We start from the raw sequence: 144,179 nt of genomic DNA on the forward strand, positions 1-144,179 counted from the left end.
CGAAAAGCTGGCAAACTTTGCATCGAGCAGATCTAGGCAGGCTCTGTCAAATGGAAAGTTTGTTAGAGTGGTAGAAAGGTTTATGAGCTCATTAGCTCTCAGCAAGGAGGGGTGAGGAAGTGATATGTTTATGACAGGCTCGGCTTGGAGTCCCAGTGCACTGCCTCTCTAACTTGCTTTAGCTTTTTCAGCATTAGCAGTTGTCAGTTTTCACACAACTTTGCAAAGTAGATGACTTCTGACTGAAGGGTTTTCAAAAGGAAAAGAGCTGGAAGAAATATTAGCTTCTTGCCCTCCCCCCTTTTGTGTGTGATGTTCTTGCATCCCCCCCATTGAATAGCTGATCTTCATTTCAGTGGCACCAGGCCTGGTGCTAAGATGGGGCAGGGACCAAGGGACCACTGGTTGCCCCCCACCCAGGACCACAGCAGGATGTACCGGTATTGGGCAGGTAGGCACTCCTGCCATGCCAGCACCTTCCCACTCAGGTTGGATAGCTCAGTCAGTAGAATATAAGGCTCTTAATCTAAGGGTTGTGGGTTTGAGCCACACATTGAGCAAAAGATTCCTGTATTTCAGGGGGCTGGACTAAATGGCTCTCATGGGCCTTTCCAACACTACAATCCTATGATTCCATGCATAGCTGCCAAGTCTCCCGTATTCCCCGGGAAACCCCCGTTTTACCAGCTGTTCCCAGCCGAAAAAAACGGATTTTTTTTGTTTCCCCCCGGTTATTCTGGTGTGACGGCCATTTTGGAACTGGGCGGAGCATGCTCAGAAGCGACTTTTGATGCTGCTTTGCCCAGTTCCAAAATGGCTGCAGTGCGACTTCTGGTGCGACGGCCATTTTGGAAGAGGGCAGAGCAGCATCAAAAGTCACTCCTGAGCATGCTCCGCCCAGTTCCAAAATGGCGGCAGCGCTACTTCCGATCTGCTACTTCCGGCCCAGTCCCTTATTTCTCAGGCCGGAACTTGGCAGCTATGATTCCATGGGGTGAATGCATCCATCCAGGCAGGTCCTAGGAGCCCAGTGATTCAAAGGCAGTGTAAAAATGAAAGCCATGACTGACTCTAATCCCCCCCATTCACTCACCCAGCTGCAGTCTTCAGTGCTAGGCACCTAGAGTAGTAACTGCACTTTCCGACGGGAGCTTTGCTGCTCCCATGCGAGGGGTTGGCCACCATCAAATTACCCAACATGCAATGCCAGGTTGGGGTTTTGCATGCTGGGTCATTTGATGGCCAAAACACGCATTTCAAAAACACCAACTTGCTCACCTGTGAATTGTCCTTGCTGTTGTTGTTGTAGGCCCACTGAATTTTGGACCGGGACCGTGTCTGAGCTGAGGTACCTCTGAGTACTGTGAGAACAGATGGGTAGAACTGCGATGAATTTTCAAAGGTGAAAACCTCCCTCTGTGAAAAGGGGCTTGGCGGGGTGAGATATTTCCTAGAGCAGTGTTTCCCAACCTCGGATCTTCAGCTATTTTTCGACTACAACTCCCATCATCTCTAGCTAGCAAGACCAGGGGCCAGGGATGATGGGAATTGTAGTCTGAAAACAGCTGGAGACCAAAGGTTGGGAAACCCTGTCCTAGAGCCCCCCCCCAGCATCTGACAGCGGCCGTCATTTCCTGAATCATCTCCTGCTTCAGCAACCTTTAAAACAGAAAAACGCAAAAAGGGTCTTCTTCACACAATGATATTATTACATTGTGTATCCACTTGGATTTGACTATACAATATCATTTACACGAGGAAGAAGAAGAATCCATTTGAGAAATGGCTCCAAAATAGATGCTGGCGGGATTTGCAAAGGGGCTCATTCTGCAGCAGTTCCTCCTCAATATGAGGTAAAGAGGAGCATCTCCACAGGTCTTGCACGACAATTAGACAACTTTTGGTGCTCCTGGATGTCACAAAAGGGCAGCAAGTGGTTTGTTATTTTTTGTTACTCAATTTTTACTGATGGGAAATGGGATTTTCTGTCTCCAGTGCCAGAATAACTTTAGGGGCGTTGGGTATTAGGCACCTGGTGGGGGTGGGATGGCATTTGTTCCTCTGCCTCAGGAAGCAAAATAGTCTTGGGCCATGCTTCATGTGAATACCTTTCTTCTTTTTCATTACTTTCCCTCTCCTTTAATGCCTCTCTGTTTGTTATGAGATATATATGTATGTAACTTCCCACCAGGCTCAGTGCTAATTTTGTTAAGTGTTTATTCAGGGCCATTTACAAAATTTGTGGGTGTTGAAACAGCTAACGGGTGAGGTGGAGGAGGGAAAGAAGCAACTGTTTGAAACAAAAGGGCTTTTGAAATGTGTGAATGTAGTGTTGAAAATAAGTAGTGATATAGTGGCGGATGGCCATGCCTAAAAATATAGGGGGGGATCTATATTCAGACATGTTATGAGCTCAAGCTGTCATATTAGACAGTGCTATAGTGTTTTATATTTAGTCCTTGTTCTGCTATATATTTTGGGGAACATTGAATCCCTTGTGGAAAATTCTAAAAGCAGTACATTTGCCATCACTATTTCCAGTAGTGCAACCCTCCATTATGTATCACACTCTGAACAACAACAACAACTAATTAATTGCTGAATACTTAAATCTGGCAAAGGCAGATTTCAGACATGAGGAGGTGCAAAAAAAGGGAAAAATATATATAGATATCTTATTTGCACCTCAAATGTTGCATTTCATTTACATGATGTCATGGACAGTACTTGGAATGAACTAGTTAATTTGAACCAAGCTCTCTGAAGGAGTTCAAAAAATTCTGAATTACATCTGAAAGTGGTTACTGCAATTGCTGGATGAATTAAATTTATTTTGGGGTAGATCTTTTGATTTCTAGTTCATCTTAATGTTCTCCCTCCTCTCCACCAGCAGGAGGCCCAGACTCTTAAGTTTATTATTAAAAAGTAAGTTAGAAAGCAAAATGTGGAGGCAATGTTCTGAAGCTTTTTATGCAAATAAAGAGGCGCTGCTATTGCTAAGGTTGCTTATCACCTAATTACAGTTGCTTAGCAATTGGAAGCAAGGAATGTGACACATTTCACTGGCCTAGAGTGTGACCTATGCAGCACCTTGTGCCTTGGAGTGACTTTGTCTTGATACCCTTGGGCCTAGGGAACAGATGTGGCTCATTGGTTGATAGGGATGGGCTAATATCCATCAATTTTTCCAGTCTTAAATCCAGTTTTTCACATTGACACATCAGTGCGATTAAAAAAATAAAAATAAAAAAGTCTCATGAAAATTCACGAGCCTTTTAGTGTGAATTTCTCCCAATATATGCATGTTTGTATGAAAATCTGCCAAACTGCTTACACTTGACCTCAGTGTTTGCATTTTTGTACATTTTACTTGCTGGAGAACTACACTGCAAATTCCTGAAATGTGCAAATTAGGAAGGATAGTTATGCTTCAGTTCTTGTATTGTTTCAGAAAATGCAAATTAGGTAGGTGCGAACTCTAGGAAAGGGTATAGAACATTGCTCTGCATACATGACATCTCTTTTGACCAGCAGCTCTGGTGATGGAGGTAGTCAGAACTAAGCTACTTGCTTCCATGTTTGAGTTCAGTGGCCTCTGTCTGTGTGCTGCAATACCTGTTGTCCCCGTGCTACAAGCTGGCTATGTACTCTGCATGTACTATTTTATTAAAACTTTTTTAAATGCCACAGCCTCCTTTACTGAGCAGACTCTCCCTGTGAAGGGTAATTTATGTCCTAAAGGGAGAGGATAGTCCTTGTTGACAGCGGTGATTTGCGAATATCACCTGCTAATGCATGGTACGTGTGGATATTATGGTTACTGCACCAATTTCTGTTTGGGGGTAAAGAGCTTACAAGGCCCTAGACAAGGGACAACAGTATTGCTCTTTTGGAGAAATCCGAGCACATGAACTCCATCGCCAACTTTTGCAGATGAAACAGAATGTATAAAGACTGGCTATGAACGTCAGCAAAAGTTCAATGTTTGTTTATTACCCTTTGGGAAATTGCTTCGGCAAATTTATGCAGGTAGCTTTTCTGGCTGGATAAACATAGCAATACCACTTGGAGAAGCCCATCACATTTCTCACATCAATGGACAGCTTTCATCAGCTTTGCCCGAAACAGCCTCTAAAATGTCTGGGCAGTTAAAGTGAGCGACAGCTTTTACGGCGATGTCCATCTCCTCAGCGCATGCTGCCCGTTCCTTGCTTAAAGCCTCTGTTGCCGAAGAGCACTTAGCCAACAATGGCAATCCAGACATTATCAGGAAATAGCAATGATTCATGACAGATATGATGTATTATGGGCAGAGAAGCATTACTTAGCTACTGACTGAAAATGAAGGAGTAATGGCAAACGGTCTCTTCCTCGGATACGCAGGTAAAGGGCCAAAACCTTGCCTAGAGAGACCAACGGCTCAAAGTTTGATTCTCTTTCTCCCTTGATTTATAAATGAGAACACTTGTTTCATTATAGAAAGAAATCTATCTGCTCCGTGCCCCCGACAAAATGATTTGCTTCTAAGCTGTTCTGCCTGCTGATATGCATTTCCCAGCCACATTTGTACACCAGCTTGTCAGTTCCATAAATCATTACAGATAAGTAAATCCTTCTCTTAACCTTTTGGAGTGATAGCGTGACTAATGTTTTCTGAAAAGTATTACTCCCAGTCTTGCTTGAAGGGACGGATGTGGATGACTCCGGACTCTGCATGACAGAACCAACTCTAAGAAATGGGCCTCGCTCATTTCACAGGTCTTGCAAACCCCATTCCTTGAATACTGTGTTATGCCAATATGGTTAGTGTTCATTGTATGATGCTCCAGCAAATATTTAGAACAGGCATCCCCAAACTGCGGCCCTCCAGATGTTTTGGCCTACAACTCCCATGATCCCTAGCTAACAGGACCAGTGGTCAGGGATGATGGGAATTGTAGTCCAAAACATCTGGAGGGCTGAAGTTTGGGGATACCTGATTTAGATTATGAACTGATCTTACTTAGGTCACCAGTTACTAGGATTTTTCTGAAGTGATTTATTTCATGATGCATCACAACCCCCAAATGTAGGTACTCACCTGTTTGCTTCTCAAGCAATTTATCAGACTAGAACACAATCAATTCATTTGTTTGCAACAATATTTTATTTATTTAACATGATTTATATATACCACTTAATAATCAAAAAGCAGTTTAAGCAGTTCAAACTTCCTACCTTGAGATATTAGAAATCCTTTTCTCATTTATGTAGGTTATATAGTTGCATAGATGAGTTCCAAAATGGCAGTGGGCTTGGTTGTAGCTGGGTGGAGTCAATAGTTTTTTGTTTGCTCTGTTCTTGTTTGAGAAAGACAATAAAGTTCTTGTCTAGCTTTCCAACTTGTGTGCCTTCTGAGCTTTCCATGACATCTACTAAAAAAAACCCCTGCTTGTTGGCCACAGAACCCCCTTTATTGCACAGAGGTCTGGGGTCCTAACCTAGTGTGTAGAGCTAGTGTTGGATGCAGGACTTTGGGGGCACCCCCACCCCCATAACTGCCTGGCTCTAGCCGGGCTTTTACAGAACGTTGTTTTTACTCTGAAATGTAAATCTTGCTGCTTTTTTAAAAGAAGCAGTGGGCTTTTTTAAAAAAAGACATAGTTACCATTTTATATATTTAGTTTTGAATTAAATTGTGAGCTTCCTTATGTGATGGGAAATAAATAAATAGCTAATTGCAGAAAGACACTATTGTGCTGAAAGAGGAATAATAATAATAATAATAATAATAATAATAATAATAATAATAATTTTATTACTTATACCCCGCCCATCTGGCCGGGTTCGGGTTCCCCCAGCCACTCTGGGCGGGGTATAAATTCATCAAACATTAAAAGCTTCCCTAAACAGGGCTACCTTGAGATGCCTTCTAAAGGTCTGGTAATTGTTGTTCTCTTTGACCTCTGGTGGGAGGGCATTTCACAGGGTGGGTGCCACTACCAAGAAGGCCCTCTGCCTGGTTCCCTGTAGCTTGGCTTCTCGTAGCGAGGGAACTACCAGAAGGCCCTCGGTGCTGGACCTCAGTGTCCAGGCAGAACGATGGGGTTGGAGACGCTCCTTCAGGTATACTGGACCGAGGCCGTTTAGGGCTTTAAAGGTCAACACCAACACTTTGAATTGTGCTCGGAAACGTACTGGGAGCCAATGTAGGTCTTTCAGGACCGGTGTTATATGGTCTCGGCGGCCACTCCCAGTCACCAGTCTAGCTGCCACATTCTGGGTTAGTTGTAGTTTCCGGGTCACCTTCAAAGGTAGCCCCACATAGAGCGCATTGCAGTAGTCCAAGCGAGAGATAACTAGAGCATGCACCACTCTGGCGAGACAGTCCGCGGGCAGGTAGGGACTCAGCCTGCGTACCAGATGGAGCTGATAAACAGCTGCCCTGGACACAGAATTGACCTGTGCATCCATGGACAGCTGTGAGTCCAAAATGACTCCCAGGCTGCGCACCTGGTCCTTCAGGGGCACAGTTATCCCATTCAGAACCAGGGAGTCCTCCACACCTGCCCGCCTCCTGTCCCCCACAAACAGTACTTCTGTCTTGTCAGGATTCAAGCTCAATCTGTTAGCCGCCATCCATCAGGAAGGTGCTAACTAGATGATGGTATTTGTTGAACAAAACAAAGTTCATGCTTGAAGCAGCTAACAACGAAATCAGATGTAAAGTTTTAAGTGTGGCAGATGTGGGTTGAATGTGCACTTGCTGTCCTGAAAACAAGTAGGTGAATGTGTATTAAAACCACTTCCACTGTACTCAAAATGTTACGACTGACTTTGCCCTAATGGTGCCTGAGCAACTTACTCAGGAGTAACAGTTTAGGGTAGGTCTGTTGTGCAAAATAATAATATGGTTAAGGAGGCTGACATGTACGGCTTTTCCCATGCGTAGCCAGACGGGAAGCGTGGTAAGTATGTGATGTGATACCAGGAAAGTCCTTCTGCACAAGACCAATAATTCATCTAGTCCATCATCTACTTTCTCACATTGACCAATAATATACCATTATTATTATTATTATTATTATTATTATTATTATTATTATTATTAAGAATATAATTCATTAATGCAACATTAAAAATAACTTACAATCACAAAAATCCAAGCAAAAAGCACTGGGGAGGAGCAAAATGGCATGAGCTGCTCTCTGGGGGTCTACATATTTGTGTGGTCCCAGTGAGTCACAATTTGGCTTATTGTATTATGTGAACCAGGCTACTAAAGCTATTAGCAGGCCTCGGTTAAGAGTTCTCATGTCAGAATGTGAGAATTGCAGGAATACTAAGACAGGACAGCTCTCCTTAGGTAGAGTTGAAAAAAATTCCCCTCTGTGGAAGCCCCACATTGGCACTGTTGTTGAAACCTGCCAGAGACTTGGCCCTGTCACATGGAAAGCAGAGTCTCATTCTTGCATAGCATCTGCCACAGAAGGCAAAGGCAGCATTGATGTGGAAGGCATTTGCTGGTTTACAAAGAAGACAAGCGACAAAGTTTGTTCAGTCATGAGCATATAATCCATCACCACAATGTTGCTTCAGACAATGGACTGACAGTTACTAAATTTAGAAGCTGCAGTGTTCTTTGGACGTGTGTGTGTGTGTGTGTGTGTGTGTGTGTGTGTGTGTGTGTGTGTGTGTTAGCACTCAATTTAATTTGTCTCACAGAAAACATTTTCTTTTTCTGTCTCTTAGGACTTCTCTAAAATTAATGTCATGTGCACTAATTTTCTGTTCCTTAAACTGGGCACAAAACTAATATAACGGGGTGCGGTTTGGTCAAAGAGTACCAGTGTTGAAATAACTCTAATTTCTTGAGTGTCCCCTTTATTTGTGTCCTGCTATTATCAATGGATTTTTTTTGCTTTGATTGAAGAGATAATATTTTTTATTAGTGAACAAGAAATGTGGAATTAAGATTAAGGGAGTACCAATCTTTGTTTATAAAGACTGTTGGGATTTTAAAAGTTAATTATGGCAAGGATAGATGGTGTTTTTATTTTCAGATGCAACTGCTCCCCAGATGCTAATTTGGAAGCCAGTAAAATATGTCCTTGCACAGTGGATGCTCAGGTTGTAAAATAAGGCCACCATATGAATAGAGAAAAAGAGAAAAAGTTGTTGAAGGTCTGGTTTTTTTTTGGGGGGGGACACACAGGAAGCTGAGAAATGAATGTATTTCTATTATTAATTGCCTAATATGTATTAATCATTAATTACTCAATTGCCAACATTTTTCCATATCACAGTATGGGTCTCTTCTCCATGTTGACCTTGGCAATAATCCTGGGATATTATTGAATATGATGGAAATTGCGGGTATGTGAGGGGTAAACTAGCATTTCCGGGATTCTTTATGGGAAGATATGATTTAAATGTCTGGCATGTACACAGCCTGCCTGTGACAGAAGTATCCCCTCAGGAGTCAGGTGGGTTAAGGGATGTTGTCTTTCCAGAATGCACATGAAACAGTAAAGTGAAAACATGCACATGCTATGCATACGGTACAAAGCAGATGATAAGTTAAAACCAGGGGCAGGGTACACATGAAAGCTTTAATACCCCCAAATTCTCATATTCCTCTTTGCATAGTTAAATATGAAAGTCTGAAGAAGTCGTCTTCAGACCTTCACAGCTATCACACAGACAGTGTGCTCAGGCAAATAGCTGAATGCACCTATAGTGATTCATTTCTTCTTTCTTTAACCTGAGAGAGAACATAGGAAGCTGACTTTCACCGAATCAAACCAATGATCCATATACTGAACTATGATCCCTCCTTTAAGTCAGGGGTCAGCAAACTTTTTCAGCAGGGGCCGGTCCACTGTCCCTCAGACCTTGTGGGGGTCTAGACCAGGCACCCCCAAACTTCGGCCCTCCAGATGTTTTGGACTACAATTCCCATCTTCCCCGACCACTGGTCCTGTTAGCTAGGGATCATGGGAGTTGTAGGCCAAAACATCTGGAGGACCGCAGTTTGGGGATGCCTGGTCTAGACTATATATATATTTATTTTTAAAATGAACGAATTCCTATGCCCCACAAATAACTCAGAGATGCATTTTAAATAAAAAGACACATTCTACTCATGTAAAAACACACTGATTCCTGGACCGTCCGCAGACCAGCTTTAGAACACACTTGGGCCAGATCCGGCCCCCGGGCCTTAGTTTGCCTACCCATGCTTTAAGTGGAAATGAGTGGGCTTTCCCCCTGCTCCTATACATTGATTAAAATTGGGTGAGTGCCAGATAAAGTTGCTTTGGTGGCCATAGTTGCAGGGAACTAGGCAGAGGGCCTTTTCGGTAGTGGCGCCTGCCCTGTGGAACGCCCTCCCAACAGATGTCAAAGAGGAAAACAACTACCAGACTTTTAGAAGACATCTGAAGGCAGCCCTGTTCAAGGAGGCTTTTAATGTTTAATAGATTCTTGTGTTTTATTTTTCTGTTGGAAGCCGCCCAGATGGGCGGGGTATAAATAATAAATTATTATTATTATAGTTGGCCATCTCTGTTTTACGCCCATTTTAATGGAGGCTGATGTCCCTAGGGCTACGTACGTCAATAAGGGGTGGTTTGATTTACAAAGAAACTGGGAGAGTACAGCTCTCGGTGGCTTCGGGGGACTTTGCTAGCATTCCTGGAAAAGTTTTAAAAAACTGCTGACACCCCTATGGTGTGTGTGTGTGTCTCTCTCTCTCTGTGTTGTTTCTTAATGGAAAATACATAACAAAAACATGCATTTTCTTTCACTCGCCTTTCCAAGGAAGCCACCTGTTGAGCTGTCCTGTTGTCCCCCTGTCTCATTCATCATTTTGGTTCCCTTTCCCTGCTGCGGAGGCTCACAGCTGTGCAGTGCAGCTGATGAAATTGCCACCGGGTCATGCGCCTGGCAGATATGGGGCCTTCCAGGTTGTGAGCTGTGGCTCCCAGGGAGAGAGAGGGGCTGGTTCTGTCAGTGGCTCCTCCCGCAGATCACTCGAGGCTTGTGTACAGATGGGTTTACCCCTTTGGTTGCTTGCTGTGTCAAGAAATATGTTCTGTGTTTACCCCTTGAAGCAGCTGCAGATCTTCTAAGCAGTGACTAGAAGGAAGACTCTGTCAAAGGGTTTTTTTTATTATGTACTTTTAGGAAAACATAAGCTAACAGGAAAAGCTACCCCAGTTTAAAAAAACCTAATTTATTCTTCCAAAAACGCACTGTGTGCAAATGCACACCTTTCTAGAAATGACTGGTTTTTCCTATGTGTTTTTTTTAAAATAAGCCTTAAATGTTTTTAAGAAGCTAGATTCTCTTAGTATGCTGGATCTTACGTTGAGGGGGGTGGGGCAGTGGGTGCCAAGCCATTTCCCTGCATGCAATATATTTTCCAATCTCACATTATTTGCCTAAAATTTCCATACCTCTTATGATTTCATTTCTCACCAGGGAAAGGAGATAATCTTAACTCAATTATAATAAGTATTGCATTTCTTTTACCCCCCTCTGTAATTGGAAAACGGATCTGTAAAATAAGGAGATGTGAGTTGAAACGCATTTGCATTCCAGAAAAAAACGAGGCGCTTGTGTGATCAGGGTCTGCTTCTGTTAAATAAATTGGTTCAGGATTCATCAGGGGAAATTATAAAGGTTTTCACCTGGGTTACAGGTAGCATCTTTGAACAGGCTGTCTTGAAATTGCTTCCCATCAGAATCTGCTCTCTGGGTCACTATTTTCTTGTTTTCTTTGGTTAATTGAGCAAAGCAAGATATCAAAAGAAAGGAGTGAGGTTCTGGGGTGGCTTTTACCAGCCCACCTGCAGTGGCATGGATGAGCTTCTGACTTTGGCTTGCTTTCTGATGAGCAGAAGAGTTTCCCTTAAAATGTGTTTTCATTAATCTTGCCTGCATTATGGAATTCCAACCAGGGCCAGCCCAGTATGTTTTAGTGCTGAGGCGAAATGGAAAGTGCCACCTCTGATGATGATGTTGGCATGTTGTGGGTTAACGCTCTGTGTTAAGTGGAAATGCTGACTCATTAGGTATGAGTCCCCACAGAGGCACATTATAATAATCCAATCTGAAAGTTAGTCATACCCATAAATTTAAATGGGTCTGCTCTGAGGATGACTAACATTGGATAAAAGGTCTAATACTTATAATGAAGTTTTAGTGACATCTTTAGTTTTCTAAATGAATGCACAAGCTCTTTGAGTTCTGCTCAGTCCACCTCCACTCGCACTACAGAGTTTAAGTGTTTTTGAGAAGTTTAAAGATATTTGTTGGAGCACCATCACATGGCTGTAATAACTCTGCTGAACCCTAAAGATGGCTTTTCTTGTTCTCGTGACAATTACTTTTCCCTTATTGCCTGCATGAGGATTTCTCATTGCGGGGTTGCTTGGGTGGCCCTGAGTTGTAATCAGATATTGTTCTTTGAGAGAAAAATCACTGAAGCATTTGATGAGGAAACTAAAACCTAGTATGTTTTACCTTGGATTTGCATACTGATGAGAAAGGGAGGGGGGAAAGGGATGTCATTAAACTGGTCCTACTTGTTTTGTCAGCATTATTTTAAGATTAGCAGAAATCACTCTGTGTGGAGGGGCTCAAGATAGAAAGGATTTAGATAGCAAAAAGTTAGATTTAGATTAAATGTTGGGGAAATCCTTTGAGCTGAACAAAAAAAAATGATGCTGGAAGCATGAAGTACTAAAGAGATTACAGAGTTACTAACACTTGATTGTTTCAAAGGTTATGAGAAGAAATATATGTCAAGAATAGTAGGCTATGCATGAAGTAGAGAGGGGAATGGAAGAGGAGGCCTAAGCCTCCCTCCCTTGCCTTTCCAGTGTTTTGGAAATCTATGGGGCCCACAATTTTGTGGAGTTCAGGGAACTGAATCACATCTTCTGAAATATTTTATAAAAATGTGGCACCAGAGGGCGCTGTAGAGCAGCATGCCTTTGACAATGGAAAACTGCTTTGAGAGTTATATAATGTTATACTGCATAAAGTTTTTACAGATCAATGTAGATCCATTTTGTGTTGGCTTCTGGTCATGTGTCTACTATTTATCTCAATCTCTCTATATGTAAAATCCATATAGCATGCGAGATTTTGGGTAGGAGGGATCTAATCTAGATCCACTGTCCTAGCTCTCAGTGGGTAAAGAACTCTGAATATAGTTTCTGCCAAAATCTTTCAATGCTCTGATCAGTATGATACATAGGGAAACTAAGGTTCAAAGGTGGAGCAGGTGCTACACATGCTAAGCAAGCCAAGATGTTGATCCAATAAGCAACATGCCCCCTTGGGTGCCATTATATGGGAATAGGGTGGGCAAAAGTTTCCCGCACCAAATGGGCAAGCATTTCAGAACTCCTTCCGGGTATCTGACTTCTCTGAAGATGATGTGGTTAGGGACAATCTAGAAAGTGCCATACAAGATAGGTATGCCCACATAGCTCATTGAAATTTAAGGAGCTTTGCATGGATTTCTATTTGAACAGTTATTCTGTGAATTAACATTGTGCTGGCATTGTGACAGAACTATTTATAATGCCACTTTGTGTGTGTTGTTTCTGTTGTTGGCCTCCACCTCTCTGGAGAAGCAATGAAGTGCGCCTCCAGGGTGATGTTGAACTGCTGGAGAATCACAGCGTCTGCTGTGGCTACGGAGACTCGTAACTTGTAAGTGCTGCCGTTTTGCTGTGTTAGCAGCACCAAAGTGGCCTGTCTGGGGTGCAAGCCTAGGCGGTATGTATGGAGGTCCTAGGCTGCCCAGATGGAAATACACCCCCCCCCCCGGCCTCACTGATGTGGTCCAAAGGTACCCATTCAGTCATTGGCGGTTAGTTTTAATGTACAGTGGTACCTCGGGTTAAGAACTTAATTCATTCTGGAGGTCTGTTCTTAACCTGAAACTGTTCTTAACCTTAGGTACCACTTTAGCTAATGGGGGCTCCCGCTGCTGCTGCACGATTTCTGTTCTCATCCTGAAGCAAAGTTCTTAACCTGAGGTACTATTTCTGGGTTAGTGAAGTCTGTAACCTGAAGCGTCTGTAACCTGAAGCATCTGTAACCCGAACGACTCCGGGTTTGCAGCGCTCATCTCGCTTTAAAGGCCGAGGCAGCCAGCGTTTGTCCACTTCCAGAGACAGTTTTTCCGGGTCATGTGGCCAGCATGACTGAGCCGCTTCTGGCGAAACCAGAGAAGCACACGGAAACACCGTTTACCTTCCCGCTGGAGCGGTACCTATTTATCTACTTGCACTGGCGTGCTTTCGAACTGCTAGGTTGTCAGGAGCTGGGACCAAGTAATGGGAGCTCACCCCATTGCAGAGATTCGAACTGCCGACCTTTCAATCAGCAAGCCCAAGCGGCACAGTGGTTTAACTGGGCCCGGCTCTAGGGGTAGTATTGGTGGCGTGGGGTGGCAGGGCGTCGGGCCGGCAGGAGGGCGCTGCGCCCGCCCACCAGGGCGGGGGCGCTGGAGCGATCTCCGTGCCACGTCGCCAGGGCGCCCGACCGGCTTGAGACGGCCCTGGGTTTAACCCACAGCGCCACCCGCATCCCACATACTTTGTAAGTTTCCTTAAAGTGTTGGTTCGGGTGGCCAAACACAAAAGAGGATTGAGTTCCTGCACCTTTCTTAAATAAACTAAGACATTCCCTGTATTTTTAGAAAGCGATAAATTTGTCACGAGAAGAAATTTTGATGATAGATCTGATGGGGGGGGGGATGTCTCAAATATTCAAGAGTAAGCCATATGCTTGGATCTGAACTTTCCTTGCTGTGATCTACACATGCCCGTGCAGTTGCTTTGGGTCAAAGTTTTTTCAATCAAGTTGCGAGAGAGAGGTATTTTTTGAGACCTCTTGCTGCAGTCCTATTCATGTCCATTTAGAAATAAGACCCACTGAATCCAATGGTACTTGTTCCTGAGAGTAAGCCCAGTTGAGTCCAGTGGGACTTGCATTTCAGTAGACGTGTATAGTAGGGTTACGCTGAAAAGAAAGAGTTTATTAATATTTAAAGGTTTGCGAAATTGTGAAAGTTAAAAGGCACATAATTCCAGCTGCAAGTTTTCTGAAGAGCTAAAAACATTAATTAGAGGGCTGTATCGAGGTGAGTGCAGGTTAATGGAATTCATCAAATGCCAACTACTGGCCACAAAGCTATTCAAAAAGCTGCCCTCTTGTCCAGGAAGCTAGTTCAGAGATCTCATTGTGTATAATGAAACAACCCAACAAGGTTTTTTTTTTATGAATTTGCGAGCTGGTTTTTTTTTATTTTCCTTCATTTTCTAATGAATAGGGTGGAAATCAAGCCTTGGTTGTTGATTTTTTTCCTAAAGAAGCCTTTACTTCAGACCTTGAACTGAATCAAACAGCTGGATTCTGTGTTGAATTAGTGTGTGAACCAAATCTTGCAGTCAGTGCACATGCCCCCCCCCCCAGCTTGTACATTGAGGTAGCCAACATATGTTATGGGCTATATCTCCTCCTCATCCCTGATCATTGGGCATTCTGGCTAGGGCTGATGGGAGGTCACCACTTTGGCTACCACTGTCATACATAAAAATTTGGTCTAGGACTGGTATTTGTTAATCATGTATAATCTTGCACCCCAAATGCCATGCACACCTAGAAGTAAACTCAGCTGATTTTGATAAGAGTGGAATGGCAGGTTTGTGTATTTATTTCAGTGTTTATACCCCACCTTTCTAGGCCAAAGACATACTTAAAAGTATAAAATTACAACAGCAAGAAATCCATGACAGCAGTGAAACAGTGCAAGGATGCCAGATAAAACACCTGAACTAGGGTCTCAAATTGAAAAAATGCACACCAAAAGAGCAAAGAACAGCCAGATGAATCTCCCTTGCTGGAGGCTGTTTCATACTTGAGGTGCCACAGTCAGAAAATCATTTCCTTTTCTTCCCTCCAGCCTGGGCACCTTCGCTGGCAGGAGACCAATGGAAGGGGACTTGGGAGCAGAGTGAGCATCCAAACAATAATTGTCTGGCATTTTAAAGCAGTCCAGTGAACCAGACATGGCTTTCAGGGTGAGTGATTAGCTTTGAACCATGTGCATTGCCCGTCATACAGAACTCTTTTTGCGTTGCCCAATTTCATTTTCTCTCCAGCCTGCTTTTCTAGAGCCTGGAAATAAAACGTAATTGAGGAAGCCTGTCTCATATTTTTCCCTGAAGGACTAGAGTGCTAACAAAATAATAAAGGCATTTTTACTAATTGATGGTTTCTCTGGGGACACAGTGAAAATGAGAAAAGAGAACAAGAGGCCTCTTCCTTTGTAGCCTGACACACCTGAGTTGCCATGAGAGGCTCTTGTTCTACCTTTGTGGTTGTCATGTCTTGTGTGAACGGTAATATTGGAGGGTTTATGTTGCAAGCAAACTAATCCCTTATTGTAAATTGTGCACCGCTGACAGATGAAAACCCACTCTTTACATGGAGAAACAGCTTGCACTTTATGTGACCTTACCCATTTCCAGGGCAGGAAGACTTTGGAAAGCAAGTAGAGGCTGCCCTTTTTCTCTCGTGTTCGGTGGTGTGGTTGTTTGCTACTTCCAAATGACTATTCTATGCAGCTACTAATTGCTTTATTGACTTAAGCTGCAAACCATTGGCACCAACTGATACTTGAAATGTAGGGCACATTTGTTTGCTGAGCACTCTTAGGAGGGGAGAAAGTATCTAAGCTAAATGGCATTTCCCCCCATTAGGCGCACACCCAGAAACTGGAGGATTATAGTACATAGTTAGGATAGTCCATGTTGTGAGGTTGCCATCAGGTTGTGTGTGTGCACATGTGTGGTGTTGGGGTAGTATATCTGTTGCCTGAAATTTGAGCCATCTACATGTGCCATTAGTCAGACAATGGGAAGAGATCTTGTTCCAGGAGATAATTGCAAGTTTTATGTAGTGGACAGGATGACATGGGTTTCAAATTCAAGCATACAACACATTGGCTGGCCTTTGGTTGAACCTAACCTCCTTCTGAATGTTGTGATCTTCTTGTATCTCTGATCTCTTGCTGTGTATAGTAAATGTAATGATAATCTTGATAGCGGAATCTTTGAAAGGAGTAAGGCAGTTGCCTTATGGAGCCTAGAGAATTTAGACCCACTTTCGGACATTCCATGTAGCATATGTATGGCATTTGCAACAGGGAGAGCACATAATGAGCGACTTTATGCTGAGTTTGACCAGTTGTTCCTCCTCTATGCTAGGAGTTAGGACCCTCACAAATAGTTTAGATGTTGCTTCCAGCATTCCTGACTGCAGATTCCTCACCTCTGTTCTAGCCTAAAGGTGTTTACACTGCTCTCTTAGGTCATCTTCAGGCTTGCTGCATAGAATCATAGAATTGTAGAGTTGGGAGGGACCCTGAGGATCATCTAGTCCAACTTCCTGCAATGCAGGAATATGCCACTGTCCCATACGGGGATCAAATTTGCGACCTTGGTGTTATCAGCACTACGCTCTAACCAGCTGAGCTATTATGTAATCCTTTAATAAGTTACCAAGGATTTATGTACAAAACATATGACCTCTTCCATCATGAGCTGCTGAATCATCTAACTAACTACTTAATTAATTAACAAAACTAATTTTCTTTTGGAAGAGAATATTACCTAGAACATAGGTCTTCAACTGGTGGGTTCTCAAATGTTTGGGTTAAAAGTGGTTCTGTGTCAGAAAAGTTTGAAGGTATAGACATATACTATTGATTCAGTAATGTAATCCTTTATGTATCATGGGGTTTTAAAAACAAAAAACCCAGCCTAAATTTAAACTAATATATATGTATGTATATACACCTCTTCTCTTTTCCTGGATTTATTCTTCCAGGTGAACAATAGCTTTTGAGAATAAAATTGACTTTGTTTAGACAAGTGAAATATCTTGTGGTTCAAACCTTCTGCCAGCATTTGTCTTGTTAAAAGCATCAATAGAAAGCATTTCAATTTTTCATTCCCAGATAATAAAATGGCTTGTTCTTGGCTTTTCATTGAGATATATTGAGAAACTCAATAGAGGGGTACTTCTTTTAATGGGAGATTCCTTGAGAATCAGCAGCGCTCATTCATCCTTTTTCTTTTTTTAGAAATAATGTCTTTCAGGAGGGATGTGATGTTGCTATCTAGAGAGGGGGAGGGGAATCTCTGTTCTGGCTGTTCTTGAATCTTTTGAAGCGGGGACATGATATGAAAGATGTGAGTAATAGATGCTTGGAAAATATGTACCAGTTTGATGAATTGACTTTGCCTTGGACTTGAAAGTCTTCACATATTATTCATGTTTGGCTCAATAACTTCTTTTTTGACCTCATAAAGCTAAGCTTCATGGTTGATAACAACATGCAGTTGCTATTTTAAATCTATGTTACATCACAGTATATAGGTGGTTCGTTCATTCTCCAGTGATGTTTGGACAACAAATACTGCTAACTCCAGTAGTCCTGTGACATCTTAAAGGTTCTTGTATAAGCTTTCAGGTGGATCAGAATGCCCAGTTTGTTGCATGGCAGTCAAGGAAGTGGTTAAATATAGAATACAGAGATGAGTTTTTTTTTTTTAAAGAAAGTCAAATAATGCAAGAGGTGTCACAAGCTGCTTTATCAAAACACTCAGTTTTATCCACTGGAGTTTAAATAGAGACAATGGTTTCCTTTCCGACTGAAGGTGTTAAATTTACTCAGCAATGATAAGATGTTTGCATCATCACCAGTTACTGTGAAGGTCATTTTGCATATAGGTGAGCACTTACTCAATTGTCACAGACTGTACTTTCTGCATGCCATTGCCATTTAACCTCAACCTTTACACACATGCCTTTTTTGCACCCATTTGTGTATTTACATCTTTACCTTTACCTTTTACACTTAATGCATATGATAAGGTTTAGCCTTGATAAGTCTTTAAAACCCACAAGAAAGACTCACTGCTTCGAAACACTACTATGTGGTGCGTAAATGAATACAGATTTATTTTTTAAAAAATCCCAGTTACATTGGGTTCGAAAGAAATTTCAAAGGGTTACTTTTTAAATCTGTTGCAACAACAGGCTGTCTGCCTCAAACACTAACAGAACAATCAGGAGCTAGCAGGATTGTAATTAGCTTAATGTCCCTGGAATGACAATGTCTGATCCCTAATCACAGTAGCCCTGCTTGTTATTGGCCTTTCAGAGTCTGGACTAAGCCAAGTCATGCAGAAATGTCATTACTTAATTTCCTAGTGGAAATGTGACACAGTCCTTGCTTATAACTCTTCCAGTTCTTTAAGATTGATGCTATGCACAGCCTGGGTCTGTGTGCTCCAGATAACAGAAGCAGGATAATTTTGCACCAACTTCCTTGTGCCAAATATTGAACTTTGATTAGAGGATGAGATTTATTCCAAATGACCCTGTTATTTAACAGCCATCAGGTGGTAAGAAAAAGTGTAGCTGAATATTCCATGCTCATTGTCCAGAAGTTGGTTCTCGGGCTGCTCAATCATTTTCCACTCTATGATGCTGATATCGGCTGGATTTGAAGATGGAAGCCAGTTGCCTAAGACTTAACAATCTCAGCCAAATATGTACTAAAAGGCAGAACTTATCACTGAACAAAACTCACTTGAGTGGATGCTTTTTATGGTAATGAATGGGAATTAATGTGCCTGTTGTAGCTCTTGATGCATGCATCTCCTCTCCCCCCCCCACAAATAGTTACAAAATTGGTCTCATAAGTAGTTTAATTTGTGAATTTAATTTGTGCAATAAAGTGTTTCTGGCATTAGTTTGTGTGTGGGAAGAACTCCATTTGAATATCAAGGTTTAAATCAACACTTCTTGAATGGAACAATCTCACCTAAGGAACATGGATTATCTGGGTGGAATTGCTGAGTAACGGATTAAATCTTGCTGCTCTTGTGTGAGTGATGATGGTGATGGAGAAAGGGTTAAAGTCAGGCTACCGATAGTAGTGTTAGGCCTCTGTCCAGAGTACTGAAATGTCTTGAACTAGCCCTGGACAGAAAGTCCTATAAGCTTGATGCAGATGGGCAACAAATGGCTTCTGCATACAACTAAGATTTCAAGACTGGGAATCTGCATCCATCTACAGTGCATTTGTTTTTTTTTAAAATACATTTTATTCCAATTTTCCAAATTCAACAAATTAACAAAACCAATCTTTTATACAAAATCTTATATTCACATCTTTTACCTTGCTCCGCCGAGCTATGACTTCCCCCCCTCCCTTCATGCGGGTTTCTTGTTAATTCCTTTTTTTTGCAGTTCCTTTTTTAACATATTGGTCAATTCGTAAGGTTTATTTTAGTCCTGCGAGAGTTTTTAATGATCTACAGTTTTTCTCCATATAGTCCACATATTTACTCCAGTCCTTTTGAAACCTTGTCTCCCCCTGGTCACGAATCTTGCATGTCAATCTAGCATGTTCAGCATAGTCCATCATTTTTATCTGCCACTCCACAATTGTAGGTAATTCCTGTAATTTCCATTTTTGGGCTAACAAAGTCCTAGCCGCGGTTGTTGCCGCGGTCTACAGTGCATTTGTATCCACCTTACAAGTCAGATGGGGTCCCACACATCGCCTCCATCTTTTCTTTCGCATTTGAATATGCATCATAATGTAAATGTGCCATCATATACAGATAGGGCAATTGATTTCTCAAATCAACAAGGGCATGTGAATTTCTGTCTTGCTTGTTCAGGAGCTGGTACAAATGCTGTACTTCCTGGTGATGGCTGATGTGGTTCCCTGTGGCTGCTCACAGATGGCCAGCATGGTATCATGTTTAGAGTGACAGTTTAAGGCTAGGAAGGTAAAGGTAAAGGGACCCCTGACCATTAGGTCCAGTCGTGACCAACTCTGGGGTTGCGACACTCATCTCGCGTTATTGGCCAAGGGAGCCGGCGTACAGCTTCCGGGTCATGTGGCCAGCATGACTAAGCCGCTTCTGGGGAACCAGAGCAGCACGCGGAAACACTGTTTACCTTCCCGCTGGAGTGGTACCTATTTATCTTCTTGCACTTTGACATGCTTTCGAACTGCTAGGTTGGCAGGAGCTGGGACCGAGCAAAGGGAGCTCACCCCGTTGCAGGGATTCGAACCGCCGACCCATGTTCAAATCCCTATTAAGCCATGAAGGGTGCTGGGGGAGCTTGGTCAGTCATGACCTCTCAGCCTAACCTACCTCACAAGATTGTTGTTGAGTAGAAACAAAGGGCAGAGTGTTTTGTTGCCTTCAGCTCTTTGGGGGAAGGGTGGATATACATTTAATAAATAGATAACATTCATGGGGTAACTTTAATAATTTAATAATAATATTTTATTATTTATACCTCGCCCATCTGGCTGGGTTTCCCCAGCCACTTTGGGGAACAAGCACTCCCTTGCTGATTGTTTTAAGACACCAAATAGGTTGACAAACAGAAGTACTATTCATTTTTCTTTCACCCCATCTTATTTCACCTTTCCTCATTTTATTCGGCAAGGAAATGTCTTGCATCAATTTTCTTCTTATCAGCCAAGATCTGTTACCTATCACTTGCTCTTTGGTTTTCAAAAAGCAGCCTGACGTTGTCCTATTCATTTTAGTTAATTGCCATGGTTTGATGATCCCTTTTAAAATTCTTGGCAACTCTAATCCACTGCCTTGATAGGTGATTAATGACTTTTCATTCCCTTGACCACTGTGACAGACAGGAAAGTAATAAGTTGCCCCAACAAAGATCTTTCATCTAGCCTTCCATATACCTCAATCATTCCAGGAAGAAAGGAAAGAGTAATGAATGTTTCTGAGTTCTTCAAGAAAACTCAGATGTGTTGGTAGCAAATGTTAATTAAATGGGTTGTTTCAAATTACATGAATAACTGAAAAGACTTTATTCTTCATTCTACAGGTCAAAACTAGATTTCATTAATGGCTGGTTAAAAATGAGGCTACTTTTCTTTGCTAGAAATTCCAGCATAGTTCAGGTTTACTGCTTCCCTACAAATATTACAACAGAATCCTTACCTATGTAGTACCTTTTCTCTGAAAAGATCAAGCTAGCATACGTGATTCTCCTCTGTTTAACTGCACAACAGCTCTGTGAGGTGGGTTGAACACAGTGACTGGCTCAAGGTCACCCAGGGAGCTTCCTGGCCAAGTGGGAATTCAAACCATGGTCTATTCCAACCACCAAGCCACATACCACATGCTTGCTCGAATCCTGAGAGGCTCGGCACCGGCTATGTTTCTAGTGTTGTGCTTGGCAGGATAAGTTTAAAGATGTGATGGCAAAAAACCATAGAACAGCAAAGAAGGAGCAGGGATCTTTGGAGAGAGCTTGTACCAGAGGTGGACAGGATTGTAGTGAGTTGGACTAGGACAGTGATGGGGAGCCATTTTGGCCTTGGGGGAAGATAATTTCTCCCACCCCATCCTGCAAGCTGTTGCGATGGCATGTGATTCACATGGGAAGTCCTTGTTGGTGACGTGAAAGTCAGTTGGTAGTTCACCACACCTCAAACAGGGTGAGTATGCAGAATATCAGAGGAGTAGGCAGAGCCCTAGCAGAGTCTTCAGTGATTTCCCGGTCCCAGCGGAATATCTTCTTCCAGAGTCCCCAGTTAAGGGAAAAACTTATCTCCCACATAGTTCAAAGTAACAAAGTGTTTCTTGTCTCCACACACAAGACAAAGCTAAACCCTACGATCTAGTGGATCTATGTACGGATCCACAAACACTATCACCATGCTAGCTGACGCTGCTGTGTAAAACTCACAGCCTCTTCCCCTGACTCCCACAGATTCAGAGTCAGACCCTGACAGTCATACAGGACAGCATCAGGATTTGCAACAGAACTTAATGAAAACAATACCCTAGAGGCTGCTATATCCGTCTCTACATTTCTGAACAATGGGAAGGTGAATGTCTCAGCAAACCATACACTCAACCTCACTGGTGTTGCTATGGTAACCCAGTGCACCTGGCATCCCAACGTGGGGGACATGCTACTCAAGACATGAGCCCAAGCTCTGTGTAATTTAACCCATCATTCACATGACACCAACAGTTGTGCCCACCAGTCAAAGTTGGCCTGCGGCAGGGGAGTGGGGAGAGATAGTTATGGGGCAGGATTTAACACACCCCATCAGCTGATGTGCTGGGGGTTGAATTCCTGCTTTCTGCAAGGATCGGCTGTGTATGCCAGTTCCCCACAGGGCATTGGTGTGGGCAGCTGGACCAAGGAGAATGGAACCCAGTCCCAACACACGTTATTCATCCAGTGGGATTATATCAGATGAATCACGTGCATGTGGGCTTCAAAAAATGGCTTTGCAGGCCCAATTGGAACACTGAGATTCCTCACCTCTGCACGAGGACCAGGGAGGCCTGAAGCGAATTGGGTGACCTTGGACCAGTTGCTCTTTCTCAGCCTTAGCCTACCTTCTAGGGTTGTTTTGAGGTAGTGAGAGAAGGGGAAGGAAGAAACCGGTGTACCATTCCTTCAGCTCCTTGCAGGCAAAGCTGGAGTGTAAATCTAATTCTAAAAATCTGCATATCTGTTCTCAAAGCCACCTTGCTCATGAAGTCCCGGTAGCCCTGAACAGAGTTACAGCATTCTCTGAGCATAGCCTGAGCCTTGTCGTATATTATTGGCTGCCTGTCATGGTGGTGCATGAGCGCTGATGCGGATGTTAAACCCTGTTTCACTGGTGCCTCATGCTCAATCTCAGTCCGCTGCATTAGTGGTTCTAATCGATTTAGTACTGATGAGTTTTATTGCCCCTGGCCGTTTGTCGGGAGCTCACTCTGCCAGCTGCAAAGAGCAGGCAAAAGGACCATAGTAATTATGATCTTCCTCTTTACAAATGGAATGTGACTGATTTACATGCTCTTTCTCTATCTCCTCTTCCCTGTCCCCCCCTTGAGGCAAAAATCAAGATTCTCCACTCTCCGGTACCATCTAAGCTGAGTAATGGTCTGTCAGACTTTATTGCTCACACTTGACTACAAATTGACACATCACTTTGCCTTTTATATGTCCCAGGTTGCCTTGTACATTTCCCACCACAATTGGAGCCCCAGCCATTCATCACAGATGCTCATATCTGTTTGATCAGGGAAATGCCAAGCTTCCTTCCTTGTAACACCCTCCAAGCTTAGAGGTCTATTAATTAAATTTGCACCCTGCCGATCCGTGCGGGAGGCAGCTGGCTCCACTGCTCTGTATGAAGTTCAAATATCCCCCGGGTAGTTGGAGAATAGATGCCAGCAGTTTACAGACTTTTAAATCCTGGAGATAAGTTCTTAAAGTTTATGTCAGTACATGAGCTCAGCTCTCTTCCCCCGCCCTCTTCCTGTCCACTATGCAACTCACACAACATAAAACAATGCTCTTATTGGTTTGCTTAAGGCCCATGGGTAGGCAAACTAAGGCCTGGGGGACGGATCCGGCCCAATTGCCTTCTAAATCCGGCCCACGGACGGTCCAGGAATCAGCATGTTTTTACATGAGTAGAATGTGTCCTTTTATTTAAAATGCATCTCTGGGTTATTTGTGGGGCATAGGAATTCATTCAACCCCCCCCCCCCCATACCCCCCATAAGGTCTGTGGGACAGTGGACCGGCCCCTTGCTGGAAAAGTTTGCTGACCCTTGGCTTAAGCCCTCCTAGGCATATAGAGCCATGAATTGCCCTTCTGCCTGCCAATCAATTTTGGATGTGTTGTTCTTCTGGAGAGCCCAGCATTTCTCTCAAGATGTCTAGGGACAGTCTCTGCTACCTTCAAGCCCTACGAGCGTTTCTCAGCCTTAATGCCTGCAGGGTTCTGAAGAGCTCAGCTTTTTTTTTTTTTTACATTAAAGCAGAACAATGTAGGATTGAAACAAACAAAACTTCAGTGAAGCTTTTAACTTATAGCACAGCAAAGGAGGGCTTTTCTAAAAAGAGAAAACAGCCCAGAGCTCTTTGCTGTCACATAATTAAAACTCTCTGCAAAGGCCATGGACCTATAGTAGCACACAGATATAGGAAAATATAGAGCCATAAGGTCAGTAGCAAAGGACAGGAGGGCACCCCCCCGTTCCAAATATAGAGCCATAGGAGCCATCTCCTAAGGCCTGTGGAGGCTTCACACCCCCAATAAAATATTTGAGGGGTGGGGCTCCTGCAACGATGATGGGCACTGTCATTCAAATGATGTGTGTGCACGGCATCATGTGATCGATTATGCAAGGTGGGGCTTACCTGCCCCCCCCACAATCTTTTATTCAAGTTGGCACCGCTGTATAGAGCTATACCCAATGCTGCTCATGCAACTGGGCCTCCCCCTCCTCTCCTTTCCCCATGTACCCTCAAAATCTGCTCCAGGGCTGTAGAGGCCGGGAGGGGAAAGTTCTATGTACAAATGGGAATCCGCTGCGTGAATGGAATGGCAGCCCTGGATGGAACCTGTTGACTTCACTGTTGACTTCATCTGTGAGATGCTGTTGGAGAGGAGGAGAAAATCTTGAAAGCCGGGGATGGGAAATGGACTGTCCTGAAAAAAGCAATGACTGGCTGACCAGAATCCTGAAGGGAAGCATCCCTAATGGATATACCCTGTTTCTCCGAAAATAAGACGTAGCCATAAAATAAGCCGTAGCAGGATTTTTAAGCAGTCAAGGAATATAAGCCATACCCCGAAAATAAGACATAGTGATAGGTGCAGCAGCAATGCCGGCCGCAGCAGCAGCAGGAGGAAAAAATAAGACATCCCCTGAAAATAAGCCATAGTGGTTTTTTTTGAGGAAAAATAAATATAAGACGGTGTCTTATTTTCGGAGAAACACAGTATTTAGTTGCAGGTCTCATTTTGTCCTTACTACAAGGTATCCAGGTTTTACTTTATACTGCAGGAAGCCCATTTTTGCCTGCCTTTTGCTTTTCCTACAGATGTTTTATGTCTACTCAAGCTGCTTTGAAAGAATACCTAAAATCAGAGAACTGTAAAGAGTTGGAAGGGACCACAAAGGTCATCTGGTCCAGCCCCTGCAATGCAGGAAACTTTTTGTCCAACGTGAGGCTCAAACCCACAACCCTGAGATTAAAAGTCTCATGCTCTACACCAGGCATCCCCAAACTGTGGCCCTCCAGATGTTTTGGCCAACAACTCCCATGATCCCTAGCTAAGAGGACCAGTGGTCAAGGAAGATGGGAATTGTAGTCCAAAACATCTGGAGGGCCGAAGTTTGGGGATGCCTGCTCTACACCAACTGAGCTATCAAGGCTGGTATCCGAAGGAACATTCTGGGGATTTCCCTGTTTAGCATGACCAGGCGGCGACAACCCCAGCCCCCAGGGATCATAAGGAAGGAATAAAGACCCTGACAATGTTATATGGCAGGGGTTCCCAACAAAATTTTCTCGAGGACCCCTCATCGAGCCGCTATTGTGACAAGGAACCCCATTAAAAAACCAATTTCCAAGTAATCAGAGTTATATTTTCTAATTTTTCCAGTAAGCTTAACACTGATCTTGGAAGGGTTAGGTTCAAGGGACGCCGACGATTTAGGTTCAATGGACACTGACAAGATCGGTTCGAGAGTCACTGACTTACTTGCTTGAACATCAAATGCATTATCTTCCTCTTCATCTGTAGGCCTTTGTCATTTTAACGAACCACTTTTTAACCAACGGTCCATTTTTAACTACGCGAACTGTAGTTTTCCGCGAAAAACAACGCTTTGTTTACAAACACTACTGTTTTGCAAAGAGGCAGCGCGCGCCAGGGAGGAGGGAGGGGAATGGAGAAGACAGGGTACCTGCGCAGTAGCGCACAAATGGAGCCGACGCGCGCAAAGCATCTTGGGGAGGTGAGCGTTAGTAGAATGCGCACACTGCCTCTTTGCAAAACAGTAGTGTTTGTAAAGCGTCACCTAACGGCATACAGCAGAACTACTGCCTTTATCTAATTCTAGTTTTGCGCTAGACTCTGCTCATGCAGGAATTGGCCAAAACAAAAAATCTGTTATCATACGAAATATATTTAATATATTTTTTATTCTAATAGCATCTTGCGGACCCCTCTGGCTTAGCTCGCGGACCCCTGGGGGTCCGCGGACCACCTGTTGGGAACCACTGTTATATGGAATTAAAATTAGGCCACAACTTTATTAAACTTCTGAATGTCGGAAGACCTTGGCTTAGGCCTTGGGTATGTACCCCTCCCAGCCCCCCAGCCGGGGGAACTGGGGAACATCAGGGTAAATGGGAAATGGGGGTTCTCTGCGAGACCTAAGTGTAGCAGGCAGCCAAACCCATATCCCTGCGCGTAGGGTAGTTCACTGATGACCTTTCGGTGTATGGCCAGTGACACCCATAAAACCCATTTAAGAGGGGTACTCTGGAATTGCCGCGCACCACTTCATGCCCCCCCCCCCATTACAGGGAAGAAAAGACTAAAGGATTCCACCCAAGGCCATAACCGTTGAAGTTTATAAATGGGGCTGGCCCCAACTCCCAGCAGGAAACTTGATTACTGAGGCTGGGCATGAACCTCCAAAAATGAACACTGAAAGGCAAGCCAGCCCATTTGCCAGTCAGCTCCCTGGGAACTGTAGCACCACGCGCGATCTCGCAAAGGGCACCCGGTATTCCTTGTATGGTGACCCAGATAGGCATTCACCAGAAGGATAGTCTTTTGCAGCTAGTAGGTGGGAAATGAGGATTCTTTGATTTGGGCATGCAATTGAAAACACAGAATCAGAAGTTTTTGTTTTTGTTTTGCTGTGTGCAGCCTTTTTACTTAAGTGTATCCTTTTCCATCTCTGCTCTCCAGGTTTTGATTCTGGCTTTTAGCCCTAATTGACCCAATCACATCTCACATTTAGAGGACTGTTGAACAACATTGGCTCAGCTGCAGACTTTAGGTGTTGCTTTTTAATCAGTGTTAAAAATGGATTTAAAATAACAATGGGCTGGTCTCTTGATGGATGATTTATTTTTGTAGTTAACCATGGAGGATTTGCTAACAGTACATTCCACTTAGGAAAATGGTCATTTGTCCAGCATTTTATACTTTGCTGAAATACGGCCATGCAGGATTGCAAATGGAGTAGGTGTTAAAATGTGCTAACTGGTTTGTGCCAACAACGCAACACCATGAAGATGTAAAGGGGATCTTCATTTAAATTAACATACCACGGTTGAAACGGAAATGTTTGGTTTTGGAAAGGTTCCGTAGTCTTTTTGTTAGATGTACAAAATATTTTAATTTAGCACATGAGATTTCTAAACATCAGTGGAGGCAGGTGGGGGGCGCCTTGGAAGAGCAGCCACATTTTCTGGAATCACAGTTAGAGCATTTGAAGAAAACTACCACCTCTCCTCTCACTGATTTCCCCCTTAAAAATCACTCCGTCTGTTCACAACTTTGCCGCTGTATGTGTCATGGACTGGCTGGATGCAGAAGAGTGGTGAGAGGGAGCTGCAGGGGAAGAAGGCTCAGAGCCAGGAGAGTGGTCAGAGGGAGAAGAGGAAGCAGACAAGGAGGAGGAAGGGTCAGAAGCTGAAGAGGTAACAGGGTTTAGTGTGCAGGAAGAGGCTGTGGCAGAGAGCAGACCAGAATCACAGGCAGAAGCGGAGGCTGGTGGCTCCAAAAAAGGGGGCCTTTGGGCCCTTCCTACAGTGAGAAGATGGAGGGCCTCACCACTGCTGCCATCGTATAACAGACCCTCCAAATGTTCCTGTTTTTCAGGGACAGTCCTGGATTTACAAAAGCCATTCCAGTTTCTGATTTGACCCCGGAATGTCCCTCTTTTCCTTAGAAATGTTGGAGGGTATAGAGTTTTTATATGTGTTGGAAGCTGGGGCAACCCAATCAGATGAGCAGGGTAATAATAATAATGATAATAAAAATAATAAGGAATAGGATGTCTCTATTTTCATTGGAGAAATGTTGGAGGGTATGATATAAGTGGGAAGAAAAGTCATGGAGTGGGTCTAGGGAAAGTAAGCTGGGAGGGGGAGACGGGGAGATCAGCCACTGTCACTACACATCATCATGAAGAGAAGACCGCAGTAATTCAGGTGACGCTGGCCCTGGTTAGATTGTAGAGATTATCAAGCGATAGGGTGTGCCAAACACTATGCCTAAGAAAAAGCTAATGTATTTTTTTTTATCATCGCACCCTGTAAATTGAAAACGAGCAGAACCTAAAAGAGAGATATATACATGTTTTATCACATGAGCATCCATTATCATTGCTATGCTAATTGATGATGTAGACAGTATGTTACAAAGTGGACCTTAGCTGATGTCACTAGAAAAGGACAAAGTATTTTGGCAGAGGAGCAGCCTTTTTTTGGGGGGGGGACATAGTGACAGCAGCAACACAGGTCCCCATCTTAATTGTGCATTGCAGAGTTCATTGTAAAAAGAGGTCCTTTGTGGCTGCTTAAGCAAAATGTGCTGATATAAATGGAGCAGCTCAGTCGAAACATGTTCGGTTGCATGTACCAAAGGCCCCCACTATGACAAAACCCAGTGAGAGAAAAAATGGGGTTCAGCAGCATTTAGAGGTGGAAGACGTATTCTGTGTTCTTCAGGGGATGAGGCTGCAGTGTGCACTGTAAGAGAACTCTCCTATCTAATGAAGAGGACAAAGTGCACGTTCTCTTTCCAGTGACTGTGGGGTCTTTATTAAACAGCATATTAAATCAGATGTGAACATCAAGCCTCTGAAATTAATTTTTCCTGTGATCCAGTGTCACACAAAAGCTCGTCTATCCAAAACGAATCAGTTTGTTAGTGCTATATCTGTTGTAACTGCACACATGCAGGGCAAAGGGAAGAAAATAAAACCCTCTGTGGGGCACTAATTTACAATGTTACCAAGGACCAATTTGTATATCCTGGCGATGCACGGGGGCTGGGCACACACCAGTGTGTGAATGTGCATGTGCGTCACACAGATCCATTTTTCCTGTGTACGTTTATGTGCACATTCATCCACACATGAGCATTCAGGTGTGTTTTTCTTTCACATCACTGGGTAGTGCTTGGCGGGATGTATTCGCACATAACATGCATGTTGGATTTTTTCTCCTTACTGCATTATCTGCAATTGTAGGCCCAGCCCACCCATGAGGCAAGGCGAGGTGACTGCCTCAGGCACCTGCTTAACATTAAATAGCTGAGCACTAATACAAGCCTCTTTGATGACCCAAAGGAACATGAGAACAGTGATATGCATCAGTTTATAACAGTATGGTTAATTCAGGCATTTTTTTTCTTTAAAAAAATCTTTATTTTATTGCTTAGTATCAAAAGAAATGAGACGTTGATTAAAGGCCATTGTGAATTGAAATTAATATTCATCTTTATCCTATGAAGCAGGATTGAAGGAGGGACTTGAAATTAACAGAAGCCACTGAAATAGGACAGAATCACAGTATGTTGCATTCAAGTAAACAGTAGCATGGATGGATGGATGTATAATTTGACCTAGTCTTTGCGGATCAGAAGACACTAACTATAGCACTGAGTTTGATTTTTCGGCAGGCATTTCAGGGCCCCACTTTGCTCAGATCAGTAAATGTCAAATAGAGCCACGACATAAAAGAGGCTGTGTCGATAATGCGCCTGCTGTTCTTCCCCTTTGTTATGAGGGACTTTTGTTTCCTAACACTAAGGCTGCAATCCCATAGTCATTTATCTGGGAATAAACCTCATTGAACTCAGTGAGACTTACCTTCTGAGCAGACATGCATAGGATTACATTTTAAGTTGCCTGGTTTTCTTATGCAAAAAAAAGGAATTGCAAATATATATATATTGTATATATATTAAAAGATATGAAGCCGAATCCCCCTTCTCTTTTGGGGGATAGCTTTACTATTTACATGTTCAAGAGATAGAAAATGGATGGAATGGTTGTCATCAGTGTCCAATTCTACTCCATACAGTAACAGGCAAACTCCTTCAAGCTACTCAGATATATACATGGACCTATAAGCCCACATATGGCTCCTGTTGTACAGATGAGCCATGCACACGTTCAGCACTTCCATGTCGGCAAATGTAACTGCAGAATCAGGATGCAGGTTCAAAATCCAAAGAGTTGAGTATATGCTAGACACAGGAGCCCTTTGCTAAGTACAAAAAAGTGGGCCTGAACGTCCCAGTTGCACCATCTCTGGTAGCAAATACACACTGGGATTCAGCCACAGATTGGCGTGCAAGGCAAGAGGTGAAGGTTGAACAGATGTACTCAGAGGTACTGGAATACAGCCACCTGCTTCTTGCTTAAGAGTCGCAAGCTAAGCAACTTTTCAGAAGTGTACAACTGTTGTTTTTCTTCAGCAGGGGTGGCTACCCTTTGGTTAACTGCCAGGTGTTCTTGGACTCCAACTCCCATCAGCCCCAGCCAGCAGAGTTCGTGGTCAGAGATCATGGGAGTTGCAGTCCAGCAATATCTCCTGGGCCTCAGGTTAGCCAACCCTGTTCTTCAGCTGAAGTGTTTTATGGGCGGCACATGATGTTCTGTGGAGTTGTCACACACAATAAAATGCTCAATTGGCTAAGGGGAAACGGTCATTGTCTGCAACCCTTTCATCCTGTACAAGTGTAACTCTCATGCCCTTCTTTTCCTTCCCTAATATTGCCTTTGAGATTATGTGCACGTTTTAAACATGCTGGTAAAACTTGTTCAAAGGGGAATTTCTACATCAGGCATCGGCAACCTCTGGCCCATGGAGGCCATTTATCCGGCCCACGGGCCGCCTGTGAACCGAGCTGCCTACTCGGCAAGTCCCCCGCGTGCTTCGGTAAACCGGTGCAGCACGGCGCAGGGACTCGCCGAGCGGCGCCAGAAATCGTGTCTACGCAGCCGCAGAAGCTATTTCTGGCGCTGCAGACATTTTAGAAATTGGCAGCCAGCACCGGAAATCGCTTCTGCTCAGCCGTGGACATGTGCAGAAGCCATTTCTGGTGCTGTGCTGCCCATTTCCAAAATGTCTGCAGTGCCGGAAATCGCTTCTGCGCAGCCGCGGGCATGCGCAGAAGCCATTTCCGGTGTTATTGGGACATGGGCAGCGCGGCACCGGAAATCGCTTCTGCGCCTGTGTGGCCTATGTCCAGTCCACGGACGATAGTCTGTGGGAATCCTCTGGCCCACGGGCAGAAAACATTGCCAAAGCCTGTTCTAGATACAGTAGTTGATTTATAAAAAGAAGAATGAGAGGGGCTTGGAATTCTTAAAACAGTAAACGTTGGGCAACGATAGATTGCTTGTTACTTAAGTATCTGAATTGTTGTGTACCTTGTAAATTCTGCACAGGCCCATAAATTCTGCACAGCCTCAAGGATGATTCCTTGATGTCTGACTAGATTGCTTGTTGAACCACAATTTGAAACAGTGGGTGAAATTCTGGTTTTATAGTTGCAGTTTCCATCTGTGGCCAGATTCCAAAACTAGGCGTGCTTAAGTCTTGTAAGTCAAGAAGCTGAAATGTGCCTAACTTTATGTTGGATTGTTTCTGACATGTACTTCAAGGTGAATTGCTAACACCTTTGGTCTTTTGAATTTGGTTGCATTTGTTCACAAATGTATTGGCTCAGTATGTTTTTATTCCACTCAGTGTTTTTTGTCAGCTAGAATCTATTCCCCCCTGTTGTGAAATGAAATTGGTTAACCATAAAAACAGGAACATGCTATATACACACATATATTAAAAATATGCTCAAACAATATCAGAAAAATAGAAAAATTCTGCAACCCAGTTTCTTGTTTCTGAGAGGTGCCTCTTTCCTAGAGAAGGAAAAGGAAAGACTATTTCGGACTAGGCCTGCTTTGGCGAAACAGTGCTTGTTCACCAGCTGTTTAAACATTTACATCCAACATGTGCTGAAATCTTTGCTTGTATACAAGAAACCCAAAGGACGTACAAGATCGCCACAGCAACATATATCAAAAATCACAGAGAAGTCCAGACCACAGACTGTTTCCTAAACCAACAGCTCCACAATTCATCCAAACTGCCTTGTTACTGAAACTGAAAAAAGTCAGAACCAAACATTATGTTGATTCGCTAAAATCATGGACAACATTTTAGGACTCACACTATATACTTCAAGCTGTAGTAATACAAGGGAAAGGTCTGAACCCTTACTCATTCAATCACACTTCAAATGAGAAAGAAGTCCCAAACAGTTTTCTTAAGACACGTGAACAGGGTGCAAATCTAAGTTTAGTTGTCTGTTCCCATCAGTAATAGTTAGCAGCCTTGCTCAAAAAAAATTATCCAGTTTAACTTTTCACTTATTTTAAAAAGTAAACAAGCTATTCCTTTCCTAAGCCTCAGACCACTCTTGTCTGGCTCCATTTCTGATTGTTGTTGACCAACCATCTCTTGTTGCTTAAATGTCTGATATCAACTGATCATTGTGGTTGTCATATGATTTCCTTGGTCATCTGCAAGACAGCTTCGTTGGGGGTTACACAGTGCAAGATGAGGCAGGCAGGTCTTGCCAGCAAAGCATCACAACTGCAGTGGTTGAACAGGGAAAACTCAGATGTTTTCTAGGGCATCTATGGGGACAAAGCCCTTTTTCTTTCCACTGCATACTTTGATAAAGCCGTCGTGTTCCTTTTCTGAAGTAATACAGATCTGTAGACAAAGAATGGAGAGAAAAGTTTAAACACCCCACACTCAATAACCACTTCTATTCAGGAACCCAAATAGGTATAGGTGATGCTTCGTGGCTGTAAGGTCTGAGCTGAAAAGACCACCAAATTTCAAAGCCCATGACAATGGGATGCACATCCACACAAGAAGTAATGGGGCCTGCATAATACCACTTTAGTAATCAGCTGTCAAGCAGGCGAAATTTGTAATGTGTGCTTTCCAATTCAGCCTCATGAACATAATGCAAGATTTTCTCCTCCCTCCCACCCATTCTAACAATGGTGTGTGCCTTAAGTAGAGATCAGACAAAAGCAAGTTTCATGAGGCTCCTTGCATTGTGTGTATGTGGGGGGGGGGCTGGGCACCTGATTCCAAAATAGGCCTAATGAGATGGCCTGAAATCTCTTGCAATCTTCAAAGCCCTCTTTGTCTAATTTCCTGGTTATGTTGAAACCTTTGGCTTTTGCTTAGGGTTGCCTGACTCAATAGAGGACAGGACTTCTGTGCCTTTAATTGCCCTGCTCTCTTTTGAGTCTGGAAACCTTAAAGAGAAACCAGCAGACCCTTTGTTTAATTTCTCTTTAAGGTTTCCAGACTCAAAAGAGAGCAGGGCAATTAAAGGCACAGAAGTTCTGTCCTCTATTGAGTCTGGCAACCCTACTTTTGCTTGACTGGAATGTTGCCTGCTATGCAGTGGTAAGCCACATCAGTTGCTCTGCTCAAGAAGAAGAGTTTGGATTTGATATCCCACTTTATCACTACCCGAAGGAGTCTCAAAGCAGCTAACATTCTCCTTTCCCTTCCTCCCCCACAACAAACACTCTGTGAGGTGAGTGGGGCTGAGAGACTTCAAAGAAGTGTGACTAGCCCAAGGTCACCCAGCAGCTGCATGTGGAGGAGCGGAGACGCGAACCCGGTTCCCCAGATTACGAGTTTACCGCTCTTAACCACTACACCACACTGGCTCAGTTTTGTTTCTGGCCTAATCTACTACTGGCCTGTGGCCCTTGGAAATGTGGGCCTCAGTCTAAAAGAGCCCCCCCCAATCTTCCCTAGCCAATCAAATTTTCTCTGCACCACCTCCCTGGATCTTCCTATTCTTTGGGCTCAGCGGTTCCTTTCTTCCCACATCTGTCATGCATTTAATTCCTAGCACAACATCAGGGGGATCTAGTGCAGAACTGGTCCCTATTTGTGGCTGCAGTCTTCTAGCAGCTTAGAGCAGTGTTCCACAACCTTTTTATCGCCGTGGACCAGTCAATGTTTGATAATTTTACTGCGGCCCACATTTTAATTTAATTGTATTTAATGTTCCTTGGGTGGCCTGGTACCAATTGATCCATGGACCAGTCCCGGTCCGTGGACCGGGGGTTGAGGACCACTGGCTTAGAGCATTGCTCACTTGTAACAACTTATTGAAAGAGTTCTTTGTGCAATTTCTCCCCTAGGCCCTCCTAAAGTCGACAAGCAAGCCATGCTCTTTTCCATCCCTTTCAGGCTCCAGCTTTGTTACAAGGGTTTATATTATCTACTTGAAAGCAGAAGGGTACAAAGCTATATAAACACAAAGTGCTTTGCTGTCTGGGCAAAGAGACCCAGCATGCATTAGGAGGGCACCAAAAATATCTCTGCCTGCCTGAATGATGTTTTGTATTGCTGCTGTTGATATAACATTGTGCATAAAAACTTCCTCATTTCCTGCAATGGGCATTTTATGGTTTGTATGCGCACGTCTTGCTATACATATATAACCCTCATTAATGTGCTGGCGAGTTTGTGTAAGAATTCCTGTTGTGACGTTCCTGTTTGTGACGTTCAGGACCCTTTTAAAATATCAAGGAACTCCACCTCAGGCTTAGCAAATGAAACTTTCAAATGAGTGTTCCTAACAGTCAGTTTGGTTCAGTGATTTTGTTGTCTAATATCTGTATCAAAGAAAGAGAATGCAGCTCCATACTGTAAATTCCTATGTGCGCAACGTGGTCAGATAGGTTTGTCACATAAATATGGGAGCCAGCTGAGATCCACCACGTGGAGGCTCCTTGAAACTGCAGCTGACACAGGCAATGATCCGCCCATGCACAGGGTCTTACCGTGCAAGCCGGTCAGCACTATGCAGTATGTTTTTGTTCTGCCATGAAATGAATGCGCCAAATTCTGATAGGGTTGCCATATGTCTGGAATTTCCCAGGCATAGCTGGGATTTGGCAGTTGGAAACAGTGCCTGGGAGGAAATCGCCAAAATGTCTAGGATAATCTGGACGTATGACAACCCATGCCGGAGGTGTAGATTTTGGTGAATTTCCTTTAAAACAGCTCAAAAACTTCATTTTATTCCCCCCCCCCCAAAAAAAGAGAAAAAAGAGAAAAACAACAACTTTGTTAAAAGAAGCTCAACCATTTTTGTGTCCGGATTTTCACTTTTTAAAACATGGCAACCCTAAATTCTGAGCACACCACACAAGTTCATCTTCAGGGGTAGAGTGCCTGCTTTGTACGCAGAACATCCCAGGTCCAGTTTTCAGTATCTCCAGGTGTGGCTGCAAAAGTCTTCTGTTTGAAAGCCTGGAGCCAGTCACTGTACCGTGTTTCTCTGAAAATAAGACACCGTCTTATATTTATTTCTCCTACCCCCCCCCACAGTGGCTTATTTTCAGGGGATGTCTTATTTTTTATTACGCGTCCAGCCTCGCCTCTTCCTTGAGGCCCTCCAGAACTGCGCCCATTTTCGGGGTATGGCTTATATTGTGCAAATGCTTAGAAATCCTGCTATGGCTTATTTTATGGGTATGTCTTATTTTAGGAGAAACAGGGTAGATGCTGAGCTAAATGGACCAAAGGCTTGATTTGGCGCACAACAGTATTCTGCCTTGTTTTTGTTCATCAGCAATCCCTGCACTTTGGTATCCTCCCAAAACTGATTGTGCAAAAGGGCTAGATTGACCAATGGTCTGATCTGATGCCCTGTGTGCTCCTTCTTTCCACGGTAGTGGCAGAGTACTTGTCATTTCACTCGGTTCCTCCCCAAAATCCATTAACAGCATCAACCAATAGCATTATTTTGACTTAACTGGCTTTTTTTGTATGAATATTAAAAAAGGAAGGAAAAATACTTTCACTTGCTGTGACTGAGAGGCAGTGGAGGTGCTAGCAAGATGGACTGGCTTTTTAATCATTGCTTTTAATTAACGGAGACTGTGAACGACTCTTGTCCTATTATAGACTAGTTTTCTATTAATTTACTTAACTGCCTGGCATAAGCTGGACTGCCATGGGCTACTAGGAAGCAACGGTAAAACGGTACTAGGAAGCAACGGTAAAACTCCAGGTCCATATAATTTGCCATGGTAGTCACTTCCAGTTCAATTATGACTCAATTCATATGTACTTGAAGGGATGTATGCTAGGCAGTCACAAAATTAAAAGACGCCTGCTTCTTGGGAGAAAAGCAATGACAAACCTAGACAGCATCTTAAAAAGCAGAGATATCACCTTGCCTACAAAGGTCCGTATAGTTAAAGCTATGGTTTTCCCAGTAGTGATGTATGGAAGTGAGAGCTGGACCATAAAGAAGGCTGATTGCCGAAGAATTGATGCTTTTGAATTATGGTGCTGGAGGAGACTCTTGAGAGTCCCATGGACTGCAAGAAGATCAAACCTATCCATTCTTAAGGAAATCAGCCCTGAGTGCTCACTGGAAGGACAGATCGTGAAGCTGAGGCTCCAATACTTTGGCCACCTCATGAGAAGAGAAGAATCCTTGGAAAAGACCCTGATGTTGGGAAAGATTGAGGGCACTAGGAGAAGGGGATGACAGGGGACGAGATGGTTGGACAGTGTTCTTGAAGCTACGAACATGAGTTTGACCAAACTGCGGGAGGCAGTGGAAGACAGGAGTGCCTGGCGTGCTATGGTCCATGGGGTCACGAAGAGTCGGACACGACTAAACGACTAAACAACAACAACATGCTAGGCATCACAATCTCAAATCTCCAATCATTATACATTCTCTTGGAAGTATGTACCATGGGATTTGATGGAGCTAACTGCATGAGAAAAGTAGAGGTGTGATCACAATGTTTCAATGCACAGGAAGGAATTCCAGGTTTACTCACTTGGTTCTCTTTCAGGGTTATCTGCCCCTGCTCCTTGCATCCAATAAACGTTCTGATACACCTGAAGACATGCTCATCTTGCTGTACTCTTTGAACGAAATTTGCTGGGAAAAAGCCAACTCGGTCTTCTATTTTCCCCTGTGAAGAAGGTGAAATGACAGAAGAAGAGTTATGGGCTGCTGTAATGCTCTTGAAGATGGTTTGGAAGCTGCTGGTGGTGGTGCAGAATGCAGTGGCCTGATCTTAAAGACTTACACGGGTTGCTGGTGGGCTTCTGAGTCAAATTCTAGTTATTTATGCTGTTGCAGAAAGCACTAAATGACATGCAGCCCAAATGTCTGAAGGAGTTAGTAAAGGTAAAGGGATCCCTGAACATTAGGTCCACAGACAGCTTCCAGGTCATGTGCCGGCATGACTAAGCCGCTTCTGGCGAAACAGAGCAGTGCACAGAAACACCGTTTACCTTCCTGCCAGAGCGGTACCTATTTGTCTACTTGCACTGCGTGCTTTCAAACTGCTAGGTTGGCAGGAGCAGGGACTGAGCAATGGGAGCTCACCCCATTGCGGGGATTTGAACTGCCGACCTTCTGATTGGCAAGCCCTAGGCTCAGTGGAAAGCATGCCAAAAAGTGCACGTAAATAAATAGGTACCGCTCTGCTGGGAAGATAAAACAGTGTTTCCCTGCACTGCACTGGTTTCGGTGTTCCGTTGTGCCAGAAGCGGCTTAGTCCTGCTGGCCACATGACCTGGAAAAAACTGTCTGGGAACAAATGCAACCCCAGAGTCGTCTGTGACTGCACTTAACTGTCAGGGGTCCTTTACCTTACCTTTTAAGGCGTTCAAAGCAGTGTACGTGGTTCTCCTTCCTCCCATTTTATCCTCAAAACCACCCTGTGAGGCAGCTACAGCCGAGAGACAGTGACCAGTCTAAGGCCACCCAAGTCAGCTATGTGGCTTAGTGGGGAGATGAACCTGAATTTCTCCAGAGACACTAACTGGTGCACCACACTGTCTCTCACGTTATGATAATGCTCCCACCAAATGGGCGGATGGGTTGATTGCATCCTTCTGTTTCAGCTACTGATCTGAATCAGCACCCCAGATTGAGAAAGAAGGGAAGAGCCCCTAAATTGTTGCAGTGATTTGCCAACAAGGCAGTGCAGATGCTTGGGAGGTGGGGGCGTGAGGTTGCAGTCCAAGGTGCTTCTGGGGTTACCGTTGGCAAGCTTGCTTTCCTTCCACCCTCCCATCAATCAATGCCCCTTCCTTGGTGCTGCTGTGCCTTGCAAGGGCTTCCTTACAATGCCAATAACAGGGGCAGATTTTGGTAATATGGCGCCCTGAGCAAGGACAAAATCCCCTCCCCCAAATATTTCTTATTTTCATGATAATTCCTTTGAGTACAGTTGCTTTTTGTGGATCTTCTCAGTAGATGCCCATATAAATATACTTGTACCGTAGGTATTATTATTATTTATTTATTATGTGCCCTCTCGACTCAGTGCTCTGTGTGGGGGAACTGTCCACACTGACAGTAAAGTACTAATTTATATCGGCTACTGAGAGGCTACCGAGGAACAAAAGTGTTCCCTTAGACCAGAGTGAAGCACACGCCTCTCAAGCCTACAAAATGCTGCTCCAACACACTGAAGCAAAGGAACGTGTGTCAACACTAATGACCAACACACACGTGCAATGTTCATTTTTCTTTCTTTCCACATTACTGTACTTGGGTAATTGCGATCCTACCTTCCACCAGTCCTCATTTGTGTCCTCCAGAAGTGTGATCCTATCTCCTGGCCTACAGTTAGAAGACAGAAACATTGGGAACACGTTGTTTAGATAAATGAATGTGTATTACGTTGGGCATTTTGTTTTGAGTTCAGTTCAGCAAAATTTTTATCCATTCATTTAATTTGTATACTGCTTCTCATCCAAACATCCCAGGGTGCTTCACAACAGGAAAAATACAAAATGAGAACATAAAATACATTTTTAAAAACAGAAAAAACACACCAATAACCCAAATGATAAACAACAACAACAAAATAAATTTCTTAATCCCTGCCCTTCTGACTGGGTTACTCCAGCCACTCTGGGCAGCTTCCAACAAAATACAAAGGGGAAAAAATCCTGCAGCAAACATTAAAATAACTTTCTTTTCAAAGGCACAGTATGTCAATATTTTCTGTGTTAATTTACATTACTATTAGCTGGCTTTAATGAGTTTTAAATGGTGATAAATTGTCAGCTGCTTTGTAAAGCTTACGCAAGCAGCCCAAAGATAATTTGAATAAAAACAGAAAGTTATGCTTGTTCATGTATAGCGTCACCCATGAATTCCACAATTTCTTTAGTCCCCCAAAGTGACTTTAATGATGATTTGTCCATTTTATCCACATTCTGGGATTCAAACCTACTGGTCTAAATGAACCAGCTGAAGTTCCCACTGTGAAGCCAATGAAATAAACTGGTTATGATTAACTCAGGCCCTTTAGTGACCCACCAGGTCTCTCTGTCTGGGGCTCAGAACTCTCCCCAGGCCGTACCTCCTCTTCCTACTTTTGCTTTTGGTCCTGCCCGCCACTGGCTTGTGGGAGGTTGCCCAGAACCCCTCAGGCTGAAAAAGGTCCCCCAGCCCTTGCCTACAGCTTTTGATGAGACTTAGTTAAGAAGATAAAGCTAACTCTAGCAGGACGGGAATCACTGAGTCCTTTGATGCCCTCTCTAGATCCAGTGAACAATTATCTCCATTTTCCCTGTCGTTTTCACATCTATGTGCATCCCTATTGCAAGGTTCCTAAGAACCTCATGAGGAACCTTTAGTAAAATCCAAGTCGTTCCAATATGCCTGTTGGTTTAGCCAAACTTAGAGCAGCAGTGACAAATAAAAGATGATCCTGTGTCAATTCCAAAACGCCATTCTCCATACATGCCTAGTTTTTGGGTTAGCACCTTGCTCTTGACATAAGGTCATCAGCATCACATGTCAGCTACAGAAATGTTGAGAAAACTCTTATCATGTATGCCCCATGTAATCTGTTTATAGTCAGGGAGGAGCACAGCTGGGAGGAGCATTTGGAAATTAAAAAAGATATATGTTGAAATGTGATGGTGGGGACTGTTCATGCTAGGATAACAACAGCAACAACTACAACTACTATCTGGGCCAGTGCACCTCACTGGAAAGAAAGGTAAATTCTTTCTCCTAAATGGTTGCCAAAATGGATACTACTGGTTGCTGGGGGGGGGGGAATCCTTCATCAATGGGAACTGCCTCTATATCAGAGGTCCCCAGACTACAGCCTGGGGGCTGGATACGGCTCAATGGACCGATTTATCCGGCCCCTGGTGACCCCTGCCGCCTGCTCTTAGTAGCGAGGCACGGTGGCCCACTTCTGGGTCGCTGGGGGACCAGAAATAGGTTGCACGCATGCACGTGCATCATTTCCGGCGCACTTCCGGGTTGGAGGAGGCCCATGTGCATCCGCACAAGCCATTTCTGGTTCTCTGGCGACCTGGAAGTGTGCCGGCAATAGCATGTGAACAGGTGCATTTGTGCGCACTCCCCCGCCCTCTGGCCCGCCACGGGATCAGCGCTTCAGGCACCGGCCCGAAGCAGGGTAAGTCTGGGGGACCCTGCTCTATATCAAGATTTATGAAATGCTAAACATCATCTGCTTCCCCTTCCTGATTCAGGAAAACACTCTGGCATATTTCCTGCTACCTGCCGCTCATATCTAGCTAAGAGTAAAAGTTTGAGGTCTGAGTTGGGGCCTGTTTGATGGGAGGGCACTTAAGAAGGGAGGTGGAAGCATGTAGGCAACCACAAGACTTGTTCTTCAGCCTCAATTTTCCTTCTCCAGCTGGTCAGGAGGTGGCAGCTGCAATGGTTGGGGTGATGAAGCGGCAGGACAAGGTGGGTGGTGGCAACGAACTGTGAATAGTTGCCAGAGTGATTCACCTGATGACTCTAGCTCTGAAGACAAAGATTTTATCTAACTTGGGACTGGGATTTACATTACATCCAAGCATCTGTGATGGCAGATAAAAGGCTCTTTGGGCACAGGAAACGGGGATTGTGAGAGTGGCAGGATATGTGAGCCAGAAAACCCCCAAAATGTGGCTCTCTTGGAATCATTTGTCTTGCCATTTTCTGTGAAGAAGGAGCAAGCCTGTCACTTCACAGAATAGACGTCTTCTTCTTTTCTTTTCTTTTTTTTAAAAAACTTTTATTTTTATCTAACCAATCCATTTTTGCCACACAGTCATGTATTGTCCTGCAGGTTCTATTTTTACATGCTGTGAAGAAATTGTCCGGGGATGTTGTGGTGGATGGAGCCTGAATAGCTGCAGAGGTAGACAGGGAGGCCACCTAACCTCTCAGTTCAGCCTTCACTAACCTCCTTGAAGGCCACAACTCACACCGGTGCTCCTTAAGTGCTTTTCTTGGCAGGAATGGGTCCTTGAACATTGATAATACATCTTGCTTTCCTTGTCTGGAAGATGGAGAGAGACGTGTCTGTAGGAAGCGTGGCTGGAATACAGCCTACTGCACGAATTTACTCTCGCTCTGTCCACTTTTGCTTCTGTCCCTACCTACTTTTCCCTTTGGCGTTCAGCTCATTCATTGGCGTGTATACCCTGGACAGTTCCCCTCGAGGAATTGTGGCCTTTGGGCTGGCTTGGCCCTGCTGTTACATAAACCCATCTACACAGCAGGTCAGATCTGCGTCCTTCCCAATTCCCCCATTAATAAAATACACAAGTCTACCATAACTTCACCTCATTTCCAAGTCTTCGTTCTCTTGTGGTACAAATTTGTACAAGGCAACATAGGCATTTGTCTGTACTGCATCTTTACTGAGAGATCCCTTCGGCGTGGGAAAAAAAGAAAGAAGAGGAGATATTGGAATCTGTTCTTTAACAGTAGCGCTATGTATAGAACAAAGCTGTAGACAAATTCAACCACATGCACTCTGAAAATGCCGTGTTTATCTTAACTCTACTCCCGGATGGAGAACCCAAATGGGGGAATCTATTATTGGGCGACCTCTAGACTAATTTTGAAACAGAATTAACGAGCTGCCAAATTTCTGGATTTTGGCAGTGGGCTCCCTGCTTTAGAATCTGTTGAATCACTTTGTCATGGGCCTCATTCATAGACGCTCATAGGAGTCACTTTGCTACTATGTGATCCCAAGCTGCCCTATCTGTAAAAACCACCTTCTTCATAGGAATGTGAAATTTAATTTTGGCTTTTTTTACAGCACAGTCCTATATACATGCCTACTTTTTTTTTTTAAAAAAATAATTTTACGAAAAATTAAATGCCAATTCAGATAAATACAAATTGATTATATAAAACATGTAAAAAAAATGAAAAAAATGATAATAACAACATAAACATAGAAAAAAAGAAAAAACTCTCCACCCCTTCCACCCTGTGATGACTTCCAGCCTTTTCTCTATTTCGGTTTTTGTATCCAAGTTTATCTGTATACCTTTTTACATGTTTTCTTCCATTTTTGTTTGGTTTACTTGGGCCCTTCACCTGTCTGCTAAGAGGTTAGCATTTTCCACAAATTCTGCCATGTAATCATTGAATTTTCTCCAATCTTTGTCAGTTTTCTGTTCTGATTTTCCCTTACTTTCTCCTGTTTTCCTCGCCACATTTTGATACCTTATCAATTTGATTTGCCAATTCTCTATTTTTGGAATTAATTCACTTTTCCAATTTTTAGCGATAAGGAGTCTGGCGGATGTGGTTGCATACATTATTAGACATCTGTCTTTTTCCTTGATATCTTCACTTAACATTCCTAATAAGAAAATTTCGGGGTTTTTCTTAAAATAGGATTTCAATATTTTCTTCATTTCTACATAAATCTTTCCCCCAAATTTCTTGATTATTTTGCAATGCCACCAAATATGTATGTACGAGCCCACCTCCTTGTGGCACCTCCAACAAGAATTATCATTCCCTTTGTATATTTTCGCCAATTTCGCCGGGGTCAGATGCCATCTGTATTGCATTTTTAGAATGTTTTTTCTTAAATCATAATTTGGTGTGAATTTGATATCCCTCATCCATAATTTTTCCCATTTCTCTACCATTATTGCTTTCCCCTACATGCCTACTTAAACGTAGGTCCCATTGAATCCCATGAGGCTTGCTCCCAGGAAAGTAGGTACAGAATTGCAGCTTTATTGTCATATTTAAAAAATCACCTGCAGCATGGAGTTTATTTTCTTCGGTTCATCTCCAAAGTCCATGGTACCATTTACTGAGTATGTGAACACTGTAATTAAGGGCACAACAAATATTAGGACCAAAATCCTGGCTGCCAAACAAGCCAGCCATTTGTTCCACATGTTTTATTCCAATGCTATTATCTTTCTGCTTTCATTTTGAAACTTCACTCATAATGCGTAGCACCTTCTGCAAATGAAATAGCAAAGCAGTTGACTTTGATGTGCTCCTATTGGCATTTCTGCAAGCCTTTAATGGGTATGTGGGATTGTCCACATCCACATGTGAACGCCAGTTGTCATCACTTTCCTCTTTAGCCATCTCTACTCTACATCTCCACCACTGGTGAATCCTCGGTAGTGCTAAACCCTGCTTGGGGTTTTATATGCAAAGCACTGGAGCAGCTATTAATAGCGTCTATGAATAGCACCCACACTATTAATAGCATCAACCTGTCATCTCAAAGAACAGTTCCATAATCAAAGGCAGTTGCATACTGTGTCTCTGGTGTGAAATGTTTCCATTAGCTCTTTGTAAGGCCAAATGACTTCTTGCCACCTGTGGCGGCAAATAACAGCTTTTCTGTGGCTATGGACACCTGCCTGACCAGCCTCATTATTGAATACCCCCCCCCAGTAGCTGGCTCATGTAACAACTCTTGCTGGGAGATTTTAAAAAACAAACAAAATGGAAATGATGCTCACGTGCAAGAGGATCTTGAAAATCACACAAACTAAATTTATTTTAGTATCTGATCCACTACAGTATTTCTTTAAGCTAAGGAAGATGGTATTTTCTCACGTAGCCCCAAAGACCAGAAATCAGCATTTGTAGGCTACCTTCCCCTGCACTGAATACTGAACTCCATCGGGCCACATGATGTGTCTTGCAAAAATGTTAGACATAAGAAACAAGAGGAGGACTGTGGCTCAGTGTTGGAGCATCCGCCTTGATGGTCCCTAGTTCCATTCCTGTTGTCTCCAGGAACGGTTGAGAGAATTCAGTGTAGAATACGCTCAACTAGATGGACCAATTTTCCCAAGAGACGTGCCATGGAATGCCCATTCTGTCCCTGGCCCTACTTGTCATTTGTGGACTGGATTTCATGTTTGCATAGGAGTCTACATCTGTCTACACTCATACACAAACTGTGCAGTCTATATACAGGTAGGTAGCCGTGTTGGTCTGAGTCGAAGCAAAATAAAAAAATTCCTTCAGTAGCACCTTAAAGACCAACTAAGTTTATATTTTGGTATGAGCTTTCATGTGCATGCACACTTCTTCAGATACCTGAAGAAGTGTGCATGCACACGAAAGCTCATACCAAAATATAAACTTAGTTGGTCTTTAAGGTGCTACTGAAGGAATTTTATTGTGCAGTCTATAGAAATATTAAATGCAGTGGGTGAAGACAGGGGTGCACCAGATAGCAGGGGTGACTGCTTGACCCAAACCAAATCCCCAAATCACCTAAGATATATGACATAGGATATGTCCTTGTACTGGGCTTACCTGTACTTACCTTTTGCCCTGCTCTTTCCAGCCACAGCTCTGCACTTTAAAGCTCCATGTCTGAGCACTTTTTTTTTCCTCCAGAGGTTTCCCTGCAAAGACCTGCTTTTTAAAGCTGAAGTGCAACGAACGGCAATTCGGGTTTTCCGCAGATTGTTGTTTGCTCCAATTCAACTTTAAAGAGCGGGTTTTCACAGGGAAAGCTGCACACAGAGAGAACACTTTGACACAGAGCTTTAAAAGTGCCTGGAAAGCGCAGAGGAAAAGTAAGTATGGTTAATAAGGCCTAAACATTAAATCAGAACATTGGCTTGAAAATAATAATAATAATAATAATAATAATAATAATAATAATAATAATAATAATAAATTATTTATACCCCGCCCATCTGGCCGGGCTTCCCCAGCCACTCTGGGTGGCTTCCAACAAAACACTAAAATAAAATAAACATTAAAATCTTCCCTAAACAGGGCTGCCTTCAGATGTCTCCTAAAAATCTGGTAGTAGTTTTTCCTCTTTGACATCTGGTGGGAGGGTGTTCCACAGGGCGGGCGCCACTACCGAGAAGGCCCTCTGTCTGGTTCCCTGTAACTTGGCTTCTCGCAATGAGGGAACCGCCAGAAGGCCCTCGGCACTGAACCTCAGTGTCCGGGCAGAACGATGGGGGTGGAGACGCTCCTTCAGGTATACTGGACTGAGGCCGTTTAGGGCTTTAAAGGTCAGCACCAACACTTTTCATAAACCTGCATGCCAGAAGCCTTGGGGACATGGGAACTTCAGGAACACGACAAAAGGTTTGTGCAGACAGCATGGGCAATATAGTAAATATTCCAAGAGGAACATTTTGGAGTACCTGGTGAAGGAATGACCTCCGGGTGTTAAGCCCACTTCCGCCCACAGACAAGCCACAGCTGTCTGAACACAATGTCCTCTATCTAAACTTTTGCTCTCTCAGAGGTCTGCCGTGCCCTGTCTGTGACCTTTGCCTCCTTAGCAGAGGCATGCCTCACTTTCCACTTGGTAGGAACATGACGTAGTGGAGCAGTTCTCGCAAATATCAGAGGAAACGTATGTGTCAGCTCTTGATGTAAAATGCTAAAGGTCAGACTGTTCCTAAACGTGTGCATATTTTTGCTAATAAAAAGAGCCTCTGCCGAGCTAGCAGTCAGCTTGCTTATGCAAAGCTCACCTGCATCAACAACTCCTGTCTCGTGTCTTTCACTTCAACCTGGTGTATAATTTATGAGCTGAGCTTCTGACTGTAAAGAAATCTAATGCCGTTCAAAGGAATGGTTAATGTCTCACTGATATTTGTTGGTGAGCACACAGTCAGATCTGTCAACAAGTTACCCGTACTTATACAAGGCCAAGTCAGGTAGATCCCACAGGCAACAGTTTCTTTTAAAGGTAGAACAGATGAATGATAAACAGGGATCTGAAAACATTTAATGGGGATTACAATTATTTTTCCTTGGTTTGAAGATTGTTTGGGGGCCACTGAACACCTGAGCTTTGCACGTACCACTATTGCTGCGTTTCCTGGTTATGTCCAATACGCTTCCAGGACTATCACCTTCCTCGGGAACTTCTGCCAAATCTGATGTCTGTAAGAAAGGAGGAGAAGGGGTTTGAAAGTGTGAAAATGAGCAAAAATGAGAAATAGACGCACAAGAGATTGAAGCACGTGGCAACAGCTTGGTGGTGGGTGTGGAAGGAATCGGGAAGTGTCAACACCGATGACAAAATGTTATTGAGAGGTGGAGTTCAAATATTTGATGGGAGAATAGCAGGACATTTGAGATGTGCTGTAGACCTAGATGCTGAATCTAATCCAAACAGGGCTCTTTATTTACACAGGAGAGGAAAACGGAGTTAAGGGAAAAGGACATGCAATTTTTGGAGTTTACATATGCAGTAGATTATAATTCCATCATCTCAGCAACAACTAGCAAGGAGCACAACATAAATTATTATGCAACAAAATGTATTTATGACAGGAAGCGCACATGAAGGGAGATTCTGCAAGACCTCTGGAGAGTATAGTGTCTCTGCACATTGCGGCCTGAGCCATCTGGTGTCTGGGGAAGAGGACAGGTTCTGTACTACTGCAGCCATGTCCCTTATTTTCATCCTTTCGCTAAAAGGGTATGCTCTGGGATCTAAAAGGTATTCTCTGGAGTCTAGATTGCACTGACTGCATCTGTTGAGAATCAAGTCCACCTGCTCATCTGCACATCACTCCACAGTGGTACCTCTGGTTAAGAACTTAATTTGTTCTGGAGGTCTGTTCTGAACCTGAAACTGTTCTGAACCTGAGGTACCACTTTAGCTAATGGGGCCTCCTGCCGCCGCCTTACGATTTCTGTTCTCATCCTGAAGCAAAGTTCTTAACCTGAGGCACTACTTCCAGGTTAGTGGAGTCTGTAACCTGAAGTGTCTGTAACCTGAGGTACCACATTTGCATAGCTCCACCCCCCTTGCCTGCACAGTCTCATTCTAGGCTCTTTTTTGTGGTCACATCAGAGCTTGACAGATTATTGGGAGCTGGCTTTTGGACAGAGGTAGAGAGGTTGATAGATGCATTCACGGTAGATGTTGAACAGTTCTAGCCCATGTCTGTTTACTTGTAAGCTACCTCTCCATTGTGACTGACTGAACTGACAGGTCTTAGGAACAGCCCCAGGGACCCAAAGGCTAGCTTTTAGGAAGGTGTTGGATATCACTGTTAATATTACTGAAATGAAATCATTGCTTGGATTGCTATATTGTGTTTTGAAATGGATTGGTGCCGGAACTGTTTATTGCAATGATCATATGTTGCTTGATCTTGCATCACTGTTGTGTTGTAGGCAGCTTTGGACACATCTAAGTGGAAAGGCAGCATAGAAATTAAAATCATCACCATCAATGTGTGTTTTATCACAGTGATTTAAAATAACAAGTGGTGGCTTAAAAGGTCCCTCTATACCAGGCATAGCCAAACTTGGGCCCCCCAGATGTTTTGGGACTACAATTCCCACCATCCCTGACCACTGTTCCTGTTAACTAGGGATGATGGGAGTTGTAGTCCCAAAACATCTGGAGGGCCAAGTTTGGCCATGCCTGCTCTATACCTTCATGGACCCCGAAATCCCACGCTCCAGTCATCTGACGTTCATGTGTTTTCTTCCAAATAAGACTGTGGTTTTAAGTACGGTACTACACACTTATGCGTAATCCACAACTTGACAGCCTGACTCGCCAAGGAGTAAATCCCACGACGTATTGCATTCTGTACTTACACCCACTCCCCATCTGATCAAAATTTCAAGGCAAGCTGGCAATATGTTCATGTTTTGCATGCTTGAGTAATCATTTATTACTTAACAGAAAGCTTTACTGATCTGACAAGAAACAATTACATTTGTTGAAATTCTGGTCTGTGGACGAGCTAAGGAAACAAAGAGGAAAGATCACAACATTTGAACAAAGCTTGCATTTGCTTTGGGGAAATACAACACTCATAAGTTGTGAGGGTTTATAATAGGGCCATTTCTCTAGGAATACACAAAGGTCTCCATGTAGATGAGTTTAGTGGAATAGCAGCAACATTATTAGCTATGGAATTCTTGCAGAACAGCAACTCTGCCCAATGGAAGACACAAATATATGCTTACTCCAGAGGAACTGTAAACTGTGTCGCTGGTGAGAATGGAGTCCGCCCAGAGACACCATATGGGCCTCTATTTCAGCATTCACTGGTCACTAGAGAGGTTCATTCTCAATGCCTTAACAGCAGTGAACGCCAGCAGAGGCCATGCCAAGGAATGAACCTAAGTGTACATTTGGTTTGCATTTGGAGGAACTTGAAAGTTAGGAATCCCCCATCTGTTTTCTACAGTTGTTTACGTGTTGTTCTTCTGCTTATCTCTCATATTTTGAAGTATTAAAGCTTGTGGTGAAAGTAGATAGAAACAGATCAGTTCTTTGGAATACAGAGTTAAAAATATTTGCCCTGAACCGCAAATACCGGTGTTTGAACTCTGCCCTTCTTAAGGAAAGCTGTAGAGAATTTCAAAGTAGCCAAGTTCATGGAGCACAACACACTTTTTTAAAAAAACAACAACATACAGGCAATTTCCAAGTATTTAGAGATTCCAATTTAACAAAGACCATATTATGCTAAAATTATGCTCTAGAGCAGGCACCCCAAAACTGCGGCCCTCCAGATGTTTTGGCCTACAACTCCCATGATCCCTAGCTAACAGGACCAGTGGTCGGGGAAGATGGGAATTGTTGAAATGGTAAAGAATGCACAAGCCAGCTAGTCACCCATCCAAACACTACTTTTTCACTGGAGAATAAGAAGTGTTTTTGTGTGTGAGGGGTGGTGGGTCCCATTTTGCCGCTTGAGACAGCATCGTGATCCTATAGTAGGTCCAGGCTTCTGTTTTTCGGTTTTTTAAAATAGAAATGCTGGTGATCATTCACAATTCTACCTGTGCAGTGCAGTGAATCCATTTTGCAGAAGTAAGCATTTCAAGTGTTTTGAAACTGTTGGCTTCCCCATAATTATCAAAAATAGTTCTGACCTTGTTTTTCTATCAGTGTTCTAAATCAAACCCATAAAATGGGATTTCCCATCTGTTCACTTTCTGTTTCTCTCTCTCTTACAGAGTCATTTAAAGACTGTCTTTTTGTTTTGTTCTGCTGGCTCTGCCGGTTCTGCCAGCCAGATTCTATTGAGGGTGGATTTTTATTCTATGGAATTTGCATCAAAGCCCTCTAGTGTGGGGTTTCTGATGGCAGTGCTGTTCCATCAACTCTACCATTCTCACCCACCTGAAGACCTCACATCTTAAATTATTCTGTCCAGTCTCAATTGCTGCCCCTTATGCATGGAATTCTCTCCCGGAGTAACTATATGGTGATGCCTCTCATTCTCTTTATCATATCCCTCCTCATTTCCACAGACCCTTTAGTCTAAAACCCTCAGTGCAAATAGCTGCATTTGGTCACATCAACGCCTCCTTGCCATTGCCTCTCCCATTCTTGCTGGCTTGCTGTTATTTACTATCATTGCCTGTACCTTTCTTCTGCTGTCCATCTTTTCAAGTATTTTAAAATTGGGGCAAGGGTTTGTCTTCTTTTTTGCCTACTATGAGCCCCTTATAAATTGGTGGTACTGTATGAAAAACCAGCAGCAGCACCATGTGAGGCAGGGTGATTATGAATGAGGATGCTCAGATCATATTATTATTATTATTGTTGTTGTTGTTGTTTAGTCATTTAGTCAATTCTGACTCTTTGTGACCCCATGGACCAGAGCACGCCAGGCACTCCTGTCTTTCACTGCCTCCCGCAGCTTAGTCAAACTCGTGTTCGTAGCTTCGAGAACACTGTCCAACCATCTCGTCCTCTGTCGTCCCCTTCTCCTTGTGCCCTCAATCTTTCCCAGCATCAGGGTCTTTTCCAGGGAGTCTTCTCTTCTCATGAGGTGGCCAAAGTATTGGAGCCTCAGCTTCACGATCTGTCCTTCCAGTGAGCACTCAGGGCTGATTTCCTTCAGAATGGATAGGTTTGATCTTCTTGCAGTCCATGGGACTCTCAAGAGTCTCCTCCAGCACCATAATTCAAAAGCATCAATTCTTTGGCAATCACCCTTCTTTATGATCCAGCTCCCACTTCCATACACCACTACTGGGAAAACCATAGCTTTAACTATACGGATCTTTGTAGGCAAGGTGATGTCTCTGCTTTTTAAGATGCTGTCTAGGTTTGTCATTGCTTTTCTCCCAAGATGCAGGCGTCTTTTAATTTCGTGACTGCTGTCACCATCTGCAGTGATCATGGAACCCAAGAAAGTAAAATCTCTCACTGCCTCCATTTCTTCCCCTTCTATTTGCCAGGAGGTGACGGGACCAGTGGCCATGAATTTGGTTTTTTTGATGTTGAGCTTCAGACCATATTTTGCGCTCTCCTCTTTCACCCTCATTAAAAGGTTCTTTAATTCCTCCTCACTTTCTGCCATCAAGGTTGTGTCATCTACATATCTGAGGTTGTTGATATTTCTTCTGGCAATCTTAATTCCGTTTTTGGGATTCATCCAGTCCAGCTTTTCGCATTATTAGAGAATGTTAAATTACCAACCAATTATTAAATTATTAGAGAACGATAAATTACCAACCAAGGTACAGGCAGTGAAGCAGTATATATCATTCCCAAGGAAATCATGTGCCTGCAGAAGAGGTTTAGTAACTAATAGTAAGAAGTGAAATGTAAGCAGGCACCCAAGTCCTTTCTGGGGAAAGTAGGTGGATCTAATGAGGCAAAAATTGACAACAGCCCTAAACAGCACACTTACAGAGTTCCTTTTTGGTGAATCTGAGCTGCTCCCAGAACTGCCTTTCTTCATTTTCTGGGCTAAGGAAGTTCCAAAGCGAAGTGTTTCATAGACAGGGTCAACCTTATTGCCACAAGCTGCAAAAGAATTGAAACACAGATAAGCAGGGAGAAAGGATAGGACGTTACAAGTGTTCTTCCTCCTCCTCGAAAAATATCGCTTATCCTTTCAAGATGGAAACTAACTTATCCACCTGGGCTGTGGACCAAAACAAATGTTCAGCGGAGAGTTCAGTCCGGGAACCAGGTCTCTGCCGAACATCTGGAAAGAGAGCCAATGTGATCATTATCAGCGCCACCTGTATGCCAGTTTTCTTCAAAACTGTGCTCAAAGTAGCTCACAATGAATCGAATAAACAATAAGAAACATAACAACAAACTCATAATGTGTTGTAAGGGTTCAGAATGTCAGTATAGGACCAGGGGTGTTAATGTCAAAATGGGCACTCATTGTATGACTTAAAGGGGGGGGGTCCCAGGCTTGTGCAGTGATTACTGTTACTTTTGCCAAGATGTGGGCAACCCATATCTTGCTACTCATCTTTGACTTTCAGTTCATTTAAGGATGGCACAAGACATTCTGGTGCCTGCAATGGAAAAATATAAATGCTAACTGCTCCCACTGATCAATAACGGCCCAAATCCGCTGGGAAGCTCACAGGGCAGTCTCGAGCAGGTCGGCCGCCCTGGCGCTGAGGGGCGGAGATCGCTCTGGCGCCCCTGCCCTCGCAGGGCGATGCATGGTTTACACGCGGCTTTGCCGCGCGGCGCCCTGCCTACCGGCCCGGCACCCTGGCACACCGCGCCACCAGTGGTCTACCTAGAGCCGGCCCTGGAAGCTCATAGTGCTCGTGCACTTGGTAAGCTCTTATTTGTTTTAATGTGACTTGCAGAAAACAGAAACACTACTAATTTTTTGTGCTACATGGGCCAGTTTTGTTTCTTACTCGGAATGGCACCCCAGATTTGTCAACTGAGACCTCACCTTGGTTTGTGACCTCTGCATTCATTTGAAATCCACGCCTTAGAGTTTCTTACCCAGTAATTTGATTAAGTTTATTTGTCAGTCACTTTCTTTATGGCATTCTGAACCTTGCAACCTCTGCATCAGGGATGGGGAAGGTCAGACCCTGGAGCCAAATACAACTCTCCAGGACTCTGTATCAGAACTCTCCCAGGCCATGCCTCCTCTCCCTACATGCCTCTCACTGGTTCTGCTTTGCACTCAGTATGTTTTTGCCTGGTTGGAATGTACCTGTGAACTCTGGTAATGCCTCTGGGTGGAGGTTAGAGAGGAGTGTCTGTAATAATAATAATAATAATAATAATAATAATAATAATATATTATTTATACCCACCCATCTGGCTGGGTTTCCCCAGCCACTCTGGGCGGCTTCCAACAGAAATATTAGAATACACTAATTTCTTAAAGATTAAAAGCTTCCCTAAACAGGACTGCCTTCAGATGTCTTCAGATGTAGAAACTAGCCTACTGCACAAAGGTGAAACTTACATTTGTTGCTCTGCCTACTTTGGCCCTTGGCCCCAGTCACCATTGGCAAGTGGCCTCCAATGAAGGTTGTCTTGAAGAGACTGAAAATGATTATTCCCCACTCTTGCTCTGTGGAATGAAATGATGTTTGCTAGTGCTGCCCTTGTGAAGTTTTTGTTTTCCAAGAGGGAATTACCCGGGCCCCTACGCAGGAACTGAGTCAAAGCCTTGCTGTGACTAAGCATCACTCGCAAAAGCCTTTGCGATATCAATGAACGCTACAACTTGCAGAATTAGGGGGCGGGGACCATTAACAAAACATGACTCTATCTGAACTTACCAATAGGCATTACTTCTTTGATGCAGCCAAACTGCTCGTGAATGAGTAGTGGGGAGCTGTAGTAACGGCGAAAACCTTTGGGCTAGAGAGTGAGCAGAGAGAGAGAGAGAGAGAGAGAGAGAGAGAGAGAGAGAGAGAGAGAGAGAGAGAGAGAATATATGGCAATCATAACCCATTCAGTTTAGTGGAGTTGCTAAGTTCAGTGAGCGTACAAAGAAGCGGCAGTAATATGGTATATCTGCTAATTCTTTAGTGCAGAAGTCGAGAGCGTATGACCCTCCCAAGGTTGTTGGACTCAAATTCCCATCAGTCCCAACCAACAGAGCCAATCGTGATGATGGGAGTTGGAGTTCAACAGCATCTGGCAGGTGACATGTTCCCTATTCGTGCTTAACTGGGGCAACTTTACTTTTTACTGCAAAGCTGAAACTGAACAGAGTAAGTTCCTTCCTGTTGCTGGATCTCCATGGGATCATAAGAATGTATAAATTAATTTTTGTACTTTAGCATTCATACTGAGGGGAAGTATGTTTCATTTTTAATTGGAAATATTTTGAAGGCTTTCCCTTCCTGGTAGATGTCCTCTTTTGTGGGGGTGGGGTGGCAAGCTTTTATGATCAATTGTGCCAATAAAACATCATTTATAACCCAGAAATACAAAAGCAGCTAATAAAAAAAGACCAGCCAGAATTAGAAGATTTAAAAGCCTAGTGTATAAAAATGCTTCACTTGGTGTCTAAAGGCTATAAAGCAAATAAATTAGATCTGACTAGCTAGGTACTAATTATGCAAACTAGATCCCTTGTGCAAGCAGTAGGTGTTTCTTTTCTGTCAGCAAAAACCACTCTGTGTTGTGGTTGAATCTTGGATGGATCAGCTGCAACCAAATGCACAAAATGGGGAGACAAAATGGGATTTCAGAAGGCGCCATCAATTTAGCTCATGGGAGAGATAAATGCCTTTTCCCCATCCACGGGAGTAGACAGGCAGGAAGGGGTTTTTAAGGGAGACTTTTTGCTCTGGAGGACCCCTCCCCATCTCCTCTAACACCCTTCCTCTCTAGGAATCTAGTCTGGTTCATTTAAAGCCACAAGAGAGAGCCAAGCTGCAGGATCAGACCTCTGCATCTCTCTCAAAGCAGAAGCCAAAGAGGTGGGTGGTGGCTCAGTGACACTTCAGGTTGCCAAATGAAACTGGCAAGGGAAGGCAAAGGAGCAATGCAAAGAAACCGGGCAGGGACCTAAGAAGTTTGGACACAGAGCAGAGCAGACCATCCCCGTTGTGTGCGATGTTGCTGAGCAGTTTTGCAAGAGTGCGCAAACAAGAACCCAAAGTAGGTTGCTGCTTTGCTCTTTCCCTGGCCAAGATATGGAGGGAGCAATGAATGAAAGGGTGAAGAAAGATTTGAGGGTTGGTTTTTTTGCCATTGGCGGTAGGAAAGGCTTGCATTTGGGAATCTGGGACTCTGCATCACAATGTGAGAAGCTATGATGGCTTAAGGGTTTTCAGCATGGGTCCTGGCATTTTGGGGGCAGTTGGAGACTATGGGATAAGCAGTGAGCCCGCTGTAGAAATATGGGCCTTGGCAAATGCCCAACCATGCCCAGTCCTGAAGCAATCCCTGCTGTAGCTAGGGTTGTCAGACTCAATAGAGGACAGGACTTCTGTGCCTTTAATTGCCCTGCTCTCTTTTGAGTCTGGAAACCTTAAAGAGAAACCAGCAGACCCTTTGTTTAATTTCCAAGCAAAGGGTCTGCTGGTTTCTCTTTAAGGTTTCTAGACTCAAAAGAGTGCAGGGCAATTAAAGGCACAGAAGTCCTGTTCCTCTATTGAGTCTGGCAACCCTAGCTGTAGCCCTGTCTGAAAAGCAACAACTCTTGTTTAACTGTAAGAGTCTATATTTCTTAGAGTTGGCATGTTCGGAGAATGGTTTTTGAATCTGTGCCTAGAATAAGTTTCTTGCTATATTATCTTTTTCTAAGCACTGTGTGTTTCTTCAATTCAGCCAAAACATTAGGTGGGACCTGCTGGGCCATATCTCTTGCCCAGTCTGGTTTGTGGCTGTGTTTGATCCAATTACTGTCTATATATATATATATATATATATATATATATATATATATATATATATAATTATCCAATTACTGCCTTACCAGTTTGCCCATGCAGCGTTGCTGTCCAATGCCCTCTGCACATCTGTGGTGAATGCTCAGCTTGCATGCCTTGCAGCGCAGTCCATGTTTAGCGTTTGTCCCTGCCAGAGGAATAGAAATAATTTAATTACAGAATATCAATAGTTTCCATGCATCCAAGTGACCTCCCTCTCAATGCTCAAACAGGTCTCAGCCTTACAGTGCTTCACAAACCTCCAGTCTTAATACAACTGTGCAGAATCCACAGACCTACGCCTGGTCACCCCCAACGGGATGGTTGACTCTCTCTTTATTTTCTAAAATACTCTACAGCTCAGCTGAGAAAAAGACCTCCTTGTTTGCAAATCATAATTGCCTCTCAAAACACAACCCTGTGTCTTATGGGAAAAGTTATGCATTGCTGTAACCATGATTTGATTTGCAATTGGCTTCATAGTTGTAATAAATGAATACAATGTTAGATTTTACAATAAAAAAATATAGCCCCAATGATCCAGTTTTTAACTTTGGCCCTCTTTCTTCAATCCCTAGAACATCTAGTCGCTGCAGATGTGATGTTAAGAACAGATGTACTTGAGGAGCATACCTTAGTTTATCATATCTGCATTCAGAGTATCTTAAAGGGCGGGAATGGATAGCAACTTTTTAAAAATAAACGTTAATAAGCTCCCTGCCCTGCAGGCCTTTTCCTACCTGGCCTGGGTGGGCGGGGCCCAGACTGACTCCAGCTACAAAAGCTCAGGCTGCTGAAAAGGTCAGAGAGCAGCTTGGCTCTCTCTTACTGCAGACCCAGGTCATTGAGCCTGAGGGTCCACAGCTGTTGCCTGCCATGAACCACCACTGGCAGGATTGGCAGCAGATATGTGTTATGCCTATGATAACATTTTATTCTCTTGCTAATTATGCTGTTTTAAATGTGCATTTTCTATTTGACTTCTTTTTTGTCATGGGTTTCTTTTGAAATCTTTTAAGATAATTTTTGTCGTCGTTGATTCTGCTGCGTTAAACGTGCATACAGTTGCCCTCCTTTGTAATGTTTTATTTTGAAACTCTTAAGGTGATATTTTCGTTTCCCGTTAATTATGTTGCTCTGAATGTATACCTTATATTTGACTTTGTTCAGTAATGCTTGTTCTGGGTTGATTTATTTGATGTTCTAATGTGTTGCAAACCACTCTGAGACTTTTTTTTAAAATATACAGCAGTATAAAAGTGAAAGGAATAATAATGATGATAATAAATAAAATAAAATAAAAAAATATTCAGAGGTAAGCCCACCTGAGTTCAATGGGGCTTACTTCCAGATAAGTGTGTGTAGAACTGCAGTCTAAAATATCATGGTCCTGATCCAGAAATAGAAGAAAAAAGAGGAAAGGCTTCTTAGCAGTAGAGTCTACTGACACAAAAGAGACAAGAAGCATCTGGTCATGATCAGGTATTGATTCTGTAAATCCCATGCACTGTGCTTCTTGAGTTACACCTTTCAGTTGGAACAAGGTGTACTTATGGCTAATCCTCCTCACTCCTGCACAGTGCAGAATAAAGACTCTCATCCACCAAAGGCACATCCGTATACCATCTCTGGGGCCATGGCAAAGGATTGTTCTTCGCACATTTTTTTGTTTTGTGTGACTGTCTCTGGATCAGGAAGGACAGGGAGGGTGGGAGGGGCAGGGAGGGAGCCACTGGGCGCTGTAAGTTATTGATCCTATAATCCAGTGCACTTTTAGTTTTGAGCTACTGTCTTCCTCAGGGGCAATGTCTATACACTAATACAGCCAAGCAAACTTTTGCTTTTGTGTGGCTTTGTGCAATAGTTGCCCCTGAAGAAGAATGGTTGCTTTGTTGCAGGATTTGGGGTGTACATCTATCAGTCTGGATGCCATCTTGGGGTTGCACCCTCCCCCACCCCCAGCCTGTGGTTTCATGTCTCCAAGCTGGGATTCTGTAGAAAACGAGATTCCTAAAGTTAATGCCATTAACTTGATGCTTCCAGCCAGGAACACCTCGAGCCAGGTCTGCTAAGTATCTTTTAGCAGCACGACCAAAGAGTACAGATAACTCACAATGTACACACATTTAACACGTGCAGTTTCAACTTTTATGCAGCTGAGACTGACCAGTTGAAATCGCACACATTAAATGCATGGAAGGTGGAGAGATTAAAAGCTCTTTTTGTGCAGGGTTTTCCCAGCATGAAAAGAGCCTTTAATCTCTCTGCCTTGCTTACTGGGCTCTGAAAGAGCCCCCCAAGAGCCTCCCAGGTCCCAGGAAGCATGCTTGACAGCTTAAGAAACACTCTGCCTTGCTTAGGGGGCAAGACCTGGCACACTGGTACCAGATTATTTCTCCATCTAACCCAGAACTGTATGTTCCAATTAGCAGTGGTTCTCCAGCAGGGCCAGCCCAACATATTTTGCTGCCTGAGGTGAAGGATATGAAGGTGACATCTCCTCATTCCACATACATGCCAGGCCATGTGGCAACAGGGAAACACCTGGGGGGCTTAGATGCAACAGCTGAGGGCTGCTTCTGTCTCCCCCTCCCTGGCATTTGCTGCCTGAGGTGATAATCTCACTTTGTCTAATGGTTGGGCCGGCTGCGTTTGCCAGGGTCTCAGGCAGAGGTATTTCCCAGCTGCTGCTGCTGCTGCTGCTGCTGCTGCTGCTGCTGCTGCTGCTAGATCCTTTAAACTTTAGATGCCAGGGATTAAACTTAGCATCATCTGCATGCAAAACACATGCTCTACCATTGAACTGCTGTTCTCCCCAACATTTAATTTATGAAATAAAGAAGCTTTGGCAACTAGCAGCTTCCCCTTTCCCCTTTTCCAAAGACAGCCATGCCCCTTTATTAGTAATACACTGGGATCCACATAAGAAGCTGCTGCTATATGAGAATATGCCACTGATGGATGGAAGTGGGACCTTTCATCTGCACTAATGGGGTGAGTGCATTATAGTCAGTTATTAGAGAGTCGGGGCAGGCAAAAGATGCTTTTTAAAAGGGGATCAGACAATTTCATGTGGGCAAAAAGCCATCAATGGCTACCAATCATTATGGCTATATGCATCCACCAGATTTCTTAGACAGTATGCCATTGTCGGTGCCAGTTGCTGGGGATTAACAGCATCACAGGACTATTGCCTTTCATGCCCTGTTTGTGGGTTCCTAAGGGGCACCTGGTTGACTGCTGTGGGGTACAGGATGCTTGACAATGTGGGCAATTTATGTACTTATGTATTCAAAGGGGTACCCCAGAGCTTTCCCAACTGTGTGTTGGCTGCAGTGTGTAGGTGTGTCACGCAAACACTCCCCACGCTCCTCCAGGAGCTGCAAAGGGTTTTGTTTACCCTCCGGTTTGCTAGTAAAACTGAATCATTGTGTCACAAAATGATGCAGGTCTAAAAAGTGTGTCACCAACATGAAAAGTTTGGGAAGGTCTGGTGTACCCTGTTCCCACTGATCTGCCTAAATAAGCATTTGCATGCCAAGTCAGAGGTGATGCTCCCTCAACTTTATCATGATGCTTCATCTGTTGAACTGCCTGGCGTGGCATCCTTTTGTATTTATAAATCTTCCTGTAATAAAGCAGAATTCTGCAATGAAAATATATTTTCTGAAGCCCCTTTCCACAAAGGAGCAAGCAGTATTTTGGCTCTTCTGGCACTTGCCTCCAGATCTGTGTTGTGCTCTTAACACCACACAAGATACCATCCTCCTTCCCACACATGTCTGAGCAGTCGAAGAGTTCATTATAGCTCAGTGCAGCCAGCTGTTGATATCATGTGACAGAGATCATGTGACAAGGAGAGGTTACTTAGCGAAGAATAGGTGAATAGTTACTTTATTCTATGCTTCTTTACTTTATTTCCCCCTAAATTACACATCTGGATTATGTGTTTGATTTTGCTTTTTTATGCTGGTCACTGACTGTAACAATAAAGGTTTGGTTTGAAAAGTACAATCCCCTTGCATGCAATTTGCTGCAATATATTCCAGAAACAGGTTTACCACCCCAGCCACTCTATATGTGTAATGAAACCAACAGAACGGACATAAGAATACAAACCCCTTTGCTTTCTGATGGGCATCCTCTTACTGAGGTTGTTTGAATGTGGTTTTACTCAAAGCTAGTTCAGGCAATCTATCAGCCTCGCTTACTTGCAGAAATGTAAGGAGCCCGCTTGAATGAACAGAGCAAGATTGGAGGAAGGGATTTGTACGAGATTATTAAAGCTCCCTCTGAAATTCAACCATGCTGGGTTGTGTTTTTTTTTAAAAAAATTGACCAGCTGTAAAACCAGCTGTTAACCTGTACTGAATTTCACAGAGCTAGATAAGAGACCTAATTAAGGGTTTCAGGGAGGGAGGTTATCAAGCAGAAAATAACTAAAGAAATGGTAGCCTCACTAATAGGATTGTTTTCAGGGATGAGGTTACCTTGCCTTTCAAGTAGCTGAAATAGGCTCGTGCTAGAGACAATTAGGGCAGTTGTTATTAAACTGAGTTTTTTAAATACTGTATTGTTTTTTTTACTTGAAAGCCACCTCTTGAGAATTGTTTTGAATGAATAGAGCCAAGTCAAAAATGAAATCTAAGCCAATCCTGTTCATCAAATGTTTCCATACGAAGTTTGTCTTAGAACCAAGGTATACTTCACGCAGCAAACATGCTTTGTGGTCATTCTGATGTACTGATGTGCGTTGTGCTCAAACACCAGGGAGTGGGGCCTGCATAGTTGGGGCTGACTAATGCAGCCCAGCCAAGGCTCTGACAAATCTCTTCCCTCCTTGGAGATGGGAAAAAAGGAGGAATGGCAATTCATGCCTGACAGATTGAATTCAGGCTGGTCGCTCGCCAGCTGGACAGGCTTGCTGTCAAGTAGGAAGGAGAGACGTATCCTCCAAACTGATAAGAGGCACAGCAAGCTGGTATGAGGGAACTGTGGGCAGTCATGATTCCCTTGTGTAGCTATGTCCCCTGCCAGTTGGAAACCCAAGTCTCCCCTCCATGCTTTGTGGGATTCAGTGCCACTAACTCCGATACATGTACGTGAGAAGTGCTTCTGGTATGTTCGCTGTGTGCTGGTCACCAGAGCTGTGAGTACGTGAGCGTAAAGGAAGGGAGAGGTAACGAAAGGAACTCTGGATGATGGCTGAGGCATAGTTTCAAGAGCTTTCTTCACTCCCTCTTAGACCTTCACCGAAGCACAGAGGAGGTAAAAACAGGATGGCAAATGCTGTCTTCACTTCTGACCTCTGCAGATTCATTTGCAGGCCTGCTAGGAGCACCAGACTTTTTCCTGCATGGTCAAAACTGTGCTTTTTCTGAATGGAAAGAGCACTCTACGTGTACTTTCAAACGTGTACATTCACATAACACTGGTCCTGAGAGATCTACATTGGCTCCCAGTATGTTTCCGAGCTCAATACTGTACAAAGTGTTGGTGCTGACCTTTAAAGCCCTAAACGGCCTCGGTCTTGTATACCTAAAGGAGCGTCTCCACCCCCATCGTTCAGCCCAGACACTGAGATCCAACGCCGAGGGCCTTCGGCAACTACCTGACATTTAGAAAATACCTAAAGGCAGCCCTGTTTAGGGAAGTTTTTAATCTGTGATATTTTAATGTATTTTAATGTGTGTTGGAAGCTGCCCAGAGTGGCGGGGGGGGGGACCCTGCCAGATGGGCGGGGTAGAAATAATAAATTATTATTATTATTTATTTTATTATTATTTTTCAAAGGAATGCATGCGTGTCAAAGCTGGGCCTGCTGCAATCCTTGTCCTCCCACAACCATTGAGTGGATGAAGGTCAGAAAAAGTCTTGAGGGTTCATTGACTGCTGTGTGTGCTCCCCAACCCCAGAGTTTCAACTTGTACGGCAAGTTGGTAATCAAATGCTGAATCAGCCCCATGTCTTTCCCCTTGTGAGTCATGCAGCCTATCCATCATTTATTTTAGTATTATTTTTAAATGGCACATCTATATTTGTAAGTGTGTTTATGACTCATGCTGGCCGGGGTGGTGGTGGTGGGAGTAGCCAACTCTTTTGGAGACTGGGGTGAAATGATAGGTTCATGACGTCACAGGTAGAAGCCAATCCCTTTTTTTATTCTCCCAACTCAAAACATGTAGAACAACAAAAGTAGCAGCAATTTATTATGGAACAAAAGAATGCTGTGTGTTTACTGTTTTCAGGAAGGAACACCCATATGCACTCTCTGTGTCTGCAGCACACACATCTTTCTTCTGAAACCAGAACCATCCTTTTCCTTTTGGGACAAGAGATCTGCATCCGTTTAAGAATAAGCTGCAAGGACCTCGGCAGGCTGAATTCTAAACGCACAGACCTCTTTATATTTTTGTTACTTATTGCCGTTTGTTACCCGAGGATATGTTCGTAACAGCTTCAGAGAGAGGCTTGTCATCACACATGCACTGTGGGGCGCAAAGGCAGGCTTTGTACATTAAAATGGAGTTTCCTTTAACCTTTGAGTTTTTGTCCTATCCAACTGTGCAGGCTGAAGCACGAGCTATGTAGCCTGAGACCAGCCTTTGCCATGTGTCTGCCTGGCTCCCCCAAGTTGGGGGGGGGGGATAATTCCCCCCAATAATATAGTTTACATTTTGCTGTCATTTCTTCATGTCTAAAATTAATTATAAGGGAATGAAATCGCTAGCGGTAATGACATAACTCCTATATCGCTGAAATTGTATTTAGTTTAGATAATACGAGAGTAGATTGAAATAATTTACCATTTGTTGGGAGGAGGGAAGTTATAAGGTTGTATAGCTGTATTGTTGTATTGCTGTATTGCTGTATAATTGAATAAAAATTTACTGGTCAAAAAAGAAAAAAGAAAAAAAGTACCCCCATCCCATACTGTAATGGAAGGCTTAAAAATCCAACATGAGATTGAATGTTTTGGAGGTGTTCCTAAAATTGTGTGAGAGGCCACAGCAAACAGTGACTCATTAATAAATGTGACAACTTGTTTTGGTCCTGGAGATGATTCTCTTCACACTGACATCCAGCTCTTGGCAATATTGTCTCTATGATGTCAGAGGAGAGCAGGCAAAGCACGAATCTCAATGTGCCCCAAACCTTAACTCTCAAATCCTTTCTAATCCAATTCTGAGACTTTCTGGAATGCTCTTTGCAAAAAAAAGTTAGCATAACATTTAGGTTAATTGAAATTTGGATAATGAAGTTTTACTGGCTATATCATGGAGTACTTTTTATTTATTTGATTTAAATCTATAGACTATCTTTCTGCAAGCCCCCAGCCAATGTTCATAGCAGCCATAGGTACCAGCTCCCTGGGGCCCTGGGTGCTTGAGCACCCACAAAATTCCCCATGAAGGGACCGGGCACCCACAAATTTGGGTGCCAGGGCCATGCACACTGCAGGGCACCCACAGCCCCGGTCACCCATGGTCATGGAGCCAAGCTGGCCCTCCTGATAGCAGCAATAACTATTTTATTCAGTAGGAAGTTGATTGAGCTAGACTTCTGACTTCTTCCAGCCTGCATATCATATGTCTCATCTAATTTTAAATTAAAATCTTTTTAGTTTAAAAAATTGTGGCCTGCACTTGCTTCTGTATGTCTGTGTAGTCATGCAGCTGTGCTTGTGTGCATGTTAACAGGCATTTAGGAGCCATTATATTTCTCAATCCTGAGAGGAAAAACTTTAAAAGAGACTCATCAAGAAGTTGATATTTGTGCCTGCTTTATAACTGTCCCTGAATTTCCGCAAGGGATGAAATTTTAGAAAGTCAAAATGTATGTGACAAGAAGGCCAGGACACAGCACACAAATTCAGCTATAATATTCAGCTATAATATTCATGACGTTGTGCCTAGCAAACAGTTCTGCCTTTTCTGCCTCAGTGTATCTGAAGAAGTGTGCATGCACACGAAAGCTCATACCTATGACAAACTTAGTTGGTCTCTTAAGGTGCTACTGGAAGGATTTTTTTTTATTTCGTTTTGACTACGTTGGACCAACACGGCTACCTACCTGTAACTAGTTCTGCCTTTGTGAGACACACCTTTTATTTGTAATGACTTAGGGCAGTTTTTCCCAACCTGAGACCTTCTGGGTGTTTTGAACTACAACTCCCATCAGCTCCCAACAGCTGGTAGCCCTCTGTCAGCTACCTCCTTCTCTAGCCTCCAGAGAAAGAGTCAGATGGTTTGCAGCCTGCAATCCCTGTCAGTGGAATTCCGTCTAAGGCAAATATAAAGCACAGCTGGAAGCATGCACTGCCCTTACAGCCCAAAGCAGAAGTCATATCAATTCAGCCACCTGCAAACACAACAGTGTCATTAGACCTAAAGGCAAAGTTATACAGTATGCCATTCCAGCGTCTTAATTGCTGTTCTGGCTTCCCCTCTTGAGTGCTAGAGAAAACTATTGCTTTTATTTTTGGTCCACCTATACCCAAATATTACCTCTGTCTGATCATGATCATTTAGTATTAAGGTAAAGGGACCCCTGACCATTAGGTCCAGTCGTGGACGACTCTGGAGTTGTGGTGCTCATCTCGCTTTACTGGCCAAGGGAGCTGGCGTACAGCTTCTGGGTCATGTGGCCAGCATGACTAAGCCACTTCTGGTGAACCAGAGGAGCACACAGAAACGTTGTTTACCTTCCCACCAGAGCGGTACCGATTTATCTGCTTGCACTTTTTGGCGTGCTTTCGAATTGCTAGGTGGGCAGGAGCAGCGACTGAGCAACGGGAGCTCACCCCGTTGTGGGGATTCGAACCGCCGACCTTCTGATCAGCAAGCCCTAGGCTCAGTGGTTTAGACCACAGCACCCCCCAAGTATTACTTCTGTGTGATCATGATAATTTAGTATTACCCGTAATGTATTTTAAATACTATACACGATGCATACATAAGTAGAGAACAGCCTTGCTAATAAGAGGGTCAAACTGGCTTTCATTGTTCAAAACACGCCCACAATTTAGTGCCATTTCCCTGAGGAAAAGCAGAGCACCAAAGCTAACGGCTATATATATAGTTTCACTCCTTGCCAGCCTTCGGATTCAAGACAAATTGCAGCATTCAGCAAGTGCATTCTCAATATATTTCCATAAGTTGCTGCTATTAGAGTATCAGACAGGGGATGCGAGTTGCCCCAAAATGGTGCTGCTGGTGGCATTGCTTCTTTGCTGCCAGCAGAAGCAGCATGGGGGCTCCTCCCACCTGAGGCAGTGGCCTCACCCCTCCTAAAAAGCTGAGCCAACTTTGCGCAAGACATGAAGGCAGCAGCCTTCTCCCACAGCTGTTCCTCATTGCCTGGATGAAGCAAGCAGCCATTATGGCTAGCTGTCACAGACACCCTTAGCCTCTCTTGATGAATCTAGCCTCCTTTCAAAGCCATCTAAGCTTGCGGCCATCACCGCTTCTTATTGCAATGAATTCTGCAAACTGAGTATGTGCTGTGGGTGTAGCTTATGAAGCATCACTAATGGTTATTTTCCTTTGCTTCTGGTTCCTTGAATCAAACTAACAATAGGAGACAGAGTTTTTGTGTGTGACAGCAATCACTCGTTCAGACCACTTCACCTCTTTTTTTTTTGCTGACTATGGCAGCCACTGTGTGTTGACACAAACAGAGGAATACTGCCACCTCATTTTTTACCCCCCAAAGCACTGGGGGTAATAATAATAATCAATAATAATCAGTTAATAATTGGTCAGTTAATTAATTGCTGTTGTATGAGACTACATATGGCCTGTTTCAGCCATCCTTGAGCTTCATCTATTTGTGGCTTAAAAAAAAAAGGTAAAGGACTCCTGACAGTTAAGTCCAGTTGCGAACAACTCTGGGGTTGCAGTGTTCATCTCGCTTTACTGGCCGAGGGAGCCGGCGTTGGTCCACAGACAGCTTTTCCGGGTCATGTGGCCAGCATGACTAAGCCGCTTCTGGCGAAACCAGAGCAGCGCACGGAAATGCCACTTTACCTTCCTGCCAGAGTGGTACCTATTTATCTACTTGCACTTTGATGTGCTTTCGAACTGCTAGGTTGGCAGGAGCAGGGACCGAGCAACGGGAGCTCACCCCGTCACGGGGATTTGAACCGCCAACCTTCCGATCGGCAAGCCCAAGGCTCAGTGGTTTACACCAAAGCACCACCCACGTCCCCTCTATTTGTGGCTACAGTGGTACCTCGGGTTAAGAACCTCGTTCCGGAGGTCCATTCTTAACCTGAAACTGTTCTTAACCTGAGACACTACTTTAGCTAATGGGGCCTCCTGCTGCTGCTGCGCCGCCGGAACACAATTTCTGTTCTTATCCTGAAGCAAAGTTCTTAACCTGAGGTACTATTTCTGGGTTAGTGGAGTCTGTAACCTGAAGCGTATGTAACCCGAGGTACCTCTGTACTTCACTTAAAAGACATAAGAGGCAGAAAATCTGCTTGCTCTATGAGACTATCAGTAGAAGTTTTCAGTGCCAGAATTTCAAGTGGAGTTCCATAGCCATTAAATTGGATGCAACAGATGAAGGTGAATCTTTTGGGGTTTTTAGAGTAGGGAAGAGCAGTATGATTCGGACAGCAGGCTTCAGATAAGTTAGCTGGTGATGCTGCAGGAAGCATAAATTCCATGCTGCAGTTTTGTTAATCCAGCAGGGAAGGAAGATAGGAAGACTCCTAAGGCAGCTGTAGCAGGAGATTTTAAAGCAAGCTGTAAAAATGTACAAGAAATGGAAAGTCTATTGTGCCACTAAGGCAACGAAGAACGAAATCGCCCAAGGTATGGAGAAAATTGTATGGAGAAAACCAATAAAGCTCGTCTTTCAATAATATCATTTGAGCTAGTTCTAAATGTGCAGCTACATTCTTTTAACAATAAGAAAGTATACAAGTGCCTCAGAAGCCTGACATCTCACAAGAGAAGTTGTGCGCTAGGCTGCTGTAGCAAAAACAGCAAGAGCAATTTAGCAAACTAAAAGACTAACAGATTCATTGCAGCAAAACTTTTACAGCAAGCCTAAGAGAAATTTATTGTAGGGAGAGAGTTGGTGAATGTGTGTATTCACACACAGAATTGGATTTGGAGTCCTCCCAACAATTTAAACAATTGCAATAAGTATAAAGAATTATAGGCAGGTCTACAGCGACACAACACATTCCACTGAATTGCAAAATGTAATGATAGGTCTGGTGTCCCCACCTGGATTTTCCAGGTGGATTCTTGGGTTCATGGCTAATGGGGGTTCTTGGGTTCATGGCAGTTGGGGGTCTACTGAAAATGGCGATGCCTGCCAGGGCCTACAGTCAATAACACCATGGGGTTTTTTTTAAAAAAAGAAACCACCCAGGATGATCTTTTTAAACTCACAGTCCCTCTGACTGGTGGAATTTTGGGCACATGGCATTTTGAGAAAGCTATGGAGTTGACCCTATAAATTAAATTCCGCAAAACTAACATATTTGTGGGGTTTTTTTCGCCCATTCTGTGATCATTAGTTACCACCCAGAATGTGTCTTCTAGGTCCTGATGGATTAAAAAAACAAAACAAAAATTCCCCAGTGGAAACAACTCAATGTGTTCTTGCATGTAGGCATGCTAAAAACAAGCTTAAAATTAGAACTTATTTCCCAGGGACATATCTTTCTTTGGAAACAGCATTAAAAAAAGGAAGCATTAGGAGTGAGCTATCTTCTCTGGAGACTTAAAGAAAAAAAAGCAGTAGCAGCAGCAACAAAAAATGCTAATAGTTTCCCACAATTAACCTATGCTGCTCTCCATCAGTTTCAGCGTGGCTTAGCTCACTTGTTTCCACAACAGTTGCCCCACAGCTGAAACTGTAGGTGTATTGTTATTTTGCATGTAACTAAAGAAGGCAAGAAGATGGCTCCTGTGAGCGATTGCCCCCCCCCAAAATAAATAAATATGAGAGTTCAGAAAAAGCGCCAAACGTGGCATGAGTTGTAGCAGTGTATGTGGAACTAAAAGAGTTAGGACAGCAAACAGGGAGAAAAACTTAAGAGTAGCATTTGCACATTTCTAGCATTGCAGGAGGTTACACTAGATCAGGGGTCGGCAAGGTTTACGGTGCCTGGGCCGGTTCACTCCAGCGGAGATCCCTCTGTGGGCCAGATCACGCCCGCACCCGCAATTTCCAGCATCTGTGTCTCCACAGATGGGATTTCCGGCACCACAGAAGTGAGTCCCCGCGCTGCGCTGGTTTAGCACAGTGTGCGGGGACTCGCTGAGCAGGTGGCTCGGTTCAGGGGCGGCTCATGGGCTGGTTAAACGACCCCTGTGGGCCGCTTGTGGCCCATGGGCCTTAGGTTGCTGACCCCTGCACTAGATGACCCTCGGGGTCCCTTCCAACTCTACAATTCTGTGACAAACATAGAACACCTGCATCAGGGTAGAGTTAGCACCTATTCTGTTCAAAGTTCAGGGATGCAATGCTGATTAAAATGCTTTTGACTGATTACAAAGGTGCCCCATATTAATTGGGCTGCACAGTAAGTTTGGGCTCTCAAACTTCAGTGGCGCCCTGTGATTGTATGCAAGGATGCCTTTGTGGTCACCCATGAAACAGTTAATGCAGGGGAAGAAGGATTAGGAACAGAGTTCGAGTTCAAAACACAGATAAATATTCATACTTAAGGGCTCCTGCAGTCTTCATGAGAAAAATGGTTATGCATCTCTGATAGTTTTCAATGATGGTTGTATTTTGAGGGGCGGGGGATCTAATTTATATTGCATAAAGTGAAATGAAATTGCAATTGATTACATTGCAAAACATAAAGTGAATGATTGCTCTTCCAGCTAAGGGGGTGTCAAGAGGAACATTCACTGAAGAAACAAGATATATTATGCAATCTTGCTTTTGAGTTCCTTCCTGATTCTGCTGGTCTAACCAGTTCAGGGTAGACTGATGTGCACCAAAACATAACAATAAATCGGAGGGAATGTTTTTAGGGATTTGACACAGATGCTGAGGCACAGTATGCAAAGAATGTGTGGAAAGTGAAGATTTTTTCCATTCGAGTCACTACAGGAAATGGACTTCAGGAATAGCATGGTTTTTGTTTTTTTTAAAAAAGGATATATTTTTTCAGCACTTGTTTTCTTCAGTGGAAAACTTTCTGTACATGAAAACACTACAGAGAAAGAAGGAAAGGAAAGAGGCCGAAGCACATCAAAGTAATAGCCTCGTGTTTTGATGTGCTGGCTTTGCAGTTTCAGCCCAGACTGGCTCTTAAATAGTATCTTCCTGCAGAATATTGACTCCTTCCTACCTCGCCACCCCTCAAATACATTAACATGTTATCTCAAGGGTGAATGGAAAAATATGACTAAACCAAACCAGACTGGATATATTGTTGGACAGGGTAGGCTAGGTGGTTGGGAACGATCATTAGCATTGCTCTTTTACATTCCTTGCAAGTTCTACATTATTAGCCGACAAATAAATCACATAATGAATCAGAACTAGTTTCAGCTATCAAAAGAGAAAAAAGACTCAAGTGGTCATAAAAATTCAGGGCTTTGGAACCTGCCTTGCATCCGCAAATACTCTGATTCTCAATTTTTTTCCTTTGCAAAAACTGAATACTTATTTGAAATATATGTGTATCTGAAGAAGTGTGCATGCAAACACAAAAGTTTATACCAAGAACAAACTTAGTTGGTCTCTAAGGTGCTACCGGACATTTTTTTAAATTTTTTAAAAATATATATTTCGACTGTGTCAGACCAACACAGCTACCTACCTAAATCTGAATACTTATTGTTAACCAAGCTATTCTAACAGCCTGAGGAATTAAAATATTTCTCAGCTTCATGGAATGTTACCATCATGCATAATCTGTAGGCCTCGGTGGTATTCTGAATCTATACATAACAAGAGTCTCAGCATCTTGTACAGGAAATATTAAATACAGCATTCTCATCGTATCTTCCTCTTATTAGGATAGGTTAGACAGCAAAGACATATCTGGTGAAAAACCAAGAAAACCCTTAGTTTCATCTGAAACAAAGGGAAGGTTTACACTACAGTACTGCATTTATCACACCATTATATTTGTCAGTACATGACATATGGAGGGCCCTCCAGATGTTCAAGGGGAATTCTCATCATCTCTGGCCATTGGTCCTGCTGGGTGGGGATTGTAAAAGTTGGAGTCCAACAACACCTGCAGGTTCAGAAGAGGTTGAACCAGGTGATATGTTGATACCCAGTTTTGCATGGAGAATTTAATAGCATAAAGACCCAGAATTTATTCCTAAACAGACACAGCTTGCGCAGAATCCAGAACAAAAAGCTTTCACTCTTTTTGAACGATAAGCACTTGTGGAATTGATTCAGGGATCGAGAATGTTTTGTTGGCATGCGCAAACGCAATTACACAAGCATCATGGTTGTACATGTGTGTAATACATCTCTTTCTGTAGCCTCCAGATCCAGCCCTATATCTTTGTATTGAAGTGATCTTGCAGCCTTTTAAGTGCTTTATTGTTAAATATCCAGCATTCGCTTCCACTGGTGCAACTGTACTGTTTGTCTGCTTGCTTGGGGTGGTTCTGAAAAAACACCACATCTTCCCCAGTTTCCATAATATTTGTGCATGTGTTTTATTTTGAAAGGGCTGAATAAGCCCCCAGACACATGTATGTAAAGGTCCAGGAGTGTTTGTGTGAAGGTTTTTAGAGTGCACTAATCAAAGCACTGCATTTTGTTGCATCCTCTCCTCTGTCCGCAGGCCTCATGGTTGGCATTCAGTTTATCCAACAATTGTTGTAATGATCCAACGGCAGTCGGAAAGACACCAGCTAAATTTATACATTGGTAAGAGTAAGAAGGATATTCTGGATATTCACTGAATCTTGGTTGAAAAGAAGACTAAGAATAATATCCTTGTCTTGCAAAGCTCTTGCAAGTTTTCAAATTGCACACTTCAATTCAGAATATGTTTTATACATTTTTATTCAAACTTGGATAGGGGAAAAGTATGCCCTCTTATCTTTGTAAATTTCAAATTCTCCTCTCAAATGTGCTTCCACTGTTGTTGAAATTAACTTAAATATACAGAAAGTTGGTTAAAAGTACGAATTTCCCAATATATATTTGGGGATGGGGGTTGTGGGGGGACGGGACATGTAGCTCTTGTTTCTTGAAGGTCTACAATGCTCTCCAAGATTGGAATTCCCTTGATATTGATTTGCTCAACTTAAAAAGCCACTGATGAACAGCTTGGTGAAATAAGTGCCGCATAAGATTGTTGGCACTTTGGGATTTCCCCATTCACTGGCAGACAAATCATAAGTGGGCAAAGTTTTGCCTCCCTAGTTAGGGTAAAAGACCATTCAGTTAGACCATATCATAGAACAATCTTTGCCTAACCGGTACAGAAAACAGACTTATTTGCTTACATCAATCCTATCAGTGTGAGAACTTCCAACATATGCTGAAGGAAGTATCTGCTTATGAAACATTGTATCAGTTATCTACAAGAGTATATTTATCGTTCTTCTTCCAGCTTCCTGCCAGATACCACTTCTTGGACTTCATCTCTCTTTCAACACCATTAGAACTCCTTGAATCTTTCCCGTATGATATACTATTCTTTTCCTATAGAAGCATGGCTTCTAACAATCTTTAGGTTCTAGGACCATAGAAATACAGTCTCAGAATTTGTAGATCATTAGGTTTATCGGGAGAAATGTTTAGTTAGCTCTGGCTAACATGCAGAAACACCATAGTGCACAGATGACATAATGATTACTATATAATTCCCCTTCTCTATACAATTATGATCTCTACCCAACATCTCGTTGAGATCCTCACCCACCTTGCAAGACCACAGTGGTTCTACTTTGTCACAATTGGCCAATGATCTAGTCAGAAGATGGTTTTGAGTGATCAGATGCATTAACTAGTCCAATGGACTCCCATGTCAGTGAGGGGGAGATTAATACAATATATTTATGCCATCTTGTAGCAAAATTGTCAGAGGTTGTTGTTGCGACTACTCTAGAGTAATGACGCTCCACATTCTTGTCTTTAGACAGTTTTATTTAGTGCAGTCTATTTACAGTGGAACTGGTGTGTAGAACATGTCTGCTTAGTCCGATGCAGAATCCGGGAATGGACCACCCCTCGACTTCTTCCAGCATAAGAGTCTCGGGACAGCAAACCTTCTCCCCCTCCTTCTCCTGCGTAATTCCGGAACCGGGGGGGGGGGGAGGGTCTACGCTCCATGTTTTCCTTCTCCCCCCTACCCCCCTCTCTTCCTGCCTCACGTGTAGCAGGGGCTCTTCTGTGTTGCCGGAGCCCTGCATCCCTCTTCCTCCTTCCTCACTGGACTCCTCCCCCTCCCCGCTGGCATTGCTGCTATTGGAGGAGCTGCTCTTGATGATGGGAGGAGGGTCCCTGTATTCTCTTCCCCTTACAAAAATCTTAACCACTAAGGTATGAAACTATTAGAATCATCCAGTGGCAAACAGCTGATCTGCACAGCAAAGATATCATAACCACCATGCCTACAGCTCAAGAGCTTGTTTATGAGATGTCTAGCAAGTAAAATACATAATAAATAAATTATACACCTCTTACTAGTCTAGATGCTCTGGTGTCACAGAAGGGTGGGCTAGCCAGGCATCTGAGTGCTATGAAGGGTTTTAGAATTTCATTTCTAAATTTCATGAATGTTTCTGAAAATTAAACTGCAGAAATATTGTCTACAGGCCTAAGTGACATCTTAATTGGTGCAAACTGCTTGATGGGGTTCAAAGGCTTGCAATCATTTCAGACTGATAGCATTTGCTGCCTTGGATGTGATATTATAATGAAAAGCTTATATGTTTATTTGATTCCTATTTATCTTATTCTGTGCACTTATAAGATTCAGAGCTCTGGAATTCTCAAGGGACAACAAACCCTTCTATCATGATAAATACATAAAAGGAAATGGATCCTTTGGACAAAATTTTGCCTAGAGGTCTTGCATGCACATTCTAAAAGATTCAAATAATCAGCCCAAGTTTTCTTTATCACACCCTGGAAAACACCATTGTACATTAGGTGCTTGGGAAGAAGCAAAACTATTCTTACCTACAATCATGTGGTTGCAGATGTCACAGAACGTAGGTTTTTTGAATATGTGCTCCTGGAAAATGTGAGTCTTGTTGCTTTCCTGTTGGTGTTGGACTATGGTGGGAGTAGATGTCTGACTTTCAGAGGTTGAGAGCTGGCCAGTTCTGGGGCTGATTTCTGATAGCAAATCTACCTGCAACTTCATGTCACTGTTTGTCCTCTGGAAAAAGTTGTCTGCACTTTTACTCCGTAAACTTTTGGTCTTGAAAGACAGCGATCGTTTCAGTTTCTGGAGCTGCAATGCAACAAAACATTGTTCAAATAGCAAAGCTCATCATAGTATGATCAGGTTCCTAATGACATGCAGTTCTTGCTGACCTTAGTTGTATACAACGTAATTCCAGTTACTCAAATTTGAATACAATCCAGACTGATGAGTAGCTCTGCATTGCCCCAACAATGCATTGCATATGTGCCTATTTAGAAATGGTTACTATGATTTAAATGACACACTCCAATGGAAAGTTCCCTGTGCTAGTTTTAGTGAAATCAATGGGAGTTGTCTCCTCTTGTGCAGTTCCTATTCTTTTCAATGGGATGATCTTCCTGTTGGATTTTGCTATTTATATTACAGGTATTTGGTTTCCCCCCCTTCTATTGTGGGAGAGGCCACACATAGCCAGAAAGAGAACCTGCACCATTTTGTCATGTTTCTCAATGGCAAAATGACATCAAGCAGGTAATAATGGCCACCTCTGAAGTCACAGGGGAAGGGCCATAGTTCAGGAGTAGAGCATTACTCTGCCTGCAGAAGGTCGCAGGTTTGATCCCTAGGAGAGACTCTTGACTGAAACCTTGGAGATCTGCTGCCAGGCAGTGTGGACAATCCTGAGTAAGAGAAGGACCAGTGGTCTTACTGAGTCAAGACAACTTCCTGTGTCACACATGTTCACAAGTACAGGAAGAGACACATTCCTAGGGACTTTTGCTCACATGCAAAATTGCTGTTTACTGCATCACACCCATTAACTCCCTTCCTAAACACACAAGCACCATTGAGTTCTTAATTCAACGATTTTTGAGATGAAAATAAATAACAGGACAAGGCGATAAACAGTGCCCTCCATCTTGTGTTTCCAGTCCCTTGGCTGCTCTTCTCAGAGAGATTTGCAGCCAGCTTTCTTCATACCTCCAGTGGGAGCGCTGAGCTTCATAACTAATCACCTGCCTACCACTGAAAGTGCTCCTGCAGAAATCAAGAGTCATTATCATTTCCCCATCGTTTGAAAACCAGAATTGCAGTTGCACAAGGTGACTGTAATGACATTCATTATTGATTTGCCATCCATTCCCACCATGCCGCATGAGGTTAATTAAATGGTAAACACTCTTCTTCTTCTACCAGGGAGCAAAACTAAGCAGTACAACTAAGTGCTTGTTTTTCTAAATAACAGCCCTCTTGCTGGCTCAGCAATAGGCCCCGAGAAACTAATTTAATGCTGTAAGCTCAGTTTCAGACATAACATGATTTGCTAATTAATTCCACAGAAGCCATTTGCCCGAATGTACAGAAAGGCTAGGTTGTGTCTGGGCGCAAAAGGAGGACCAGGGCAAACGGACTATGGATTAATATTGGCAATAGCTTCTATCAGAGTACTGTAATCCTTCCCATTACTTTAGGGCAGCCTTTGCCAACTGCTGCCCTCCAGCTATTTTGGACTACAGTTCTCATCAGCCCCATCTGTCATGGCTTATAGTCCAAAACAACCGATGGACACCAGGTCAGTGGAGGCTGCTTTAGGCAACTATGTCAGTTATTGCTTCAGTTGCAACCAGGTTGTAAATTCAGGCAGGACAGGAAGCATAAGGACCCAGTCTTCCTGTTACTCCCCCCCCCCCCTTGGTCAGAAACTAATCTGAAGGATGCAAAAGCTGACAATACAGGGACAGTTTGCACATCATCTGGGTGGATAGATCTGAAAGCTGTATTTCAAGCAAGACAGAAATGTGGAGAAACAGTAGACAGAGGCCCTTGCACGTCTTCTTCCTTCTGTAACATTACGATGCCCAAGGTTGACCTCACTGGTGGGGAAACTAGGTTTTCCTTAGAGAACGTCCTCAGAGAAGTTTGTTCCTGAGAACAAGGACTCTCTCGCCACCCAATGCCCTTTTATGTAGCCACGACCCTTAGCCAAGAAAGCACGCCTGCAGGACACACCAAACCACTGCACTTCAAAAACCGACCCATTGCTAATTAGTGTTGGGTTCCCCGCTCTTTCTCTTATGAGTTCTTTTCAAGAAGTGATGTGTTTAGAGCACTCTTCCAGCAGGAAACACATGCCTAGCATGTCCTCCTCTGCTTCCACCTGCTCTGGCATTCTGATCAGCGAAAACTGTCTCTGGAGTCAAGGGTACATCAATCTACCCGTGGTGCAACTGAAAACCTTTGGCTACATGCATTTCCATATGCCAGCCTTGGGTTTGTATGAAAGGGAGAGATGTGCAAATACTTCCACTGTGCAGAGATAACTGAGCAGCTGGATCCAAGGAGGACCTAGGAAGCTCCTTTACACTGGGCCAGGCTAATTGTCCTCCTAGTCCAGTCGTAGTCTAGTCTAGCTGGCAAGGGCTCTCTGGGGAGTCTGGCAGAAAGTGACCTCCAGGGGCAGCCCAAAACATTTTGCTGCTTGAGGCAGGTGGTGCGACTAATTCCCAGATCAAGGTAGAGAGCGAGTCTTGAATGAAAGAAGAAAGGCTGAGACAGCAAAACCCCACAACTGCCTCTCCATGGGAGTAAAATCACAACAATATAGTAAATATTGTGCTGCCTCTTCCTGACAGCCTAAATCAGCTGCCACTCTCTGCTTAATGGTAGAGTCTTTCCCTGGGTCCTCCACACTTCCTTAGCAGCACAGGATCCCTTTTAACTGCATTTGCCAGGGACTGTTAACCTGGGACGTTTAGCACGTAAACCACCGGCTCTGCCTCAAAGCTCTCTATCTGGAAAGCTGTTGCTGATATTGAGCTAGCTAATATTGAGCTAGATGAACCATTTGCCTGCCTGGGTATAAGGCAGCTTCCACTAACTACTTTGGGTCTCTCCCCAAGTGAGTAGTTTCTGACACTTAAGTAAATGGTAACTGAAAAATAATTTAACTGAAGGGTGCAGAGGTTTAATGAATTAACTCCTTTCTTACAGGCAGAAAAGGTAGTCCCCCCAAAATATTAGGATGTGGCTTTTGATACAGTTTCATTTGCATGAAACTTAGTATGAATAGTATCCAAAGCATTGCCACTATATTAGTTTATTGGAGTACAGCAGATCCTCTAGCAGCTTTTAATTTTTTCATAATAATAATAATAATAATAATAATAATAATAATAATAATAATATTTATACCCCGCCCATCTGGCTGGGTTTCACCAGCCACTCTGGGTGGCTTCCAACAAAATATTAAAAATACAATAAAACACTGAACATTCAAAACTTCCCTAAACATGGCTGCCTTCAGATGTCTTCTAAAAGTTTTGAAAGCTCATAATATTTCTAGTTCATTTTTCTACCGGTTTGCTTTCCTCTGCGACACACATCAGTCACACTTTGAACTTATGTGCCCCAGGGGGAAGTTTCCCTTTTTTAATTATTAACACACAAAAAATAGGGGGTTCTAGTGAGTTGCTCACAGATCTTGGAATGATAAAGCTGTGATCAAGCAGAATTATTGGCAGGCAATGAATAAAGATGTGGCTTCGGTTCCTCCTGTTGTGCTGCTTCAACAATGTGCAAGTAAGCAAGGCAACCTATGCTTCAGAAAACAAGGGAGGACTCTTTTTCCAACATTGGAGAGTATTTAATTCAGATAGCAGAACACCATGCTTACACAAAGCCATCACACTAGCCTGGCCATCAATTTTCCCTATCTTGGTAAAGAAGGTAAAGGTAAAGGACCCCTGGACCAGTCCCGTCAAACCTGATTATGGGGTGTGGCGATCATCTTGTTTCAGGCAGAGGGAAGCCGGCATTTGTCCTTCTGGCACATGGAAACACCACTTACCTTCCTGCTGTAGGGGTACCTATTGATCTACTCATGTTGGTATGCTTTCAAACTGGCAGGTTGGCAGGAGCTGGACAGAGCAATGGGAGCTCACCCTATTATGCGGATTCAATCTGCCAACCTTCTGATCCGCAAGCCCAAGGGGCTCAGTGGTTTAGGCCACAGTGCCACCTGCTCCCTACCTTAGTTTTGACTCACATTTGTGACAAAGTGCAGATCCCACAAAGGACGGAATTTTCACACTGCAAAAAACTCTAAAAGAAAACACTAGTGGAGATATCCAAGTCATTATAGATAAGTGTGTGTCTCTCTGTGTGTGTATAGTCAGTGTGGTCTAGTGGGTAGACTGTCAGTAATAATAATCATAAGAGAAAAGCACTTATTTGGGGGAAAGCTCAGTGGCCACAGTGAGTGTTCATGTTTAAGCAACCACTAACATTGGAAGCCATCATCTGGAATCAAATAACCAGAACAGATTTTTCCATAGATCTTCACAGGAACCAGCTCTTGTTATGATTTCAAAATGTCCAAATATCAAACCATTAGGAAACAAACTCAGTCTAAATTTCTCACCCACTGGCATCCTCAAAACAAATACATTTAAAGTCAAACCCCCTCATTTTATTCATTTTGTTTGTTCCGATGAAATTGATATAAGATTTCATGCAGTATAAATAATGAAAGGTATTAAGAAAATTGGATTCAATCACCCACTCATTTCTTTTCCTTCTCTCTCTCCCCCCCCCCCACAAGCCAGCTTTGTTTACTGGATTTTTAGAGTAAAAACGCAGCATTGAAAAATTTCTATAGCCATTGCCAGCTAAATGTCCACCCTCCTCTGACTGATAGGACATTTTTTTCTTTAAGCTATCCCGAGATGCATGCAAAATAATCTGAATCTTGCATTGCAAGAAAAAAAAGATCCATACCAACATTTATCTGCAACCTTGAAATGTGTCAGGTAAACAGTTTATTTCTATGGAAACTAAAGCATTTCCAATTTAAAGTAATTGTTGATATACCAGTGTTACTCCAACTGACATATCTCTTATAGACATACAAAGGCCACCACTGTAAATCAGGATTCTTCATCCTGGCACCCTCCATATGTTTTGGGCTCAACTCCATCATTCTTGACCATGCTGACCAGGACAGGTGGGAGTTGTAGTCCAAAGGAATCGGCAATATTTTGTTTCTGCTTTTCCTTAATCATTGCTGGGTGTGACCTTTGAACCAAGAAACTGTGGTTAATGCTAACTATGGTCTGGTTAACCAAACCAGATGCATAAACCATGGTTAGAAGTTGTCTGATTCGACCAAACTGTCCTTAACAATAGTTTGCTGGTTTGGCCAAAAGTAACAAAAGTGGAAGTGTGAGATTCCAAATGCCTCTTCTTGGCTACACTAGAGAAAGTGAGGGGAGTGGAGAGCATGCAAACCCCAAGGTCCAATGCTGCTTATTCTGGCTCATTCAAAATTAGCTGGTGGTTGGTTCTGTGGTACATTCAAAGCTCTCCTGCGCCAAGGCTTTTCTTTGTGCAGTTCTACACGCCCAAAGTAATGCATACACAGAGCTGCTCACTCCAGCAAAGTGAATGGCAAAACCTATTTGTACCCAAGTTCTACATGAATTCCAATGCACACGTGGGACTCTGAAGCACTTCAATTTGAGGTCGAAGCTTATTCAAACAGAATCTTAGCCTGCAATCCTCAGCACACTTTACAAGCAGTAAGTCACACTGCACTCAGCTGGGCAAAATGTGTCTAGCACAGCATTGCATGAAAAGTATTATACATGTAGCCAAACTGGTGCCCTCCAGAAGTACTGAACTCCCATCAGCTCCAGCCAGCATGTGAGTTACTTTAAGGTTGCTTCCCCCAGTCTATAATAATAATAATAATAATAATAATAATAATAATAATAATAAATTTATACCCCACCCATAGAAAGAAAGAAAGGGTAATATTTAAAGGTAATCACAGGACGGGCCTGAATAGCATTCTAAACCAGTTCACTGTGAGGCCTCTGCTTTAGACCTGCTAACTGATATTAGCTCGTTTGACACAGTTGATATTGTGCAGACCAAGCAGGCAAAAGCTGAACCAAACTTATCAGACAATGAATACACTTAGGAAAACAGGTACAAAGATGCAAGCCATGCTACAGGAGGAAGCCAGATGCTACAAGGAGGCTTCAAAGATTCCCTGCCCCCAGACTCACACACCAGAGCAACAAGCAACTCACAGCAATGCATTTCCAAAAACAATCAAGGAGCAGAAGTTGACCAAATAAAGCACACAGCTGTTTTATAACAGGAGCCATTGGTCTTGCTGGCTGGGCTGATTCAAGTTGGAAGTTAAACAACGTTTGGGGAGGGCACATGTTCTCCACCCCTACTTTATTAGGAAAGCAGCAAACTCTTCCCATTCTCCCCTATGGTTCACCTGTTGATCAAAGAGGTAGCTTCCACCAATCTGCCAGCAAAACTATAAGGAAAACACTGTAGTGTCCCAGTGCTAAGTCAAACCATGGTTTAGTGTGAATGAGAAAACGTGGTTCCTGGAGAGAAGACTGCAGCTTGCTTTGTTCTCTTTCCAGTCCTATGGCTGACGTGCTCTGTGGTTTCATATCTGAATCTGGGTTTATGATTGATTTTGCTCCAGATGAACCAAGGTTTGTTTTATGGCTCACTGCTCATGGTTTGTGTGGAGAAGCTTGGGTCTGGTTGTAATGCTAAGCCAAATCACGGCTTACCTCACAGAAGAATGGCATTAGCAGAACCCATGGAGTGACTGTGGTCTTCTCTCAGGTTTGCTTATTTGTCCTGCTTTGACCTAGTGTTACATGTGACCTGGACCAGTATTGGGTAGGGGTATTCCAGAGCAGGACTTTCCTCACACCAAAATGCATTTAAATGCCACTGGCGTCCGTTCGGCAAATATATATATATATATATATATATATATATAATCAAATCAAACCAAATAGTAATCTGAGAAAGAGTTGGATTCCTTGGCTTGAAGTTGAATAAATTTTTTTTAGAAGGATGAAACTCAGGAAACCTCAAGAGAGCTGATGTCCCACTGGGCTCTGATTAGCTGCAGTTTGCCAGTGTAGCTCAGAAGGCCACCTTCTCATTTTGTGTAATTCATCCTTTTACTGTTGCAATCACTTGAGTGATGCGATTAGATGCCCGCACCTGGTAGGAATCCTGAAACCACCTACAGTTTGCATATGGAAAGCTGATGATCTGAATTGTCAGTTTAAGGGTGTGTGTGTGTGTGTGTGTGTGTGTGTGTGTATCTCTACTTTTAACCTTGGGAATGGCACCTGCCCTGTGGAATGCCCTCCCGTCAGATGTCAAGGAAATAAACAACTACCTGACTTTTAGAAAACACCGGAAGGCAGCCCTGTTTAGGGAAGTTTTTAATGTTTGATGTTTTATCGTGTTTTTAATATTCTGTTGGGAGCTGCCCAGAGAGGCTGGGGAGGCCTAGCCAGATGGGTGGGGTATAAGTAATAAATTATTATTATTATTATTATTATTATTATTATTATTATTATTATTATACTTGAGAGCATTTTTTAATGTTTCAGACCAAATATAGGATCATGGAACACAAGTAGAATAAAACATTTTAATTGTTATAACAGGAAGTCATATAAACATGTTGGCTCTGATGTCGTAGTAACTCAATGGGGAAATGATGGCATACAGCCCATGAAGTGATAATGGTTAGCCAGGTGGCTTGTTCTGAGACGTAGGCCAAGTGACCACTAAGGTTCAGAAATGTACCCTTAGTTTGTACACGCAACACTTCAGCATCTCCTTTGACATTTTTGCCCAAGCACGTGATGTGTTGGCACTGGCTCTGAAAATCTGCTATGGTTTTTTAAAAATAAAAGAAATAAAATTGGAAACTATGGATTTCACAATCCTCCCAAGACCCAGTCATCCAGCTGAGTTCATCGCACTGACTTCGATATCTCATAATGATGCATGTGTGTGAGAGAGAGGCTGGGGAGGAAACTGAGACTCCACCCTAACCCAGGGACTCCACTCCTGTGTCCCTGGGTTACTGCGCATGGGCCCCAGGGACACAGGGATTGGATGCAGAGACTGCACGCACGCACACACACACACGCTCTCCCCACCCCCCCACCCCTCTACCAACCGCCGCTCCCGGCCGGACAAGCGCCTCAGTGTGCTTGCGCTAAAGAGCGAGGAGGAGGAGGAGGCTGCTTTCCCCCCTTCCCCCCCTACGACCAGCAGACCAAGGGGGCAGGGAGGGGCGCCGGGGGAAGCTGCGGGTTCTGCTATCCGAGAAGGGGCTCAGTACCTTGGATGCCGGTCTGGTGGGACATGACGGCAAGCAGCCGCCAGGAACGGCTGCCTCTCAGGCCGGGGGCAAAGGCAGGAAGCGGCGCCGGGGAAAGAGAGCCGCCACTCAGCGCCTCGCTTGCCTTTGCCCCGGCGGAGGCTCCTTCAGGCCAGGCAGCCTCCTTTCCGCCCCTTGGCTGCCTGAGCCCCAACACCTCTCCTTCTCCCAGCGGCGCCCATGGTGTCCTGGCCAAGGAGGCGGCGCCGCGGCCCCGGCTTTTGCCGAGACACGCGCTCTAGCGCCCGTTTTTAAACGGGCTGAATTCCACTAGTACAACATAACCAGATTAGAAAATTCACTTCCTGGAAATTTCCAAAAACGGGCACTTCTTAAGAATATGGAGCCCTCAACTCCTGATCTGAAAAAGGACCAGAAACTGGAAATATATATGAAGGGCACATGTTAAGCTATCAGGACTGACTGAAAATGCCAGGTTATCACCACCAAGGACTAAATCTCCTTTACACAGGCGAAATAAATGCAAGAGTATTCCACAACTGACATATAAACTACTATTACCTCTGGTCTTGCCTGAAAGGTAGCGCAGTGATTTGTAACCTAGATCTTTTTCCTGCCGAGATTGAAAATAGAGGTTGATAGACGAGTTCCATCCCATTCTCACAGCTGATTGCACTCAAGTGATCCAGCAATACTAGCAGCCAGAGCTCCCAAAATTGCTGCAGCTGGGCAGCTAAGGGGCAGAGCGGGGTTACTCTTGGGGTGCAGGTTCTTTTTCGGTGGGTCAGGTACTGTGGCTGGCCACTGCAGCTGTAACCAATACTTCTACTGAGCCATGCTACTTGACAGTGGGCAGGCATGAGTGGTGGGGGGAGGCCTTCCAGAAAGGTCATTGCAGGACCTTAAGGGACGCAGGTGGTGCTGTAGTCTAAACCATTAAGCCTCTTGGGCTTGCCGATCAGAAGGTGGGCAGCATAGCTGTCAAGTTCTCCCTTTTTTCTAAGGGAAATTCCCTTATGCTGAATAGGCTTCCTCGCGAGAAAAGGGAAAACTTGACAGCTATGGTCAGCAGTTCTAATCTGCACAGCGGGGTGAGCTCCCGTTGCTTTGTCTCAGCTTCTGCCAAACTAGCAGTTTGAAAGCATACCAGCGCAAGTAGATAAATAGGTACTGCTGTGGTGGGAAAGTAAACGGCGTTTCCATGCGCTCTGACTTCTGTCATGGTGTTCCCTTGGTGCCAGAAGCGGTTTAGTCCTGCTGGCCACATGACCCGGAAAGCTGCTCCCTTGGCCTGAAAAGTGAGATGAGTGTCGCAACTCCATAGTCACCTTTGACTGGACTTAACTGTCCAGGGGTCTTTTACCTCTTTTAAATCTTTGCAGGACCTAATGGAAACCTTTCTCCCCTCCCCACTCTCTGCAGCACAGCTGAACATGCCACCCACCTGCAAAGCAGGGATAAGGACCCACTGCCCTTCTAGGTGGCACTGGACAAGTGTCAGGGATAACAATGAAGGCTGCTTCCAGGTGAGCATGTGTTGTGTGCTGGGTGTTCCTCATGCATACAAACATGATGGCTGTTGGCATAAAAAAATGCTATTCTGTATTCCTGCACACCCATTTACCCATCCAGATTTACTCTTTTTGGGGGAAAGCAGCTAAGTTAAAAGCAAAACCCTGTTGCAAACGACCTGTTTGTGATATTCGCATGACCCATTTCCAATATTACGCCTATGTCTGGAAACCGCTAAAGATAACGTGCTCACAGCACAGTTGGATCTCTCCAAATCCTACATCCAAGCCTAAAGGCAAAAAGTTATAGATGTGAATCTGAAATGTTGACAATCGAAGAACTAAAATCAGGGTGGGTGGGAGCAATTTAGATGAATTTTCATAATCTGGTCTAACCCTTCTCCTTTAAGGAGGGACACACTTTCTGTATGTGTTGCGGCAGCATTCCACATTTTGGTTTGATTCTGAATATCCCTCCACTGCTATTATTGCACCTCTTGTCCACATGCTTATCCTTCTTTCGGGGCTCTCTTCTGTTCCTTGGGTCAAGTAGTTAGGAAATAAACATTCAGTCTTTAGAGAGACAATGTAGGCCATCATCTCAAAACAACAATTTTGCTGATCTACAAATCTCACTTTTTGTAGGATTTGGAAGTGCCGTCGGGAAACAAGAGCAACAATAACCCCCAGCTAAATGAATTGTCTCTTAGAAGCTGGTTAGGGACAAAGTATAGAAAAAAAAATAGATGTAGCATATATTATTTTATATCAAATTAAAGAAATATAAGCTCCCTTCCTCAACATTCATTAATTGGACTTTGACCTGCCACCAACCTCCTCTGGAAAGGACTCATATGCCTTGCTATATGCTGGTTGCTTAAAACTCTCTCTGAACGTACAGTGGTACCTCTAGTTACAAACTTAATTCATTCTGGAGGTCCGTTCTTAACCTGAAACTGTTCTTAACTAGAGGCGTGCTTTTGCTAATGGGGCCTCTTGCTGCCGCTGTGCCTCTGGCACACGATTTCCGTTCTCATCCTGGGGCAAAGTTCTCAACTCAAGGTAACTCTTCCAGGTTAGCAGAGTTTGTAACCTGAGGCGTTTGTACCTCAGAACCACTGTATCCAATTTTCATGGGAATGGTATATACTGCTTTAGTGCCTGTACCTTGCTTAATCTATTTGTATTTGGTACTAAGCAACAACCAACAAAAACAATAGGAATAATTGTTTCAGGGTTTGTTAGTATGGATGTCTGGGAAATAAAGAAAGGCTACAACTGAAGAAAGAAAAACTGCTTCTTTGTCAAACATTAATTATTGGGCAGCAAACATCTAGCAGAGATAGATTTTCCCTTGCTCATAGCAAGGCATCAATTTGTTTTTCTTGAATACGTGACTCAGTTTTAAAAAAGTAAGAAAGAACAGCCAAGTCTTTGGCATCTACTGTGCCTGGTAGTTCTCTGCAGGCCTAGAATCACATATAAAACATCCCTCTCCTATTTAAAAAAGGGCCATCCATCTTCTTTATAGGCTTCATGACACTTGACAAGACATGAACTCAGAATTTTGTTTTCTGCAAGGGATCTATCCATGCCCACTGCGTGAGAGAAAGAAAAGAATAAAGACTAAAGATGGGAGTTGTAGTCCCAAAATATCTGGAGGGCTGAGTCTGCCAATGCCTGGATTAGAACTTGGCTACATGGGTCTCAGGGAATTAGGTATGCTTGTCATTTGGAAAAACAAAACAAAACACCTCACTGAAAATTGAGCTTAATTGCAGTGAGCTGGTGAAAACGTGCGCAGCAGTCAAGTCTTGTGAAACTATTTTGTGATTCAGCATAAAGCCCACATGAGCATCCTGCAGTCTGGCTAGTTTCAAAGCTCCCCTCCTGCTCACTTTTTCAAACTTTTCAACAAGGCTGAAGGGAAACGTACAAGCAAACCTCACCCCTGTTTTCTATAAAGCTCTGTAGAAAACCCGAGATCACCACTGCCCAAACAAACTGAGGTTTAATGAGATACATGGCAACTGATAAATGGGATCACATAACAGTAAGTGCTATGTTACCCTATGCAAACACTTCTTTGTGTGCCTCCTCCATGAGAGGGTGGCAACACGAGAACAGGCTTTTTCTGTGGTGGCTCCCCATTTGTGGAATGCTCTCCCCAGGGAGGCTTGCCTGGTGCCTTCATTAGGTGAAAACATTTTTCTTCGGCCAGGCCTTCTCCTGATTAACATTCTATGGCTTTTTAAAATGTGTGTGTGGTTATTAGTTTGTTTTTGTTTTATTATATATTTTGTATTCTCATTTTGTTTTTTTCTGTTGTGAATCGCCCTGGGAACTTCAGAGGAAGGATGGTATACAAATTTAATTAATATAAACAAATGAACTTTTGAGTCACTGCTTTGTCTATGAGGACCATGTAATGCTAACTTAGTTTAAAATGAAAGCTGTGTTGTGTTTGGGTGTATCTTTGACATTCATGCAAGGGGTGACTTACCACTTCTTCAGCTTTAAGTGGCAACTAATAGTGCAAACACTACCTGAATGATACAGGATCTGGCCCATAAGAAAGCCATTTTGGTAATGTATGAATTAGGTCTCCATCTTCATAGGAAGGTGTTCAGAACAGTGTCCATATCTTCATTGCTTTGACCTCTTTTAATTAAGAACATAGGAACATAGCAAGCTGCTTTAAACTGCTTTAAGCATGGTGCAGTGGTTAAGAGTGTGAGACTAGGAGCTGGGAGACCAGGGTTCAAATCCCCACTCACAGTTGTTGTGTGGATTAATTGAGGAGGGGGAGAACCGTGAAAATCATACATATAAGATTCATAACCATTTTCAACAGCAAGCCTAGCATACCCGTCATTTTGCTGTGACCGAGGTTATGGCTTGCTTTATCATAAGAAACCCACCCTACCCCTCAATGCACGAAAGGATTGTTCTTCTATTTTTATTTAAACAATAGCCCTAAAGGGTACGTCAGCCAGAGTTGAGCATTTTACTCCCGTGAAGCCTGTGCCTAATTGGCATGCGCAGCAGCTCAGCAGTATTCTGCTTTCCATTCAGAATGGTTGACTTTACTGAAACGGTCCTCATTAATAAAGCAGTGTGCATGTTAGGTATAAATAATGCTCCATTTCCCAATGTCATTTAAAAGCTTATCTACATCAAGCAAAGGATGTTTCCTGAGCTGCCGCTGACACTCCATATATATATATATATATATATATATATATATATATATATATATATATGGATTGACTCAGGAATTCAAACTGTGTCTCAAAAGCTCCTGAGGATGGTGGAATAACCTGATGGTAGTAGTTAATAAAACAGCTACTTTAGAGCTTGTTTACATGAGGAGGGATAACAAGGTTGCATGAAAGATTGTTAATTTGCATCAACAACCTCACATTAGGTTTGTTTAAATGCCATGGGAATTCCAGACTGCAGGAAGGAATTCCAGACTGCCTGCTCCCCCTATCCCAAGTCTTCTTCAAATCACTACCTGTTCGTTGGGTAACTATTCAAATCCTTACCCATTTGAATTTCATTGAAGTCAGCCTTATCAAGCATACAGATCAGGTTTGTGGCAAGAGAGGAGAGGTGAAAACCCCTAGTTTTCTATGAAAGCCTTCAATGTCAAGTTTGTTTATTCCATGCGCAAGGTACTCAAAGTAGAAAGATGCAAAGCGCTCTTTCAGCCTTGTGAAGAGAAAACAAGCCAAGGGTGTGGTTCTTTAAGACAAAAGTTGTGCGCAGGTGTTCACATGAACACATGGAGGGTTAAACATCCCTAGGTGGACCAGCTGCTCTTCAGATGTTTGGGCAATTAACGTAACAGGCGTAACCAGAAGCGGATTTTAATGTGCATTCAACTGAATGCACAGGTCACTTCCAGACAACCTGTGTATTGGACATTCATCCACAGAGTTTGCAGGGATGCTATAGAATACCCACTGTTTATTGGGCATTCATTCAGATCTATTTGCACAATGTTTGAGGGGCATTTCCCAATGTCTGCAGTTTATTCAGCTTTCATTCTGATTTGTTTGTGGGGAGGCTATGCAATATCAAGGAACTGCAATCCCACACCATCCAGTGTCTTTCTCTATCATTTCCCTTACCACAAAATGTCCTTTTGTGTGTGTGTGTGTGTGTGTGTGTGTGTGTGTGTGTGTGGCTTTACTGCACAAGAGCATCAGAACCACTTGTACAACCGGAATTAGCCAATATGTGATTGAACCTCACCCACAAAATAGTCGAAACAAAATAAAAAAAATTCCTTCCAGCAGCACCTTAAAGACCAACTAAGTTTTTTATTTTGGTATGAGCTTTTGTGTGCATGCACACTTCTTCAGATACCACAAAATAGTGACACTTTGGAAGTGGAAACATCTTGAAACCTCCCCACAAGCGAGAATCTTTGTTTATCAGGATTTCCATCCTAACATGAGGGCTGTTTCTCAGCATATTCAAAAGAGTGTGCAGAACATCATCAATAGCTCACATGCTATTTAACCTGTCATAGACAGGTTTAACCTGTCATAGCTAAAATTCACAGCCTATCCTAAGGGTGAGCAAAAATGGACTTCAATAGTCAGAATAACTTCATCCTATCCCTACCCAAAATTTTATTCTGAGAAATTATGGCATAACTCTGCTTTAAGATGGCAAGTGGGGCAACTGTACTGGAACCCAGTGGCTTCGAACTTAGAAACAGTTTTGTAAAGCAGTATGGGAGGTGACTAAACCCTGGCCTGGGAGCCTGTTTCAACTCAAGTAATTTCCTATAGTGCTCAATATCCCTGAGAATTTGGCAGCAGTGGTGATACCAAAGAAATTAAAACTGGCACCAAGAGCTTTGGGGTTCTGCTGTCTCGTGGTGGAGGATCCAGCATAGGTTTCTGTTGCAGAGGATAACATAAGATATATGGGAAATGGTGTTCAGTCATGAAAAATTGTCCTCAAATTGCTATCTAGGAGCATGGGTTCAAATGCAACCCCAAGTACAGTGTGCGTGTGTGGGTGTGCAAGAGTGGAGGAGCATCAGACCCATAGCTGTCAAGTTTTCCCTTTTCTCGCGAGGAAGCCTATTCAGCATAAGGGAATTTCCCTTTTAAAAAAAGGGAGAACTTGACAGCTATGATCAGACCATGTAGTCCAGAGTTTAAAATTATGTATCTGCACCACTGGATGGCATCCTAATATCTGAGCCACAGTAACCCTTTGAGAATGATTGATACAAATTTTGTATCGCAGCACATCTGGTGCCCTCACATTGTATTGATGCTTGGATTGCCAATGGACATTCACCTATGCGAAAATAGGTATTTGCTTTACTGCACTACAGTTTCTAATACAAGGATGGGGAACCTATGGGGAGCAGGCTGATTTTTCACAAAATTGAGAAGAATAGTGTCTGTACATCCCCCACTTCCATCATATCTCAGGTTCTACAAATGCTAGAAACTTTTCTTTTGTAAGAAAGCTGGGAATCTGGTGATAATGGTTCATCTGGGGGTTCACAGGTTGTCTCCTCTTGCCCCCCCTCCTGTGGATACCCATTCATCTAATCCAACATTTTGCTGCAAAGCATTTTGATGCAATGCTTCTACTCTCTCTCTCTTTTATAAAACAAAACAAAACAGACTTTGTCAAGTGATGACAGGAATGGGAAAATGCACAAACAACGTAATGTGAAGATGTATAAGCACAGATTGAACTTTGGCAAACTTAACAAGATTTATCTGTCCTGGAGGAGGGTTAGTTGGGATTTTGCTTTCATATCTTTTTCTTGTAGTTGTTATATATTGGTAATCAATGAAAATATATTTATATCAAATAAAATGGAAACATTCGCTAGTGAGACAATATTCGAATCTAGGCAATATGTACAAGTAAAGAGGGGGAGATACATTATGCGCTGATACCTCAAACAAGACAGAAGTTTAAAATCAGTTATCCATAGACAAACACCAGCTCTTCCTTGCTCGGTGAATGGATACACCTTGAAAAGTTCACAGTGTGTATGCCCAGCTTAGTATCTAATTCACCCCCCCCCTCTGTATAAGAAGTCTCATTTATGCACAATGTGTACTCACCATTTTATGTAGACTTATGGAAAACAGCTTTGGAAGAGCTGGCTGTTTTCAAATCCTCTTTGGGAATATTTTTAAAAGAGTTTCCCTCCTTGAAACTGAAGTTTGCATGCTGAATGTTTACTCAGCAGACTGAAGGATGGATGAACATAGTCTTCATGCCATTTCCTTGCCCTTTTAAAATATTCAGTAGCTAGTAACCTATCCGTCACCAATAGAGACCCAAAAGGTATTAATTCTATTATGCAGGGGAAATCTCCATGCAACTCTATCGGTCAAACACACCATGACTTAAAACCAATTAGCTTCAATAGGATTGCAAGCTGGATAATCTAGCTCAAGAGCTGGGTCTTCTCCACATATCTATATTAGAAACTTAATTTTATTAGGATGTATTTACTATCCATTAAGTGTATGGGGGTGTGGGTTTGTGGGTGGGTGTGCCTACAAATACATAAGAGTCTAGGGAAATTCTTTGAAGACAATGTTTACAATAGGCTGTAAATGAATCTTTCTCATACTTTCATTAGAACTGTGCTGAGCAGCTAAGTTATAGCTGCTTTCTCGTGGCTCAGGAACAGCTCATCCTTTAGAAATCTGCATGCTTTCTGGGAGGGACAGGATTGTGTTGACCTGGCACTTCCTCTGAGGTTTAAGGAAACTGAACAGAAAATAGTGACCCTCCCTTTGTAATGGGACAGCGCAAGGACTATGAAGGGTAATGCTACGAAGGGTAATGGTCGTGACTCTCTCCCATGTTTCCCCAACACCCTTTGTTTATACTATGTGAATACTGCACCTTGTCAATTGCTCCAACACAAGGGTGGACAACTTCCAGCCTGTGGGCCAAATTTTTTTTTTTTTAATTTTTTATTTGTACCCCGCCCATCTGGCTGAGTCTCCCCAGCCACTCTGGGCGGCTTCCAGTCGAATATCAAAACAATACAGCAATAGCACAATTACAAAAGTCACAAACAATACATAAACCACATCAAAAAATACACAACCGAATAGAAAACAATTTCAACATAAATCAATATCTAAAACTAAGAATACATCCTTAATACAGTTTAAATAACATAGGTAAAAAATAACAGGAATTTAAACAAACAAAACAAAACAAAATGGAGCCCTCTCTGCTCAGCAGCAGCGGCGGCAACAGTCCTTTATAAAGCCCATCAGGCCCTGCCCTGGGCCAGGTGGTGAGTGGCAGGACTGGGGCCTTCAGGTGCTGAGCAGGGGAGTCCTCCTGGCTGGCAGCAGCAGCAGCAGCAGTTCTTATAGGCCTCAGGCCCCGCCCAGGCCAGGTGGTGAGTGGCAGGACTGGGGCCTTCAGGCGCTGAGCAGGGGAGTCCTCCTGGCTGGCAGCAGCAGCAGCAGCAGCAGTTCTTATAGGCCTCAGGCCCCGCCCAGGCCAGGTGGTGAGTGGCAGGACTGGGGCCTTCAGGTGCTGAGCAGGGGAGTCCTCCTGGCTGGCAGCAGCAGCAGCAGCAGTTCTTATAGGCCTCAGGCCCCGCCCAGGCCAGGTGGTGAGTGGCAGGACTGGGGCCTTCAGGCGCTGAGCAGGGGAGTCCTCCTGGCTGGCAGCAGCAGCAGCAGCAGTTCTTATAGGCCTTGGCCCCGCCCTGGGCCAGGTGGTGAGTGGCAGGACTGGGGCCTTCAGGCGCTGAGCAGGGGAGTCCTCCTGGCTGGCAGCAGCAGCAGCAGCAGCAGCAGTTCTTATAGGCCTCAGGCCCCGCCCAGGCCAGGTGGTGAGTGGCAGGACTGGGGCCTTCAGGTGCTGAGCAGGGGAGAGCCTGCCAGAGCTGTCCATTTGGCCAGCAAGGTTGTTTCAGCAAAGCCCCACCCTCCTGCTTTACACACTCACTTGTGGGGTCTGGCATCAGTCTGGCATCAGATGATTTACCCAGTGGTAGTCCTGCCCAGGGGTCTCACCCAGTCCTACCTGGAGATTCCAGGGACTGAACATGGGACATTCTGCGTGGAAAGTGATGCTCTACCACTGAGCTGTGGTCATTCCCAAAGGGCCGTATGCAGTGAGCTGCTGTCAGTGCATGATTCCCGGGGTGGGTCTTGAACCCTCGTTCCAGGAGTTGCTCTCTGAAAGTGTCCTGCCGAGGGAGCTATGTGGGCGTTATAATAGGGTGCAGTGAAGTAATAGGGGCATTCCAAATTTTATTTTATTTTTAATTGGACCTAGTCAAGTGAGGAACTCAGACACTTTTATTGCTTTGCAAACAACAAAAACCAGAACATGCTGTAGTGCATAAATGTTCACAGCAGCCAGCTTTATGATTTTGCACAAGGGGGTAGGAAGAGGCACATGCTGTGAAAGGAGACCCTGATTTTATGCAATAGGAGATGCATTAATGATTAAACGTAAGCAGGGAATTTGCAACCTTCCAGATGTTGCTGGACTCCAACTCCCATTATCTCTGGCCTTTGGCCACAATGACTGGGGCTGATGGGAGCTGGAGTCCAGCAATATCTGGAGGGTCACTGGTGGCTCCCCTTCACCATATTATTAGAAGCTAGGAACAGAATACTTGTTTAGAGTTTGATTAGAATTTTTCTAAAGACTCTGCACTCAACTCTCAGCTGTGGCTCCCAGAAGCTGTTTAATAAATAATAATAATGATAATAATAATAATATTTATACTCCGCCCATCTGGCTGGGTTTCCCCAGCCACTCTGGGCGGCTTCCAAGAAAGTATTAAAAATACAATAAAACATCAGACATTAAAAACTTCCCCAAACAGGGCCGCCTTCAGATGTCTTCTAAAAGTCAGATAGTTGTTTATTTCCTTGACATCTGATGGGAGGGTGTTTCACAGGGCAGGTGTCAGAACCAAGAAGGCCCTCTGCTTGTCAGCCTGTGACAGCGGCCACACCTCAGGAATGGCTTTGACTGGCCAGCTAAACCACGTGAAGGTGGCTGATGGCTCTCAAACCCTCAGTGAGTTAGAGACTTCCCCCTGCATGTGAATACATGCTCTGGCAGATGGAGTGGACAAGACCAAGAGTGGGCCCAATGGTCAAGAAGGTGGTTTCTGAACGTATTATAGAGGGGAGTGATGGCAAATGGGGCTCGTCAACCTGAGAAGGCAGCTCATCAAGGAGAAGGAGAAGTCAGGTCCTGCCTTGTGGGTCATCTTTGAGAGAAGAAAAGGCTAGGGAGTAAATCCAGAGTGCAGTCCCTAAGACAGTTGGGTGGTGCTTTGTACACCTCCTTCTGGCAACTCCTGCAGCTGATGCTAAATGTATTGCTCTGCTTTCCTTTGGACGACATCAGTGAGGCCAAGAGTGGGGCCTTGTTGTCTGGGCAGCCCAGGACTTCCATGCACTCTGCCCAGGATTGTACCCCAGGGAGGCCACTTCTGTGCTGCTAAAGCAGCAGTTTGACTTCACCCTGGAGGTCCATTGTCTCTCAAGACAGGCAGGTACCAACAACAGACAGGGAGCCTAGTATGACATCACTTAGAATAAAATACCATTTTCCCTTCTCATAGTAAAGGATGACTGAATCATAGTAAAGCACTGATAATTTTCACATGAATGTGGTAGGATTCTACAGAAACCGCTCTAAAACTCTGATGCAATGTCCCAAAATTGTGAACAGATCATTACATTCCAACAATTACAATGCCAAGATAAATTCATTTCTATGATTCCTTTGGTTAGAATTTTTAAATTGAAGCTTAAGAGACAGGAGTCCGAAGAGACAAGTAGAAAGATTTGAATGATCTGTTACAGGAGAGAGCAGTAACTGACCAATCTCTGCCGAAAGAGAAAAGTTGAAAACTCTTCCACAAGTCAGGATTTGCTCCATCCCTAAGAATATTGGTAAAGAAAACAAACAAATTGGACCCATCATACTCTACCAAAGCATGGAGTGTATGTAACGATTTCATTCTTTCATCTGGCCACAGCAATATGTTCTAGTTGATTATGGATGAATGTCTACTACATCACCTCAATTTTATATTGTATAGAGGAATCACAAAACCATGCCGTAAAATCTATAATCTATCATGTAATAAACTATCATGCTAAAACTAAAAAAGGGAACAAGCAAACAACAAGCAAATATTATCCAAGAGCAACACTGCACTTCAAATAGTAACGCAACAAAAATATCCCAAGTACTGTATATTATGAGGGTTAAGAATTCGTGTCAAATAGCAGAAATGCCTGTATACAATAGAACATAGATAAGGCCAGTCCACCACCTATATAATAAGCTGAATCAGACAGGCAGACAAGTAAATAAATAAATAAATAAAAGTAATTAAAAATAATAATTCAGGATTGTTGCTAGCAATGGGATCAGATATATTAATGGCCCAATATGCTGTCTCCATAGGATTGGGTTTTATGCTACGATGCAACAGGTGCCGTGGTGATGGCTGCTGATTCCAGCTCCTGCCCAAGTCCTAATATAGTAAGTGTCTTTTGGCAAACACCTCCCTAGCTTCTGCAAACCATAGCTTTTTAGGTTTAGGTTTTGTGTGCCAGGTATATATCACATACAGCAGTAAGGTACGATGTAATAGTAAACAGAGTACAACCATGCAACCTCAGGGGTGTCTGTTACTGCTTGTTCCACTGAAGTGCAAGTTAGACTTCATTCAGCCAATTAAGGCAGACCAAGTTGTGTGACCCTTGGCAGTTTTATGGGCTGGAGTCAATACTAATAAATGTACTCAGACTGAAGCAGGCTGCATGTGTGTGGTGTGAAATGCTAATCAGGTTCAGCAAAGTACCAGTACGTCATTTGAATAAGGGTAGTAGACTCTGGCCTGTAATTTTTGGGAGACTCATACCTAAATCCAAGACACATTTGCTTAGGGTGATGGAGAATTCGTTACAAAGTATGTGTGGTTAGGATTCATAGCTGCCAAGTTATCCCTTTTTTACAGGGATTTTCCCTTATGCTAAATAGGCTTCCTCGCGAGAAAAGGGAAAACTTGGCAGCTATGTTAGGATTGCTTCCTTAAAGTATCAAGTTTAACTAGGCAGGCTGCAAGTGTTTTCAAAACAAATGTTAATAGGTTTCATTTGCAAGTAACCCTAAGCCAAAACAAACTTGCAGATGAGCAAACAAGCCACATTGATTCTCCCAAGCTTGCTTTGTTTCCCATCAGCCCTTGCCTTGGGCTCTTCAGCTTTGCAAACCTCTGGAGTGCAGTGCCCAAACTCATAGAATCATAGAGTTGGAAGAGACCACAAGGGCCATCCAGTCCAACCCCCTGCCAAGCAGGAAACACCATCAAAGCATTCTTGACATATGCCTGTCAAGCCTCTGCTTAAAGATCTCCAAAGAAGGAGACTCCATCACACTCCTTGGTAGCAAAAACTCACTAGGGTGAGTTACAGCAATTTTAAAATGCAGTATCAAAACGAGTTTTAAACAGATTGGTGCAATTAGCACAACTCAGTCCCACCTCCCACCCCAGTTCAAGCTGATCTGTAACTCACAGCCATTTCTCACAACCAGCAGCATCACATGGTAACACTTCATCTCAACTGCAGCCTGACAGTTGGAGAGTGCATGTTTGGAAGGGGGGGGAATCTTACTATACAAAATAAAACTGGAATGTACAGGAGAGACCAGTTTATGTTTCTTGCCAGCATGCTCTGAGTTCGAATGCATCAATGTATTAACCCACTTTAAAACTTTCTACCTGCAGCTGGACGTGATTCATCTGGTGACAAACTTGGTAGCAAAGTTGGTAGAGCCTGAGACTCTTAATCTCAGGCTCATGGGTTCGAACCCCACGTTGGGCAAAAGATTCCTGCATTGCAGGGGGTTGGACTAAATGACCCTCACTGTCCCTTCCAACTCTACAATTCTACGATTCAGTGATTCTGCTGATTGGCATTCTGTTATGGTTTTGTGCAGGGATAGAGGTCTAAACCACTGAGCCTTTTGGGCTTGCCGGTCGATGGTTCTAATCTGCGTGATGGGGTGAGCTCCTGTAGCTCGGTCCCAGCTGCCAACCTAGCAGTTTTAAAGCATGCAAGTGCAAGTAGATAAATAGGTACCACTGCGGCAGGAAGGTAAAAAGCATTTCTGTGCACTCTAGTTTCTACCATGGGGTTCTGTTGCGCCTGAAGAGGTTTAATCATGCTGGCCACATGACCCAGGAAGCTGCCTGTGGACAAACACTGGCTCCCTTGGCATGAAAGCGAGATGAACGCTTTACCCCATAGTTGCCTTTGACTGGACTTAACTGTCCAGGGATCCTTTACCCTTTACCTTTTACCTTTTAGTGCAGGGATGGGGAACCTGTGGCTCTGCAGATGTGTTGGTCTTCATTTCCCATCAGCCCCAGTCAGCATGGCCAATGGTCAGGTTTGATAGTTGTAGTCTTACCGTATCTGAAGGGCCACACACACACATGGTGTAGTGGTTAGAATACTTGACCAGGCCAGGTTCAAATCTCTGCAACAGTGAAAGTCCAAAGACTTCACAAGGGATTAGATCCCACAAGAGACATCCAGTAAATCTAATTATAAATGATGTAGGCTGAATGGGGAAGGAGTGAGGGAAGAGTTATGAAAAAGTGTCCAAATGCAACTATCCATTAAACAGTAATTTGAAAATAATTGCACCAAGGATCACTGCAATCCCTTCTCAAATGACAAGTACTTGGCAATAAGCCTCTTTATTTCAAAGAACTTTTCTCAGAAAGTGAAAAAGTGCCCACTATGTTCTCGGCTCTCTCCTGGCCTTCTTTCTAAGGCCAGAAGGAAATAAGAAGATCTGTAAGAACAGTTGCTTTAGCCTGTTTCCATGAAACAGTGCTAGGACCACACATGTAAAGGACCTGTAAAAGCAGCCACCTTAGTGCTGTGTTTACAAAGTGCACGACTATAAAAACTGCCTGACTTTGGCCTTAAATCTGAGATCTCTACTCCAGAAACGAAAGCTGCCACATTGGTGTTGCACCCATGGAAACAAAACACCCAGTTATGATATCTGCCCTGTTACACTTGTGAGTGGGGAAGAGGGAGCAAGCAGTACCTCCCTCCCCTAATTATTTATCTAAAAAGTGGGAGCATAAAGCAATTTCAGATTAAGCAGTAACCAGCAGGGTCCTGAAACATTTTTTTTGGGGGGGGCATGTTTCTGTTCTCCAACCCTCTAACACAAATGCCCCTGTCCAGGCCGCTGTCCAAGATAGAACAGGGGCCTTTGGAGACCATTCTGGGGTTCACAGTGGAGTGGATAAAGTTTCAGGATGGATGAAGAAAACGGACACCTTTTCCCTTTCCCCTTCTCCTGAAACCTTCCCCTACTGTGCAGGGGGCCAGAGTGGAGCGCAAGTGTTCGCCTTCTCCTGCGAAAGGGAGCATGCATTCCCGCTGCCTGGTCTATGACCGTAATAAATAGATTGATTCATATACCATCAAAGGACACCAGTCTGGGACTGGCTGCTATCCTTTAATATTTTTAATAAAATGAACATATATGAAACTTCGCCATCAATGGCTGCAGATGTGTACTAATAGTATAACCCCAACAGCATCACCAAAAGCAAAACTAGTATGGATATTTCAGAAAAGCCATGGTTTCCCATCTGATAAGAAACAAACTCCAGAATGCCTCATGTAGTTTATCATTTCTTTCCAGATTTAACACTGGAGGGTGCAACACTGACTGAAATTGGTTTCAATGGCAATTGGTTTCAAACTGTTGATTATTTGTGGAGCCAACATGTTAATTTTGCCTAAATGAAAAAACTGACCAAATAAGAATACAGATCTTTAAAACGTTTATTTCCAAATGGAAATTTGAAACCTGAAAGAGATTATTTTACTCCTCCTAATTTTGGTTTTGACTGTTGTATGAATACTGTATTAGCAAACTTAGCTGGAATACTGGCGTCACAGCAATATCACAACAAAACTAGTAGTATGTTTTACATTCTTCATTAGAAGAAAACACCAAAAGGTACTCCACAAATATGCTACAAAACAACACCTGATGTTTAAAAGCCCTTTTGAGTTTTTAAGAACTATTGTGTGGCTGAAAGCAAAATTACCAGCATCTGAGACCTTTCATCAAAGCCTGAAGCCCAACAATATTCTACGTGTGTATTTTGAGAGGTGGATATACACAGTGAACTCTGCATTGTGTGAAATATATTCATACACAATATTTCCTGGATAGCTCAGTTGGTTAGAGTGTGGTTCTGATAATGCCAAGGTTGCAGGTTCGATCCCTGTATGGGACAGCTGCATATTCCTCAGGGGCCCTTCCAACTCTACAATCCTATGATTCTATGATCTAAAATATTTTGCTTCATGCCCAAAGTGCATACACCCCTCCACATCAAATCATAGTTCAGTGGTGTCCAAACTTTTTTCAAAGAGGGCCAGATTTGATGAAGTGAAGGGCCATGGGGGCCGACCAAAGGGCCGACCAAGTTGTTGACCCTTTTTTGGGATTGAAGTTCTTGGGCTTTTTTGTTTTAATGATTTTACCCCAAAGTTGTTGAGCTTTTTTTTAGGGTTGGAGTTGTTGAGCTTCTTTTAGGATTGAAGTTGTTGAGGTGGTTTTTTTTAGAATTTTACTCCAGGAAAAAAACTGCCACAGGGGCTGGATTAAACCGACCGCTGGGCCGGATTAGTCCCCGAAACAGACTTTGGACATGCCTGTCATAGTTAGTTACTATAAAAGGTAAGGAGAAAATGAAACCCTATTGATATTTCCTGAGTTTAGGCTGCAATCCCGTCATCAATTACCACTGACCCAAATATATCTCCCATAGATTTGGAAGAAAGTAACACATCAATAGCTATAATCAGGACTGTACGGTGCTGTAGCCACAGCGATGCACAATTCCTCTTTGACAGCATGGTGGCAAGTCCATTCGTCCACATGACCTCCTCGTTCAAAGCACAAACTTCCATCCTGCTGAGTACCACCTTTGAAGTGCCAGTTAGGATCAGATCATATCAACTTCCACGAGGATGCTCAAGGCCTGTCAAGCAACTACTACCCATTTTACCCTACTAATAGTAATACTATTCTGGAGGAGCGGTTCCAAATCTATTCCACTTGCAACAGGAGGGGGTGACTGTAAAATGGCACCACTACGGTCAAGGTGCTCATTTCGGAAGATGCTGCAATCCTTTTCAAAGGGCGTGCCAGAGAATTGTGGCATGCCACGCCACTAAAATCTGCTATGGCAAATGTGTGGGTCAGTCTTCTGTTGAATACCAGGGCAGAAGGTCTATGAGAAGTTGTGTTTATCAGCAGCAACACTAATAGCTAACAAGTTGTTTTAGGTAACTCCTGCCCCTTACGTCATACTCCCGTTAAACAGAAGACCATCGTTGTTCTGCTCATCTGCTCTTCCTTCTGCTCACTTACAGATCTTTTTTTCTAATTCAGGTAATCCACTCAGAAACTTCTCACCTATTATATCACTTAATTTTGAGGGATGGAATGCAGAACAGAAGCATCATTTTCCTCAATCAGGTAAGCCAAACCAGGCCAATAAAATATGATTTTGGGGGAGGGAGGCGGGTGATACTGTTTATCATACTGTTTATATATGTTGGAAGCTGCCCAGAGTGGCTAGGGTACCAAATAATAAAATTATTATTATTATTATTATTATTATTATTATGGATGGCAGTTCTTCCCCTACAATAGCAGCTCTTCAGCCAGACTTCAGCTACTGACCTATTTATCAGCTGAATGGCAAAGTTCCTGGAAAGACATTTTTTTAACACACACACACACACACACACACACAACTTTCCTATAATAAATCTGTCACAGTCTATTTCATGAGGATCAACACGTGAAGCCAGAGCAACCGGAGTGCCAAACAGAGGAATGGTCTGACAGAGTGCTTTGAAACCTCTCCCTCCAGAAAATAAACGCAATAAACAAACTAATTCCAAAACCCAATCAGGTGCCCCCCCCCGTTCTTTCCCAGCTCCGCCAGGTGAATGGCGAGATCCCGCCTCACAAACATTTTTGCAGGCACAAAAGGAGGACGGGCATGTAGCGCGCCTGGCCATAGAGAGAGATCGATCCCCTCTCCGAATAGAGATCCATGGATGGACCGAGCAGGACCGACCTTGGATTCCTGGCTGGTGGTGGAGGCAGGCGAAGGCGGCTGCTCGGGGCTCTCCGGGTCGCGGTCCTTCTCCACGTCCTCCGGGCTGACTTCTGTTGCTTCGCTGGGCGGAATCATGTTGGCCTCTCGGACGGAAAAACCTCCGTCTGGGTGGGGAGGCAGGAGAGCTCCGGGAGCTGCTTGTTTATTTCACGTGCTCCGGCTTCGCCATTCCTGCCCAGCAAAGGAACTCTCCTCCGGTGCGGCGCGGTTCTTATTCGCAAGTGGGGGAGCTCCTCGCCGCCTCCCCCGGTTTCCTCCTCCTCCTCCTCCTCCTCCTCTTCCCTCCTCCTCGTCTTCTCCTCCACACACACGCCCCGCACGAGGGATCACCCCCTGCCCCACTGCAAGTTATGGATAGCTCTCTACGGGGGGGGGGGGACTGCCCCGCGCCTTCTCCCCGCGTCCGCCGGGCGAGGCGTGCCGAGCGGCCGAGCGCCGAGCGGGGAGTGAGCCGCCGCGTAACGCGTGGAGCCGTGGAAGGAGCGGGGAGGAGGAGCCCGGGAGCCTGGTGCGGAAGCATGTGCCGCCGTAGTAGTGGAAGGGGAGCCATGTGCAGCCCCACGCCGCGCTGCTGGAGGAGCCCCCGCCGGCCCCCCGCGAAAGCCCACTGCTGCTGCTGCCTCAGCCGCTGTGGATCACATTCTGGATCACGCTTGTCTTTCTGCATTCTGGACCACGCTTTTCTTGCTGTTACAGACAGGGAGAGTTAGAAGGGATGCCGAAGGTCATCTAGTCAAACCCCCTGCGAGGCAGAAATCTCAGCCAGGTCGTACACGACAGGTGGCCATCCGACTTCTGCTTAGATATCTCCAAGGGAGGAGAGTCCATCACCTTCCGAGCTTTACTGTCAGAAAGTTCTTCCTGAGATTGACTTGGAATCTTCCCTCTTGTTGTTGTTCATTGAATTTATATATCTGCCCACTTGTAACTTGAGTCCATTGTTTGGGGTCCTAGCCTCCGCAGCAGGAGAAAACAAACTTGCTCCCCACCTTACCTGTTTAGCTATTTGACATGGCTATCATATCCATTCTTGATCTCCCCTTTCCCAAGCTAAACATGCCCAGCTCCCTCAACCATTCCTCATAAGGCTTGGTCGCCCTCCTCTGCACACGTCCCAGCTTGTCAATATCCCTTTTAAATTGTGGCGCACAGAACTGGACACAGTACGCCAGTTGTGGTCTCACCAGTGGTCTGTTATTTCCCTTGACTTCTGTTGATGCAGCCTAGAATCATAGAATTGTAGAGTTGGAAGGGACTGTGAGGGTCTTCTAGTCCAACCCACTGGAGGGGAGGCTCAGGTACCTGCTGGTACATGTGTACCCACCCCTTATGGGATGTGCAGCCTGGTTCTCTTCATGTTCACCAGAAAATAAATCCCAGTGATATCAGTGGTGCTTCTTGCCATGTGCTGCAAGGAGCATATCCCATTAGGCCAGCTAAACTTCCTTCAAAGTACATTAGTATAGAATCGGGCAACAGCAAGTTTTCACACAGAAGTGTGCAATAGGGATGGTTTAAAATAATACGTTTATTGCTCTGATAGCTCATCCTTCCCCTTCAAGGAGCTCAGACTGATGTAAATGTGACTCACATTCCTTTTATTCACACAACACCAGCCCTGGGAGCTTCGTGGCTGAAAAAGGATTTGAACTCAGGTCTTCTAATTTGTAGGCAAAAGCTAATCATGAAGTCGCCCATTCTAGACAAAAAGGCAAGGCGGATGAGGATGAGGAAGGGCAATAGCCTTTATTAACCTCACTCTGAGCTCCCTCAGATGACCTGCTTTCAAAGCATTCAACCTGACTTACTTGCACAATGCTACTGCAGAGGTTAGACAATGTCTGTTTTTTATTGAGCTTTTGTTCTGCTAGGTGGTTATATGTCTTCCTGTTAACCATTAGCTCACCCACACACTTTTTGGTGCATTTTCACATCACTTTCCTAGCCACAAAAGCTGTGTGAGCAGGGTTTAGGTGAACTTGTTGGCTTCAAGTTGCAAGAAAAGAGATTAGGACTAAACATCAGCGAGAACTTTCTGACAGTAAGAGCTATTCGACAATGGAACGGTCTGCTCCAGGAGGTTGCAAACTCTCCTTCCTTGGAGGTTTTTAAGCAAAGATTGGATGGCCATCTGTCATGGATGCTTTAGCTGAGATTCCTGCATTGCATGGGGTTGGACTAGATGACCCTTGGGGTCTCTTCCAACTCTACAATGATCTATGATTTATGTGAGCTGTGCTATTCTAGCTGCAGGATCTAGGGACAAATAAGCACTGATGAGACAAAGCCTGTGACAAAGGATGATGCTTATTTCCTCACATGTCACAGGGCATGAGCACTCAGGGATGCCATTTAGTGTGAAGCAGGCAACAGTAACTGCATGCAAAAGGTATCATTAGTTACTGCTGTCCCTGGTTGGGGGTGAAGATTTAGTCATGTCCAACTCTTCGTGACCCCATGGACCAGAGCACGCCAGGCACTCCTGTCTTCCACTGCCTCCCGCAGTTTGGTCAAACTCATGTTGGTAGCTTCAAGAATACTGTCCAGCCATCTCGTCCTCTGTCATCCCTTTCTCCTTGTGCCCTCCATCTTTCCCAACATCAAGGTCTTTTCCAGGGAGTCTTCTCTTCTCATGAGGTGGCCAAAGTATTGGAGCCTCAGCTTCACGATCTGTCCTTCCAGTGAGCACTCAGGGCTGATTTCCTTCAGAATTGAGAGGTTTGATCTTCTTGCAGTCCATGGGACTCTCAAGAGTCTCCTCCAGCACCATAATTCAAAAGCATCAATTCTTCGGCGATCAGCCTTCTTTATGGTCCAGCTCTCACTTCCATACATCACTACTGGGGAAACCACAGCTTTAACTATACGGACCTTTGTTGGCAAGGTGATGTCTCTGCTTTTTAAGATGTTGTCTAGGTTTGTCATTGCTTTTCTCCCAAGAAGCAGGCGTCTTTTAACATCGTGACTGCTGTCACCATCTGCAGTGATCAAGGAGCCCAGGAAAGTAAAATCTCTCACTGCCTCCATTTCTTCCCCTTCTATTTGCCAGGAGGTGATGGGACCAGTGGCCATGATCTTGGTTTTTTTTGATGTTGAGCTTCAGACCATATTTTGCGCTCTCCTCTTTCACCCTCATTAAAAGGTTCTTTAATTCCTCCTCACTTTCTGCCATCAAGGTTGTGTCATCTGCATATCTGAGGTTGTTGGTATTTCTTCCGGCAATCTTAATTCCGGCTTGGGATTCATCTAGTCCATCCATCTAGTCTGCATATAAGTTAAATAAGCAGGGAGACAATATACAACCTTGTCCTACTCCTTTCCCAATTTTGAACCAGTCAGTTGTTACATATCCAGCTCTAACTGTAGCTTCTTGTCCCACATAGAGGGGCCATGGAAAGGTCAAATGAGGCATATCTGTGCTTCATAGGGCAGTGCCTACAGGTTGCTGCAGTGACAATGCTAGCACTCAGGTGGCTTACTAAAACATATGACCTCTGTTATGAAGGCCTCTGGCATTAATACACATTCTTTATTCTGTTCTTGCTCTCTCCCTCTCTGGTTCAGTTCAGAGGCTCTTCTACAGATCATGGTTTGGAGAATTGCATGCATCCTTTACCTCCCTCCTCTCACTCAAATTCCTTCCTCTATTTCCTGTTTGCTGTGACCATAGTTTCCTGTGACTTCAAAATCAGGTTTCTGAAGTTAGCGCAAACCTCCAAGCCATGGTTTGCAAACTCACTTCAAACCATGGAGAAAGGGAGAGCTTAGATTCTTTCCCCCAACCCTGACATTTTTTTAAAAAAAATCTACAGCAGCTTCATTATTAATGCAGCTTGTTTAGCCATGTACATTGTTTAAAAAGCACCCACAAACCGAACTGCATAATGCTGATGATTTATATGAGGCAGAAGGCAGGGAAAGGATCAGCTTGACATTGAAACTCTTGTTTGGATTGTCAGATCTGGCAATTAAATAAAAAGCTTTTTCACTGTTAAGCAAAGAGCTGCAGAATGAATTCACAATACATATGGCATCCAACAGATCTGTTATCAGTCAATAAATGTAGGGCAGAACTGCAAAACAGCAAGCCGTCATAGCCTTACATAGGAACAGAAGAGCCTTCTGGATCAGGCCAAAGGCTCATCTTGTCCAGTGGCCAACAAGACACCTATGCGAAGCCTGCAAGCAGAAATTGCACTCTCATACTGTATTTGCAACAGCCATCTCCTATTTGCTATTTCCAGCAAAGGACATTTGGAGGCATACAGGCTCTGAAAGTGGAGGTAGAATAACCACAGTCACTAGTGGCACTGATTTATCCTTTTGCAAATTTGTCTAACCCTTTTTAAAGCCACCCAAATGGGTGGCCATCACTACCTCTTGTGGGAAGAAATCCCACCGCTCAATGTGCTGCTGTGTGAAGGACTTTCTTCGTCTGTCCTGAATCTTCCAACGTTGTATGTTGGGTATGTTTAGCCTGGAAAAGTAGAGACTAAGAGGAGGTATGATAGCCACTTTCAACTATCTCAAGGGCTGTCACACAGAAGAGGGAACATTGAACCAATGCCTTCAACTTAAAAGAAAGGAGAGTCCGACTATATGGAAAAACTTTCTGATGGTAAGAGCTGTTTGGCAGTGGACTGGACTCCTTTGGGCGGTTGTGGACTCTCCATCCTTTGAGGTTTTGAAGCAGAGGTTGGATGGCCATCTGTCATGGGTACTTTAGCTGAGATTCCTGCATTGCAGCGGGTTGGACTAGATGACCCTTTGGGGTCATCATCAGATGTTCAAGTGTTAGGAGAGAGGGAGAATAACTATTCTCTATCCACTTTCTCCACTCCAAGTTATCTCTTGCACACCTCTATCAAGTCCTCTCCAATTCTCATTTTCTCTAAACCCAACGGCTCCAAGTGTTTCCTCACAGGGGAGTTGCTCCATCCCATTGGATCATTTTTAGGTGCCCTTTTCTGAACCTCTTTTGGCTCTGCAACACCCCTTTTTGAGGGAGGTGACCAGAACTGTGCCTGGTGGTATTCCAAGTCTGGATTTGTATAGTGCATGGCGATATTGACAGTTTTGTTCTCATTTCCTTTCCTAATGATCCCTCACATAACATTTGCCTTTCCCACAAGAGTCACACATAATGGCTATTCGTTTAAGCAATTCTGTCCAAATTTCCCCACCGGTGGGAGCGCCGAAGTCCCCAGCACCACAACTGCTGATACAGCAGTCTTTGCTTTCCCAATAGCTGCAGCCAATGCAACACAACTGTGTCCCAGAGTCCGAAAGTGTTGTGCGATTGCTACATATTTATAAAACGTAGAAGCTGAGCTGGCACAGAGTGACTGTTCAAAATAGCATCAGTTTCCTCCAAAGCAGCACCCACAAGGCACATTTGTGACAGACAGTAAAAACTCAGGTGTGTTCCTTTCTGGCTACTTCACAACTGCCAAACTCTTCTTCTCTGCCAAACAGGATGGAGGCTCAGTGGTTGTGGTGCCCTCCAGATTAGTTGTTGCTGCTAGACTACGCTGCCCATCATCTCTGACCACAGGTCATGCTGGCTGGGGAATGATGTGACTTTGAGTACCACAAGACTGGTAGAGCCACAGGTTCCTTGCCTCTGGGTTTCCGTATACAAAATTTATGCTAGTTGGAACTTTAATCTCACTGTGGATTTATATGGTACCATTGTGTTATCGTTAAACTTACTTTCTCTTAGAGAATGTGTTTTATTAGGAGTCTCTGAAATCTACTCAGTCAAACAAAGAGATCAACACGGTGATTTGAACTCTGAGTGGATGCATTCCTTTAAAAAAAAGAAATGAACACATTCACAGAGGCGGCTCAACAGTTAACGGCTTTAACATTGTGAAATCAACCTAATTTCCTTTCTTGAAAATGAAGCACGTCATGCATGTGTTAAGGACTATGTCATCTGACAGCTTTGACTGAATTGTCAGTTCCTTGACAGTTATCCCGGAAAAGATGACTAAAAACATTAAGTTGCAAAATGTCTCTACCCCCCCCCCCCCCGGACGCCACTCTTATTTGATAGTAATGCAGTAAAGAAGGGTAGGTGTGTGGGGGGGCATAATAAGACACCATGCTCAGATTGGATAAATGCAATGTACTATTCATGCTTTCATTCTTAAACAACTTTGGCTTGTCATCCAAATCACAAGTAAGGGAAACAGAATGTGTGGGGCAAAGATGCACATCTGCAAGCATGCATTTAACTGAAAGTAATGCAGGTAGACTGCACCAGCATGCAGATGCGCAACTGATTCACACCACCCCTCTTTAAACTGCAAGGGACATTATTTGTGTCATTTAAAGAGACATTATGGAAGGAAATTGGTTTTAGAGCACATGCTCCTCCATCTAAGCTAAGGTTACCAGACGTCCCCATTCCCCAGGGACGGTCCCCAGATTTACAATCATTCCCCGGACAAAATCCTATCATTCTGACTCATTTCATTGAAGTGTCCCCGGATTCATTGAAAAAAAATCTGGTACAGTAACCTTAATCTAAGCCAATTCCTCACACTTCATGATCCTTTAACATTTGCAAGCCCCTCTGCCATGGTTTTAACCTGCGTCCGCCCTGTGGAATGCCCTCCAGTCAGATGTTAAGGAAATAAAAATCTACTTTTAGAAGACATCTGAAGGCAGCCCTGTATAGGGATTTTTTTTAGTGTTGGATGTTTTTACTGTGCTTAATGTTTTAATTTATTGGATGGCACCCAGAATGGCTGGGGCAATCTTGTCAGATGGGTGGGATAAAATAATAATAATAATACTTTGCCATGGTTTAAACTGTAAAGGGACAATGCAAGGGTTAAAGCAAGGGTTAGGAACCTGTGTCCCTCTTGATGTGGTTTGTGGTTGGACTGGAACTCTACCAGCCCCAGCTAAGATTGGCAACACTGAGGGATGGTGAGAGTTGTGGTCTGATGACAATGGCAAAGCCGTTGGCTTAAGGAATCTGGGAGGAAAGGAATTGGGTTAGGAGGCCCCAATGCTCATGAGTGAACTCTATTTGAGATCTTGTTTGAAATGTTGACTTACACATAATATGAGCTAAGTGGCAGACCACATGCTATGCATGCAATGGGTCTCAGGTACCCAAATGCTTGTGCCGGCAGATGCTCAGAGATCTTCAGCTGATGCCATGGCTATCTGTGGTGCCATGGCTATCTGCGGTGCAGTTGAGGCTACAAGATGGTGGCCCTAAGGTTGTGACTCTAGGGGTCTCATCCTACCTGTAAGGAGGACCCCATTCAACTCTGCCCCTTCCCCTTTTGGCCCAGGGTGCTGCATGCAACACCCTGGACCAACATTTAAAGGTGGGCAAACTAAAAACTGCCCATCACCTGCAAGTCCCCTCTCTATCTGATGAAGGTGAGCAGTAAGTCACCATGAGAGACATGGAAGGTCACTTACAATGAGGGAACATCTCACCTAAAAGTGAAGGAAGGGAAGGAGCGGAGAAAATGTTCAGACAGAGCTTATTAGAAGCAAAAAGTGCTTTGAGCATTAGGGTGGAGAACAGGAACAATCTAGGAATACATAAATGTTTTATGGCTACCCACAAAACAAGGTTTTGAGGCCTAAAGTGAAACGGAACATTTCTTAGTAAAAGCCATAGCAAATTAAGCTCGAGTGATATCTGGTTGCGACTAAAATTAGAATCTGAAATAGGATTTTGAGCACATTCATAATGCAACGGGCAGTGAGTGGAACACACATGCCTGTATTAGTTTGCATTTACTTTTGGTATTTTTAAAGCTATATTCAGATATAAAGTTAGCAAGGTCAGCATTTATTTTATTGTTAAAAAGAGGAAGAGACAAAACGAAAGGTTGAAGCCTGCCTTCAGCTCACATTGTCTGAATCAGAAGCCCAGGTGCCTCATCTCATGTGTGAAGGGGAATGGTGAGAGGAAGACATTCTGTGCATGCTCAGAGGCTCCCTCTTTTATTACTATTTGTATGTTCCAATGCCAAACCACTGAAAGGAGATTCCGGGTCTAAGTTCAGATGAAGCCGTAGGGAAGATCAGAGCCAGTTTGTCCATGAGGCGAGGGGAACAGAAGTGCAAGAGGCAGTGCTCTGCCCTCCCCACCGCTGCCGCCATCCTGGTGGCATTCTGGTGCCCAGCCTTGCTGCTTGTCTTCACCACCACTGGGCTCCCACTGAGTTTGGAAAGAGCCATGGAATTCCTGTGATCCAGGTTGTTGCTTGGCTCCTCACCCTCTGGGGCGAAGAAGCCAAGCCACAATGCTTTGAGGAGTGCCCTGGCTGCTGCTGAATTTGGTGAGAGCTGGGCTGCAGTGGTGTCAGAAGTGGTAGTGGAGTGGGAAGTGGGGGAGGAGACAATTCCTGTTTCGCCTCAGGTGGCAAAATGGGACAGCCCGGCCCTGGGTAAGGTCATTAAATTAGATGAAGGATGATAGCTCAGTTGGTAGAGCATGAGACTGTGAATCTCAGAGTTGTGGGTTCGAGCCCTACATTGGCAAAAGATTCTTGCATTGCTGGGGGTTGGACTAGATCAGGCACCCCCAAACTTCGGCCCTCCAGATGTTTTGGACTACAATTCCCATCATGCCTGACCACTGGTCCTGTTAGGTAGGGATCATGGGAGTTGTAGGCCAAAACATCTGGAGGGCTGCAGTTTGGGGATGCCTGGACTAGATGACCCTTGTGATGCCCTTCTATCAGATGTGTGGGGTGGGGCTTGCTTTAAACTGTAGCTCTAACAGATTCATTGGAATCACCTGCATCCTACCTGCTCTGATAAATGAAATAGGATACGTGCCACTTGCTTGCAGAAGCACTCCATGGAGTGTGTGGATTGCTTAAAAGGCTCAGAGCCCACACTCTGACCAATACAGAGACAGCTGCATGGCTACCACACGGGCCATACATCAGCAAAGTGCAAAACATTACACAGGTATGGAATGGTGTAGGCATATTCTGATGTTACAATACATGACCACTCTGAAGTATATAGAAGGGGGACCCTATATGGCATCTGCCATATCTTGTTGGATTCAAACTCCTATCATCCTCAGCAGCATGGTCAATACTCAGGGATGATGGGAATTGTGGTCCAACCACATATGGAAGGCATCACATTGGTTGCCGGGGTGTGTGTGTGTAAGGCTGCATCTGAAGTGTCTTTTTTATGTGAAAGTTTGTAGTGACCACAGTTAGTGACCTCCTCCTTCTTCTTTGGCAATCACTTGTTTTAAAAGTGAGTCTGTAAGTGACTGTAGAGACCAATTCTGGATCCACATGTTCTTCCACAGTGGGGAAATAGGTTTCCGGGCAGGAGTTGATCACGGTGAGGATATGCCCTTAGCATGTTTCTCCCTTTTGTCCTGAGTTCGATCGTTTTCAAAGCCCATGACATTTTTGGTAAAGGCCTTTGGTTAGTGACCACAATGATATTCAAATCCTTAATTGGAGTGTTGTGGTACAACTTGGACAAGGGAGAGGGGACCCCCCTCTGTAGATTTCCCTCCCCCAAATATATTTAAGAACGGAATGGTATGCTCTCCAAATTTTGCCTGCCACCTTTTAGAGTTAGCACTAAACAACTAATTCAGCATAGCGTTTTAAAAGAGATAATACTGAAATATTAATGCCAACCCTTAAATAAATAACCATTCTTTCTTCTTCTTCAAAGTAACTTCTGAATATTTCATGCAATAAACTGAACTCCTGGTTACAGTTATTCACGGGGTGTCCAACATTTCCTCCCTCCCTCCCTTCCTGCCTGTATATATATCTCACCTGTTTCAAAATAATATTTGAGGCCCAGATCTCGACTGCTGTTGTCCCAGTAAGCGAGTGGTTAGGTCGGGACACAAGGTGAACGACACCAACAGCACTTCAGGGGAAGGTGCCTTAAAATCACAGCCATGCCATACATTTTAAGCACTCATTAACAGACAAAGGATCCTGAGAAACATAGTTTACTTAAGGGTGCTGGGAATGGTGGCTCCATAAGTGCGTCTCCTAACAAGTATCAACATGCTTAATAAACCACAGTTCCCAGGATTCTCTCTTTCTCTCTTTTGGGTGGTGGTGGGTAACCATGGCGATTAAACTGGTATAAGGGTGCTTTAAATCTATGGTGTGGATATGACCTAGATGATCTATAAAGACTGTGTTAATGGAAGACAATCTTACTCGGCTACAAGTGATCACCAAAGAGATCTACAATTTGGAGCTTTGATTCTAAACTGAGCCAGCATTGTCAGAATGGCACTAGGAGCAGGTTGCTGTTTTCATTTGTATGGATGTCTACGCATTAGGGAAAAGCCCGACACACAAACCTGTTACTATTTTAAAATTTCAGTGCTGAAGCAATTTCACGCAGAGATGTCAGCCATCCCTGTTCAGTGGGGACAATTCCTGTTTTTAGCAAACACTTTGTCATTCAAAAAAGAAAAGGGGGAAAAAAAGGAACCTGTCCCACATAAAATGTTCCACTCACAATCTAGGGCAAATTGGGTAAGCTTAAAGCCCACGTCCTTGTTTCGCCGACTCATGAACGTCCTTGAAATTGTGCCATCCGCAAAGCAGGAAATCAGCTTGAGTGCTTTAAAGCTAATTAGTCACCTTGGTGATTTACCACTTGATATTTTTTCCTCTACCTCCTACTGGCATTTCCAGTGTGGGCCTGTTCCCACAAACATGCTTCCCTCAGTGTTAGGCCTACTAAGTGATATTTTTAAAGGGTGTGTGTGTGTCAAGTTCTCATAAATTTCAGCTGGGTCATTTCGCCTGCAATAAAAACTCATGTATGGCCAGTAATTCTACAGCTGCTCCATTGGGAAAATCAATGTGCTCATATCCGTGGGTAAATCCCATGGCTATGCTAGGAGATGAAACTGAACTAGTGACCTCTCAGGCTAAAAGCAGGCGCTTTCACTGGCTGACCTATAAAGCTATTGGCTTTTTAATGGTGTTCTAATAGCCTTCCAGAGAGCTGAGGACACAGGAGTAGAAGTCGGCTCCTGCTGTGTCTGGGAGTGTTGCTGTGGCCGGCTGGGATAAGCCTTGGCTAAACTGCCAGGGCCTCTTGGGGCCATTTCTTACACACACCAATCACACCCTGTGTTCTAGTTTGGGTTTACTCATCACTTTGGAGCAGAATAGGAATTCTGGCAAGCTGGTTTTTCCACCTACTCTGTACTGGATTCAGGGGGTGTTGGCGTTTAGGAGATGATGCTGTTAAACTTGCCGATTTGGTTGCGGGGTCAAGTGTTGCCAGGGAAGTGTAGGAAAGGTTAAGGCTGGTCCTGTTTCGCTGCCTGAGGTCCCACCCCCCACAAACCCTCACTTACTGGGGTCACACGATGGTGGCTTCTGTTGAGATCCCACAATAACTTGCGGGACTCTCATGAGATCTTGCTGGAAGCTGCAGCCTCTGCAGCTGGGTGGCGCCCACAGGGGCACAGCCCCACGGAATTCTGCTGCCTAAGTCTGCCTCATGGGTGGGGTGGCCCTGAGGCTAGGTGAACAGCCTTAGGCACACTTGAAAGTGAAGGGCATTTCCAGAAACCAGCTGCTCTGGGTTGTAGGGCTTAGATGGGATCATGAATGTTCCTGAGGCTCACCTGTGGCATCTGACCAGAGTTGGGAAGCACAGGTGAGGGTGGAGCAGGATAGCCTCTCTAGGAATTTATAGATCATGAGGTGGGGCCCAGGCTTTGGGGGCATGCCTTGGCTCACCCAAGGGAGATGCTAAGTGAGGTTCTGACTCTTCTTGTTCCCCCTTCAGATATAAAGGTAAAGGTAAAGGTACCCCTGACCGTTAGGTCCAATCGCGAATGACTCTGGGGTTGTGGCGCTCATCTTGCTCTATAGGCTGAGGGAGCCGGTGTTTGTCCGCAGACAGCTTCCGGGTCATGTGGTCAGCATGACTAAGCCGCTTCTGGTGAACCAGAGCAGCGCACGGAAACGCTGTTTACCTTCCCGCCGGAGTGGTACCTATTTATCTACTTGCACTTCGTGCTTTCGAACTGCTAGGTTGGAAGGAGCTGGGACCGAGCAACAGGAGCCTGCAGCTATAGTTTACATAAAATTGTGTCCCTAGTTCAACCCATCCCTTGTGTCTTGATTTCTGGTCCCAGTAGCAATCACGGTTTCTCAACCCAGCAGACACCCTCAGCTATCTCTCACTCCCAACAGCACCTGCCGCATGAATATTTTCGTTAAAAATATAATCTTTGTATAAATCTCTGGACCATTTATTATTTATACTGTGTTGGACGTCTCTCAGTCCCAGGAAGCATTTAGGCTTGATCGATCAATAGGGCCGAATGAAAGACATAGAATTGTTCCTCCTTTCTGTTGGCTCCATGTCGAATGCAACCTTTTTTAAAATTATAGATCATTCCTCATGAGCGATGGTTTTTCTATTAGGTGAGGAATAAGCACTAGTTGCTCTGCATTCGAATGAGATTTATTATTTAAGTATAGTACCTTCACGGATCACTGCAGTGCATTTCAATTCTTACATGCTTGGAGGCAACTGGAAATGTTACGTTTCCCTAATAGGTTGAGTCTGCAATCCTAACCCCTTTTACTTGGGAGTAAACCCCACTGAATTAATTAATTCCATTTATCATGCTCTTCCTCCCAGAGGAGCACAGGATGGCAAACAGCAAGTGATAACGTAATACAAACTTTTTAAAAACAAATCCAATGTAGATGCAGATTGGGAAAGATCTCAGCTTAAAATGCCTGTTGACAGAGGAAGGCCTTCAGTAGATGCCAAAAAGATAACAGAGATGGAGCTTGTCTAATATTCAATACTCTAATATTCAAGGGAAGGGAAGGGAAGGGAAGGGAAGGGAAGGGAAGGGAAGGGAAGGGAAGGGAGATTCATTCAGTATGTGGTTTGGGCTTCCTGATAAGATGGTACCTGCAGAAGACCCTCAGTGATTTATTTGGTATATAAGAGATGAGGCATCCTGGTCCTGAGATGTATAGCGCTTTATGCACCCAAACCAGCACCTTCAATTTAGTCCAGAACCTAATTGGCAGCTATCGGGCAGAATTAAATTGCTTATTTCTGAAAGGACATGGTAAGGAGTGGCAGTGAAACAAGATTAAGCTGCTGAAAGCACTGGCGTAGCTTCATTCTCCGGCACCGGGGGGCGGAGAGCAGGCGGGGCTGGGGCTGGTGCGCATTCTGGGGGGGGGCGCCCAGTGCAGGCAGGGGGGGAGCCACCATGGCACCTTCAGGATCACGCGCTGCCAGGGGTGGAGCGCCCCCTATGCCCTTCCCTTGCATGAAAGAAGTGGTAGCTTCCCTGAACAATTCAATAATGCATGTTTTGATAATTAGTGAGGAACAAATGAGAACAGCAACAAAATGTTGCAGTATGGAGCTCTCTCTGTTTAGCCACTTCATTTAATTCCTCCCCACCCAAGAGTCTATCTACTCTATGCCCTTATTAGGTTTTTTATGGAGGGGGGGCTCTCTCAGGTGTTGCCCTCAAATATTTATTGTGCTTCTCCTAAACCTGAGATTCCCTCAAACCTGCCCACTGGGATCTTCTCTACTCAGGAACTCCCAGATGTATTTGGATAGAACTTTTGCTATAGTATGTCTAAATGGGTCAAAACGATGCCTTAGAATTTGTGACAGCAAAGCTGAAACTGGTGATGCTTGAATTTTTCCTTACAAAAAGTCAGTATCTGTTTTATAAATGTAGCAACATGAAAAGGAATCTCTCAAGTTCATCTTATTTTTTTAAAGAAATGCAACATTTTAAAAAGGAGCACTGCATTGTTTAGATTGACACTGCCAGTTCTCTTAAAGGTCAGCGATAGTGAAGATTCCAAATATTCTGTATGTAGTGTCTGCGGTCTAATATTTTTGAGCTTGTAATCCTTTTCTTTAGGAGCATTGATTTAATGTTCCTGCCACCGTTAAAGCACTCCTAGACCACAATAACAGACATTTTGCTATACATCACATTTTGAAAATATGATTAGAACAAATTTGGGAGTCCTTAGGGATCTTGCTGGAAAATCAATTGTTTTAGTGAGAGTATAAAATGACTCAGTGCTCTCCTCAATTAACCGAGGAGCTGCTGCACAGCTTCCTCCATGTTCAGAAGACGGTTGTTTGCCCTTTCCTGCCGATTTAATCCAAATTATGTCCATTCTCCCTCCATGGCATTAGACAGTGTTGTATATTGTTCTTTACGGATTTGAGAACTGGGAGAGACATTCTGTGTACACACACAAGAAGCTTCCCAGTAACCAAGTTGAGTGGGAGGAGCAAGACAGCAGGGAGGTCAGCGCTGTGCAAGTGCACTGGAAGAGCCAGTCCTTATGCTGGTGTGTTTGTACAGCGCTGAGCTCCCCGCCATCTTGCCCCTTATGCTCCATCCTGGCAAGCAGCAGCGACTCCACCTTTGGGAGGACAGGTGAGCGCCACCACCCAGTATTGGTGGGGCCATTTGGAGAGAGTCTCCATTGATGATCTCATTATGTTGGCAGTTTGGGGAGAGGACCTCCCTTTGGATACCTCAGACCCAGGCCATTAATAATAATAATAATAATAATAATAATAATAATAATAATAAATTAATTTATATTCCCAGCCACTCTGGGCGGCTTACACTCTGGGCGGCTTACAACATATCAAACACAACACAACATCAAACATTAAAAAAACAAGATAGCCTATACAAGCAACAAACAAGCCAATAAATCAAGAAAAACCAGCAACAATAACGACAACAATAATAATCAGTTTACTGTTATACCCAATTTAAAACAACCGCCAACCACAACTAAACATTTAACCAACACCAACACAACAAAAATGAAACAGAGGAACCAAAATTTGAACCATTTAGAACATTTTAGAACATTTTACCCAGTTGCCCCAACCCAAGAGTTCTTCCAGCAATGTCCCAGTGGCCTCCCAGGAGCCTTTTAGATGTTCAGGGTGAGTGTGGGCTCTGTGCCCTAGGCCAGGTGGAAATAGCCCTTGCAGTAGGGAGCAGGTCTTTCTTCCAGCACACACAGCAGCGACATCTACTCCGATTGTGTCAGGAGATTGTGCATTTGACTATTCCTCCACTTATTTATTCCTAAAAAAAAACAAACAAACATTTTGCACTTCAAAAACAGAACAGAATTGAAGCTTGTGTGGGAGAAGGCTAGACTAGAATCTTTTGTCTCCAGCTTGTTAATTTCTGATGACAATGATGTAATGAAGCTGAGTCACGCTTTCTGTCAATTACTGGCATAACTGATAAGACTTGAGGGCAGGAGCGGAGAGCCTGGGGACCCTCCAAATTCTGTTAGATGCCAACTCCCATCAGCCCAGCACTGTCCATGAACATCTGGAAGGTCTTGCCAGCTTCTCCATCACTGCTCACCTAGAGTGACAGTTAAAATGCCTGACAAGTTTTCTTCATCTGTTTCCAAATCTACCAGGTGGATAAAAAACAAACTTCAACTGAGGGTAAGTGTCCAAATCCTAAAGGATCACAAACATGTTCATTGGTGAGCTTTGACAACCGTTGATTTATGGCCTGCATTTTCAGAGCCAGGGTTGCCAATTTTTGAATCAAGCTATAGCTGTATCTTTAAGTCCAACTTGAGACCGGGGGATCTACAGATGGAAGCATTTCATAGTGCTGAGCATTGCTTACTTGTTGTTGCAGATATTTAAGGCAGATATTAGCAGCAGCCAGTTCAAAGGTTGTTCTGAGAATGGGGACAAAGTCTTATGACCAATAGTTGAAACAGTGGCTAGATATAAGGAAAGATTAAAGGGAGATGCAATAGTTATCTTCCAATATTTAAAAGGCTGTCATGCAGAAAATGCTGCCACTATAGACGATCTGAGCTAGATAACTCCATATAAGGCAGTGTGGCGTTTGCCCATTCTTTGGGAATAAGACTGTGGCAGGCGGAGATAAAAGGGTTAACAAGCTGACCAATAGGAAGCCCGGAGGCGGAGCTTATTGGCTTTAAGACTCAACTGGTGGGGGGGGGGAGTTGGCAGTTGGGAGTTGGCAGTTGGCGGTTGGGAGCTGTGAGGGTTGGTGTGTTAACAAGTAAACTTGTTAACTTTAATCCTGACTGAGACTCAGTGTTTTACCAGGGGATCCTGGTTGGTGGCAGCGGAATAGTGGTGTACAGGTCAATAGTCCGTGAAACGACCAGGGGCTCTGTACGGATCTCCACAAGCAACTTTTTGTGCTGCTGTGTTCTCTATTGCTTCAGAGACCTGGTGAGTCATAGCATTGTAGAACTGGAAGGGATTCCAAGGGACATCTAGTCCAACTCCCTGCAAGGCAGGAATCTCAGCTAAAGCATCCATGGACAGATGGCCATCCAACCCCTGTTTAAAAAACCTCCAAGGAAGGAGAGTCCGCAATCTCCCAAGGGAGTCAGTTCCACTGTCGGACAGATCTTACCATCAGAAAGTTTTTCCTGAGATTTAGTTAGAATCTCCTTTCTTGCAACTTGAAGCCATTGGTTCGAGTCCTACCCTCCAGAGCAGGGGAAAACAAGCTTGTTTCCTCTTCGATGTGACAGCCCTTGAGATATTTGAAGATGGCTATCATATCTCAGTCTCCTCTTTTCTAGGCTAGTCATGCTCAGAGTAGACCCACTGAAATCAGTGAGACTTAAGGCACATTTGTTTCAGCAGGTACAACTCAAGCTGTGTACACATTACCAGCTTAAAACACAGCGAAGATGCTCTTTTGAAGCTGGTTTTGGAGTAAACACCATATTTTATAAGAATAGATACAGAACAGATATGGACTGTGGGAGCATATACCAGAAATTAAGTTCCATTGAACTCAGCGGGGCTTCTGAGTTTATATGTATGGGACTGCATTGCCAATAAATTAAACTTTTTATTGGGCTGGTGATGGGAACAGTAAGATTTATAAAGTGGAAGCATTTGAAAAAAAAACCCTGTTAAGAGGGGAAATCTGAATGAATGTGATCAAATCTTCCTCATTGATTGGAAGAGAAACATTTTCCCCCATTGTCTCCTGCAAACTTTCAACCTTCTGCTTATTTCTAAAACTGTTGCTGTGCATTTCACGGAAAATGTTAGGCTTACCATCAACACGCCCTTTTCTGTGTGGTGGTTCTGATTTCAAGATATGTAGGAAATAAAAGGCCAGCAATACAACCCCCCACTGTCTCCAATTAAAGGAAGTGTTAAGGGCAATTAGTGTAGGAATATAAATCCCATCCTTCCCTTGGAGAGGCAGTTTTAATAAAACATACAAGTGACAGGACCTAATTAGAAGAAAAACAGGAATAGCATTTTCTCTTCTAAGTGTCTGAAACAAGCCATCAAAAGGAAATATCCAAAGGACAATGTTGTGACTCAAAGGTTAGGCGAGATGGAGACTGCACTGTGCTATATACTAGAACAATCAGCATGGCCAACGGTCAGGGAAGTCACAGTTCACCAACAACTGGGAGGCCACAGCTTCCCTATCCTTGCCCTTTGAGATCTTAGCTCACCCTAAGACCCATCCACAATATTATGTAAATTAAATGACTAAATTGATAAGTGACGGTTGGCTGAGGTCCAAGTGAACTAGAGAACAGATCTTGTACTTTTAACAGTTGTGCAGAAAAGGGAAATCTCTGCAGGAGCTATCTGTGTCACAGTGCTGCAGGAGATGAGAGCAGCTGGTGCCTGTCAAAGTTTCTTCCTCTGCATTGCTGTTGATGACAGGAGGAGCTCACAGTAGATAAGTTCAGGTCCTCTGGATGGGGTTTGAGTAGCCCCATTATTTGCTGCTATTTGCTATCAGTGTGTTTGGAATCATTATATTTTCCATTAGGGATGGGAACTGGGAGCTGAGAAGTAGGCAATGACATTTCCCAAAGGGTACATGTTTATTCCTCTCTTTATGAAATCAAGGGAAGTTAACTCACTTTGACGGGCTCCTGCCATAAATGTCCCTATTATATTTTTGGCTTATCAGTAAATATCATGTGGCCCAGCATTAATAACAACATTTAGAAGAATGTGAGCTCTTCCATTGCCGGGTCTTGGTGAGGAAGTCTAGGTAGGAACCTCTTAACCCTTGAGAACGATCTTGAGGTTTTTGCTGCTTATTAATATGAGCAGAAATATTTCTGTGTTGTTGAGCATAAATGGGTAAGAACTACCAATTGTATGTCTTTCAAGACCGGTGTTATGTGGTCTCGGCGGCCACTCCCAGTCACCCAGTCTAGCTGCCGTATTCTGGATTAGTTGTAGTTTCCGGGTCACCTTCAAAGGTAGCTCCATGTAGAGCGCATTGCAGTAGCCCAAGCGTGAGATAACTAGAGCTTACGCCACTCTGGCAAGACAGTCTGTGGGCAGGTAGGGTCTCAGCCTGAGTAAAACAAAACAAAACAAGAATCATAGAATCATAGAGTTGGAAGAGACCACAAGGGCCATCCAGTCCAACCCCCTGTTAAGCAGGAAACACCATCAAAGCATTCCTGACATATGCCTGTCAAGCCTCCGCTTAAAGACCTCTAAAGAAGGAGACTCCACAACACTCCTTGGTAGCAAATTCCACTGTCGAACAGCTCTTACTGTCAGGAAGTTCTTCCTAATGTTTAAGTGGAATCTTCTTTCTTGCAGTTTGAATCCATTGCTCTGGAGCAGCAGAAAACAATCTTTCTCCCTCCTCTATATGACATCCTTTTATATATTTGAACATGACTATCATATCACCCCTTAACCTTCTCTTCTCCAGGCTAAACATACCCAGTTCCCCAAGCCATTCCTCATAAGGCATTGTTTCCAGGCCTTGGACAATTTTGGCTGCCCTCTTCTGGACACATTCCAGCTTGTCTGTATCCTTCTTGAACTGTGTTGCCCAGAACTGGACACAGTATTCCAGGTGAGGTCTGACCAGAGCAGAATACAGTGGTACTATTACTTCCCTTGATCTAGATGCTATACTCCTATTGATGCAGCCCAGAATTGCATTGGCTTTTTTAGCTGCTGCATCACACTGCTGGCTCATGTCAAGTTTGTGGTCTATACCAAGACTCCTAGATCCTTTTCACATGTACTGCTCTCAAGCCAGGTGTCTCCCATCCTGTATTTGTGCCTTTCATTTTTTTTGCCCATAAGGATTAAGGGGTTTTCTCAGGACGGTGGAGGGTGTGTGGGCTGTGCCCCTTTGGTGTGGTGATGATAGGAAATGATTTGCCATGGGGAGGGGGGCAGAAATGGGGGAGTGAGGCGGGTCAGGGGGGGAGTGAGAAACATCCCTATTTTTGCCTGGGGAATGTTGGAGGGTATGTACTTGCAAGCCCCCTGACAATGGAGGTACCATACTACCAACTCCTGCTGTGGAAGAATCTTGACCCTGGTGATCTCTTAGAACAATGAACCCCCCAAATTAAGATTGGTGTCTCTGTAAAAGCAGCCACCATTATTGGCTGGAAATATATTGCTTTTCCTTTTCACTGGAACGGTAATACAGGGCTTCTATTGATTTTGCTCAGATTAATTTTGTGGTGTGGGATGTTCTGCTTCTTGTCCGTTGCTGCTGCTTTGAAACGGAGATAAGGCCAGCAGACCATCATCTCAGGTTGGATGAATGTGTCTACAGTTAATTAGTCTCAATATTGATTTTCTGGGGGTTTTGTTTGTTTTGCTTTGTTAACCACTTGCCTGATGGATGTGGGCTTGTCATTAGCTCGGTATCAAAAAGCAATCTTACACAAAGAGAGTGAGTGAGAAATTAGACACAATGGGAGTTAGAAGTGAGACAAGTTGACATACATGGCAAAATAGGAAGGGGTGGGTGTGCGGAAATTGGATGAGAACTTGACTTACTCTTAACCAAATAAAGTTAGTTTGTTGGGGAAGATTTATCGGTTGTTTGTTTCATTTGTAAAGTATGAAACTGTCAAAACCAGCAACTGCATCAATTATATAATAGAACCTTGCCTATTAGAGACATATGCATATTACATAGAGGATAGATGGGGTTTCTTGTAATGAGCGTGTAATTTATAGCTGGCTGCCGTGCATAATTTATGTGCAAAAGCTATTTTTGTACTCTTGGGTTGGGAATGTACCTGTAAAATCCAGGATGGAACTAAGCCTGTAAAACTACATTTTTGAGAATTACATTTTTGGTTTCCGGTGCCTGAGGGTGAACTGCTGAGCATTTGGAAGCCCTAGAGATGGCTTTCTTCTTTCATTTCTTCCACTATTTAAAAGTAACAGGAATTGCTTCTTGACTGGGCAAACCAGGGTTCACAGAAGCGCCCCCCCCAATTCCTTTTATTTTATTTTATTGATACACTTAAAAGACAGCCCTAGCATTGATTACTGTCAAAAGCTCCTACTAGATGACTTGAGAGTGACTGGCTCAAAGGAGCAGAGAGAAGGAGTGAGAGGGGGATGGATAGATCTTGTCACCAGGGCCGTCTTAAGCATATCCTGTGCCGTTGTGCAAAGATCCCTCCAGCGCCCCCCCCCATTTCCCAGAGTTGTTGACCTTTTCCCAAGCCTCTGTGGCGGATCGCTCTCCTCCCGTGGAGGCTTGGGAGGCAAGCTATTTAGAACATTACTTGCTTGGGAAGGGAAAGGAGAAAAGTGAATTGGAAGGGTTAAGCAAGACTTCATGATGGTGGGTCTCTGATAACATGGTCATGAAAGCAGAGCAAAAGGAAGGTGACAGCTGGTGAAGAATCCGGGAGTCCCTGAGTATCCACCCTTTGGTGTGCCTAATTTTTTATGTTGCAAACCTCCAGGCAGGACCTTGTGAGCTTCTTTAAAATAATAACAATAATAATAGCGTCCCCGCTGCAGAGCGCTTGTGGGAGCCACCTGGTCGGACGCTGGTTCCTGCGTGGGGGCTTGAGGCACAATTCTCCCCCATGCCATTTGGCGGGAAGGGTGGGCCGCTGCCACAGCCTCGGGGCTCCCTGTGTGTGAGAGGAGGTGAAAGCGGCCAGCTCGTGGCCTGCCCAGAAGGAGCAGCACAAGCAGCAGCGCCAACATGCCCACCCGCATGCAGAGGGGAGCAGGTTGAGGAGGGTAGGGAGAAGGAAAGAGACGCGTGCCAATCAGGGTGTTAGGAGCGGGCCGTCCGCCCAATCGGCTCCCAGAGATGCCGCGAGGGGTGGGTTGGCGGGGCTCGCGCTGCTGCTCCTGATGGAAAGGAAAGGCTGGGGGGGGGGGGTATGAGGGCGCCCACATGAGAATAACTGTTATAGACACATACAAAAGCACACACCAAGTTTAGAACGTTATAGTTGGCGGGGTGCAGCTGGCAGGCATGTTGGGAAAGGGGAGGCCGCCAGCACAGCTGTGCAGCTCCCCCATTCACTGGGGCACCCCTGAGAGGCCATTGCCCTGGTGCAATGAGCCACTAAGCCCAATGGGAAAGACGCCTCTGCTTGTCACTCTCTGTTTTTTCCATTTATCATTTTCCCAATCTTAAATTCAGTTTCTCCATTTCTGCATCAGTTTGCAAATCTTTTAAACAGTCTGCATGAAAATTAGCATGCATCTTAGTGCACATGCCTTTGTGACGAACTCCTTTTCTTTCGTCTTTTTCACTTCAACCTCTTTATTACTTAAAGAGCTACTAGGGAATCCTGAGGTAAAACTAACCTCCCTCTCTCCCTTTTGCCTTGCTTTAAACCCTTCTACCCCGTGGGCTTGATAGTAATGAGGTTTTTCCTCCAGCACACGCAGCCAGGTATCATTTGCACCTTTGGGACTATTTATGAGACTTTCCCTTTTGTCCACAGTAAAGAGGTTCACTCTCCCTGAACTTCCCCCACTGCAAAAGATTACCTCTCCACTGAGGCAACACTGTGACACTTTAGGTTCCTCCTCCTATTCAGCCCCCTCAGTGAGACTCAAAGACACAAACTATCCATTTTTCTCTTGTAGGAAGTTTTGTCCTTTGTCCTTTGTCTCCACCTAAACAAGTGTTGATACCTTGCTGGAAAATAATACAGATGACTCTTTACTTGGCACTTAAACGATGAATATTTATTGGCTTCTAGTCATAATGAATACTTTATGGTTTCATGTGTACAAGCTTGGTTTTTGTTATTTCACCTTTGTCAAACATTCAATGTACAGTATACAGTGGTACCTCTACTTACGAATTTAATGCGGTCCAAACGCACATTCATAAGTCGAAAAAATTTGTAAGTTGAATCCCATAGGAATGCATTGGGAGAAAAAATTCGTAAGTCGAAGCAACCCTATCTAAAAATTCGTAAGTAGAAAAAAATCCTATCTAAACCACATCCAAGATGGCGGACGGAGCTCCATTCGTAAGTAGAAACATTCGTAAGTAGAGTTATTCATAAGTAGAGGTACCACTGTATATATTTTCCAACCTTTATCTAAACCTATCCTAACTATAAGACCTTCTTCTTTTTTTATTAACCACACACACCCACTCCCCCAAACCCTCTACTAACTGACAAATGGCTGCTCCTCCCTTTTAAACATGAGCATTTCTCCCCTAATAGAATGTTCAGCCAGCCAGCCTTCAGTTAACCCTTGACAGGCCAGGTAAACAAAAACAAAAAAAACCACATCACAAATAGTGTTAACCCGTTAACTCCTAATATATGCTGTCTTGTAAACAATTTTGCCTTATACAGTGGTAATGGTAAAGGGAAAGGGTAAAGGGACCCCTGACCATTAGGTCCAGTTGCGGACGACTCTGGGGTTGTGGCGCTCATCTCACTTTATTGGCCGAGGGAGCCGGCGTACAGCTTCCAGGTCATGTGGCCAGCATGACAAAGTCACTTCTGGCAAACCAGAGCAGTGCACGGAAACGCCGTTTACCTTCCCATCGGAGCGGTACTTATTTATCTACTTGCACTTTGATGTGCTTTCGAACTGCTAGGTGGGCAGGAGCTGGGACCGAGCAACAGGAGCTCACCACATCATGGGGATTCGAACCACCGACCTTCTGATCAGCAAGCCTTAGGCTCAGTGGTTTAGACCACAGCGCCACCTGCGTCCCTTATACAGTGGTACCTTGGGTTAAGAACTTAATTTGTTCCGGAGGTCCGTTCTTAACCTGAAACCGTTCTTAACCTGAGGTACCACTTTAGCTAATGGGGCCTCCTGCTGCCGCAGTGCCGCTGCCACACAATTTCTGTTCTCATCCTGAAGTAAAGTTCTTTTTTTTTAAAAAAATCATTATTATTAGTTTTCAATTATAAACAGCCAATTAACATATAATCAAAGTCCAAACTTAAATGCTAGGGACTGTACAATTCTGCAGGTTTATTCTTGGTCTTCTTCGGTCCAGACTATGTCTGTTTATTGTCCAAATCTAATTATTTTATCAAAACAGATGTTCTTAACCTGAGGTACTATTTCTGGGTTAGCGGAGTCTGTAACCTGAAGCGTCTGTAACTCAAGGTACCACTGTATATTGCATTTTCCCATGGTATTATCTTTAATGCATGCATTTTTGTGCACACTTCCCCCCTAATACATGGAATTTTTTCTTTTTTACACATTTTGGATTGGAGAATTGCCCTGCAAAATTCAGAGAATCTTGAATGATTTTTAGTTACCAATGGTTCAGGAAACATGCATCAGGTAGATTTGCCTGAAAGTGCAATTTGAATTGGTTTCCCCCCCCCTGTATGCAGAGTGAGGATCCCTGGGTCCAATAATATACCCCCCCCCAATTACCAATATGTATTACTATTGACTTGTAGCATTGGCAGGCAACAATGGGGCAGAGGGCCTCTTTTTTCAAATACGCTTTTACCATTCTGCCTGTGTCAACTGATCAACAGCTGGGTGGCAGACTTAGTTCACAAAACGAGGTCTTAATATCTAGGGGCAGAATGCTGAGAGCATGCGTTTATACTGCAATGAATACTTGTCAGCCTTGCTTTCAGAAGCTTCTTTCACCAGCTCATTTTTTAATCTAGCAAACAGTAATTTCTGCCAAGCAAATGGAAGTGAAGGGAGATGACCAAGTTCCCAGATCAACGTTCTAAAAATAAAAGCTGTGTTTCTGTGAATTCCATAATATATAGACTGCTATGGGTATGGGGCTATTTGATATGAGAGGCAACTGAAGTGCTTAGGTATTTCTTCAAAATAAGCCAAGAACGTTAGATGTTGCGCTGGCAAGAATGACGCGACGATGACAGGACGATGATGTACGGGAAGGTCACTCCGAGACACGCCCGGGAGCCCCCTTTTATTGGCAATTTTACATGCTGTCAATGATTAACCCTTCAGGCACAGTCTTCCAATCAAAGACGGACACATACAACCATAGGTATTGCTGCAGTACCTTATATGGAACTGCTCAAGAATACGACACCTCTGGTGACACTCCCAAATTCCCCACACGACTCCATTGTGTACGTGAGTGTTTTCCATGCTCCTGCCTCCACACCTCTATCACATGCTCCTCTTCAAACACCCTTCCTAAGCTCATCTTGTGACCCTCAGTATTTCCCCCCCCCACCCCATTGTTCTTCCCTGCCTTGCCCTTTCTTAACCAGTCCTTTCCTGTCCTGCTACACGTGTCTGCCATTCTGACATTCAGTGCAGTGTGCCAGCGCTATTCCTAACCTTGGCAGAATCGATGTGGTTTGCCAGCGCCAATCCAAGCCAACCCTACAGTTAGAGAATATTTATGTCTGCAGAAGTGGTGGCAAGGCCGCAGGGCCAGCTGCACTATTAGGTAGAATGAGGCAGCTGCCACAGGTATGGGATTTTGGGAAGGGGACAGGGAGCAGTGGCAAGGTGTCGGAGGACAAAGCTATTATATGTATGCTATGCGACCAGTTCTGCACACACACACCCCTCAGCCACTCTGGGCGGCTTCCAACATATATAAAAACATTATAAAACATTAAACGTTAAAAAACTTCCCTATACAGGGCTGCCCTCAGCTGTCTTCTAAAGGTTGCGTGGTTACTTATCTCCTTGGCTCGGGGGTTGCATAACTCCATACCCTGCAACATTGCTCCAGTGAAAATAGGGACGTCCTAAGGAAAAATGGGACATCCTATAATCAAATCAGGAACCGGGACAGTTTCTGTAAATTCAGGGCTGTCCCTGGAAAATGGGAACACTTGGAGGATCTGAGGGTGCTATCCTACCAACAATGTTGAAATAAATTCAATTGCCAGTCTCGTTGGTGTCTATACAGTACGTGGAAAAGGATTGAGGAGGGTGGGTTGCTACCTTGCCCTTTACCCTTGGCAGCAAAATATTCTGGGCTGTCCCTGGGCTAAAGGTGGTGGAACATTCCATGGCTAGTTTTGCTGAGATGAAGAACACTTAAGGGGCACGATTGAGCAGCTTCATCAGGCTCAGTGTTATTCCATCTGGCACCAAGGTAAAGGAAGGGTGAGGAGACTGAAGCCCCTCCATCTGGCCCTTCCCATAAGTGGCATGTGGCCCCTGGAAGGTTGCTGCATTTGGCTCCTCCTGCATTCCAGTTGGCGATTGCAAGATCTCTGTAGCTAAGACCCGAGTGCCTCTGTTTGCATTTGACAACTGACCTACTTTTTGTGTCTTTTTGATTGTAAGCCTGAGGGGATGAGGGATTGCCTTGTGACTAATATTTGTAAACCAGCCTGGGAGTCTTTGGGTTGTTTTCCCCTCCAGCTGAAGTATGGAGCTCAGTTGCTTTAAAGAAACAGAAAGATGGAGCAGTTCTCTCATGTGCAAGATCCAGTGACAGGAATGGGAGCCCAGTTATAAATATCCACAACAGTGCGCTTGTTCCGTTTGGAAATTTGTTCAAACCAAATGGAAATGAATGGGAGTTGTTCAAGAGATGTTGCAAATGTGCTTGGAATCCCAAGTACAGTGGTACTTCGGGTTACTGACGCTTCAAGTTACAGACTCTGCTAACCCAGAAATAGTACCTTTGCTTCAGGATGAGAACAGAAATCGTGCGGCGGCAGCAAGAGGCCCCATTAGCTAAAGTGGAACCTCAGATTAAGAACAGTTTCAAGTTAAGAACAGACCTCCAGAACGAATTAAGTTCTTAACCCGAGGTTACCACTGTATGTCTACTGTGCTCTAGTGTGACTCCATTCATTTCAACAGGATTTGTGGAAGAAACCTTTGTGGTGGATTGTGCCTTCCTCTTTGGTAGCTACCGTAATTTCCCCCAATTCCAGCATTCAGGTGGTGAGTGTCATTGCTTGCACAGTTGCAATGCAAGAGGGAGGCATCGTCCAGCAAGGGAGTGTCTCTAGGAGCTAGGCTGCTGTACAAAGGTATAATTTGCAGTCATTGCTTCCCTACGTTTGCTCCATCTCTGCTCTCTGCCCCCAAGAAGGGTGCCCCACAGTGAATGCAGTCCTCAGACTCAGAAAGATTCCCCATTATAAAAGGAATGTGGCTGATCCTGAAGCCCTCAGACATAACATGGCAGCTGGAAGCTGTGAGAAGCCTTGGTTTCCTGCATCTCATAAAGGGAGCCACAACAACAGTGTTAAATATTTATCTTTTAAAAAGTACCCTTCTCGCCTATATTTTCCACATTAGCGTGATTATAAAGGGTAAGCAAATAGCTCATTGGAAATCCCTGCTGTGATGGGTTTGTTGTTTGGGTACACACACAGACATCTCTTCCAAAGTCATTGTGTATGCTTCTAATTGAAATGCAGCTCATCTAACAGTAATTAAACAGAGCTGACTTCCATATCTCTGCTGTGCTCAGCTATGCTGGAAATTGTGAATAAATATTTATAAAACATACCATACTATAGATAGAAAACAAACAATTCGCTCAATTATTTTATCAGAGGGAATGATTCAGATTAAATGGGCTCTCAGTTCCCCAAATATGTCTCAGTCAATTCAATTGTGAACCAGCTGCAGACTTGAATGACTGGCTAAGTGACACATTCATGCCAACAAGAGTGTAAATTGCCCTGGTTTGAGTCTCTGTACAATTCATGCCTTTATTTATGCACTTTCTTTTCTTTGTTTCCAGACTGACTTTTTTTTAAAAAAGAGTTTTATATTCGTCTATCTCATGTTTGGACATATGAACTGCTTATATTAGCATGCATGCTTAAATCAGGACTGATGGATTATTTTTATTGATGGCACGAAGTGATAATGTTTCCTTTTGTTATATTTGCAAGATGGGAGGGAGTAAGTTGGGTCCCACGCTTTAAGGAAAGGTGGGGGCCATTTGGCTATCTGGATGTTACTGGACTCCAGTTCCCATCAGCCCCAGCTAACATGGCCCAATGGTCAGGGATTATGGGAGTTCTGGCCTTCTCAGTGTTGCTGGATTACAGGTTACATCCATTCATCATTTTACTTGTATGCTGCCTTTCTATAGTTAGAACCATGCTCAAGGTAGGTTACAACATGATTTTAAAAAAAGATAATTACAAATGTAACAAAAGTAGTCATAAACGATAAATAAAACATCAGAAAGCATACAACCAAATCGAACAATTCTTACATAAATCATAAGATCTAAAATAACAGCAACAATCCCCGCCCCCCCACAAAACTCCCTAAACAATACCCCAGAGTCTGTTCAATAGCCTCAGTTTTTGTAGCTGGAGTCAGTCAGGACCCCACCCTCCCATGCCAGATAGAAAAAGGCCTACAGGGCAGGGAGCAGGTCTTCCAGGACTCCCATCTAAGACAGCCTCTCCATCCTGGTTCGAAGGGCTCTCAGCCAAGCCTGACACACATATTTATGGTCTTCAGGTAGAAGCTAGACTAAACTGCTCCAGGTGTCATATGCTGCTGCAAATCATGAGCCATCTGTCTGCAGAAGCTTGTCATGCAGCTCTGGTGTTTCATCTCCACACTACTATAAACAGCTGTCAAAAGCAGTGAGATAGAGAAAATCCCTGTGGAAGCCAATGTGGGGACCATATTGGTCTCACAAGGTAGATGCAGTATGTGGAACATATGGCCCTATAACAGGAATGTGGAATCTTCAAACCTACATAAGTTGTTGAGCTTCAACCCCAGGCAACATAGCCAATGATCAGAGAAGATGGAGAGGAGACTCCAGCCACACCTGGATAATTACAGGTTCCTCATCCCTGCCCCATGGCATAGGCTTGGATCCTAATTTTTTTGCTCTGTGTCCTCCCATAAGCACAAATCTCCTTCTGTTGATGGAGCAAAACGTTTGGGTCCATACCAGTTTGTGTCACCAGCGCCCAGGGGTTTGTCAGCCAAATCTCTTTCATTTATCCAATTAATCTCATTATCCACATATAACGGAACATATACAAATGTATTGCATGATTAAGAGCCCTGGGAGAACAAAGAAAAATGAACAGTTCTACCATTTGGAACGCACAGCTTTGTCCTGTACTTATCCAGAGGGTGATGGGGATGGAGAGCATGGATAAAAGCATAAATGATATACCCCTTCTGCACCAAAATGTCAGATAGGGAATACATCAGCTGTATTGATGATCTTGGCCATGATATTATTTCCTGTACCCAAGTGTTCTTCTGTGTTCAGCTAGATCCTATGTCTGATCACTATTCAATGAGTGAGGTCAGTTCACTGCCTGTGCAAAAAGGTGTGTATGTCAATCTGAACTTATTCTGTGGCTTATTATTGTACTATATCATGGCATAAGTAAGAAGATTGATATAATTAAATAAGTCAGGTGACTCTATTATGAACTTTATTGAACCCTGGACCCAGTCTGAGCTCAAAACATGTCCTGGAAGGCATTCAGGGAATATCTTGAGTTCCTCACACCTCGTAAAGGTCAGCACATGTAAATCAAGTTGCCACTAAAGTCTGTTCAAGATAATGGTCTCAAGATAAGAGTAAGATAATTTTAATGCAGGAGGCAGGCAAAAAGCAGCCAGGTTTAGTCAAATGGAACATATTCTTTCAACCTTTCATTAAGCAAAACACATGGAATGGAAGGTAGGCAGGAAACTCTAGGATGAAATCAATAGCACAATAACTATGGAAATTATAGGAATCGCTCATCTCAAGGCTCCCCTCCCTTCTCCATTAGAAAGTGTTTCTGGAAAGTAGGATTAAGAAACCCCTAGATTTTCAAGTTAGTTAGCTCTCATAGCTGCTACAGAAAGGAACTTACTCAGAGCTCCCAAGGAAATCAGCACAAGTCTGCTTCACCTTAGGGACAGGTATATTCTCCCCACCCCACTCCATTTCTGTCTTACTTTTAGTGTGAGTTCTGTGGCAAAAAAAGGTTGTCTCATTGATCCCAATTATGACTATGTATTAGGAGTGGGGAGACAGTCCATGGGCCCATCTTCCTAGTTTCTGCCTCCCATCTCAACCCTTATGCTTATTTAAAATGACACTGCCTCATTTGCTTCTGTGTAGTGGCTGTTCATAATGCTCATGTACATACAGGAGTTTTAAGATAACAGCATCACGGAGAGAAGTGTTGGTAGGAATGGTAATAAGGCCCAGTATCAGGGATCCAAACATTTGGGATGTACGTACCTTGAGTGCCACCCACTTCATCTGTTTAAGTTACAAAAATGGATGGGGAATGAAAGGAATGCACTCCAAAATTAAGAAGCAGAATGGGTTTTAATTCTTGTTCTTAAGGGAGTAGTAGAATGCTTGAAAGTGGTATGCAATTTGAATAGAAAACACCAAAGTGGCCGGCAGCAGAAGACTGATGAAGTCCCCCCCCCCCGAAATAAAAAATGACTGGGAGTAGCAAAAGCTGCTCCTGAATCACTAATGAAACAAATGTCATTCTAACAAATGAGTAATGGGTGTGTGTGCAACTTTTAGTAAGAAAAATAGAGAAATGGACATTCCCTTTGCCCACTCACTTTTAGATTGTGGTGGACTATGAGCCAACTTCAAGTGGACTTGCTGCCTGCTAGTGTTCTCACAAAAGATGGCCTGATCCAGCAAAACACATCTTATGGCCTTAAGAAAGAGTGCAACCTTGGGATCATTTAACACAGATTAGTTAATTGTTAAGAGGTCTTGAATACACAGTAGTATTGCTTTGTAAATGTAACACATCTCAGCGGATCACAGAGATTCTAGTAAAGGGGAGGAAAGCAGTCTTTGCAAGAGTGAAATCAGCACAAAGCTATAGCAGAGGGAAGATCATGAAGCTGCCAAGGCGGCTGGGGAGAGACAGAGATAATCACCTGGCCTTTTATATCAAAGTAGGCTGTTTCATAAGAAACAGAGGAGAGTTGGATGGCCCGGTTGCCAGGATGAAATTTGGCCTAAATCCCTCCTCCCCCAATCTCTCAATGTGGAAGCGTAAACTTAGCTAAATATCTGTGCCCCCCTTTTTCCTGAAGTCGCAAAACTCATCTCCAAGCTTACATCTAAGATTTCCCCAAGCGCATAAAAAATAACAACAGACAGCAAGGACTGTATTCTATTTTGTAGAACTAATTACTAGAAGGAGAATCTAATTAGGCTAGAGCATTTAGGGCATAGAAGCAAATGACTGAAATTGCTGGGTGTACACTTGCCCGAGGAAAACACCGCACTCAACACATTTCTAGTTCATGACATTCCTCCTCCTACACTTTATGGAGCCTCCGTTCATTGTGACTGTGCATATTTATTCTCCAGTAGGAAATGGTTTACGTGGCAAGGATTTCAAACTAAAAAGCAAAGTTAAAATTTGGATTTGATTATGCTTTGGGTTTTTCGTACGGATCTTTTGAATGAAAGCCACAAGCCATGCTTACAAAAAGCTGTCTGCTTTCCACTATACTTTCCAAAGTGACAGGATTTTAATTAGGCCCAATCGAAACTTTGCAAAGTAGCGAACAAGCTACAAATCTGGAATGCCTCGCACCCACAAAACCCCTTAGGCTCTCCTTGATGTCAGGACCTTAGAAAGCCATGGTCTTTTACTTTGAGAGATTTATCTATTAAATGCTAAAAAATAATTAATAATAAATAATTTATTTATACCCCACCCATCTGGCTGGGTTTCCCCAGCAACTCTGGGCAGCTTCCAACAAAAGATTAAAAATACATTAAAACACCAGTCATTAAAAACGTCCCTAAACATTGCCATGCACGTGCCATTGATTCTGCAACTGGAGGGGGGAAAAAACTTAGAGAGGAGGGTTTTTTTTTTAAACTAATACTAATTTCAATAATAACATAATCATTTTAACTTGTGGAAATTAATGGAAAGACCTCCATAGACTTGTGTGGATTCGAAAGTATCCACTCTAAAGTAGGCCTGGGCAATGTATCAGTACATCGCCCAGGACCAGTTTGAGGGCCAGAGTGCAATGGCGCCTTCACCCGGCAGTCTATCACAGGGGAGGCTTGCCTGCACCTGACTCCCTCCGCTGCTAGCACCTGGAAGGAGGAACAAGCTGCCTTGGCCCTGGCCCTGCCAGGCACCAGGGTGAAATGGCCTCTGCTCCCACTGCGAGAGCTGAGGTGTTTTCACTCTGGCGCCTCAATGGTGATGCAGCTTCCTCCTCCCTCTGTTTTGCAAAATTGTGATGTTCGGCTGGAGATACGTCACAATGTTGAAAAGCCGACATCACCCAGCCTTATTTCCAGGGCCGTCTTAAGCGTATCTGGCGCCATGGTGCAAAGATCCCTCTGGCGCCCCCCCACCCTGTTTCGCAGCGTGGCGGGCTGGCGGGTGTAGTGCGGTTGCCGCAGGCACAGCCGCATGGCGCCCCCCTGGCAGCCCAGCGCCCTGGCGCATTGCGCCACCCAACCTTGCCTTAGAGCCAGCCCAGCTTATTTCTAAAGACATTTACTTGGAAGTGAATTTTACTGATTTCAACTGGAATCATGTTTAACTGAAGTGCTCTTGAATCCAAATGATGAGCTTCGATCCAGCTAATATCAGTAGGAATTCTGAGTAGCAAAGTTTCATCTTAAGTACTTTATTAAAAGCTGTTTAATGACCAAAATACATGCTAGGGAGATGCAGTAATGAATGGACAACTCTGTCCTAATATAGGATCTCATTAAGGTTTCAAAAAGAATATGGAACAAGTAGAACTTTTCCAAACTGTTCCATTACTTTTACGTATTATTAAAACACTAATTAGTCCATTGAGATTGTCATCTCATGCTCAGGGTCACCTAAAAATCGAACCAATCTGAGCTGCTTTTTAATTGAACTCAATAATTATCTCAGTGTTATTCACAGATTTTTTTAAAAATCAAATAATTAAAAAAATAAGGCAGACATATCATTTCTCCATTAGTCCATCAAAACTTCAGCCTATTTTTAGAGTTTCATGGAATAATTATTTTAGTGAAAAGGGTACAGAGGTTACAATAAAAAAATTCTAATATAAATTAAAAATAAATATTTTCCCCTCAAATAAATGCTCTTGTGTTGTTCATTTAAAAATCAGCAATGTTAATGTATCTTGCAACATTTTATTCAGTAACAGCCAATCCTTTGGTTGATGGCCTATATACAGTGGTACCTCGGATTACAGACGCTTCAGGTTACAGACGCTTCAGGTTACAGACTCTGATAACCCAGAAATAGTACCTCGAGTTAAGAACTTTGCTTCAGGATGAGAACAGAAATCGTGCATCGGTGGTGCCATTAGTGGTACCTCAGGTTAAGAACAGTTTCTGGTTAAGAACGGACCTCTAGAACCAATTAAGTTCTTAACCCGAGGTAATAATAATAATAATAATAATAATAATTTTTATTTATACCCCGCCCTCCCCAGCCAAGACCAGGCTCAGGGCAGCTAACACCGAATATAAAACAATTAATTAAAATACAGCTTAAAAACAAGATTAAATACAACATTAAAATTAAAATTAAAATGCAGCCTCATCAGAAAAAGGAACCACTGTAGTTGACTTGAATTTAGTACACAGACAAAAGGCCAGTCTACTTATTACTTATTTGTCCTCATGGCAGGTGAGTCATATACTACATTCACCAACATTCCCTGGCCAGGGCTGATGGCAGTTGAGTCCAACAAGATCTGGAGGGACACCTAACATGGATGCTGTGACCATGCTCAAAAGAAGGAGCCTGGGAAATTCAGATTAGTTCATCATCTGTCAGGAAATTATTTCATTCCTGTGTTTAGAAGTGACCGTAGGCATGTAGGAAGAAAGATTTAACAAGAAACCTGGCATTTTTGGGATTCTTTCTTATTGTAGTAGCAGTTTCCTTGTTGGTAAACAATGTGGCCAACATGTTGCTCATTTATGGTGCGAGAATCAGGCCACTATTCAGGCAATCGATTCATTAACATCTAGGAACCCTAAGTGTCATGGACTGCCTGGATGCAGAGGAGTTGTGGGGGGCACCAGATGGGGAACCCCCAAAGGAAGAAGACTCAGAGCCCAGGGGGTTGGTGGTGGGATGACCATGAGTGGTGAGAGGGAGAAGTGGGAGCAGACTGGGAGGAGGAGGTGAAGTTATCTATCTATGAAGTTATCTATCAATCCTAGCACTCAGGGTGACAAGGCAGGTGGAAAATCAGGGGGTTTGGGCTGGGTGTCCATCAATATGCGGATGATACCCAGCTCTACCTCTCTTTTAAATCAGAACCAGTGAAGGCGGTGAATGTCCTGTGTGAGTGCCTGGAGGCGGTTGGAGGGTGGATGGCAGCTAACTGATTGAGGTTGAATCCTGACAGGACAGAAGTACAGTTTTTGGGGGACAGGGGGCGGGTGGGTGTGGGGGACTCCCTGGTCCTGAATGGGGTAACTGTGCCCCTGAAGGACCAGGTGCGCAACCTGGGAGTCATTTTGGACTCACAGCTGTCCATGGAGGCGCAGGTTATTTCTGTGTCCAGAGCGGCTGTCTACCAGCACCATCTGGTACGCAGGCTGAGATCCTATCTGCCCGCAGACTGTCTTGTCAGAGTGGTGCATGCTCTGGTTATCTCCAGCTTGGACTACTGCAATGCGGTCTATGTGGGGCTACCTTTGAAGGTGACTCGAAAACTGCAATTGATCCAGAATGCGGCAGCTAGACTGGTGACTGGGAGTGGCTGCCAAGACCACGTAACACCGGTCTTGAAAGACCTGCATTGGCTCCCAGTATGTTTCTGAGCACAATTCAAAGTGTTGGTGCTGACCTTTAAAGCCCTAAACAGCCTCGGCCCTTGTATACCTGAAGGAGCGTCTCCACCCTCATCGTTCAGCCTGCACACTGAGATCCAGCGCCAAGGGCCTTCTGGAAGTTCCCTCATTGCAAGAAGTGAAGTTACAGGGAACCAGACAGAGGGCCTTCTCGGTAGTGGCGCCCACCCTGTGGAACGCCCTCCCATCAGATGTCAAGGAAATAAACAGCTATCCTATTTTTAAAAGACATCTGAAGGCAGCCCTGTTTAGGGAAATTTTTAATATTTAATGCTGTATTGTTTTTAACACTCAATTGGGAGCCGCCCAGAGTGGCTGGGGAAACTCAGCCAGATGGGTGGGGAATGAATAAATGAATGAATGAATAAATATTATTATTACAATATTCAGAAAATAGGGAGGGTATCACTGATGGCATATCATACAAAGGCACACGACTTATTGGATGGGACAGTAAGAAGTAGAATAGCTGGTTTGTCTTGCTTGGAAATGTCCAGAGGGAACTCATAACCCTGGAGTTGTTGAAGGGTTTGAAACTTCAGTGGGAAAGGTTGTGTGCATCACTATATGCCAGTGTCATTCTATGCTGTGGCTTTGGAGCTTTCTTTTGGGTAGGATTTATTTTAAATTACATTGGTCCAATGTAACAAGGGGATTGGTGGTACCATCATTGGCAACTCAATGTGGGGGACATTGAAGAAATGGCTATACTGTGGATTTTGACATCTTTATATATTCTCCTCTGTTAATAAAGCAGGTACTTATGCTATTAAGAGAGATGGAATTGTTTCTTCTTCTTCCACAGATGATCCTTTGGTTCAATTTAATGTTCATTATTTGTCAGCTTTATTTGAGGAACTCTTTTTATATTTTAATTATTAAGAAGCCAGAATTCCTACTGGGATAAAAACAACAGCAACAGCACAGGGCAATCTCAGGAAGATAAATTTTTCTTATGGTTGCACATCCAGGAAATGGATTGCTGCAACTGCCTGCCATGTTCACTTGATGTTTTGCTTTGCTTTTTTATTTAGGGCCAGGTCGCTCGTCTTTATAAATTAATAAACACCTGCGCTTTTGCTTTTGCGAATTAATGAATTGGCTCAAAAAGGACAGGGACCCTTTAAAAAATGAATGGGCTGGCTTTAATGTTGTTAGAGAGGAAAGACTTGTGAACAGTAAAATTAAGAATTTTGCAACACATGGCATTGGTAGAAAGGGCTTTCTAGTGCCTTCCTGAGATGAAGAAAGAAAGGATCCAGTGGTATCATTATGATGATTTATGCAGCACTATTAATGCACACAGCAATGTAACAAACACATTACTGCGATTTTAATCAAAATCTGAGATGCGGTAATTAATTTTTATTTTTATTTTAAAAAACACAATAGTGTGGTGATTTGTTGTGGAACAACCCCATTGAAGAAGATAACAGTGGTTACCCAGACCTTGTTGCTGGTTTTGAAGCGACCTCCATGACAGTTCAAGCTTCAGAGCCCCCCAAAATGTTGGTCCATCGCTGCACCGTCCCTGTCTAGGCATAACTTACTACAAAGGAAATAAGACAGAGAACAGGGAGAGCAGATTCTTAAAAATAAAACTTGCTATTTTAGCAAGCTAACCCTTTCCCCGGAGTTCCGCTGACATCACTGACGATATTAGAACACAAGAGAGCTATTTTGGCAGGAAGAGGTGCTATGTACTGCAAGGATTCAAGTTGTCAAAATGGTAGCAATCGTTTTGCCACCATCCAAGTAACAGATGGAAAAGTATTTGCAATTAAAGCTGTTTGTTGGAAAAATAGCACCATCCCCAAAGCCTTACTTGGGCAAAACCGGCGAGGCATTGGAGTGCCAGCCTGAAGATTGCTTCATTGCCAATTGCTATCAAAATCTTGATTACCCAAGCATACTGTACTTTGTACTTTTGAGGGGTAGCTTTCAGTGGAAGGATCTTTTTGCCATCAGCCAGTTGTCCTGCATTTGCCAACAATGTGAAATAGGCTAACTATCCTGTGTTGGCAACTGTCAGTCTCAGAAGCACTGAGGAACACGCCTTTGTGGGTGAAATCAAAGCCTTGGAGGGTTACAGTGACTGCTGTGGCTGTAGAGACACAGTCGCCCAGTTGGGTTGCTGCAGATGCACCATGGTATTTCTTCTTTATGCGCTCCTCCCAGCGGTCATTCCTCTTCTGGTCACTGCTATGGATGCCTGACCTTTCTGTCCATCTGTCTCCATAATGGGATCAGACTTTTCTATACTTCCTAAGTGGTGTGAGAGATAGTACAGCTGAACTGAAATCTGCCTTCCTATTTATCAAAAGTTTTATTTTTCCATGAGAGAGGTTTCCCTTCTTCTTCTGATTCACAGAGGGCATTAGAAAGTTCATAAAGTTATCAATTTATATAGTTGGTGTGTTTAGAGATGAGATTACCTGGCATACTGCAGGATCCCCAGCTGTCCACACAGCCCCCTGGGAGAAGGTACCTTGTTACATTTCCCTCTAGGTTTTAGCCATGATCAACCAAGTGCCTGAGACCTTTGCACTCACTGGTTTTCTTTTTAAAGGAAGGCTTTCTTTTAAGTTTAATTCCCCCCCCCCTCCAGCAGTGATTTGTGTGGAAGTCAAAAGACTTTGCCTTAAAATATAACAACTCCAGAAAAGAGTCACTCCTTGCGGCCGGCACTGCAGGAGCATGATCAGCTGTGAAGCGGCGCTCCAAGAGCTCCACTTAACAGCTGATCGCGCTCCCGCCCTGCTGGCTGCATCCCCGCGCTCCGCCTTCTCGTCCACTGCTGTCCCTGCCACTTCCGTGCTTGCCGCCACTGCTGGGCTCACTGCTTTTTCCTTGCTTGGCCCGGCGAAGGAGCTTGGAGCGCCCTGCAGCGCCTGGTCCGGCCAAGGATGCCTGCCGCCCCGCCACCCGGAACCGGTGGCTGTTGCAGCGCCGAGCACTCAAGAGAGCCCAGCAGCGCCCTGAGCCAGCGCCCTGAGCCGTAAAAATCATACCGGTAAAAAAATAAAAATAAGACATCCCACCGAAAGTAAGCCACCCTGTGTTTTTTTTTGAGGAAAAAAAGTTATAAGATGGTGTCTTAAAAAAGGGGAAACACGGTACTGAGATATTAATGCAAACGAATTCAAAGTGTGTAACTGGTTAGAATGATCAAGTGGGCTGTTCTGTTCTGAAGCAGTGTCAGCCTGGAAGAGTCCTTCTGTACCATTTAAAACTGAGACAAAAACAACAAAGGTTTTATTTGACAGCTAGGAATTCTCTAGTACATAGCACTTCTCTTGTCAAAACTTCTTTCTTAGGCATTAGTGTCATCACTGGCATTGGTTTCAGTAGCAGCTTCTTTCTTAGTTCTTTCTTTCTTTCTTTCTTTCTTTCTTTCTTTCTTTCTTTCTTTCTTTCTTTCTTTCTTTCTTTCTGTACAGTACTTGGATTGGCAGCAAGTGAGGGAGATAGGAAGAAGGGCAGCCTCTTGCAGTTAGGCAGACCAGAGACATGTCCCCCTGCCTCCTACAAGTCTGGACTGAGGAGGAAAGATCTACTTTAGCCTGCCAGAATTCTGCTCCACTGTTCTGGAGTCCAAACTTCCTGTTTTTCTTACTTTCTCTATATTGAACAAGATATGTCCGTTTCAAGTAACTAATAACACCCCAACGTTTGTTTCCTCATATTTTCATTCCTGGAATACGGTATCTTCCTTTTGTTGTTTCATTATTTCTCTTCTTTTAGCCAGATAACTTTTTTTAAAATGATCTCTCTCTCTCTATCCCTGCCCCTCTATCCCCACAGTGGCCTCTTCATCCTCTCTACTTTATTTTCCCATTCCCCATCCTCTTAAAAATAAATCCTTAACAACAACAAAAGTCTGAAAGTACTGCAAACCTCACAATTCAGTCGTCTCCCCCCCCAAAAAACCTTCCAGTTGAAGACCAATGAACCAGACAATATAATTTGTTGTGGAAGATGGTTTTATCTAAGCGGTTACTTTAAAATACTTTTTATACAGGTAATTACTTTGTCCTCTTTGCTGTTTGTTTACTTTGCCTTTGATTGTGTTATGATCTCAAGAACAATAAACAGGGTGAAATATTCTCTCCTGCATCAAACGACGTTTCCCTTCTAATAAGCTGCAAATATTGGCAGTGGATTTTGAATGGGTTGCAGTTCACATTTTAGGATTGTGAACTCTCAAGATATAAAACTGCACTTGAAACAACAAATGGAAAGCATACCTTTTGTATGTTTCCAATTCTTCTTTTTTTAAAGTGCATCTTATCACGATGCAACACTTCTTGGTCATTCACAAGCTTTCTTTTCTATTTGTTAACTGTTTTAAGATGCCCAGTCCTTCCACAGGCCTCAAAATCCTGCTGCACTTGAAGAGGCAGCAGTTTTGGACATCAATAAAATCAGGGAGGAAAGATGTAATGGGGGCGGGGGGGGGGAAGAGGTGGCATTGCAGAAAGGTTGAGCAATGAAAATAATTTAGCATCGAAGTGTGTTCAAACAAGGAAGCAATGAGCCTGCTTTAATGGCTCTGGGTATGCATTTCATCTCAACCAGCCTTATTTACTCAACCAAATCTTTGCTCTCTAGCTATAGAGTGGCATAACAATCCACCTTTTGTCTTAATTCTTCTTTCTCTCCCCTCTCCAAAAAGGAAGCTGCCTAGTCACTCCAAAAAGGCAGGTGCCAGATATGCTCAGCACAACAACAGGGGCTGCGTCATATTACTCTCCCTGTGTTTTTAATAACAACATGAAGCCAGATGCTGTTGACTGTGTGTTAAATGAACCTGTGACTCATGGCAAAGTCAATCCCATAGTACTCGTGGTGGGGGAAGAGAACGTTGCAGTTGATGGTGATTGAAAAGCTATTATTGCAGGGTATATTTAAACAGGGCAGAGTGATGACCTTTAGCCAGCGTAGAAGACTGATAAGAGGCATGTACCATGGAAGATTATGGTAGCTTTTTATACAATCAAATACTACCCCTAACTAAAGTAGCTTATGCGTTAATTAAAATTTCTAGTGACTAGCATCACACGGGCAACGTATGTTGTTGGGATGTCTGTCTAAATATAATAGGAAACGGTTCTTCTGCTTTCAGGAAGTACTGGTTTTTCTCGGCCCAAATCCAGAAGTGGAGTTCTAGCAAGGGTCTACTTCCTACTAGGGTGGCCACACACAAAGGAAAACAGAGATCTTGCTGTGCAGAAGGAGGAGTTTCAGCAGGCGGAGCTGGCATTACAATGATAACTAAGCATTCCATGGCTACTGAGCATGCTCAGTCTTCATTGGGCAGATTTGGTCTCCACACTCCAACTTTTGCCAAATTATTATCATTTAATCATGTAAACCTTTACAGTACCCCCAAGCCTACTGTTACCTGCCATTTCTTCATTCTTTCATTCATTCAACCAACCAACCAACCAACCAACCAATTAATTAAATTAATTAATACACTGCTAATTAATTTATCTGATCCCAGGGTGGTGTACAATACAACACTAAAAACATACTTTACATAGCACAATAATTAAAAAAAACCCAATGAAACAAACGTAGAAAAAATAACAATAACAGCCCCCCCCAACTTTTAAAAGGCCATAGGTTGTTGAATGGACGAAGGTCTGAGTAGAGAGGACTGTTTTCACCTGGTGCCTAGAGACACATAATGTCGCCAGGTGAGCCTCTCTAGGGAGAGCATTCCACAGATGGGGAGCCACCACAGAAAAGGCCTGTTCTCCTGTTGTTACAATCTGAACCTCTAGGGGAGGAGTGACACAGAAAGGGTTTTGGATGACAAGTTCAGGGTTCGGGTGGGTTCATATGGGGGAAAGTTGTCTTTAAGTACCTGTAGGCACTCTCCTGCCATTGTGAGGCAATATTGCTAACTAGAATTGTGGTGGGGCAAAGTGTCTGCCTCGCCCTCCTTGGTTTCAACCAGATTTAGACTCCCCAGGGTGCCTGTTGTTAAAAAGAACAGTTATGCATCTAGGATTTTGTTTGGCTCTGAACCCGGCTGCACCTACAGCACAATCCTATGTGTTTTCTAATCAGAAATAAGTCCTCTATAGCTCAATGGAACTTACTCCCAGGTAAGTGTGTATAGGATTTCTTATATTCTAGAGTGCTCTGATCTACCCCTGTTGGGACATAATAGTATTGACATACTGCAGGTTTTTTGTGACTACTCTCTGGTAGATCCATTTATTTCAATGTAGTCATGCTCATTGATTTCACTGTGATTACTCTGAGTAAAATTTAGGTGAATACTACCCCCAATTCACAGTGTGAAGTTGCCAGGCTACGTTTATTCCAGTTGTTCATGTCGTGTTTCCTCCCACCCCAATATGCTCTTGAACCCTGTGTCTTCCTGCCACAAAGTAAAAAGGAGGCACATGTTTGATTGACACGGGCTTTGAACTACAAGTGCGAGTCTTAGATTTCATGTGTTGCATTGAAGTTGATTGTCACCATGTTTCTGTATTGATTTTGTGATCAAAGGGCTTTTTTTGAGAGAGAGAGTTTCATGGGGTGAGATTCTGTATAAATATGCCTATTTATACCTTTTGAGCCTTGATAAATGCTTTGTGGCTTTCCAGAACTCCAGACTTGCTATCATTACAGAAAAGAATATTAAAATTTAATTGCACAATCATTTAAAGGTATGTGACATGCAGGTAAATGTAAAACAGGGGCAAATGATCTGTTTTCAGACCATGCATTTTCCAAAACTGGGGAAATTGCTGTATGTTTCTTTGTACAACAAGAGATCTAGAGATGTTTTTGTTAGGACTTTCTCACAAGGAGAAAATATAATTGTCAATAAAAGTAAAAATATAATAATTTTCCAACTCTGCGTGGCATCAGAAAAAATTGCTCCCTTCCATGCAACCAAGCTGTAAGGGTCTTGTCAATATTCATATTTGATGCTCATTTGCCCTGTGTAATGGGAACACTAATGAAATACCTATAAAAACTGAAAATGGATAAAGCATTGTTATGGGCCAGTGGGGGAACAGGGATCCCTGGTTGCTAGACAGTGGCACCAACTTGAATAAAATATTGAGGTGGCCCTCCCCTCTGCCCCCCACTGGAAGGTTGCAAGAAGGACGCAGGAGGCAGTCCTGCCTGGGCTGGGGACAGCGCTGAGTGGCTGAGCCAGGGGGGTCGGCCAGGGGATGACAACAGACCCAGTTCGCACAACACCCCTCCTCTCCTTGCCCAGATGCCAGCAGGCAGTGGCCAAGTCCTCCCCCCTGCCCATGGCAGAGGGCTTGTGGGGCGCCGGGTCCAGGTCGAGGCTGTTGGAGGGGAGGAGAGGAGGGAGGGCACCCCGGGAAAGAGGAAGGTGCAGAGGCAATTGGGCACCTTACGGTGGTGGAGAAAAAGGATGGGTGGCTCGGCACACTTAATTTTGGGGGCCGCTGGAGGGGTATGGGCCCCATATTTTCTCCTCCAGATTCTTGGATGCTGGGGTTCAATCAGAACTGACAGGCTGAGTTTAAGATTGTCAGGAAAATTCAACAGCATTTTACTGCTTATTTCTCCTAATGCACACAGACTTGTGTGCAGTGTTGCCTCACATACATATCTTCTGCAAGCAATTTCCCCAATATAATGCATTTGCGTGTGTTATTTCCACAAATATATGCATTTATGCAACCTTTCCCCTAATATATGCATGCTTGCGTGCATTATTTGCTTAGAGAATTTCATCACAAAATTCAGAGAAGCATGAATTCTGAAGGATAGATGTGTTTCAGTTCGCAAATGGTTTAATAAAGTGTGAATTAGTTAGACTCACCTTTAAACATGAACTGAAATGGATTTCTCCCCATCTTCTCCCCTGTTCTTCTGCAGTGGAGGAAACATATACCCTTAGCATTATAGCAGTCTGGTAATGAATGCTAGTTCCGCTGTTAGATAAAACACACAGTGCTCCTCACCTTCACTTCACTTTCACTCATCTTCTTTTTTGAAGGAAATGATAAATATTTGCATAGGTGAGCCAAACTGCCAAATCTTAGATCAAGCTTCAGCTGAAATGTACTGATGGTAGACAACCAAGAAATGAGCGATCAAATATGAAAATAACAGGGATAGACCAGATAAGATATGGGCTTACACAAGACCCCAGATAAATAGTGGAAGGAAAAGAAAATCAGTAAATGAAGACCAGCTAATGACTAAAACACGATGGGCCATGTAGCTCAACTTTTCCTGTGAGTAGAGATTTAGAATGACAGCTCCGTACTAATGAGTTTTTTAAACTCAGGAAACAGATTAACCTTTTGGAGGCAAGTTTCTCCCCACAGTTGGTGTCTGTCGCTGTTGTATTTGCATTCCGAGAGATCTGAAAGGTTATCTTCATCATTACAGCTCAGCAAATAATTTGCAACAAATAATGTTTCCAGTGGTGTCAGGCTTAGAAGGTATCAACTTGAATTCAAATATTCCCGATTCCAACACTCGATAGCAGAAGTATGGAGATCTCCTGAAAATGAAGACTCAGGCATTGAAAATGAATGGGCATTGCATATTGGTAAAGCAGATTGCTTTGCATACAGAAAACTCCAGATTTAATCCTTGCATCTCTGAAAAGTGTTCTCTCCTGAGAGAAGCCCACTTGAGCCCAACACTGTGCCAGGCAGGCAAACAACCCATTTCAGCATTACACTTTATCATGCTCCTAATCATTTGGATGGAACCTTTGAATTTGTTTTAATTTATTTTTACAATACTCTCACATATTTTTACAGCAGGTTTATGGAGTTATTTTATTTTATTACTTTATTTATGGTGTTATTTTTATATAACCCTGATGGTTGAAATAAATGCTTTTCTGTATTCTTGTTAGGTGCTTTGCATTGGAAGGGAAGACTGCAAGCTAGGCATCTTGTATAAATAAACTACATTAAATGTGTCTGGTTTGGTTCAGAGAAAGCAGGTTAGACAGATCTCCAGAGAGGTAAATTGGCAAGCAAGGGGAGTATTAAATCATGGACAGAATTTCTGGGAAAGCTGTAGCAATTGCAGACTACTGGACAGTGAAGATGAGATGATAATGCTATTATCATTAGCTGGCAATGAAATTATGCCATTAGGCGGCAACAATATTGCAATGCCTTGCAATAGAAGAGAAGGCTGAGCAGCAGAGGTTATGCTCTGCACAACTGAGGCTCCAGGTTCAATCCCAGGCATCTCTGTTAAGGATGGCTTGTCCTAATTAAAAGGTTCTCAGATAAGAGTTCTGGGAAGACTCTTGTCGGAGACCTCTGACAACCAACACCAGCCAGAGTCCTGGAAAGGCAGCACTGGGCTACAGGGACCAATTGTAAAGTGGCTTCATATGAACCAAACAACAAATAAGACTGCCAATTAGCTACTGGGCTAAGTTCAAGGTACAGTACTAGTACTTGTTTTGGGGTATAAGCCTTGTTCCGTTCCCAATAAGCGTGGGACGCCTTTGCCCAGCAGTGCTGTGGCCCATAGATTGCAGCAAAATCCTGGGCAAGGTTTTGCCCAACATCTTGTTTGTGTGGTGGGTTCATGGGAAAAAGCTGTCCATGAGCCTTTGCAAAGGGGAGGGGAAAGCCTATACAGTCATACCTCTGGATACGGATGCTGCGGGTTGCGTACAACACGGGTTACGAACGCGCCGAACCCGGAAGCGCCGAACCTGGAACCTGGGTTCGGCAATTTGCGCATGTGCAGAAGCGTCAAATGACATCATGCGCATGCGCAAAAGCACCGAATCGTGACCCACACATGCGCAGAAGTGCTGACGCGGGTTGCATACTGCTCTGGATGCGAATGGGGCTCCGGAACGGATCCTGTTCGCATCCAGAGGTACCACTGTATAAGGCTGCTTTTCCTGGAGCTCAGGGCCACTTGTCTTGAGAGCTTCCCAGTTCCCACCCTTCCACCCTCAGGTTAGAGCCTTCACTGAGCAATTTTGGGTTGCTTGTTGACAGGGCAGGAAAGGATTTTTTCCCTCTCTCAACCTGATTGGCACTTGACTGAAGGGTTTTTCACCTTTCCCTCATTGAAAGTATGGCCTTCCTTTGTTAGGTGAAGAATGTTGTTTGTATGAGGGTGGAAATGGCACTGGGCAGGATCAACACAGTATGGCCAACTCCCATGGTACAGGTTTGGGGCAGTCCAAACCTGGTGGATCAATTTCATCAACATGGGGCTTGTGGAATGATGAACTGATCCTGGGACCCAATGCCATGCCAACCCTTGCCCTGCCTGCTGCTGCCAATAAAGATTGGGCCTGATTTCACCGTTGTACAGTCTTATTATTTTGCTGCTCTCATGAGTCACATAATGCACCTGCCTGGGCAAAGGCCTACACAGCTTGGGACCAGGATACCTGAAAGATTGGGTATATAAGGGGCAAGACATTCTTAACAGGAGGTCCAGTCCACACAATGCAGGAATCAGGCCTTTAATGTTGTGGTCTCCAGCCTTCGGAATTTCCTCTCGTTGAATATTTGGCAGGCACCATCTATGTCTTGTCCTTTCTGTGTCTGTTGAAGATCTGCCTCTTAGGTTGAGATCTTTCAACTCTTTGTCTGGAATAGTTTTTAAGATTTTTTAAAATTGTTTTATCATTTGTTTGCCACCCTGGAGTCCTTTGGGAGGAAGGGTGAAATATAAATTAATAACTAAAATGAGGCCACCAACATCTCAATCAAACTGTATCATCCAAATTGTCTCATGATCATCCATCACCTGTCTCTTGTGCCTACATGTCCTTCAGCGCAGGCTTTGCATGTTTCTATCTTTATTTTGGTTTGTTTTTTAATTCTTTCTTCAGTAGACAAGGCAAGATACTGTACTTGAAACAAGTTCATATCATTTGTCAGTTTCGTTTATGTAATTTGCCATGACGGAGCTATTAGTGGTTAATGTTCATGTTTCTCATTTCATCATAGGCCATGGAGCCTTAATTGAAAATATGCTAATTGCAAAACGAAATGCTATTTTTAGAGATGCAAATGTATTTAGACCAGCCAATTCATTCAAGTGAGTTGTGTGCATTCTCAGAGATAAGCTTTGTTGGCAGATCAGTTGGGCTGACCGTACCTCCCTAAGCTTTATCATGGCAAACAAGCTCCCCTTTCATCTTTGCAGTGATATTATCCTGCCCAGGGTATGCTCACAGTGAGAAGATGTGGTTTCCTTATGAATCTGTTGCTTAGATTGTTTCCTCCTCTGAGTATGGATATAGCTTGAGCTGCTGGATCTGTGTGCAGGAGAAATATCAGTCTTGGGACCTTCAGGCCCAAGACTGGCTCTACTCACTGCTAGATCCTGGTCAGGAAGGAGCATGAAAGCTTCCTGTTTCAACTGAGTCTTGATTGAATAATATTGTCCTTCTGAGCTCCAGTGTGCTCCAGTATCTTTGGTCAGGCCTGCCTTGCTCCTGCCTCCTGGTTTGCCATTTGGTCCTGAGTCCTAGCTTCTACCACAGCTTCAGAAATTGGTTCCTGGATGCCTCAGACTGCTGTCCGCAGCCTAACCTTGATGAGATGATGCATAACTCTGGACCTTTTCTCTAGACTGATTAGTAAAGGTAAAGGTAAAGGGACCCCTGACCATTAGGTCCAGTCGTGACTGACTCTGGGGTTGCGGCGCTCATCTCGCGTTATTGGCCGAGGGAGCCGGCGTACATGTGGCCAGCATGACAAAGCCACTTCTGGCAAACCAGAGCAGTGCACGGAAACGCCGTTTACCTTCCCGCTTGGAGCGGTTCCTATTTATCTACTTGCACTTTGACATGCTTTCGAACTGCTAGGTTGGCAGGAGCTGGGACCAAGCAACGGGAGCTCACCCCATCACAGGGATTCGAACCGCCGACCTTCTGATC

At 43.8% G+C, this 144,179-nt stretch overlaps 1 protein-coding gene across 1 annotated transcript; it reads right to left on the reverse strand.

Moving 5' to 3' along the window:
• Positions 1-29,226: 29,226 nt before the first annotated feature.
• STAC (SH3 and cysteine rich domain) lies at positions 29,227-98,468 on the reverse strand. The gene is made up of 11 exons (XM_035130095.2): positions 98,158-98,468; positions 72,059-72,335; positions 54,964-55,064; positions 52,811-52,892; positions 50,941-51,056; positions 46,120-46,201; positions 43,063-43,133; positions 41,617-41,705; positions 38,581-38,632; positions 36,831-36,968; positions 29,227-32,697 (listed from the first exon to the last, which is right to left on the reverse strand). Exons 1-11 carry the CDS (start codon positions 98,272-98,274, stop codon positions 32,599-32,601), a joined length of 1,224 nt encoding a protein of 407 aa, XP_034985986.1. The 5' UTR covers positions 98,275-98,468; the 3' UTR covers positions 29,227-32,598.
• Positions 98,469-144,179: the final 45,711 nt, after the last annotated feature.

Source organism: Zootoca vivipara, chromosome 12 (genome assembly GCF_963506605.1).
Source record: "Zootoca vivipara chromosome 12, rZooViv1.1, whole genome shotgun sequence".
Taxonomy (NCBI): domain Eukaryota; kingdom Metazoa; phylum Chordata; class Lepidosauria; order Squamata; family Lacertidae; genus Zootoca; species Zootoca vivipara.

What these genes read in the sequence shown, in the direction of transcription:
- STAC (XM_035130095.2), bottom strand. Translation starts at nt 98,274, where the DNA reads ATGATTCCGCCCAGCGAAGCAACAGAAGTCAGCCCGGAGGACGTGGAG. An exon ending in CAGGAAACGCAGCAATAGTG is followed by an intron (nt 43,134 to 46,119) that starts GTACGTGCAAAG and finishes CCTTAATTACAG; the next exon opens with TGTTCACATACTCAGTAAAT. An exon ending in AAATAAACTCCATGCTGCAG is followed by an intron (nt 41,706 to 43,062) that starts GTGATTTTTTAA and finishes CCCACGCCGAAG; the next exon opens with GGATCTCTCAGTAAAGATGC.